The sequence below is a fragment of the Thermobia domestica genome, chromosome 12, assembly GCF_964235325.1.
Source record: "Thermobia domestica chromosome 12, izTheDome1.hap1.1, whole genome shotgun sequence".
Lineage (NCBI taxonomy): Eukaryota > Metazoa > Arthropoda > Insecta > Zygentoma > Lepismatidae > Thermobia > Thermobia domestica.
Window position 1 is genome coordinate 233423374 of NC_137465.1, and position 144179 is coordinate 233567552.

Here is a 144179-nt window from a genome sequence, read left to right on the forward strand (position 1 = left end):
CCAATAGTAACGGAAACACAATGTGTTTCTAAATGTAATATAGTTTACCTAAATGTAATATAGTAGTATGTTAAATGTAATGATTACCTTTATTTTTTTAATGGCTGCCCACGCTTCGCTTCTTATAAGATAAATCACAACGTTTCTTTTAACAGATTTAACATATCATTGGGTCCCAAACTGGGGAGGGTACTCCTGAGACGAATGAAAGAAAATCAAGACGGCACAGATTACTGAAATACCATGAATTGCAAAATTATTTTTTACACTCTAAAGGCGTCAGATATTTTTCTTTTTTTTTTTTTTCAACTAAGATTAGCTGATCTTTGTATTGAACAAACTTCCAACTAAATATTGAGATTTTGTTTTACTGATTCCAATATGTACTCTATAGAGCATAAACATGGACATTACGCAAAAGCTATAAAAAAATGCAGGCTTTCGAAATGTGGACAAGGAGAAAAAAGGAGAGAATTAGCTGTGTTGAACGGAAAACGAATGAGCAGGTGTTAGAAATATTAGCAATATGGAAAACAAGAATAATTTTAGATATTGATAGGAGAAGGAAGAGAAACTGGTTGGGATATTGGCTGAGGAGAAACTATACTATGAGGGACTTGCTAGAGGGTATGGTGGAAGGAAAGAGAGGGAGGGAGCGAAGGAGAGTGTAGTTGAAGAAAGGTATTAAAACAGAAAATTGCTACGTCAAGACGAAGAGACTAGCTGAGAACCACCGTACATCGAAGCTTCTCAGTTGCAACAAGTAACCTGCTAATAATAACAGAATAGCTATAATAATGATGATGATGATATATTTAGCAATATTAACCAAAAAAGAAAAGAATTAAAATAATAATTGTTATAACCAAACCTCTTAATATTTTAGAATAATTCGAGTGAAAACTGAAAACAACTTAATTGTCTATGTCTTTTGTATAAACTCAATTCATATAAATACTTTTGACCTATATTAGAAATACAAAATAACGGCTTCAAACTCCAAGTAATTTGAAATGACTGTACAAAATCAGTCTCACTTGTGAATATGGTTTATTAGCATCAATTATGCACTTCGTTAGTTTAAATTAATAAAAATAATAATATGCTTCGTTAGTCAGTCACTTTTTACTGTTACTAAAGCGTTCTCTGATATTGGACATTTTCGATGATTGATATATTTATTCCCCCTCCTCTCCAAGTTGCGGGGCTGAATTTGGATTTAAAAGGCATCAGAAGCTTCACTGTTCATCTCCGAGACCCCGAAAACTATGGATTCGTCACTGATAAATATCGGTCTCCCATCTTGCGAGACACGGCATCGGAAGTGTCACTATTCAACGTATAAGCATCCGCCCATGAAATCAAACTTGCGATCACATGCACTGATTTTTTGTCATGAAAATGTTATTTCGATATTAATTTCATGAGCACACATTAAAAATTTCCAACGGATTCTTGAGTCTCGGAGCCAAGGCCATATCCATGTAGTGTACGGTGTACGGAATTACCGGGATTCCATCTATGGTGTACGGAATTACTGATGTTCAATACAACATTTCTCTTTAGTTTTGGAAGAAGAACACCACTAATATGCTTTGAAATGAAATTAAGTATCTAGTTTAATGTTCCACGATTATGCAACGAGGATAAGTGATACGGTAATGATGAGATATGAATGAAATGGTGGAATAAAGAAAGTAGGAGGAAACGGGAAAACACCAAGAAAACCCACACACACGGTGTTTGTCCACCAAAAAAGCTCACATGGCGCAAGATGACGCCTGTGTGGCTTGAATACGAGTAATATCTACAGAAAACGTGAACAACCGACTTAGAAAACGACATATTGTAGCTATATGCTACAGGGGCAGATCGATTCACACGGATTACATAAACTACTGGGAACGGGGCGCGGACAAAATCCAAGCGGATAAAATCCAAGAGGACAAAATCCAAGCGGACAAAATCCAAGAGGACAAAATCCAATCTAAATTCTGGTAAGGCGGACAAAATCCAAGCGGATAAAATCCAAGGAACAGTATCATGTGAGTAGCTGTGATATGTGCCTGTGAACACCCTAATTAAATTGTATGTTTGTTTCTTTCTTCAATTGTCATGCATTCTAAAGTTTTATCTGTAATTCTTCAATTTATTGAAATAATATTTCATTTACTGAACTGAAAATCCAATAAAGCATGTAAGATTGTCACAGTAAGAGTGCAGATGAGCTTTAATTACTTATCACATCCATATGAAAGTATGTAAAAATATTATGTGTGTACAAATACATTATAAAAGTATGTATTTTCTTCTTAATTTTATTATATACAGTATAATACATTTGACACTCAGCATATTATTGTGAGACCAATCGTTGGAGTATTTTAAATCCATTCTTATGAGGTGGCATACAGAAGTCTTGATTTGTTTGTTGGTAGTGTTTTATGTATATTTTGAAACAAATAATTATGATATACTAATCAAACTTTCGTCAGAAATGATCAAAGTGTGAAATATGTAGTGTGTATTTTTAATAATGTAATAATGTGTGTGAATTAAATAATGTAAAAGTGTTATCTAGAAAATCGAAATGTGAAAATGTGTCTAGACAAACTAAATGAAAATGTATATATTATTGGTTATTTTGACAAGTGTAACTGAAGTAAATACTTTGAGGGTAGAGAAGTATTTTTTATCTAAATTATATCTTTTTAAATTTATTTTTACTTTAATTCTCAATAAATATAATAGAATTAATTAGATTGGGCTGCTTTGCTGTTATTTGTTATCTCTGATATAGCAAGCCAGTGCTTTCATTTTCTGGTTAATTTATGTGAGTATACTCTTTTTAGTCAAAATATTTCTGATCACCCTAAATTGGATTCACCTGGGCATGTCCTAGCAGTGACCAGACTATTTTATGAGTAATTAAAGTTCATCTGCACTCTTACTGTGTCAATCTTACATGTTTTATTGGATTTTCAGTTCAGTAAATGAAATATTATTTCAATAAATTGAAGAATTACAGATAAAACTTTAGAATGCATGACAAGTGAAGAAAGAAACAAACATACAATTTAATTAGGGTGTTCACAGGCACATACCACAGCTACTCACATGATACTGTTCCTTGGATTTTATCCGCTTGGATTTTGTCCGCCTTACCAGAATTTAGCTTGGATTTTGTCCTACACTCACTGGGAAGTGGTGGGAACACATTCACTCTAGCGGCATTTTTATTGAAGCCCAGAAATTCAAGTAAGAGATGTAATGAGTTTTCCCCCTTCTTTTTTACATTCTATAAAAACTTCAAGTAGTACCGGTACTTGTGCAAGACTCTTGGTCTTGGTCTTGGGATTCCTGGTCTTGGTCTTGGTCTTGCATGCAAGACTTGTGCAAAAACTGCAAGACCGACTCTTGGGCTCATCAGTAGATTTAGCTGTTGCTTGATTCTGATAAAATTTATTTTGTGGCGATTAAAGAAACTTCGTTTAGCCCGTCAGTGGTGGTGACATCTTTTTCACATGATTCGGATCCGTGAAGTCATCTTCTTTACATACTTACAAATACCTAGTGGTAGTTACTTCCCCATTTCACATTCTTACAATCTATCTACGTGGTAGTTACTTTCCCTATTTCACATTCTTACAATCTACCTACGTAGTAGTTACGTTCCCCATTTCACATGCTTACAATCTACCTATGTAGTAGTTATGTCACATGCTATTTCACATGCTTATTATCTACCTACATGGTAGTTACTTCCTCTACTTCAAATGCTTACAATCTACCACCATGGTAGTTATGTCCCTTATTTCATATGCTTATAATCTATTTGCATGGTAGTTGTGTCCAATGAAATCTAAAACGTACATTCAAAGCTGCAATCAACCTGCTGTAAGCAGATGTACCATAACTATTGCCGGCTCCTGAAGGAAGTATTTAATTTTAGTTAGTAAAATATTTAATTTTAAGACTGCAAGATAAAAAGAAGAAATCTTCAGAAAGTTATAGGCCTATCAAAGAATTTGCACATTAGTAAGCTTTCTTCCTTTACCTTGTAGCGATAAAGATTTAAATTTTTAGCCCTGTGATTTATCTCAAGAGCCGCCACTGGTCACAATGTTATTGAATAATAAATGAATTCCCCTTAACCGCCAATGACGATTTAACTCGTCATGAGAATTTCGCTTGTATTTGTAGTCTTACGACTACATAATAAGATTCGTATTGGGCGTGACGAATCAATACGTATCGTATTGAACATTTCGTGGAATGGGGAACTCAAAGATTTCATTTCATTTCATATGTATTTTTAACAAATTTATTGCCCATTCAGATGTAACTTTCTCATTTGGAAACTCCCCAGTTAACAGGTAAAAAAAAAAAAAAAAAAAAAAAATCTCCTTAAATTCTATGGGCCTTATGCAGAGTCGTTCTGACGCGTGATTAGACCCATACTAAAGTGCTTGACTAACATATGTTTCCTGCAGTAGTCTGGCTTTTACTATGACGCTAATCATACATCAAACCGGATCTGCGTAAGGTCCTATAATTTTAGGATTTTACTGTATGGTTTATGCACTTGAGAAGAAGAGAAATTTTCAAGCAGGATTATTCTAAATGAAATGTAATCTTTTATATTTTACACTTTGGCGCTATAGACTAAAGGAGAAGTATTATTATTCCAAATCAATCTACTGGAATAGTTGGTGGATACAGGCATTACAAATGGAAGAACAATGAAACAAAAATACTTTTACGTACTGTGTATGTATTACGACATCTGCATTTAAAGAGTTACAAATGTAATGGACGAATAACCATATATCTGAAGTTACTTTATTATGTGTTGTGTATTTCTTACGACAGAAGAACTGAGCTTGTAATGGAAGAAATCTTGCTTCCATGCTATCCCATTTTAGCTACGGTACAGATACATGAAATCATTATTTAAGTAGTTTTTCCATCAGAAAATCAACTCTTAGCCGCTTATAATAAATTACATCCACACATATGCCGTGGAAACCAGATGCAGAAACAAGCTAACCTGTGCTAAATGGCCACTGCAAACATGAACGCTACCTAATCGAGTCAGGGCAGAGCGCAGCTTGTATGATCGTGCAGGGGTGCTTTCGTAGGAAGCGAGCGCACAAGTGATGTTGAGTGTAACTGTAAACGAGGATATCGCAAAAATCGCTTTATATATTTTTCTGTGCATCTCAATACCTCCTGTCGCATATAAGAACAAACTAAGAAGTTACCTTGCACTAAAACATTGCCTTCACATAACACTTAAGTTCATCATGGCTTCCTTATGCTGTAGTAGGTGGTAACAACTGTAAAGTTTGAATTACGTTTCGGGACGTAATTACGCATGTCAGAGGCAAGGGACCTTATGCAGAGTCGTTTTGACGTATTATTAGCGTCATACTAAAGGCCTGATATTGCCGGAAACATATGTTAGTCGAACTCTTTAGTGTGACACTAATCATACGTCAGAACGACTCTATATAAAGAACACGATTTCCATATACTTTGATTACTTATACATTACTATTGTGACAAACATTACATATCCTTAAATTTTACAAGTCCATGTGTATCTAAACTAAGATAGTATCCTCGCTTCAACTATATGAGTATATTTATGTTTTTCCTTCTGTAAGTTTAGTTGCACCCAAATTTCCTAAACTGAACGCTCTTTCATTATTCCGAGCAGAAGAAAGGAAAGTTCATTGGATTTTCTTTCTCCTCTTCTGTGTCAAGTAAAAGAAGACGTGAGAAAATGTAAATGGCGAATGAGGGATGACTGCGTTAATATATGGAGGTGGAGTTTGTGTCTAAGAACGAATCTTCGTTTGTAATGTATATATAAGTTTATTTCAGTGCTTGGAAGTCAATAAAAAGTGTAGTACTATTAATTTAATCCAAAAGGATAGTACTAAAAATTGGTTTCTACTTGGTAAGAAACTAGGTGATGCCAATGGTAAGTTAGAGTAAATAGTTACAATTTTATTGTGTTATTAAAAATAATTATATGTGCATTTAATAATAATAATAATAATGAACAGAGAAGTATATTTTAAAAATATAGGTTAGTTTTGTATAGAAAAGTAACGAATTTTACAAGAATATCTGACGTTCAAGCTGTGCAAAGCAGCATTCACCCTCCGTGGTCACCAATTTTTTTTTTTTTCACGGAAGTCACACTGGGGTTCGATAAACCCCAGGAGCATTTTTTTGGTCTTATTTAATGTTTTAAATATCTTTTTTGTATTTTTTTCTATTCTGTGATAGACGCAGCGTACCACTCATAACAGCAGGCAGTGTTGCCAATTGAATTTACATGGATGAGAAAAGTTTCAAAAAAACAGGAAAAAATCAGAACTAAAAGTAATTTCTCTGGGATCTGTCAGATCCAAGTGTGACCACGGAGGGTTAACTAATGTAGAGGTAGGATTAGAACTAAGCCAGATTTACTATACAGAGCCACATATTTGTAAAATTTACTGAACAAATTTGTATTATTTGTATAGATTAGCGTGTGAATAATCGAAATATATTATGTTCTTACCTGATATGGATAGGAGCTTATCTCTGTTGAAACACATTAATGAAAATTTAACCTGTGAAGCACAGATTCACCCCTAAGATAGCTAGGAGCTACAGTAAGCAAACTGAAGTAAAAGATCTGAAGTCAATGCGCAACCATAGAAGTATTTGAGAGTTGGGAATCCATATGTTTGTAAAATATACATTAATAATGTTCTGTTTTGTTTTTTACACAAATATGTAAGCAATGAAAGCATCGGGGCAGGGTCACGAACACAAGCTCACCGGCAAAAAGCTCAACGAACATAAGTGCACTATGTATGATACAATTGCAATATAAAATAATAATTAATTAAAAGCAGTGGCTTCACTCGTGCAGACGGTTCTACCAAATAGAAAATTTATAGGTAAAATACGACGTGAAACGTTTTTGTGAAGGAATGAGAGCGTGCATGTAAGTAATTATTGTCAGCGCACAACGTATTGAAATGAATTTTGAGTGATAGTGAAAGTATTATATCTGTAACGTTCTCTTCCATTATCTTCGTTTATACGTATACTCCCCGTCGCTGACGCGCCTGCTTCGTACGGACGTACGCCCTCGCATGTTAGTGACGGGAGTATACTACAAATTGGTTTGTGTTGAATGCGCTGTAGTTTTCATGCCACATGTCCACACTGTGTTTATATTGAGCCCTCATGAAGTTAATCTACAAGTAGTAATGGAGCTCCTCATTTAGTGCATGCTGTTTAAAAAAAAAAAAAAAAAAAAAAAAAAAAGCTCTAACCTAACGTGAAAATGTAAGAAATGTGTCATAATTTGGTAGAACTGTCCGTTCGAGTAATGCCAAAGCAATAGTAACGCCAAAAGATAAATTTATTCTGTTACTGTATTCTACTCCTGTAATAATACTGCGGCTTTCTTTAAATAAAAGACAAGGCCAACAAAATATCTCTTGATGAAAACGTTACTTCCACATAAACAGCTGGAAATTCATAATCCCAAACCTGAAAATGCCTGGTATCGAATCAGTTCCTTTCCGTAACTTTGGGTTTAAAGTTTTGTAACGGCGGGCTGGGTGGCCACTCTATCATGATATTCTGTTGCCTTTAGATCTTAACCACGAGAAATCTCTTGGGTTGGTTCTATTTCAAAGTACTTCAAAGTTTCATACTTTTAATTAAGTAAGAAATGAAAAGAAGCACAATAGCAAAACTGTTATGTAACAGAAAAAGCCTTATCTTTTATTCGTAGTTTAGTATTACGCTTGAATTATTTTTACTCTCGACAATAATAAACAGGTTGTAGCGAAGAAGTTCTCTCATATGAAATACCATAAATGAACGAGTTTTCATTATTTAGGGCTATCATATCAAAACTGAAGCATTTGTTAGTACATATTTAGGTTATAATGAACGTAATTTGAGGGATTCAGAACGAATGAATTTCGTGTTGCAGTTTTGTTCTTAAATAACGCCATGATTATTGACGAAGAACGGAACACACTGACGATCCAGACTATTTGAAGTATAAATGAATGCCAGTTATTCTTCATTACGAAATTCATTCTTTGCCTTGTAATTTCAGGGGGGGGGGGATTGACGCCCTTCTGGCCCAGTATCTGTCTCTCGAGGTCCAAGTTTACAGAAGATTTAAATGTTCGCCGTTTACATATAAAAGTCTATTACATAGTACCTTTTGTTTGCGAATTAACAAATTTTACCCGTAAATTGAATACATAAAAATAATATTAATCTGCACGACCAATTCCAAATATCTACAATCTGGTTAATATATAATCTTGGTCCGGGTAGGAGTGAAGCTCGTGAACAGTACGAGAGAGAACGTCGATAAAAGCTTGTGTATTGGTGATTGTGATTATGCTCGTAAATATGACAGTTGTTCATTTAATCAGGCGTTTGTGTGTTTTCCCATTCGTTTTTATTTTTTGTTTCATTTCGTAGTTTGTGCTGTACCTCCCACTGAGTTCTTTTCACGTCGTAAGTTGGGAACAAATATGTTTGTTTAAAAGAAGAGTGACTGATTGTGTTGTTTTCTGTTAATCTATGCTTTCTACGTAGTCACTTCATGTTTTTCGTTTGTTATATTTTAAAATCATAACATTAGCTATAGTACACATGATGATATCATATACATAGAGCACTAATGGCCTTTGAGCGTACGGTCCCTGATTCGATCCCAGCTTTCGCGAAGTTGTCTTTGTAGTAGACAAAAACCATGTGCGTGCGTTGTACCGTATTCCTCCCTGTTTCCTCATTTCACCATTTCAGTCATTATCACCATCATCGGGAGCTCCCTCATGGCTATTATGCGTCTTTGGTGCGGGAGAACAAGATTCGATTCCCGTTGGGAGCTCATGTGGTTCGGACCCCGCATTAAACTGTAGATCCACGTTTTATATAGCCTCGCTGCTGAAAGGAACTCTCAACTCTGTATCAACAAACAAAATCGTCGCTCTCAAAAAAAAAGAAAAAGAAAAAAAAAAACTAAATTACGAATCATGCCATGGAAATAATAAAGCAATCGTATTCTCGATATGATATCCACCAGTTGAAAGAGAACATATTTTCTTAACTATCAAAAGTGTGCTATTGTATTTATTCATTTCAATGTTCGCAAGATACGGCCTTGAAGTGATTAATTCGACATATGCATTTCGTTTTAGAAAAAAGGTACAAATTGTTTCTATTGTTTCGTTTGCCCCGTTGTGTGTAATGCAAGTCGTATGAGCGCAGTAATACATTATTTAATGAAAAGCATAGATAGCTATATCCAAAGTACCAGAGATGTTGATGTTTTGTGTTATATCACAACGTGATTTGATTCGAATGGAAGTTTCTTCACCGTTGATAAAGACGGAAGTCATCCTTTGAAACAGTACAGTTATTATAAAATGATGACGCTTACAAAATAAGTCTTTGATTATAACACTATACAAGTAGTTCGCTTTCCTTCATGGATTTTTTTTTTTTTTTTTTTTGTCTCCTCTATAATATCTGTTATGTTGCTTTTTCAAATACACTTCCGAAAATGCTTCCGGTCAGTTTAAACTATTTTTTTCTTACTCTGCTCATCAGGAACGGCATGTTATTTTCCACATGTCGTCTCATTTGAGGGAGAAGAGAACTGTATAGATGTCTCTTCTCTTTGCAAAAGTCACTGGTAGAGCGTTCACCTCTGGTGCTTGGGGTCCCGGGTTCGATCCCAGCCCCCGCCAAGTGAACTTTGTGGTGGACAAACACCGTGCTCGTGGGTTTTCTCGGGGTTCTCCCGTTTCCTCCCACTTTCTTCATTCCACCATTTCACTCATCTCTCATCATCACCGTCTCCTTTAGCCTAACCGGCATAACCGTGGGACGTAAAACTCCAAGATTTCATTTCATTTTCTTTGCAAAAGATTTACTTCGAAAGCAATTTGTTTGTAGTAAACAGCATCGTTTCTGTAAATTTCTTTTCAAGTCCCCTTTCCTTCTCGTATCTTTAATTTAATCAATTGGGGCCTAATCATTCATTTCATCTATCTTGAATTTGGACGTGTATGTAACGAGCGAGAAAAGTACTCAGTGCAAGATTCTTTTTCAAAAGAACATACAAGCTAATGTATAATAATAATAATAATAAAATATTTACCTGACACGTTTTTTTTTTTTTTTTTTTTTTTAATCTCGGATTTTCGGTAACTTTTGCCTGTTATAATACTAATGAAAGGAGGCAACCACCGATTTAAACTTAAGTTTCACAACCAAATCCTCTATATATGCTTTTTGTATTATTGAATTCGCACCTACAGACGATTTGTTGTGTGAAAATTAAATTTAAATCGGTTGTTCCCTCCTTTTACTAATATAATGATAATATAACCGCTAGCGGTGTTCTAAACACATGCACTGGATTTGTCCAGACACAACAGCTACGTTGTGGTATAAGCCACGTGGACTGACTGTGGGTGGAAGAGCACGTTAAAGTGTATGGCTGTTCTGGGAATGGACTGGATAACTTAGTGGTTAACCCATCAGTACGGTAACCGAAGATCCCGGGTTCGAGTCCTCGTCGACTCATGCTTTTTTCACTCTTCGTGTCTTTTTGACTGTTATATTTGGCTACGGATGAAAACGACGAAAAACGAGATTTTACTTGATTACTTATTTATTTTTATTTTTTCAATAACCTTGATGATTTATTTCCAAGAATTTCTGTTGGCAGAATCCTGTTGTTGGTACGTTAAAACCTGCCTTCAACGGACCCTTTATTAAACGGAAATATTTCACGGTTCCATGAATTTTGGAGTGAAAGAAATGTAAAAGTCCCTTCATTGAGCGGAAGCTATGTTATGCGGACAACGGAAAGCAAAATAAACCTTTAACGGAAAATTCTGAGTTCCGGTTTACTGCGTTTAGAAAATTTTTACACATCCTGTGAGAGGGCAAACATATGCATTACAATGTCTGCGATAAAGTCTTCGTTCTTTTGTTAAATTTTCCTAGACAGTTGACTTTCCCCATCCACTACGCATATTCACCCACCACAATTTTTGGCTAGTGCTACGGAGCATGTCAGCTGTCAGTCTTCTTTGCAGGCGAACTTGTGTTCCGCTTGTGTAGCGACAACCGACAAAAATGAGGAGAAAACTGATAAAATAAGGTTCTGGAAGAAAGGAATTCAGGCAATAAAGCAGGAATCATGATCTTGATTACATGTCGTGAAGACAAGCAGTGAAGGGTTCAGATCTTAGCAACCAGAGTAAAGTTGATTCGTGCTAGTGAACGTTAAACTTGAATGTAAAGTAAATCATGAAGATGTTCAACGTCAGTGAACCTCAGGTGTACGAGATTCTAAAGAGAAAAATAAAAATTTTGAAGCGGTGGGAAAACTGCAGTAATGGAAAAATAAAGAGAGATCTTAAGAAAACTGAAAACCACTACATTAACGAAATAGTGTAGGGGGTAGTCTGTTAGTGTCAGACCCAAAATTGACGGCATATCGGGCCCTATATTACAGGAATACGCTAAAATGGTACCTAAAAGTGGGTAAAACTTAAATCAAAGCATCTAATGGATAGTTAGAAAGTGTCCGCAAAAGCCATTAGATAGTTTTTAACGAATTTTGTGGTGAATGGTGTGATGTAAATAGTGTAACATTTGATTAATGGGCTGCTAAACTACCTCCCATAATCGAATTCCTTTGTATTTTTTAAAGGAAATATCTACCTACATTAAGCGGAAACCTGACTGAACGGAAATTCTGCAAGTCCCGCTTGATTCCGCTAAAGTGAGGTTTCACTGTAGTTTTGTTTTGTCTATCGTCAATTGTTTTATATATCTTTGATAATACAACATCAACGTAAAAAGGCAAGAATGTTGCCAGAGAAGTATCATATTTCGTCGATTTTCTACTCTAATGCAAGATAACAGGGAAAAGTTAAAGAAAATTTGTGTTAACAAATAAAAGAACACGTATCAGGCAAATATTTTATTTCATTTGTTATTATTGTTATACATTCCGTGTCCCTTAGCCTAAAAACCTTGAACTGAAACATTTAATATCATTTCATTGTTATACAAATACGTAAACGAAGATTAATATGTTAACATTGGAATGCAACTCTCGGTAGTTACGATTTTCAACTGCGTAAACAACGACTCGAAATTGTGTATACTATAAGAAGATACACATGGACAAGACTAGTAGACAAAGAAAGATACCAAATAGATTATATACTGATCCGACAAGCATTTCGAAATTAAGTGAACAGTAAGAGTTACCCAAGGGCGGACGTTGATTCAGACCATAATTTAATTTTGATGAAGTGCGAACTCCGACTAAAGAGGAAACGAGTGGTAGCACCAAACAAAAGAGAGAACACGATCAAGCTAAGAAGAGAAGAACTAACTAACTCTCTCTAACTAACTCTATGGCCTATGGAACCCGGAGGTTCAGTGCCGCGTTCACAAAAGCTCTCCACTGACTTCTACCCTTAGCTAATTGCATCCAGTTTCTACTTTGTATTCCTATCTCTGCGAGATCCATCTTAATATTGTCCTCCCATCTGCGCCTAGGTCTTCCTAATGGTCGTTTTCCTATGGGTCTACCAGTCAAGACTTTGAAAGCGTTTCTACTTTCTTCCATTCTAGCTACATGACCTGCCCACCTAAGCCTCCTAGACTTGACGACCGTAACAATGTTGGGTAAACCGTATAAACTATGTAGTTCCTCGTTATGAAGCTTCCGCCATTCTCCATTCTCGTTCCTCTTGGGTCCGAATATTCTTCTCAGGATCCTGTTCTCAAATACTTTCAGTCTATGTTCTTCCCTCAGAGTAAGCGACCATGTTTCACAACCATACAGAACAACAGGCATGATTATCGTTTTATATATTTTAAGCTTCAAATTCCTCGACAGAATTCGCGACGACAAGAGATTTTGAACCGAATAGTAACACGAATTCCCTGCTTTTAGTCGACATTTAATTTCTTCGTGAATATGATTTTCGTCTGTTAATATTGATCCTAAATATTTGAAAGTATTTACTTTATCAAAAGCATTATTTAATATTTTAACGCCTCCACAATTTGCCGTATTACGGTCCCGACGCACTTCCATGTATTTAGTTTTCTCTGCATTTACTTCTAAACCCATGTCCCTGCAAGCGTTTAATAAGATCTCTGCATTTATTTCTACTGTTCTCCTATCATCCCCTATTAAATTTACATCAGCATATGCCATAACCTGGTGAATGCCGTTCAACTCTAGGCCCTGGTTGCTATCTTTGATTTTCCTTATGGCGTATTCCAGCACAAAGTTAAATAATAATGGCGACAACGCATCTCCTTGTTTCAGGCCATTTTCGACGTGGAAGCTCGTGGACAAAAATTTTCCTACCCGGACTTTACTTTGGGATTCACTTAAACATATCTTAATTAATCTAATTAGCTTTCTCGGTATTCCAAGTTCTGTAAGAACGTTGTATAATGTTTCTCTCCTAACCGAGTCGTAAGCCTTTCTAAAATCAATAAATAGTTGATGTACCGGGGTATTGTATTCCCACTTCTTTTCGAGTATTTGGCGAATGGTAAATATTTGGTCGATAGTTGATCGATTTCGTCTAAATCCGCACTGATAATCTCCAATAATTTCATCTGCGTATGGGGTCAATCTTGCTAATAGAATATTTGAAAGGATTTTATAGGATGTTGACAGAAGAGAAATGCCTCGATAATTATTACAGTCAGTTTTGTCGCCTTTCTTGTGAATTGGAACAATGATTGATTCTTTCCACTCTTGTGGCAATTCTTCCTTGTTCCAGATAAGGAGAATGAGTTTGTGTATCTTGTTCCACAATTTTTCGCCTCCAGCTAAAATTAACTCAGCCGGAATTTCATCTACACCCGGAGATTTGTGTTTCTTCAATTTCTTTATAGCGGCTTCCACTTCTATTCGATTGGGTTCTGGAATATACGGTTCTGCGGTGTGTATCTCCTTTTCTCCACGCACATTAGTTTTTGGCTGCGTGTTCAGCAGATCGTCAAAGAAATCTTTCCATCTATTTAAGAGGCTATCCGTATCGGTGAGAACTGTTCCGTCAGATTTCTTTAATATATAAGCACGAAGTTGATAGCCTTTCTTAAATTCGCTGATCCCCTTATACATGTCCCGAATATTTTTATTTTTACTATTATCTTCAAGTTCCTTAATTTTAGCTTTCAAAAAATCCCGTTTCTTTGTTCTAAAAGTTTTGGAAGTTTCCCGCCTGATATCTGCGAAATTTTGTGTAGTTGTTTCATTCGGATTTTGTAGCCACCGTAATTTTGCCTGTTTTCTCTTCTCTGCTAGTTTAATGCATTCTTGGTCGAACCATGGTTTGTTCCTACGTATTTCCGCGTGTCCCAATTTTTCTATTGCTGAACTTTTAATACTATCTCTAATTTCAATCCAAGTATCCTCAACACTAGTGCACTCCGAGTCTTCTAAAACCGCGAATCTATTCGAAACTTCAATCTGGTATTCCTCTCTTACCTGGCTCTCTTCTAATTTCTTTAAATTAAATCTCTCCGTTTTCGGACATTGAATATTACCTTTATTCAACGATAATCTCTCCCGTATTATCGCTACTACCAGGTAGTGATCAGTGTCACAATCAGCCCTTCTAAACGACCGGACGTCAATTATGCCAGATTGTCTTCTTCTATCTACTAAAACGTGATCAATTTGATTATGTGTTTTTCCGTCTGGTGATGTCCAAGTATATTTATGAACGTCGCGATGTGGGAATTTTGTACTCTTCACGATTAGGTTTTTGGATGTTGCAAAGTTCACGAGTCTAACACCGTTGTCATTACTTTCCTTATGCAAACTTTCGTTCCCTATAATCGGTTTGAAAATGCTAAGAAGAGAAGAAAATACAAAAAGGGAATGTGCAACTGCGACAGACAAAGAGGCGTCTAAGGTAGCTTTAGCGGGTGATGACATCAACTCCAAAAGGGAAGCCGTGAAAGCAGGGATTACAAAAGCAGCTAATGAGCACATAGAAACAGAAGCGAGAACCCAATATAAACTCTGGATAACAGCAGAAATATTTGAAATGATGGAGAAAAGAAGACAGTTCAAGATAACAAACAATGAAGAGGAATATAGAAGGTGAAGAAATCACATCAACAGAAAAGTAAAGAAGGCCAGAGAAAACTGGATAAACAATTTATGCAAAGAAACAGAGGAAAATGTAGTCAAAGGCAATACGGAAACGGCATATAGAAAAGTTAGAATCAGTTCGGTGAGGACAAGAAACGCACAGACATTATCATAGACAAGGACGGGACAACGCTAATAGAAGAGCAGCAGATAACAAGAAAATGAAAGGAGCACATTAAAGAACTCTGCAAAGGAGACAGTGAATGAAGAAGAAATAGAGAAGGAAGAAGAGGTCGATGAAAAAGAATTACAACCATCAATTTTACAGTGCGAATTGGACAATGCTTTGGAGAAAATGCAACATGGTAATGCTCCAGGAATAGATCAAATACCAATGGAAGTGATTAAGAATCTCGGAATAGCAACAAAGAAGAAACTATTTAATCTTACTAATAAATGTACATCTCGGGAGAAATACCAAAAGACTTCAAGAAAAGCATATTGGTCCCTATCCTGAAGGGAAAAGGCGCATGGAAATGCGAAGAACACAGAATGTTAAGTTTGCTTTTCCATGCATCAAAAATATTGTGCAAAATTATCGTACAACCAATAGAAGGGAAAATCGAACAACGGCTATAGGAGGAAAAGTTTGGATTCAGCAGAAAAAGGGGAACAAGGAAAGCAATACTGATCCTACGTTTGATCATGGAAGAGCGCATCAGAATAAACAGAACAATTGTGATAGCATCTGTAGATATAGAAAAAGCTTTTGACAACGTAGATTGGAATATCATGTTCAGAGCGTTGAAGAATCTGAAGGTGGATTACAGAGACAGAATAATATACAACTTTACAGGAAACAGATAGCTGTTACAGGAAGAGATCAGAAGGAAGCAAGAATAACTAAAGGACTAAGGCAAGGATGTGGACTTTCAGCTCTCCTGTTTAACATTTATATAGAAGAGGCTATAAAAGAATTCTTTGATAGAAACGAGAAAGGCGTAAAAATAAATGGCCAGGTTTTCATCAGAGTAAGGTTTGCTAATGATATAGCTGAGAACAAAAAGGACTTGCAGGAAGCACTTTCAAACTTGAATGAACAACTGAAGAGAACATTCAAAATGAACATAAATAAGAAGAAAACCAAAGTGATAAAGTGGACAAGAGCAGGACAGGAAGAGGCAAACACATGGCTAGAGGCAGAGAAAATTGAAGACGTTAAGATGTTCCCCTATCTAGGAAGTCTTAATATCCTCGGACGAAAGAAGTGAAAAAGGCGTAAGTTCCAGAATAGCACAGGCTAAACAAGCATTCAATGGGAAAAGAGGACTGCTAGCATCAAGAAATGTGTCCTTGGATGTTCAAAAACGATTTATTAAGACTGGTATGGAGTGTGGCACTTTAAGGATCAGAAACGTGGACATTGAGAAAAGCTAAAATATCCAACTTGAAAGCATTTGAAATGTGGTGTTGGCGCAGAATGCTGCGCATATTATGGACGGAAAGGAAAAGGAACGAAGACGTACTAAAAGAAGCTAATAAAGGAAGACAGATTATGAAGATAAGATAAGGAAGGAGAAACAGCATGCTTGGCCATCTTATTCGGCACTCCGACTGGATCACCGTGGTGATAGAGGGAAAGACAGAAGGAAAACCAGGAAGAGGAAGACCAAGGATAGAATATGTAGATGCTGTTATGAAGAAGAGATCGGATCAGAGTATAAAACAGCTCTCCCAAGAGAGAGAACAGTTTTAAAATTTCCATGTTGTGCACCAACCTATGATTGAGGTGAGAAAGAAAATAAGAAGAGTAAAAATACGCACGACTGGACCGAAAAATCTAACTCGGGTTTCCGGCTTAACGTACCGTCGGGGTAACTACTGCGCTATTTAGTACGCTTCCTGAACAGAGCAGCTATATGTTCTATAACTCTTGAGGTTGGTGCTCTGAGACCCAGATCACTTGGAATATACAACTCTCGTTTTGTTTGGGCAATTCATTGTCTACAGAACACCTCTACCAGTTGAATTATATACTATATAGTATATGACAAGTAGATGAAATAGCCAATTCTATAGCACAGCAGTAGTTGTACAATCCACTAGTCTTGAACACTCAGTTCAGAAGTGATAGAATGTGTAACTTTCTGAGAATAGACTTGTCTCCACCTACATCAGGCGGAGACCGAGGGTTCAATTCACAGCCCAGTCGCGCATTTTTTCACACTGTACACTATTGAACTCGGATCCATAGAGACATTGATATGTTACATAATCAGCTACTTTCTCTAATTATCACGTAAGTTGTATGTAATTCTTTAGAAAACGGAGCTCACGCTTTTTACTTCTCTTTAGTGTCTTCTATACTCTTAAGGGCTGTTAGGCTATTTTAAAAAAAAAAAATTATTTTATTTATCTGAATCTAATTTTCTGTACCCTTTCTAGAATCACACTACGCCATTGGAAGATCTGGCTGCAAGGGGAGGTAGTCAGCAAGGTTGCCTCAAGGTATTTATTCAGAGAGATTATAGTGATGGAACCTCGGTTAAATTTCAGACTCGATTCCCACAGGAATTGGAAGATAAGGTTAGTATTTTTAATTCTGAAATACTTTTGATCCTCAACCTTTTTATATTGATATTGGGGATGAGTGAGGTTCTCACTTGAACTACAAAGGTTCCTATTTCCTCGTCCGTCATTCTTCTTCTGTATTCTATACATAACGACGCGGATTTATGTTCTGCCTCAAATTTAAAGACAAAGTGTCTTGCCTCACTTATATAGACTGTGTTTATTTCAGAAGGAAGAAAATTAACAGCTAGGTCTTTATTATTATCATTATCGAAACTTTGCTGGCGATCGGATCTCGTAGATTCTAAATTAAAACATTTCACTCGCTGATTTCTTTACCAATGCGAATAAAGAATACAGTGTTGCTGTCCATTATTTTAGTCGTCACTTTTGAATATTACATTAACACAGCAATGTAATACCTAAATGTCATAAACAACATTACATTTGTCACACTTTTATCGATATGGCATGAGTCACGTTAGTATGAAGTGTTCATTAAGTATGTACTGTTCCAGATTACAGTTGAACACCGTTATAGCGAATATGATTGAGCGCGAACAAAATTAATTGTGCATGATTCCCGAATATGTATTTTTTCAGTGACATTCAGTTCTGAAGATGTATTAATAAATAAGTATTTTAAGTAAATTCTGAAATTAGGCGTGTACTGAGAAACACTAATGCAGAAAGTAATTATAATTATACTAAGTTTATCCTTTCAGTGCAAGTTTTGAAGTATATTTTTGGTGTGGATTTTTCGCAAAAACGTACTTCATACTTTTAGGTTGGTGAAAATCTTAACAGCCGTAGGTAGAACTCAATCAATTCCGGGAGCCGCGGTGGCTCAGTGGTAGAGCGTTCACCTCTGGTGCGTGGGATCCCGAGTTCGATCCCAGCCCCCGCCAAGTGAACTTTGTGGTGGACAAACACCGTGTGCGTGGCTTTTCTCGGGGTTGTCTCGTTTCCTCCCACATTCTTCATTCCACCGTTTCATTCATTTCTCATAATCACCGTCTCCTTTAGCCTAACCGGCATAATCGTGGGACGTAAAACTCAACGATTTCATGTTTTTTTCAATCAATTCCGGTTTTAACTTTGATTACCATAGAGCAAAAAAAAAAAAAAAAGTCATAGATGCGAGAAATTGTTTCCTGCAGTCGATTATGCATCCCAAGAATACATTTCATCTCCATCCGTAACTCATCACTTTTGGCTTGGGAGACCCGAGTTCGATTCCCGACGGAACTCATATGGTTCGGATTCAACGTTAATCAGTAGGTCATGTCTCATATAACCTCGCTGCTGAAAGGGACGTTAAACTCAAAATCAACTCAACTCTGCACTAAGACCGGAAGTAAAATAAATCCACTACAACTTCCGGTTTCAATATTTATCTGTATGAGCAAAACTGTACAAGAGATAGCCAGAATCGTTATTTTAATTGATCTATCGTTCTAAGAAGAGATATCATGTATCTCTCAAACCGAAAGTGGCAGAAATTACCTACTTCCGGTTTTAACGTTAATCGCTGGAGAATAATAATTGTAATGGATAGGGAGAAGCGATTTTCTACAATAAATTAAGGGTCCCACTAATGTATTCCATCTCCAGTCTAAACTCATTATTAAAACTAGAAATGGTAGAGATCTTCTATTTGTGGTTTCAGTATTTAGTAAATATAACGCCATTCAAAACCAAATTCTCTCACGTGGTGTATACGTCATATTTTTCCTTGTTAAATATCTTACAAGTGTTCTCCGACAAAAAAGAAAAGTAAGGAGAATAAGTTAACATAGCATATGAGATTACATTATGTAATAACGAAGTCTTTTTAAGTTAGTAGTGTCCGATGTATAAAATACAGTTATCCTGACTTAACGTAGTACATGGCTTACTTTACGTCAATTCGTACTTACATAATGGGAGATCCGGGTTAAATTCCCAGGAGCTCATGTAGTTTTGATTAGCTGAAGGTTTACGTCTCATATAGCCTTGCTGCTGAACAGGACGGTAAAGTAAAATCAAATCAATAAAAAGAAATCGTAATGTGTATAATATGAAAATGAAAGTCAGTACGTTTCTGACTTAATAACTATTAAATCACCTTACCAACCTTGATCAAATTTTAAACATAGATGAGGTTCGGTCCTGGGATGCTTTGTATTATTTCACTTTGACGGTGCAACTTAGGGAAGGAGAGGGATAATCGAAAATGACCGATATTAGTGTCGAATCCATAGTTTTTGAGGTCGCTGGGACGAACAGTTGAGACTTCCCATGCGGTTTAAATCCAAATTCACTTCTTTATGTCCAAAATTAAACGTATTCTCCCCGTGTGAGGAACGAGTGTTTCAGGTAGTTTATAAAATAATACTGTTATATATATACGCACACACAATAATACTCTTAAAAGTAAATATTGTAGGTTTTTTTTATAAGATTACATTTAAGCAATTTACAAATTCGACTTACGCAAAATTCAAAGTTTCGTAATGGTTTACAGATTGGAAGATTATTGTGTAATAATTATAATATATTTGCTTCGAATCTTCCAAAGCTTATCATCAGTACCAATAAGTCTGGCATCCTTTCGTTGCCATCTGACTGCTATTCACTAGTTCGAAATACTCCTTATTACTCTCTCAATTTATTCGAGGTCTTTGACATGCACAACCTGTGAACATCTAAATGTGTAATGAAATGAAATCTTTAAGTTTTACGTCCCACACTTATGCTGACTAGTCTAAAGAAGACGATAATGATGAGAAATGAAGTAAATGGTGGAATGAAGAGTGGGGGGCAACGGGAGAACCCCGAAGAAACCCACGAACACGGTGTTTGTCCACCACAGATTTCAGTTGGCTCGAGCTGGGATCGAACCAAGGACCCCATGGACCAGAAGTGAAAGCTGTACCACTGAGCCACCGCGGCCCCTAAATATGTAGTGAACGCACAAGAATGAACCTTATTTATATTCGTGTTGTCATTCCCCAGTATACAGTTCACGAAATATTACTCCGTGAACAAATAATATCACAGACTCATCTTCACAACTCTCATAAAAAAATTTATAAGCAATACGTTACTTCCAGCCATAACATTTATTACCTCATAAACGTACTGCTCCTTGATACCAACAAACAGCACTTTTTGAGCTCCCTCGTGGCTAAGCGGTTAGCGTACGCGCCTTTGGCGTGGAAGACCCGGGTTCGATTCCCGGCGGGAGGTCATGTGGTTCGGATTCCATGTTAATCAGTAGGTCCACGTCTCATATAGCCTCGCTGCTGAACGGGACGCTAAACTAAAAATCAACAACAATCAAATCAAACAGTACTTTTTTTCTTTCTATCCTGGAGAAAAATTAAAAGCTCAGTTTAATTTGTTAATTTTATGCGCATATTTTTCGATAAAACTACGTATTTTACCACAAAATAATTACTATATGAAAATAAATAATGGTAGATAAAACGATTAGTAGGATTGAGTAGATGGTCTAATTGTAAGTTCATTTTGAAATTCATTTAGGAAATTCCTATAAAATTGATTATTGATTAAAGTATTAAAAAAATTAATGATTATTTTATTCCTTTTTCAGATTGAAAGACAAGCCTTTGAGCACACTATTAACCAGCTGAATGCTATGTACGCAGAAGCCGAAAAAGCAGGATGTAGCACGTATTGTGAAGGCTGTATGGCATGTCTTACTGCATATCTTATATACATTTGCACGGAGACACATTATGAAAAGGTAGTGTTCTTTGACTATGTGTAGAATGTAAGAAGAGTAACATAGTGATGATTGGGGTTCATCCTCAAGGAAAGAGCTGCTTGTACTGTAAAATGAAAACTAAGAAACATTAGCACATAGAAACATGGTGGTATAACAGTGTAATTGATGACAGGTGCAGCAAATGCGACGTGATTCTTTAATTGAATATATTTTTTAAAAAAAGGAACTTTAACCTTAGATCTGTAGCTCCATTTACGCCTAGATTTTAATCACCCTTCCCCTTTCTTATTTGTTCTTTTGGATACCTCGGAATAATCAGCTCTAACAGTACCTTTGGGACTCCCTCATAATATTGGTCAAGTTTTGGGAGATAACCCTGTTTTTAATTATCGCATTTTCGTTCCTATTGTTGAGATTGAATTAGTTAACTTTCTCTGAAGCTTTTATTTTGAGATTTTACTAGGTTTTATTATTATTATTAATTATTATATTGTTCTCAGTTATTTTCTGTTATATGTTTTTGTATTTTGCTGTTTATCCTCTTAGTTTTTTCACGACCTGTTGTTTTTAATTTTGATTATTAGAATTCACACTTCATGTTATGTTTCATTGAGATTTTACTTGCTTTCATCTGTTATAGAAGTTATGATTTTGATTATTGTTTTTATGAGATGATATGTCGGTTAGTTCTCGCGACGGCAACAAATAGCCTCGACTCTGGTGTTTCTATTAAACCCCGAACCAATCAGTCTTTCCGGCAGCTGCACTAGATATGTAATTTGACATTGACATAACTAACAAGAATATACAATTATATACATAAAATCAACGAGAGTAGCATTACTATTTGATTATGCATAAAAGCTATACACATACACATATTGGCACATATAGAAAATCACCAGATACAAACATATATATATATATATATCGGGTGTTGCAAAATAAGTGTTACAACTCTTGGGAGGTGACTCCTGCCACTGACAAGCAAGGGGCGCGATATCGAGACTCGAATTGCGCAATAAGAGTTACATATACTGAAAGAGCATCAGGTAGTTAGTAAGTTACCAAATTATTAGATGCAGTCCGCCAGTAGGGAAAAAGTTATGGGACTGTAAAGTTCAGAGCCTGGCGTACGAAAACCACACAAAACTTAGCATTTGGCTTGTTCCTCTTTGTATTGACAAAAGATAATGAACTCTAACGTATTCCCATCACAAAACATCATGTTTGACATAAGAAAATCTGTATGAGAAGAAATCTTATGTTGCCATCCATAAAAATTACAGTGTTGCCAGAATAAGAATACCTCGAAAAGCTTGATTTGCAGCGAAAGAAAGAATGAACACAACTGTGTTTTGTGACATCATGTTTTCGTGGTTTGCACGGAACTACGTTTTACATAATGCGTTATTTAGTTTGTAAGAATCAAAGTAGTTATAATATAATTGTATTAACATTACAGTATATTATTTAAACAGAAGTGCAAAAGCTACCAAAAGAACACTAGTATGAAGGTGCTTCGCAAAGTAGACCTCACGATAAACCTGTGAAAATGTCATTCGGGTTCGAATCGGTTTGTTCGTTGGGCATTTATCGTGAGGCATACCGACAGACAGACAACACAAATGCCGAGCATCGCGATTCGTAAAACTCGGTCGCTGGCTATCGTCCGGTGTGCATATTGTACTAACTGTTTTTGTTTGGATCAATCGATACTTTCTGCTCTTCATATCAATTGTGTGGCTTAACACTGCCATTTACATAGCTATCTCCCCTTCCCAAGCAAACACCATTTGCTATTGCACACACAAACAGGTTATTCCTTCTGTTTGCCAGTCTCTCATCTTCACTTTGTAGCCCCATAATTTTGCTCTACTGGCGAACTGCAGCTAATAACGTGGCCACTTCCTGATTGATGCTCTTTCAGAATATATTTTATAACCCGTATTGTGCAATGCAAGTCCCGATCATGTACTATTTGCTTGCAAGCTTTTCGAGGTATTATTCTGGCAACACTGTAATTTCTATGGATGGCAACACTAACAATTCTTCTCATACAGATTTTCTTATGTCAAACATGATGTTCTGTGATGGGAATACGTTAGAGTTCATTATCTTTTGTCAATACAAAGAGGAACAAGCCAAATGCTAAGTTTTGTGTGGTTTTCGTACGCCAGGCTCTGAACTTTACAGTCCCATAACTTTTTCCCTACTGGCGGACTGCAACTAATAATTTGGTAACTTACTAACTACCTGATGCTCTTTCAGTATATGTAACTCTTATAAGGCAATTCGAGTCTCGATATCGCGCCCCTTGCTTGTGAGACAAGAAAAAAGTTCTCTTGAACTTTCGGCTATCGGACATAGTTTCAGATCTACAAGGTGCCGAAAGCGTGGGAAAATGACTTTCGGACGCCAATAGTTCGGAAACTATCCAACGTAAAGAGGGCGGGTAAAAAATTCACTGAAGAAGTCATACCTGCTGTATTAAATTTTACATGTTTCACAATTCTACCATGCATGCGCAAGGGATTCCCCAAAGGAACGTAGGGAGTCCCGGTTAATCTGCCAAATAAAAATTGGTCTAAATGGATATGAATTGATAGGGTTTCTACCAGGTAACAATAATTCGTTTGTATTAAGTCGATATCTGGAACAAATACAAAATGGCGGATACCGTCATGCCTGTTGTGTGTGGTTGCATAATCGCCAGGTGCGGATGCTGGCCAACATTGACGTTCTGAGTATTAAGTGTAGCGAATTTGTACTCAAATGCTCTAGAAAGACATCTGGAATGTCGGTAGAGCACAACAAATGAAGCAGGGTGATTTTACGTGTGTGGAGACACTTAACAAAAAATGCTCAGAAATGCACTCATACTAAGTAAACGTGAGTTCAAAGCGTCGGAAATGTAAGGAATAGCATCAAGAACATGAAACCCATTGTCAATTCACCAATACTATTCTCTCAAACCGATGCAATATGATGTGCACGGTTGCATACCAATAAGGATGCAACAACTGAGGCCAGATTGAAATTGTGCGAGGGTATTCACTAAGAAACTAGGTAAACTAAAGGAATGTCAGTAGTGGGACCTCATGATCGATATTGAAATGTGACCAATGTGTTTGTGGATATCAACATGTTGCTAATGGACAAATGACATGTCCCACTACTGCTGGAACACCGCCCCAGGTGCGAAAAATAGGAAAATAACGTTGTAGATTCTGCTATTACATCTGGTGCACTTTTTGGTAGAACGTAACTAGAACACGATTGTATTAATGTCCCTCTTTGTCCCACATGCGACACATATGAAAAGAAATCTCTTAATCAATGTTTCAAATTATGATAGAGCGTGAAAATAACAAACTCGTATCATGTCCCACGTCCTCTGGGACATATAACGTACACGAAATATAGGAAAATACCTCCAGAATTCGTATCTTACACACAGTGCACATGCTAAGATAAAGGCGAAAATAAACCAGTTTGGCACACGTAATACTACTGCTGGAACACCATACATATGGAAAATAAAACGACATGAGAGATAGGAAGAAACGTCTTAAAGCTCTGATTGTTTACAACTGTGCAGTAGAAGTAACAAAATGAAACATACAAGCATGTCGGGAGGCTGTACAAGAGCGCTTGCCAAACAAAGTGAGTACTCCTCAAAGAAATAAATATAGTGAAAGTGAGGCTCCCTTGATGCCTCAGGGCTAGAGCGCTTGCTTTCGCTCGCGTGGTCGCAGTTTCCAGTCCTACTGGGAGCCCACGGCCTCAGATTCAAGACCCGAGTAGTTATTTTCCTATTTTTCGCATGTGGGGCGGTGTCCCAGCAGTAGTGCGACACGTTGACATTTGTCCATTAGCTACATGTGGATATCCACACACACATTGGCCACATTTCAATATCGATCATGCGATCCCACTAGTGACATTCCTTTAGTTTACCCAGTTTCTTAGTGAATCCCCTCGCACAATTTCAATCTGGCCTCAATTGTTGCATCCTTATTGGTATGCAACCGTGCACATCACATTGCATCAGTTTGAGGGAATATTAAATGGTGAATTGGCAATGGGTTTCATGTTCTTGATGCTATTCTTACATTTCCGACGCTTTGAACTCACGTTTACTTAGTATGGGTGCATTTCTGAGCATTTTTTGTTAAGTGTTTCCACACACGTAAAATCACCCTGCTTCATCTGTTGTGCTCTACCGACATTCCAGATGTCTTTCTAGAGCATTTGAGTACAAATTCGCTACACTTAATACTCAGAACGTCAATGTTGGCCAGCATCCGCACCTGGCGATTATGCAACCACACAACAGGCATGAAGGTATCCGCCATTTTGTATTTGTTCCAGATATCGACTTAATACAAACGAATTATTGTTACCTGGTAGAAACCCTATCAATTCATATCCATTTAGACCAATTTTCATTTGGCAGATTAACCGGGACTCCCTACGTTCCTTTGGGGAATACCTTGCGCGTGCATGGTAGGATTGTAAAACATGCAAAATTTAATACAGCAGGTATAACTTCTTCAGTAAATTTTTTATCCGCCCTCTTTACGTTGGATAGTTTCCGAACTATTGGCGTCCGAAAGTCATTTTCCCACGCTTTCGGCACCTTGTAGATCTGAAACTATGTCCGATAGCCGAAAGTTCAAGAGAACTTTTTTTCTTGTCTCAGTGGCAGGAGTCACCTCCCAAGAGTTGTAACACTTATTTTGCAACACCCGATATATATAAATCATAAATAAAGACATGCATACATACATAAAAAACAAATAATTGAATATTAATAGTAAATGCAAAGACGTCTCTCGAGATTTTAACACAAATGTATCGAGTTTTCGTGATTTTTCTTTCTGTTCTCTCAATAAGATCGGTATATGGTCGTATACTTTCGTTTATTTGCATAGTCTATGCGCATAGACATCTGATCGCTCTATTGTTTAGAGGATCAGAATGATGTAATAATTGCGGCTTTAATTAGCCTACTTCGTGTTTTTCCATATGTATTCTACATAACTCAAAATAATGTCGGTTCCGTTTTATTTACGGATTCCGTATTTCGAACCAAAAAAATGATTAATCGTGAGACTAGTCGCATTCATTATAATCACTAATTAATTTTTTAGCTCTCTTGCATAACATACTTTTGTTGAGACTTTACGGTATTATTTATTAGGCTTTTATTAGCATATAGATCGAAATAGATTCATTTAATCCGTTAACTTCTATGCAAAATGACCTTACAAACACAATAATTTTTGGACAATTGGAGTAATACACTGAATATGTTTCTAGGAATGCATATCACGTCTTGTTCTAAATTATCTTACATTTCGAATATTGCATGTCCATAGCCTAGATGATGCACTTTCGCTTCATACAAACTTCAATATGGTAAGGTAAATACTTCTTTCATTACAAATTTCACAGTTCGAGTCGTTGAAGGTCTACAACATGTTATTTGGTCTACATTTAATTTAACTTTCTTTATAGATTATTGATAAATCCTAAATGACAAATAGAAAAATTACATAAAGTACTATCTCTTTAATAAAAGCAACGACATGGTCACTGATGTCACAGAATATATAAGTAACATTGTTAAGGTGTATCTATTTAAATAAGCCTAGCTCAAAAAAAAAAAAAAAAAAAAAAAAAAAAGTTTGGTAACTATAGTTTGAATTGGAAAATCTATTCTCCATGCGATGAAAATGCCTTTAAAGTTTTCAAATAGTTCCGACTTTTATACTGCGAACGTCTTGCATTTTATTCGATGCCGAAAATTTCCCTTTTAGCATCAACAAAAAATAATTTGGATGGGTCCTACCTTTTGCCGTCCACACTGCTCTCACCACTTTGGACGTCGCGACTGAGCTGACCACAAACACACAGAGGTCCCTGCGTTTCCTGGCTTCCTTCTTCCGCGAGGAGTGTCCTGGGTTCCTTCCTTAGACTCCTGCTGCGTCCTCCTTTTAAACTGCAAGGGACGTCGCTCTTGGGCGTCTCCTGGTCCATCAAAGTGGGGCTTCTGTCGCTCCATTTCTGATATGATGCACTTTTAACCACAATAGCACTTTAAAATGTCACATTGCACCAACATCACTCTTTGTGTCAGAAATGTAGTGTTACACGGACTAATTGTATTGATTGTTTTTAAATAGTATTTATAGTACTTCAAGCTGATTACATATTATTAAAGCTAGTCTAAGTGCTTTCGGTAAGTGCTTTTAAGTCCGTTATCGCTGGTTGTCTGTAATTGCTCGTAAATGTGTTTATATGCGCGAAAAACTCACTTAAAAAAAATGTGTGTGAGCGTTTTGCTATGTTTCGGAGTGTTAAAAGTTTTTCGTACAAATTGAAGAAGATCTATGTGTAAGTTCCTATGCCTTAGCAAAGTTACAACATCGTACACTGGGCGTCGGTGAGTTTAGCCGCACATATTCTAGGTTAATTAACGTGTGATTACTAACGAGATGTGTGTGTAAGTTCCGGATATGTTTTTGTGTTTTGTGATTTAATGGTTCCCGGTGATGGACTTGATTACGACTGACTTGGAGTTTTGAATTTTCAACCCGTCGATCTTTTAGGATACGCCTCCAACTGCGTTTCTGCTCCCCCTAATTTTCTCTCATTGGTCAAATTATTTTGGTGTCATCAATTTTGATATTGTCTGTCTCCGCCCATATACGGTGTTCAAGCGTCGTCTCTCCAAAGTACGTGATTTCTATAAATTTCACGTGTTATTTCAAGAATTTTTATGGGGCTTGATTTGGAAAGTTTTGTCGCATTCGTGCTTTTGGACCCACTTACAGACCTGTGTCAAAATTTTATCTAGATTCTACGTGAAGCCATCCTGACTAGTATGTGAGTTTAACAAATTCACAGAGATTATTTTCCATTTGGATTCTATTCAGTTTGTGCAGACTTTACTATTTTTCTCCTGTTACACAAAAAGATGCTAAAAGCTCTTCTGTTTTCTTTGCTTGGGCTCACGAAGTGTCTTCTGTATGTGTGGTCTGCTGCGTGTGGCTTAGGCAATGGGGGTATTAACAGACAAAAGAAAGGTCGTTTAAATGTCTTCGCCGCAACGACAGGTATACAGAATAAAAAGAAAACATTTTACTCTTGGATAGGGAAGGAAAATAAAGAATGTGATTTAACTTTGCTTTTTAACACAAAAAAATTTAAAATGACATTCGCTAACGTTGTTTTAATTATATGCATAATTGAATTATAAGAATTTATTTAAAATTAAATTTAAAATGAACATGAGGCAACTGTCACATCTTTTTTTAAATTTAAATTTGAATTCTCTGGACTATAGTATTTTATCGTGACGGAAATCAGTGTTTCATCGTTAATAAAATATTGGAATCCTATACGTGTGCAATTTGCTATATATACGAGTGTTTCTTGAATCTTACTTAATACAGCAGTGGCTTGAGAATTCCTTTCGTAACTTAGGGGTCCGCGAAATTAAGAAATTAAGAAAATTTTTTATCATTTACAATGTTGATATTTCTGACGTATATTAAGATGAAAAATAGTCAGTTTCTCTCGTTCTTACAAGCTAGAGTTGAAACGACTTCCTTCACAGGGGAAATACTGACAACATGACGTCACAGTCTACAATCTTGATTCGTACTCTCTGAAACCTTAGCGTGTTTAGCAAACAGTTCTTGAATACATAAAGTATTTGGTCTAGGAATTAATTCGTGCGGGTGGACAAGAGATGGCGCAACGAACGGAGCGTCCCACAGTTCCGTGTATCCACACATGTGTTGCAAACCCCTGTCATCGCGTATCGTTCGTAGTATAGGGCAGTGGATTAAAGCGTCAACAACACCAGTTTGTAGTTAAGTGAACATGGCGCAATTTGTGCCTGATAAAGTGTTTTTGCGGGGTGTCCTGCTGCATTACTTTAACATGCAGAAAAGTGCGACTGAAAGTCATCGTATTTTGGTGGAAGTGTATGGTGACCATGCTCTAGCTGAGCGAACGTGTCAGAAGTGGTTTGCACGGTTTAGAAGTGGTGATTTCGGCTTGGCAGACCAAGAGCGAGCTGGACAGCCAAAAAAATTTCAAGACGAAGAATTGACAGCATTGCTCGAGCAGGATTCGTGTCAAACGCAGGAACAACTTGCAGCAGCATTAGGCGTTGATCAAACAACAGTCTCCAAACGCTTGAAAGCCATGGGAATGATTCAAAAGATGTCACATTGGGTTCCACATGAATTGAAAGACAGAGACGTTGAAAGACGAAAAACCATTTGCGAATTGCTGCTTCAACGACAGAGCAGAAAGGGGTTTCTGCATCGAATTATTACGGGTGATGAGAAGTGGATCCATTACGAGAACCCTAAACGTAAAAAGACCTAGGTGAACCAGGTCCATCACAACCAAAACGAGATATTCACTGTGCAAAGGTTATGCTGTGCATATGGTGGGATATGAAAGGTGTGGTGTACTATGAGCTGCTGCAACCGGGTGAAACTATGAATGGAGAACGTTATCGACGACAATTAATGCGTTTGAAGCAAGCTCTGGCCAGAACACGACCAGAATGGGAGAACAGACATGATAAACTTATTGTTCAACATGATAACGCTCGCCCACATGTCGCAAAACCGGTCAAAACCTATTTAGAAAATGTCGGATGGGAAGTTTTACCCCACCCGCCGTATTCACCAGACGTTGCTCCTTCGGACTACTACTTGTTCGATTGCATGAACAACGATTTGATTGGACAGCGGTTTACTTCTTCAGAAGATATCGAAACATGGGTCTCTGACTGGATCGCTTCCAAGGATGAGGACTTCTTTCGCCATGGAATCCGTACATTGCCTGACAGATGGGCGAAAGTGGTGGCTAGCGATGGACAATATTTTTCTTAAGGTATTTATGTATTTTGTGTTTGTACTACAGCTTCAATGTGTGCGTACCAACCGCACGAATTAATTCCTAGACCAAATATGAGTAAAAAATGTGTCTGAAACATTATTGTTTCATTGTGGAATTGTTTCTAAGTTCTTCCACTCTTACTAGAAATAATATTTTCGTTTGCCATTTGCAACACGCTCCATATATCTGTTCAACCAAAATTTGTAAATAGGAACTATTGTTTTTTTATATTTGTATGCATATTTTATTAAAATATTAATCCAAAGTCGTTTACCTAAAGAAAGGGCGTTACAATGTATCGTAATGAAGACAAATTCTACTTAGTTTCTGTTAAGGCATCCGAAGGTTCGATTGTCGTATTGTACAGGAGCTGACACCTTTCTCCAATTCTTTTCCTTCCAAAGTATCTCTTATAAGGCAATTCATCCTTATAGAGGGTCCAGAAATTTCATTTTTCTTAACTTCAGTATACTTATTTGCATTTTAATAGGACGTAATATTGAGGTCTCAAATATACAGTAATAATAATAATAATAATAATAATAATAATAATAATAATAATAATAATAATAATAATAATAATAATATTATTATTATTATTATTATTATTATTATTATTATTATTATTATTATTATTATTATTATTTTACTTACCTCTAATGTTGCCTACCACTGTTTGCAATGCAACGTGTTACTAACAAGTAAATCAAATAACACTCCTCGCCATTCACGCTCCCGAACTCGAAATACATGATTTACAGCTCTCTGTTTTAGGGGACAGCACATTTATTACATTATTCTTTCAAATAACACGTTTCACAAATTACTTCACTTTCAATGTGCAACTTCATATCATCACTAACGATCGTCTTGTTCCCCTGAAAAAAAAAAAAAGTTAACTGTAGCGAAAGGCGTGAACCTTTAAGTGATTAAGCGAGTCAAATATTTCAATAAAAGAGGATAAGTCCCTGTACACAAATATTTCAGTAAAAGAGGAAAACTCACTCAAACATTGTGAATACCCATTTATGGGCGAAACTTGGTTCCCTTGGAGCTTTTTAAGAGTTTGAAGGGCCGCCATTTTGAACATTTTCATCTCATTATTCTGGCTAACGAACTCATTCAACATATTTCAACAAATAATGTTTGTGCCAAGTTTGGTCTGAATCCGCTGAAAATTACGCTGATTATGGCGTTCACAAAAAGGGTTATATATATGCAGATTGATAGATACACACAGAGAGAGAAACTTCTGAACTGTAAGTGGTTTTTGTCTCAGAGAGTGATGATCGGCAAAAGTGCCTCGCACCCTTCTCCCTTCTTACACCCGTGCTGCGTCAGAGCTAAACCGGGTCTCTGTGCAAAGCGTATTGACCAGCCTAATCTAAATACAAGCCTCCCAGTACTCAACGTAGAAATCGTAGTCGAGAGGTTTAAGGCATGTAGTGATTGTATTTTTAATGACCATGAGTATGGGTTCGAACCCCTCCACTTCCATTTTTTTTTATTTTACTTTTTGCAGCTACGTCAGAACGTTCAATTTTTATTCTTTACTAAATGCAAATGGCGTTTACATTCAAAATACGAGGAATTTTCGTGGCATTTGTTCGGATATTCTTCTCTTTCGAAATGAAGACAAGAATAAAAGCAATACGCAAAGACAAAAAGTATTATCAGTACTAAACATTACCAATAATAATTGCTACGAAAGAGTAAATACGACCTCTTTTAACATCTCTCATGAGCTGAGCAAAAAATCTCCTTGCAGGGGATTCGAATTGACGTCCTTTTGCATATGTAAGCCAGCTCCTTAACCACTACACAAAGATCATTACTTGGTAAACGTTTAGTTGTCGGCATATTTGCTGGTATTTGTATTTTATGTTCCCACTTCGACAATTTTTACTCGTTTTTTTTTTTTTTTTTTTTCTCCGTTTTGCAGCTGTTTCTGGTTTCCTCTTCCGGTGTCGTCCTTTATTTAAACTATGCACTATTCATATTCACAGCTTGTGTCCCTCTGCAATGTCTTATTCATATTAGACTTTTCTTCTTGCCCCTCAGTAAACATTTGATTGATTTTATTCTCATTTCTCCATGGCTGTAGCGCAGGAATGCCAGACTCAAAAAACAGGTGTACGTCTACTTTCCTGACAATACTGTACATACCACTATGAAGCTTGTGTTTCCATTCTTCTCATGCTTCCACCAGACACACTGTGGTACCAAACTCGTCTGCATTGCCTCAGTTGGTATAAATGCATGGTGAGAGCGAGTTCCAGGAATGGCTTTAGTATGCATTCACTTTCCCTCGAGATATCTTCAACAGACATATAATAGTGTATACCTTTCATGTTGCTGTCGGCCTATTCGCACATTCCTTGTGCAGTAACAATTGGTCTTGTATGTGACTGAAGACTGGCTCTGGGTGTCAATCTTTTTGTAGTTGCTCCCACACCGTTACATGGGCTTTTGCCGTGGGATGTTCCAAAATAGTACCATTCTGCTTTGATTCCGAAGACAGTTTCATGCTGACATAGATTGTAAATGTTCTTGTAATTATTACCAATCACAGAATTGAAGAATGAGTGTGGCTTGCCGAAGTTCTTATGGATTCCAGTGCCAAGGTGATTCACACACTTCATGTTTATTGTCTTTGGAAACACACCATTTGTTTAAATTACCAATAGAACTTACGGAATACATATACAAGATGCAAGTCAGATGTAATTCCCAATATTTCGAATACTTTTAACGAGTATACATTTTCAGTAACCAATGGTGGCTTAATTCATACTGTGCAAAAGTTTTTCATAAGCCTTATGCGCCAATATCAGTGAAATCTTACTTATATAAATTTATCTATATTATAAAATTGAAAATGATTATGTTTGTGACTCCTAATCTCGTGAATCTCCCGAACAATCTCGATCAAATTTTCAACATATATGAGTTTTGGATCTGGGAATGTTTTTATGATTTCACTTTGACGGTAGAACTTAGTGAGGGGAGGAGGGGGAGTTATAAAAAATAAATAAATAAATAATAAAAAAAGAAACTAAGTAACTCTCGAGCCACCCGACCGATCTCAATCAAATGTTTAACATAAATGAGGTTCGGGCCTGGATTTTTTTTTTTTTTTTTTATCGTTTTACTTTGAAGGAAAAACGTAGGAGAGGAGGAGGAGGGGAAGATATACAAAAATCAATATAAATAAAAATAAAAGTGACTAGGTTTGTGACTTAATAACTCTTGAACCACCCGACCGATCTCAATCAAACTTTCAACATAGATGAGGCTCGGACTAGCACGAGTTTTGTCGTTTTACATGACGGTACAACATAAAGGAGGGGGAAGCGAGAGATATATAGTAGGGGCGCAGTTGTAAGAAAAGCCGCGTTTGTGTGCAATTTGTTGATACAAACATGCTATTTGCGACATTCGATTATTCTTACGTTCCTGGTGAACAACTACCATGGTGTCACTCTTTTCAGCCCTTAGGACCGTGTGTGTGGTGACTCATCAGTATGGCCGCCACTTCAAACTACTTAACACGTATTTTCTTGAGAACCACTCAATCTATTTTTATTCTGTTTGCGTCAAATGAAAACTTCAATTTCAAGCTAAAAATTATGTTCTGTAGCATTTTTTCATATAAGCAATAATTAGGAATGTACGAATTACTTTATATATTTTCCGAAATCAAAATTTGTGTTTTCTTGTCAGATTACAAAGAAACTGTGAGGTTTACGAAAACATGTTTCAAGACATAAATTTTAGTGTAATTTAAGGCCTTTACTTTGCTGTAAAGAAAATCAAAATCACCTATTAATTCTCGAGGTATGGACATAAGAATAAATAAATAAAATACTTTGTAAATGCTCGTCACTACCCAGTTGCAGATGTCACGAAAAATACTCCATGTGGAAGGTAGTCACATCATTAGGATAACCTAATACCATAACATTGCAACTAATTTGGTTACGTACAGTAGGTACTGCTTCATTAAAGTTGTTGCTGAGGCCGTCCGCTTACCCTGTTTCGACCCTCTACAACGCGGTCCAAATCTCAAGTTCCATTTACTGTCCCATGGCAATTCTATCTCATAAACAGAGCCCCGAAAAGCGACTATCTCAAACTGACCACCCGACCGTAATCGAAACGGGGAATTGAAAAGTTAATTTAAGTGCCGCAGCCGAGTGCGGTAAGGCCGAATCTGTCCAATAGACCGTCAAATGTGATATACGTACTGTGTTCATTCAAGATATCGTGAAAGATACGAATTGTTGATTAAAAAATAAAATAAAATATCTATTGGATAATAGCACATGAATCAATAAAAAGTGAACTGTAAATAAACTTATTTTCGTTTCAACCCTCCATACAATCAATTAAGTCAGAAGAGCAGTTATTGACGCCCCCAGGTACACCTTTTTCATATGCCTTGCACATATAGAAAATATGTAATACATAAATATCTTTTATTCTTCACTCCTGTTAACGCGGTATCTTTCTATTTTTGAAGAAATACTACCACTCAAAGTGAAGTCACTAGATACATTACACTGGCCAATCTAAGGTACCACTCCTTATTTATTGATCGAATTCATCGCCGGTATCATCATCATCTAGTTATCAGAATTCACTATAGTTAAATTCATTATAACACAATAATTCATTTGCACTACACTCACATTTCAATACAGGGGATTTGGTGTGTTGCTAACATTTGCACGGGAGATTGCACTAATTTCTAGAATGCAACGTACTAACTTTAAAATAGAATCTGGTGCACAGGGTAATTCACTTACACAGGCATAGTATCTCCATTTTCTTCACACCAACCATGACCAACTAACAAAGCCATACGAGGCCGCGCTTTATAATTTTGATTCCATACAAGCATTTAGGAGTTTACTCTCTCGAGAGCGGGTGACTTTCGAGTTGGAGGTAGTTTCTCCCAATTTGTGTGCATTTTGTTGCACATATTCGAATCAAGTTCTGCAAGAGAAGTAATGTTTGTTGCTGGTTGATAAATTTGACAGGTGAATGTTTCAAGCTGATCTATTAGTGTAGCAGAAAGTTTTTGCCTTCCGAGATTTTATAATGCAAGAGGGTCTCATCATTAGAGTTCTCAAATGCCTTCCAATGATGTTTTTTGCCGAATAAACATCCAGAGAACGCTGGAAGTGAAGACGCCTTTGTAGCACCTAGGTTGTGGTAAACATCTGACAAAGATATACAATTCTGAGGAGACGGTCTAAAGTAGGAGTTTATGGGAAGTCTTGGATAACGCTTTAATGTTAAAACTAAGATATTGGTATCTTGAGCAAATATATAAAGTGTTGTAGCGCCTGAGTGCTGGTTAGATATTCCAAATTGCAGTGAGTTGAAACTACATTTGTACGCCCTACAGCTACAAGGTTTTTCTGAGATCATTAACATATCAAGTTGTTTTCTGTTTTAACAAAAGAGACACTGACCAAAGCTTAGAACTTTATTTTAAATTATAATTTGAAACTGTTTCGGATATCTAGCATATCCTTCTTCAGACACTGTTTTCTGTGATAAATAGCATGTTAACTCATCTTAAGTGCTTATATGCGAAAGAAGTTTCTTTATAGGAATGCTTGCTATCATCGTACTGTCTACAATTATATATTGAACTGGAGTCAAGCCTTAAAGTCTCTTCTGTCTCACTTGATTCTTAATAGATTTCTGTTCATACCTATCAAATGTCAGATTAATTTCGTCGAAGTTCCAGTATTTTTTAAATTAATTTTGTGAACTCTTCTGCTAAATCCTGACATGTCTTCACGTTTGGCCCTTTAATTTTACTTAGAGCCTGTAGCCCAGCCATTCCATCAACTAAAGCAACTGAGGAGCCCCTTTCACATAGGATAGTTTCCTTTTTTCTTCTTCTTCTTCTTTCTTTGGGCAATCGAGTCTGGAGGCACTTGCATTTTTCCTGGAGAAGTATTAGTTTTTCGTAGACTCTTAAATTTCAGCTAACTTGCTTTTGTTACTGCATGGATGCATCATTCCGTCTAAATTAAAAAAGAGAACGTGGCACAACTGACAATTCAAAACGTCCCAGCATATCACGTAAATCCATCTGCCGCTGTTATGTTAGTTGCAATGTTATGGTATCAGCACCTACGTATATCTTTATTTTGGTTATCCTAATGATGTGACTATCTTCCACACGGAGTATCCTTCGTGACATCTGCAACTGGCTAGTGACGAGCATTTACAAAGTATTTTATTCATTTATTCTTATGTCCATACCTCGAGAATTAATAGGCTGATTTTGATTTTATTTACAGCAAAGTAAAGGCCTTAAATTACAATAAAATTTATGTCCTGAAACATGTTTTTCGTAAACATGACAGTTTCTTTGTAATCTAACAAAAAAAAAAAAAAAAAAAAAAAAAATCGGAAAATATAAAAGTGCCTCATACATTTTTAATTATCGTTTGTATGAAAAAAATGTCTCTAAACATAATATTTAGCTTTAAACTAAAATTTTCATTTGGCGCAAACAGAATAAAAAATAGTTAAGTAGTTCGCAAGACAATGCGTATTAAATAGTTTGAAGTGGCGACCATAATAATGACGTTTTAATGAATTTTCTAAGGGAAGAGAAAAGTGACATCATGGTAATTGTTCATTAGGAAAACGAGAATAATTGGATGTTGTAAACGGCATGTTTTTATCATCAATTTGCGCCTTTACTAATTGATTTATTCTTATGTTCATAGTCGGGAAATAATAGGCCGATTTTGATATTCTTTACAGCAAATTAAAGGTCTTAAATTACTCTAAAATTTATGTTCTATAAGATGTTTTCGTAAACCTGACACAGTTTCTTTGCAATTTGACAAAAATCACAAATTTTGATTTCGGAAAATATATAAAGTAATTCTTACATTCTTAATTATTGCTTATATGAAAAAATGCTACAGAACATAATTTTTAGCTTGAAATTGAAGTTTTCATTTGACGCAAACAGAATAAAAATAGGTTGAGTGGTTCTCAAGAAAATAGGTGTTAAGTAGTTTGAAGTGGCGACCATACTGATGACGTCACCACACGCGTACTAAGGGCTGAAAAGAGTGACACCATGGTAATTGTTCACCAGGAACGTAAGAATAATCGAATGTTGCAAACGGCATGTTTGTATCATCAACTTGCATACAAACTTACAACTACGCCCCTACTAATATGTACAAAAAATAAAAATTAAAGTGACTATCTTTGTGACTTCATCACTCTTGAACCACCAGTCCGACCTCAATCAAATTTTCAACTTAGATGAGGTTCAGACCTGAAATGGTTTTGTCATATCACTATAACGATAAAATTTAGGGGAGGGAAAGAGGGAGAGATATATAAAAATAAATAATACTTAATAACTCTTGAACAGACCAATCTCGATCAAATTTTCAATATAGATGAGGTTTGAGCTTGGGATGACTTTTATTATTTTATTTAGACGGTGCAGCTTAAGGGGAAGGAGAAGGAGAGACATTTATAAATGATCGAAAATGACCGATGTAGCTAAGAATATATATTTTCGGGGTCTCTTGAGATGAACAGTGGCATTTCCGGTGCTGTTTAAATCCAAATTCAGCCCCGCAGCTTATGGTTGGGTGAAATATGTAAAAATGTTCGAAATTACCAATATCAGTGTCGAATCCACAGTTTTCAGTGTCCCTGAGATAAACAGTGACACTTCCAATGCCTTGCCGCGCAACATGGAAGAGAGTAGGGAGGGAAAATACAAACATCATCGAAAACAACGGATAGAAGTGCCAAATCTGTAGTTTACTGGATCGCTATAATAAACAGTGACACTTCCGATGCCGTTTAAATTCGGTTATGCAACATGCAAAGGGACGGGAGAGAAATATAAAAATCGCCGAAAATGACCAATTTCAAAGAGCGCTTTACTAATAGTAAAAAGTGACTGACTAACGGAACATATTACTATTTTTTCTTATTTTAACCCAGCGAAGCGGGTAATTGATGCTAGTATATATATATATTTATATATAAATGATCAAAGATGACCGATATCAGAGAGCGCTTTAGTAATAGTAAAAAGTGACTGACTAACGGAACATATTACTATTTTTTCTTATTTTAACCCAGCGAAGCGGGTAATTGATGCTAGTATATATATATATTTATATATAAATGATCAAAGATGACCGATATCAGAGAGCGCTTTAGTAATAGTAAAAAGTGACTGACTAACGAAACATATTACTATTTTTTCTTATTTTAACCCAGCGAAGCGGGTAATTGATGCTAGTATATATATATATATTTATATAAATGATCAAAGATGACCAATATCAGAGAGCGCCTTAGTAATAGTAACAAGTGACTGACTAACGGAACATATTACTATTTTTTCTTAATTTAACCCATCGAAGCGGGTAATTGATGCTAGTATATATATATATATATTTATATATAAATGATCAAAGATGACCGATATCAGAGAGCGCTTTAGTAATAGTAAAAAGTGACTGACTAACGGAACATATTACTATTTTTTCTTATTTTAACCCAGCGAAGCGGGTAATTGATGCTAGTATATATATATATATATTTATATATAAATGATCAAAGATGACCGATATCAGAGAGCGCTTTAGTAATAGTAAAAAGTAACTGACTAACGAAAGATATTACTATTTTTTCTTATTTTAACCCAGCGAAGCGGGTAATTGATGCTAGTATATATATATATATATATATATTTATATATAAATGATCAAAGATGACCGATATCAGAGAGCGCTTTAGTAATAGTAAAAAGTGACTGACTAACGAAAGATATTACTATTTTTTCTTATTTTAACCCAGCGAAGCGGGTAATTGATGCTAGTATATATATATAAATGATCAAAGATGACCGATATCAGAGAGCGCTTTAGTAATAGTAAAAAGTGACTGACTAACGGAACATATTACTATTTTTTCTTATTTTAACCCAGCGAAGCGGGTAATTGATGCTAGTATATATATATATATTTATATATAAATGATCAAAGATGACCAATATCAGAGAGCGCTTTAGTAATAGTAAAAAGTGACTGACTAACGAAAGATATTACTATTTTTTCTTATTTTAACCCAGCGAAGCGGGTAATTGATGCTAGTATATATATATATATATATTTATATATAAATGATCAAAGATGACCGATATCAGAGAGCGCTTTAGTAATAGTAAAAAGTAACTGACTAACGAAAGATATTACTATTTTTTCTTATTTTAACCCAGCGAAGCGGGTAATTGATGCTAGTATATATATATATATATTTATATATAAATGATCAAAGATGACCAATATCAGAGAGCGCTTTAGTAATAGTAAAAAGTGACTGACTAACGAAAGATATTACTATTTTTTCTTATTTTAACCCAGCGAAGCGGGTAATTGATGCTAGTATATATATATATATTTATATATAAATGATCAAAGATGACCAATATCAGAGAGCGCTTTAGTAATAGTAAAAAGTGACTGACTAACGAAAGATATTACTATTTTTTCTTATTTTAACCCAGCGAAGCGGGTAATTGATGCTAGTATATATATATATTTATATATAAATGATCAAAGATGACCGATATCAGAGAGCGCTTTAGTAATAGTAAAAAGTGACTGACTAACGAAAGATATTACTATTTTTTCTTATTTTAACCCATCGAAGCGGGTAATTGATGCTAGTATATATATATATATTTATATATAAATGATCAAAGATGACCAATATCAGAGAGCGCTTTAGTAATAGTAAAAAGTGACTGATTAACGGAACATATTACTATTTTTTTTCTTAATTTAACCCAGCGAAGCGGATAATTGATGCTAGTATATATATATATTTATATATAAATGATCAAAGATGACCGATATCAGAGAGAGCTTTAGTAATAGTAAAAAGTGACTGACTAACGGAACATATTACTATTTTCTCTTAATTTAACTGAGTGAAGCGGGTAATTGATGCAAGTATATATATAAATTTGGTGTATCAGCATAAAGTAAAGTATTGAAAAAAAAAGTACCTTATACTTTGAGGGCATTATACTCTTATACGTCACCCCACAATAATATATGTATTAGCCATGGATGTATCAAGAATGTGAAGAACTTATTGCTTGTAGTTAATAAATGACGCCATAAAGTACATATTATTAAAATTAAAATCTTACCTTGTGCCTAATGTAATGTGGCTACATTGTGCATCCTTCGATTTAAATAAGGTCCAATACTACGAGCCACTACCTCTATGTAGTATTGAACAGATATTATTCTGCACCTAAAAAAACGATTAAGTAATTGTAAAATACTTCAACCTACATTTTGAAAAAAGAAAAAAAATGTTAGAACTTCCGGATTGTTTTTATAAGAGAGAGACTACAGATGAAGTATAAGATTAAATTTTCATGCTAGACCAATCATTTCTCTGTTAAACAAGTACAGTTTTATTGAAAAAGTGTACAAATGTATGTTGAGTTAAGAAATTTGAGACGGAGGGTCCGGGCTTGGTGGACTACTGCTCTAGAACATACATTTAAAAAAAGAGTATAAGAAGTAGGTTAGTGCACTAATCGTAGGATTTATATTTATATACTGTTGTATATAACAAAATAATACAGGGTGTCTATCAGTCACGAATGTCACGAAATCAGAAAACGGTCATGAAAGTCACGAAATTTAGCGTTTGAGTGACGATTTTTTAAAAAACTGTACAAATGTAAGTACAGATTGGAAAATTTCGTTCTATAAAACGTCAAAATTCAACACCAAAAATGTCTATGATCGTCTTTAGACGCTACCAAATCGTAAGCAAGGTACATTTCTATCGCATGGATGAAAATTCGGCCTAATTCGGACCCAAGTTTGGTCTTGAAAATGTTAGGAAATTTTATGATTTGGTGAAGAAAAGGTCACGAAAAAGTCGCGAAATTTCATTTTGGAATTTTAGTACACACCCTGTAATAGGAATAATGTACAGTGTTGTGTGTCCTGAGGAAGAATGTCCGAATATAACACTCGAAATGTTAAAAGGAAAATTGAAGAAACATTAGGTGAATAATCCATTGTATTATAACATGTTCTGTACGCTCTATATGGAATTAAGGGTTGTTATTCACCGTCCTAAGACCCTGCTTTATATTATTATTCCGTTTCTTTGGTGTACTCAGTATAGGGTTGGCAGATCCTACATTTTTCCCGTAAGTTTAACGTTATATGATTTTATTTTCCGTGTACAACAACTTGTTCCGTTTTGTTTTCTTGTACTTCGTTTAATAAAAGAAGCGATGATTGTAGACATTTTATTTATTTATTTATTTATTTATTTATTTTTAAGTTAGTGCGAAAAGAACTTAACTATGGAAATTGATTTCTCATACAGAGTTGACGCAATCCAGTATTGTAACTTAGTAGTGAGAGAAAAAAGAACAAGTTGCGTTCTCAAACTTGCCATCGTCTGTCAACGCAGTTTCCATCGATCTTGCTATACTGATATCTGAATCAGATGGTTCTGTGAACTAATAAAAGCAGAACTTACTAGTTTGCGTCCTGCATTTCAATATGTCCTCCAAGCATGAGGTGACAGTTGTATGTCAAAGACATACTATAGTTCTTAATGTACGTATTTATATTAAATAATAGTTCTGTAATTCATTTAATATATTAATAAAGATATGTGCGCACCCCAAATAAATGTTGTTTTATGTTATGTATTATATGAATGCGTACATGGAAGTGTGTACTTGCGACGGCGCTTGTGTGTCGGGTTTTCCCCTCTCCCTGGAATCGCTTTCGCCTCATCTCCATGATATAAGTCTTGCGAACGTCCCTGCCTACATATTTTGTTTTGATTTTTGAATGTGTAAAAAATGATGTGGAACCGTTAAGAGAGAGAAAATCTTCATTAAAGTATAATTAAAAGGCAACAAAGATTTTTGTAATATACTTGGTTTGATTTGATTTTTCACTTTTCTTTCAACACTGAACTATATGACACTAGGTGCTATAGCTTAACATGAAATTCGACTCTTATAAACTTCTGCCGAGGGTGTTGCAAAACAACACCGACCACAATTGGGAGGTGATCACTGACACCAAGGTAAGACAAAAAGTATAAACCAATCTGGGTGCACAAATGCTTCCTTTCGGAGTTATAGGCTGCCAAAAACATGAAAAAAAAGAACTATGGTACCTACCGTAGTTGGATCAAGACTTCACTTAGGAACTAATATGTGCCCTATCCAGGTAATCATGTTTCAGAATCCTGCGGTACTTCCGCAACAATTTTTAGAGGTAGTTGGTAAGTATTTCAAACTATATACCCGTAGCCAAACTCTCTCTATAAAAATTGCTGTATGAGAACCTTAGGATTCTGAAAAATGTATTTTTGGATAGCGCACATATTAGTTCCTAAGTGAAGTCTTGACCCGACTACGGTAAGTCCCCTAGTTTTAGAGCTATGGATCTTGATTTATTTATTTATTATTTTTTCATGTTTTCGGCAGCCTATAACTCCGAAAGGAAGCATTTGTCCACCCAGGTTGGTCGATAATTTTTGTCTTGGTGCCAGAATTCATCTCCCAGTCGTCGGTGTTGTTTTGAAACACCCTATATATATATATATATATATATATATATATATATATATATATATATATATATATATATATATATATATATATATATATATATATATCTTGTATTGTTGTAAATGAACCTGCCCTGGTTCTCAATTACAATTGTGCTACGTTCCTATTTGAAATCATGTGTGTGTTTATATTCCTAATATGTAATTTTTAATGTCACATATCTTCCTTTTTTTACCCCCAAAATATCGTAACAACTTCCTTTTTTTCTCTCTCTGGAATATCTGGCAGTCCTAACCCAGACGAGGTGATGTTAAATCTCATTATAAATATGATGTGTGGTGACCTATAACTATTTTGTGATGTTGTGCATTCACTTTTTGTCTAGTGTTGCTGTATTTCACTATTTTTTTTTTCCTAATGCAATTGAAAATACTTCATCTTTCTTTTCAGTGTCTTCGTAAGGTAGCTAAGTTCATTGTGGAACAGAATGAACGGGTATATGTACCAAGAGGACTGCTCATTACAGATCCCTCGGAAAGAGGTCTACGGGTTGTATCCTTTTATTCAATATGTATTAATTAAATTATTAGTAAGTTTTAGTGTTACAGTAGCTGTAATGGGCATAGGAAACTTCTGGAATAATAATGAAACATTTATATCCTATACGTCTATCCTCTCCAATTTCCTTCCCCCGCCCCTCCCCGAAGAGGGAACAGAGGGTTAAGAGAGAAAATCTATAAAAAGAAACTGCTTCTCGCTATTTGTATCGTTTTTATGGGGCCGCAGTGGCTCAGTGATAGAGCGTTCACCTCTGGTCCTTGGGGTCCCGGGTTCGATCCTAGCCCCCGCCAAGTGAACTTTGTGGTGGACAAACATCGTGTGCGTGGGTTTCCTCAGGGTTCTTCCGTTTCCTCCCACTTTCTTCATTCCATCTTTTCATTAATTACTCATCATCAGCGTTTCCTTTAGCCTAACCGGCATAACTGTGGGACGTAAGATTTCTATCGTTTTTACTCTGTAGATTTACATTAAAGCCAGAAGTTACAGTGGATTATTAAAGAGTTAAGGATGAAGATGAAATGTATTCTGGGACACGTGGATTGCAGGAAATACCAGGGCAGTTAAAAAGTTCCCGGAATTTTGCTGCAGGTCTTTATTTCCACAATATAAATACACTTTGGGGGCCGTGGTGGCTCAGTGGTAGAGCGTTCACCCCTTGGTGCATGCGGTCCCTGGTTCGATCTCTGCTCGTGCCAAGTGAACTTTGTGGTAGACAAACACCGCGTGCGTGGCTTTTCTCGGGATTCTCTCGTTTCCTCCCACTTTCTTCATTCCACTATTTCATTCATTTCTCAATATCACCATCTCCTTTAGCCCAACCAGCATAACCTTCGAACGTAAAACTCATTTTAAAAAAAAAAGAAACAACCTTTACTTAATCTCCTTCAAAGTAGACATCTTTGGCACACACACACTTGTTGCTGCTGGAAACATACGGTAGACGCGAGTCCTTTTTTGGTATCGGCCGAAGTTCAGCCGTCACGTTGGTTTTGAGAGTCTTCTACAGTGGTGAACGGATACCTTTCAGGCCGATTTTTTTAAAGCATTATCACCGTAAACTGTTTTAAGGCTATCAGTGTCTTTGAAGCAGATTTCCCCAATTTGCACATCAACTTCAACTTTTTGACTGCCCTCGGAGCTTCTTGCTTATTTGTTCTATAGGGAACAACGTTAAAACCGGTAATAGTTGGTTTCTACCACTTTCGGTTTGAATATCAACATTTCGGTGAACTCAGTTCCCAGCTTTTGACCCTGACCAAAATTGACGGAGACTCATCAAGTAGTTCTTCAGATCTTTTACCTCCCGGAAGGGGACGGGGACACATTTTTGTCTTTCAAATGGACACACGGACAGACGGAAAGAAGTTTTGGTAAACCAGATTCCTTAAAAAGACAATAAAAAGTTTCTTTTAGACAGAAATAGGAAAAATAGTTGCTAAAGAGAACACACAGGGTGGCCTGACAATAAGTATACACCCCTGCATTGATAAAGTATAACGTTCTAGTTAGTGGGTTTATTTGCTTCGGCTCTTCTGAGCTTAAAGTATAAGTAAAAAATACGTCGATTAAAGGACACTGTCAATAAGTTATTTCCTTTTAATATTGTTTCGGTCCTTATTAACATGATAATTATACACTTCCTATAATATTTTGTAAAATAATAATAATAATAATAATAATAATAATAAAAGATGTCATGGGATGGGATTCGATCTGGTGTCAAAACAGTATAAGAACTACTAGTCCACAACGCTACCCACCTAACTACGGAGACTACGTTGCCTTTGCTTTCTTTTTCTTAACAAATAAATTCTAATAGCCATGGCGCATGTCACTTCCAACCTCAAGACAAGATATTACCTGTTTGTTTCTATATTTTCGTACGACATCTTGGTTACAGAAGCTAATTTATATTTGGCAGACAATCTAGACACTAGGTTTAAACCAATAAATGCAATGTTTTACTCCACTTCCGTTCCTTCATTCAGCTCCGCGACTTACGATTTGAAATTCCCTGCGCAATCATGCTGTGCTACTGAAAAAATCCCTCGAAAGCATGATTGCCATTGGAAATATCTCCTTAGATGAATTGCTTTCTATTTTCTCTACTTACTAATAACAGAATTTTATCCATAAATGTAAAAAAAAAAAAAAAAAAGCGAAAATTTGTGAGTGACAGTATACGTGCTTTATATAGCATGGGGTACCAAATTCCCGATTCCACCAACCTTCTACTCTGGACATGTAAAATCTGATAGTATACAGTAGGTTAAGTATAGCCTATTATATGGTTATAATAATACGCAAAGCAGTGAGAATTTTCACCGTCGACTCCAGTGAAATCAGTAATTATGTGACCTAATCTCAACGGTTTGCAAGCTACAGGTCGTTAACCACTTTTTACATTATGTTGAATGAAAGTATTTATTTTGTAGTTATTCTCTGGAGTTGCAGTCTGTGACATTGTGAATGAATAGAAGGCAAGAGAGATCTTTTAAAGAAAAATAATAAGATACCGTTGTTTCTGGCATTCAACAGATTTTGGTTGGCAACACTATTGCCAAAAACAGACAAATTTCTATCGATAAGTTCCCTTCCAAAGTCACCACTGCCACATGCTTCATACCATTCTAAAGGGCATTGCGTCGGTATTCAAATAATCTGTGTCTCATCTCTGTAGAGTAACTACAGAATGAACAAGTGCTTCATATGCTAATGCTATGATAAGTGCCTTAATTTGCATGGAGATTACGTGGAAAAATAGCTTAAGAGTGTATCTTTCAAAAGTATATAATACAATTTGGTTTGTGCATTCTGTTACTTTTTTATTTATTTATTTATTTTTAATTTATAAACGCCTGGGATTTTATAGACAGCACTCGTGCATTACCTTTTGCATTTACAGGAACCAGGATTAGGAATATCAATTGTCTCGTAAATGTCAATTTTCTTTTTCTAAATTGAATTTCTTGTACAAGATTCCCACAGACCTGGAAAGTCAGGGAACTTGATTTTTGTTAAGGAAAATCAAGAAAATTTTTGAAAAATTCTTTTAAGTCAGGGAAATCATTGAAAAGTTCTTTCAAGAAACCATGTAGCCGTTCTCGATAATGAAGATAACTTTGAAGTAATAGCTTTACTTGGGATTTGGAGATCATGTAATACAATAGTATAGAATAATAGATTATAGATGCATCGAAGTGTGTTGTGCCATGATTTGTGGTTAGGTTTTTAACTCTGTGTGTAGGTTTTTAGCTACAGCATCCCTTAATGTAGACAGACTGTGACGTTGAGAGTTCCACTTTCACGTTAGCGATTCTGGAAACTATTGATTGGACTCCTATATCGGTCATTTTATATTATTTTTACACGTCACTCCTTCTCACCCCCTACCTCTTATCTCATCTCTTGTACGGACGGAGAATGAATTTAGATTTAAATTGGATCGGCAGTGTCACTGTTCATCTCAGCTATCCCAAACACTATGGCTTAGACACTGATATCTGTCGTTTTCTATTATTTGTACATGTCACCGTTTTCCACGCTCATGCCAAACGTTGGCAATGTAATGCCATAAGTTCCATGAGAGGCGTAAAGTTGGTAATCATACCAATTATCATTACTATTCGTTCAGTAGTTATTACGTGATGAGGTAATACACAAACTGTTGTATGTGTGATCAATACGTAGGCTGATCAATAAAAGACTGATTATCAGTGTTTATGAGGTAAATACAACAGCAGGGCACAAGAAATGAAACACGTCTGTGTAGTGGAGAAGTGACGAATAGATCGAGCGAATTTGAAGGCCATGACGTCAGAAATGTGGCCTTGGCAGCATATGTGAGAGGGTGCATCTATTGAGCTCTCTGTTTGCTCATAAGGACGTTTATCATGAAGCCCCGGGAGACACCCGAAAATTTTAAATAATAAGGTATGTAATTTGAAGCATAATTGAAAGCCCATATCTACATTTTACTGGTACACTTATTGTTTTTATGTCTGGCGCTGCTTGATCTCTCAATACAGTGAAGTCATAATCTTTCCTCACATGCTGTAATTTTTTCTTTGAAAGTCGACAGCTTGCTAGTGAATAATTCGGGGATTTCAGTAGATAATTTAGATGCTAGTTCTTTATAATTCATCCGTTCCTTGTCCAATTTCTAATACATAACTTTTTTTTTCCTGATTTCTTCAGTTCTTGTCGAAGCCAAATCCACTTTATTCATTTCAGTTTCAGTCGTACTCGTGCTTCTTACAAATTTCTTTAGACAGTTTGGATGGTAGTAAACTTTTGCAGTAATAAGATCTTTCACAGTTACCACCATATGATCACTAACTATCCTGATGTATGTAGATGCCGAAAAAATATGATTACTCATACTTTCACGGCTAACATAACTTCTCTTTTCCTTATTTTGCTGTCGTCACAAAATATGCATAATTTTCAGTTCATTGCCTTGGAGCTGCTGCTTAAGTCAGATGTCCTACCGGCAAAATGTCAGATTTCGAAACAGAACGTTCCTACATTTTTTTTTTTTTTTTTTTTTTTGGTGGGGAGGGGGTTGGTAATCAGCTTAGTATGATTGACGCAAAATCACTTTTGGTTTAGGGTCAGAACTGAACGCTAACTTTAATCTTTCAATTGTCTCTCTGCAACTGATATCACGTAACTTTATTCTTGTGTTGGTTGTATCATTCACTGACTTTAGGTCTTGTGGACTTGCATCAAATACTGTCACCTTTAGATACTTTACAAATGATGCAAAGATGATGGTACACAGATACAGTCCTTTTCAAATTTATAAGTAGCTCTATGGTTCTGTTTCTGTCGTTCTGAAATAAATAAATAAATAAATAATAATAAGAAACAATCAAGTTTAATATATATATTTTTGTTTGTTTGTTTAAAAAAGGAGAAAAACTACTATACAACATTTCTCCAAAAATTTCAGATTAGAAAAAATATAATTTGGATTCAGTGTACTCAAAATCATAGACATATTAGAGCCTTTCTATTTGAGGGGAGCCTATGCCCCTGGTGGCTTCCCTCAAAAGAGGAGGGCTAACATCTTTCAATGGTTGGATGTAGACAGGACTGACACATTTAATTATTTCATTGGCACTGTCTTGTTACCCATTTTAAGTAGCCTACGATCTTCACCCACCAAAACCACGCGACTGAATGACAAATTGGCAACACAGCCGAGTCATTCACTTCTTTCCCCAAAGCAAATGGAAGGTTTCCTCCATAAAAGAGCGGCGGGATGGGGCCAAAGTATATTTAACATATTTTCCGAAGGCACGCACACTTGAAATACAGTAGAAACCTAATTTCGGATGGCCGGCATTTTTTAATTTTATTTTTTAATGTGATTTGAAGTGTATAGCACTAAAATCGAGAATGGCAAACAAAACATTCGGTATTAGCACTTCAAATTCATTAAGAAAAGGTTATTTATACACTTTTCCTTAAAAATGATTCCCGATGGCAGCTCATGTGGTTCGGATTCCACGTTAATGAGTAGGTCCCGTCTCATATAGCCTCGCTGCTGAAAAGGACGTTAAACTCAAAATCAACTTAAGTCAGCTTTTCCTCAAAAATGCTTCGTACACTTTTTACATCCTCATTTCTCAGAATTTGCACCAGTCTGTGTTATGTGAAGGTTGCTTTTGCATGATGTGGGTTTGTGCATCTGCCAGCTACACCGGATTCAGGCCGCGGAGCTCACGTTAACTGTGTTGGAACTTACGTCATAGTTTTTTTTTTATTGGTTTGTATGAGGAATTATTTTCTCTGTTTTCTTTGAATTGAAGTGGAGCTTTTATTAATGTGATGCTTGATTCACTGTTTTTTTTTCTTTCTTTAAGGCTGATTAAATATTCTTTCTTTTTAAAAGTGGATATGCGTTATGCATAAATTCAATATTTAAATTTATCAAATTAGTTTACACGAAATAATCAATGAAAATCAAAACACAAGTCGAATTCATTTTAAAGAAAACATGAAAATACATGGAAAAACCTAAATCATTGGAGCTAAGAAGCAGACGGCGCAGATACTCAATTCAACATCAAGAGTTGCATAGGGACTCAAAACACAAAAACTTAACTCATACTGAAAATAAAACGAATTAGTATGTAGGTATATTAATATAATTATTAGTGAAACACTCATTTTAAAGCATATTAATTGTCAAATGTTTGCCTAAATGATCTGTGTAATTATTAACTCTTTCGCTGTCACCTTTATTTTATTATTACCCCAACCCAATGTGCCACCTACAGTTTTGCAACAAATTAGCCACCTCGAGCGGAAACCAAGCACTCTACAGATAATGACCAGGCCAACACTGTGTGCCACCAGAGTTTAAAAGCTCTATGCATTCGTGCCAATTTACAGAGAATCACTGGTGCACATCCCGGGGGGGTGAGGGGAGAAATGTCCCCTCCAATCTTGGAACTGGGGGGACTGTCCCCCAATAATTCGATTTAAAATGTGTTTTCGGGGAGAAATGTGATGATTTTTGTCCGATTGCCACAAAGGAACCTGTGATGAAATTGACGTCCCTCCAGAATAAGCCTCAAATCTGCCCGTCTCCCAAAGTTGAAGACAACTCTGCTCCCCTGATCCTCCACAACATTGTTTTTCAACTTCATAAATATTTTGAACATCGCTTAAGAAGAAAAACGAAAAGATTATGGGAACGGTGTTACCCCCCTCCCCCAAATGTTGAATACTGATTTGTGCCGCTGCAGAGAATGTCTAGAATGAGAACTACCTCTTGACGCTAAATAGCGTCAATGCCACACAGCAGTAGGTATAAATGACGCCATATGGCGTCAAGTGGCAGCTAATGAGTTAAATATGGTTCCTCTGTAGTATACAGTCATTATGCATATTCCATTTTTAAGTGATTAATTTAATAATATTTTCCTGACCTCTTTAAACAGATAGAAATTTCAATATTAAATGAACCTGCTGCGACACGATCATGACTCTCTCTCTCTGTCTCAACCGAGGAATTCTTCATGTAATATTGGTCGTGTTGTGATGATGGTGATTCTGAGAAAAGTTTTCTTTTTTTATCTGATGTATATAAAAGAAATAAATAGAAAGTCGGTTGGCTTGAGTGCGGGAAAATATTCCTTCAATACGTGTGTATCTGTCTTGTTTCTTACCCTGTCTCAGTCAATTCTTCTAGTGTGATGGAGCCTGCAATGTACAGTGAGTGGAATTGGTAGCTGGAGTATGGAGAAGAAGAAGAAGAAGTAGAAGTGTTGGCAGGAAATGAAAGGTCAACTTATGTGAACTTAACAACTGACAAATAACTCTTTATTTAAAAACCAAAAAACAAAAGAGAAAGAAAAATCTATTTTTAAAGTAGAATGATGGATTGTGCGCATTTAAATGAAAGCATTATCAATATTACTTTCGTGTTCCTTTTCATATCATTTAAATAAGAAGTATATTAAATATACATGTATATTTTTTTCCTCGTAATAGTCCTATCTAATTCTAGTGCAATATTAGGAAGAAAGCCGCAACTGCCAAGCGTGTTTGTATATGTCTTTCATGTAAAACATATATAAACTCAGAAAATAGGTGAAAAAAAATTCAACACATTAGAAACTGTGTTTGTTCTATACCTTGTACAAAAATATGTAACTATCGTGTTTGATCAGATTCAAAGATTGTACAAGACAGTATATATATATTTTAGGTTCAGGTTCTTGGCTTACATACATGGCAATGTACAAACTAATAAATTCGGATATATGAGATGAGATAAGAAACTTGGAACTTTATTGTTTGGATCACTTGCTATTTCAGGTCATTGCATTTCTGATGAAACTGGTAATATTAGTAATTTAGGTGTGTGATAATAATTTCCTGGAATAGGAATCAGCAAAACACAAAATATCTCCTTGGAAATGTGAGTTGTTCTTGAAAATCAAAATTCTGAAGTGAAAACAAGCCTATATATATATTAATAATTTGTGCCAAGTTTATTTATTTTTTCATTTTCTTTCTTGTCTTCACTTTCTCTGTAAGAAAAACTAAGATTGTATAACAAGTTGCCAGTAATATAGGCTGGCTTGCTGTACATACAAGTAAATTACATTACTTAATATAATTATAATAAATAATATAGAAGTACTTATATTATCATATTGGCTTCTACAAATGAGAATATTAAAGATGAAAATTATCCCATATAGCTCTATAACAGATCTTATTTATGTCAACTGTATATTTGTGTGCGAGTTTTGTATATTTTCTTATGGAAGGAGATGCTATGCTTGTTTATGTAGGTGTTTACTGTTGATATTATTATATTATTATTATTATTGTGGTTACTTGGCTATATACATATATATGTATGTTTTTTAAAATAAATGTGTCTGAAAGTAGTTTTATTTTGTGTTGAAAATATTTTTTTGAATAGAAGATGAAAAGAAAGAAAGAAAAGATATTGAAATGCAATTATTAATTATTTTTTAATGAACTTACTTGCCTCACGGTGAACTTTTAATTTAATAAGACAAATACTTAAAATATTGTATGAATCTTCGTATAACTGAAAACGTATTAAAGGAATAAACTATATGGTAATATTTGATAATAGTTTGATAACTTGTATTTGAGGAGACTGTATGCTGAACATAATTATATTTTAATTCACTTTGTATAAACTTCTTGTAGTTATTGCTAGTACCTTCCCTTTTTTAAATATTTGCATTGAACTGAAATTTGTCTGGCAGAAAGGTACATACCGGTATTCTAAAGCTTTCTAAATTCGGGGGTATAAAAGCAAAACCTGTTAAATCTATTTGTCTGGAAACGAGAGAAAAAAGTGACGCCCTTACATTTGAGAATTGTTGATTTTTTTAGTGGTAGATTTCACTCATCTGCATTAAGTAGTGACCACTAAACAAAAGAATTATTGAACAATCCTCAAACATAAGTGCGTCACTTTTTTTTTTTTTTTTTTTTTTTTCTTTCGTTTCCTGACATTGAAAAATGAATTTAGCAGGATTTGCTTCTATACTCCTGAAAAGCAGCTGATGTTCCATGTCTACATTTCGAGATACCTCAGTGAGTCAATGCATCACATACCGTCGACGGATACAATCCCGGTTCCACTCCTGATGAAAGCTCATGTGGTTCGGATCCCACCTTAGAGCTAGTTCGTGGCTAAGCGGTTAACATGGTCCTTTGGCGGGGAGGTCCAGGTCCGATTCCCAACGGGAACTAATGTGGTTCTGATTCCACGTTAACCAGTAGGTCCACGTCTCATATAAGCTGGCTGCTGAACGGGACGTTAAACTCAAAATCAACTCAACTCGGATCCCACCTTAAGCTTTAGTTCATGTCTTGTGCTGATAAACCAAATGAATTCATTTGAGACTATATTTGCACGTGTTGAGGGAGACTCGGGTTCGATTCCCAATGAGAACCTCATCTGGCAGGTCCACGTTTCTTATAGCCTTTTGTATTGAAAGGCGATGTTGAACTTCAAATCAGCAAGCCCATCGATTAGTTTCAAACATTTGCCCAATAATTCACTGAGTTCCTGTAAAGTGAAACAGTTCACATTCAAAGCTCTCCAGGGGCTGGTTTACCTTTCCTATGTTTCGAATTTTATCAACGTTATACTATAGATTATTTCTGTATTATAGTAATTTTTTTTTTTTTATATATATTAATAAAAATGAAAGTCATTTAGCTTCTGACTTAATGGGGACCAAACGGCTGAATCCATTGACATAAATTTTGGAGTACAGTACCTAGCTCAAACTGGGATTTTATCGTGTCACCTGTCATTAGAATGCGTATAGTAAGGGAGTTAGCAAATTCAGAATTTCACACTGCAACATCTCATTAATTAATTATTCATTAATTCATACAGTTAACTATTATCCTTTTTCCATTACACAAAATATTTTTGATTGTTTCTACCGTAGACTTCCAACTTAAGGCACACAATACCAGCTGGGAAACAAGCAAACAGAAAAGGAAAACCATGCTTACTGTATCCAACAGAGTTAGTACAGGAAGAGGAAATAAATCTCACGGAAGCAATTAGAAACGAGGGAAACGAGTGAACATATTTAGCACTCGGTCGAGTTGGGCTCCCTTAGTTCCATGAAATACACTTCTTAAGAAAGATAAAGTTGTTTACATATACCTTGGAGATCTTTATTATTGAAACGTATTTCCCTTGCACAAAGAACAGGCGTTCAGCTAGTTAATATGTATACATTGCAGGAAAGTAACGAATACAACAGAAAATGCCTTTAGGCTCCAATTTAATTTACATTAAAATCGTAGTTTAACCCTTTTAAGATATGTTTTTTTTTTTTTTAGGTGTTTTTGTTGATTTTCAGGCAAGAATGTACAGCATCATCCCTAATTATCGTAGGGTTATGGTACATACGTCGTTTTGTTCAGAATAGAGTAGGCTTTCAGACAGTACCACTCACATGTACCTGAGGGGATATTTTGAAGGGAAGTCGGGATTTTTTTTGACAAAAAAATACTTCTTTAAAGTTTGCTTCCCCCCCCCCGCGGGACTGCGCACAAACCTGAAAAAAATCTCGAAAAATACTACGTAGTGTACTAATTACTTGTGACAAATTAGAATTTCCTGTCTTCAGTAGTAAGGGCGGGAAAAATTTTTACCCATGTTGGGAGAGCATCAAAAAACGCCCAAAATTTCACTAAAATGGACCCTACAAAATTTAAAAGTTTCTTGACACGTCCTTAATTATCGTAGGATCACGATTCATACCCCATTCTCTTCAGAATAGAGTAGACTTTCAGACAGTACCACTCACATGTCCCTAAGGGGAGAAAAGTTAAGGGAAATAAGGATTTTGTAAAAAAAAATCCCTTTTTCCACATTTTGAGGCCTTCTGGCACAGCCCTGGGTAAACATACAGATCTGCAAATCACTTCCAAAAATAGTACTTGTGGTACTAATTACTTGTGACAAGTACCAATCTCCTATCTTCAACACTAAGAGCGGGAAAAGCGCTCTAAATTACAGTAGTAACAAAAAGGATATTATGTAAATAATAATAATAATAATAAGTCCCTAATTATCGTAGAATAATGATTCATACGTCGTTTTCAGAATCGAGTAGGCTTTCAGAAAGTACCACTCAGATGTCTCTATCATGTACCCGAGCTGAGCAATAATCGCGAAAGTGGGATTTTTGGTCAAGAAATATCCCTTTTTTACCCTTTAGCCCCTCTGAACCCCTTCTGTGTTGACGAAGAGATCCGAAAAAAATCAGATAAAAACTAAAGGGTCCACTGATTGTTTGTTTAAAACTTCAGAAATCTAGGATTAAAGAGAAGTTTACCAAAAAATGTTTTCTTGTTTCGCACAGTGTTAGAAACATTATACTTCACAATTCTTGTTTGTACTGTTGAATGAGGCCTGTCTAAAAGGTTTGCTATCTCTCTCAAAGACTTACCCTTCCTATGTAATTTAACAATAACTTTCCTTGTCTCCTCACTTGTTTCTGTTCAGTTGGTCTCCATTTTGTCAGCCCACTGTGCTGGTTTTTTTTTTTTTTTTTTTTTTTTTTTTTAACTCCTATTCGCAAATAAACTCTGTCACTCGTCACTACTATACAGAGGTATATAGTCAGGTGAATACTAGTGAACCCCAGTTGTGGTGTCTTTGTTTCGTATTCTTACGTCAGGTGTACGATCACTTTTTGCGTCTACTCTACCCACTTTCTACGGAGTTTATTTACTTTCTAAACATTAGACTTGTTTTCGTAGTTATTTGATTCATTCATCATAAAGTTTAGTTTTCATTGTTCATCTTGTGTGTGTTATTACACTTCTTAAATTTTCTGTTTCTTTTTCACAGGCATTCTCGTTTCAATAGCATAGGTGTACGAACACGTTCTGCGCTCACTGTACATGGAAATTGACTTGAATTGAAAAAGGCTTTATTCAAGCGGGCGAGGTTCAGCATATTGCTGCTCTACCACCTAACCCTTGTCAAGGAAGTACATTGAGTTATACAAAAAACATACAATCAATTGAGTCAAAACATACGGTTATATACAACTAAAAATACAGGTATACAGTAAGATGATAAAAAAAGAAAAGAAAAAGTGGTACTTTTAACAAAACACACACACGCACAAGTACGACAAGTGAAGAAAGAAAAAAGGCATATGAAAACAAACACATACCGATCAATAACATAGAGACAAAATAAGCTATGCTTGTGATTCACAATGCAGGGAGGAGGGTGATGAAATATTTTTACAATGCATGATTATTTAATAAAGAATATATACGAAGTCAAGTCTGATTTCATTTACGTGGTTCAAGTGATAGAATACAAATCATGGGTACCTGAACTTAAATTTTGTTGGCTGAGTAAATAATTTTTTAACATTTTCTTGAAAGAATTAAATGTTTTAGCTTCTTTTACTATATTTGGTAGAGCATTCCATGACCTTGGTGCTAATACTGAAAATGCAGCAGTGGTTTGCTTGCGTCTATGGTGTGGAATATCAAACGTATTTCTTTTGCGTGTTAAGTGAGTGTGAATAGTTGATGTAGCAGTGAATTTCTTGTATAAATACGCGGGACGTGTTGTTTTAAGAATTTTATAAATGAGAGCGCAATAATGCAAATATCGTCTTCTGGACATTGTCAGCATGCTATTGCTGTTCAAAATAGGCAAAATATGATCGAATTTTCGTATGTTGTAACAGAAGCGGATGCATGAATTTTGTACCTTTTGGATTAGGGTGGCATTGCTTTTTGTTAGGAGCGGGCCATACACATCAAAATAATCAAACAAAGACAGTATCAGCGTTTGTGTCAGGAGTAGCTTGGTATCTTTGGACAGACAGTCTCGTATTTTGTACAAGTTTCTTAGTATTCCTAGAGCTTTTGTACACTGAGTAGAGACGTGATTATTCATAGAAAGTTTATCGTCAATTTGTACTCCAAGACATTTAACACAAGGTGATAGCTAATGTTTGAGTCCATTATTTGTAATTTTAATTTGTCAGGAGCAATTTTATTAAGTTAATTGGCGGAACCTAGAACAGTATAAGTACATTTTAAGGGATTAATAATAAGACTGTTATCAATACACCAGTTACTGATAGCCTTAAGATCTTGATTAAGGAGTCGAACAACTTGTGGTAAGTCCTGAGGCAAGGCTTTTATAAACAATTGAGTGTCGTCTGCGTAACAGTACATCTTTGAATGCTGTACAACTGATACCAGATCTGCAGTGTATAAGGTGAACAAAACTGGCCCTAAAATTGAGCCTTGTGGAACACCTCTATCAAGTACAGCAGCTTCAGAAATTTTATAATGAGAGGAACTACGTAAAGTAACTTGCTGTTTTCTCTTAAGTAGATAGGATACGAACCATTTTATGGTATTTACTGAAAGTTATAGTATTTCATTTTTGCTAAGAGAACATCATGCTGTACAAGATCAAATGCCTTTGAGAGGTATAATAAGACTAGTATGACCACATATTTGTCATTTAGTGCATGAAGCACATTGTCTTGAATACCTAACAAAGCAGTAGAAGTGCTGTGAAATTTACGAAACCCAGATTGTTCACATGGAAGTATGCCAGAGCTATCAATCTATGAAATCATTTGCTGAAGCACTAACTTTTCAATTACCTTTGAAAGAACTGGCAATATATTTACTGACCTAAGGTCACTAGATGATTTAATACAAGGCTTCTTTGATAATGGCAGAATTTTAGCTAGTTTCCATGGATCAGGGAATTTACCATTCGATAAAGAGTAGTTCACAATATTAGTTAACGGAGGTGTGATAACAGGTAAAGCTATTTTAAGCATATGTGGGATTATTTCATCAAAGCCCGCTGCATTGGATTTAATGTTAACAATTGCTCTTCATGTTCATGAACAGGTCTTAACATGAAAGGAGTTTCACAAGCAGTGTGTTTCAGTGAACTGGACCGATTTATGTGTTTATCAAATGTATCGTCACTTGTTACTGAGATTTCGGAAACCTTAGCAAAATGACGATTTATGACATCAGGACAATTGAGTTCTTCAGGGAGGTTCAGAGATGAACTTTTTCCACCTATTCCCAAATTATGTAACGTCCGCCAAGTGTTTTTATTGTTTTTAGCGTTATTTATACGAAAGGAAAAATATGCAATCTTTTCTTGTCGAATAACTGCCGTAGTAAAATTACGAAGCTCTTTGTACTCATCCCAGTGTTGCTGCAACTTAGTGCGTTTGAACCTGCGGTGCGCACGATTGCGTATTTTCATTAGCAGCTTCGTATTACTAGACACAAGGCAATTTGTTATTCGAAACTTTATCTGTTTTTATTGGCGCGTGCTGATCAAACAGTTTTTTTTAAAGAAGTCTGAAGAAAATTAACTTTAGCATTTATAGAGTCCTGAGATTCAATTTGTTTCCAGTTCAAGGCTTCAGCATATTGTAGAAATGCGTTGTGTTTAAATATATTAAAGTTGCGATAACGAATAATATGAAATGACTTTCTTGGAGGTTTTTTGATGTTCAGGATAGCATGTGTCACCCAGTGGTCGGATGATCCAATGGGTGGACTGACGCCACTTGATGCTATCATGTCAATTTTATCGGTAATAATGAGATCGAGTAATGATTCACCGAACTCTGTAATTCTGATTGGTTCTTTAATGAGTTGGACAAGTCCAAACATATCCAGGATACGGTTCAAATATTTTGTTTCTGCTTTGTCAAGACAGAGATGATCACAATTAAATCAGTAATAGACGGTGGAAGATATCAAATAGACTATGTTATGATTCAGGGCAGGTACCGGAATAGCTTAAAGAACGCAAAGACCCTTCCCGGGGCTGATATTTTCTCTGATCATAATCTTGTGCTGGCCGAAGTAGATATTCAACTGAAAAAATGTAGACAGAAGAAAAGTAGGTAACAGTGTTGAATACTGAAAAGTTGAAAAACTAGGAAATAAGAAAACTTTTCGTTGAAAAAATCGAAGAAAAATATTCAAACCAGAAAAGAATAGGCGCAGATAGTAACGCACAGTGGGAATACATTAATCTTTGCTTACAGCAGGCTGCAGAAGAAGCACTATGTTACCGCGAACACAAAATGGCTAAGAAACCATGGGTTACAGAGCAGATATTGCAGAAAATGAGAAAAAGAAAGACGTGGAAACAGGTTGATACAGAAGAGGGCAGAAAGATGTACAGAAAGTTGAATAATGAGTTACGGAGAGAGACAGAGCGAGGGAGGAAGAGTTTTACAAAAGAAAATACGAGGACATAGAAGAAAAGAGTTGGGAAATAGGAGGAAATGTATAAGGAGGTGAAATTGTGAAATTTCGGAGGAAACAAGGGTGTATTACGATGGCAGTAGAAAATAAAATTGGGAAGATAGTCAGCGACAGAAATGTCATAGAAAGATGTAAAGAATGCGTGGAAGACTTATATGACAGTAGGGAGAGACCGTGTAACCTAAATGTTGAAGTAGAAAATGAAGTAGGCGAGGATGATAAAGGATTTAGTATTCGGGATGAGTTTGAAAAGGCTATATCCGAGATTAGGAATGGAAAGGCAACCGGGATAGATAATATACCAATCGAATTCATTATAAATATAGGAGCCAAGGGAAAGAAAGAATTGTTCCGACTATGCAATGAAATACACGAGACAGGGGAGTGGCCAAAAGACTTCCTGAAGACGATCATGATACCGATGGCTAAGAAATCAAACCCAAAGAGATGTGAGGATTATAGAACTATTAACCTCATATCTCATGCAGCTAAAATTTTGCTCCGAATACTGAACAGAAGATTATATGGAAGAACAAATGAAGTTGAGGAGCAGTTCGGATTCAGAAGAGGTAAGGGCACAAGAGATTCTATTGGATTATTAAGGGCGATCGGTGAAAGATATATATATAGTAAAAGGGAAAGAGGTGTATGTTGTATTTATCGATCTAGAAAAGGCTTTTGACCGCGTGAATTGGGAATCGTTGTTGGGAGTTCTAACGAAGATAGGGTTGGAATGGAAAGATTGAAGACTCATAAGAAACTTATACATGAACCAACAAGTAAGTGTTAGGATAGTGGAAGAACTGACGGAAGAGAGTGCAATTGGAAGGGGAGTTCGACAAGGATGCTACTTCTCGCCAACACTATTTAATGTCTATCTAGAAGAGATAGTGAAAAAGAGTTTACATGATGATGACGGCATTTCGGTAGGAGGTAGAATGATTAGATGCATAAGATTTGCAGACGATATGGCGCTTGTTGCAGAATCTGAAAAGAAAGTCAATAAGATGTTAGAAAACTTGAGGAAGGGCTTTAAAGAATAAAGGATGAAAACAAATGTGAGAAAGGCAAAAGCCATGGTGATTGAAACGAGGAGGTCTGTATCATATAAAAGTGGGAGGGGAGCAAATAGAACAAGTGAATAGTTTTCGATATCTGGGTAGTATTCTTAGTAATGATATGAAGTACGAAATTGAAATAAAAGCAAGGATAGGAATGGCGAAAGAAGCCTTTAGGAGGAAGAAAAGTCTGTTTTGTGGAACCTTGAACAAAGAGTTGAGAAAAAGACTCATAAAATGCTTCGTGTGGAGTGTTGTACTGTATGGGGCGGAAACGTGGACATTACGTAAAGGTGACGAAAATCGACTGGAAGCCTTCGAAATGTGGGTGTGGAGAAGAATGGAAAGAATTAGTTGGGTCGAGCGGAAAACGAATGAGAGAGTGTTAGAAATGGTAGGAGAGAATAATAAACATCTTTAGATATTATTAGGAAGAGGAAGAGAAACTGGTTGGGACACTGCCTAAGAAGAGATTGTATCATGAGGGACGTCATAGAGGGTATGGTGGCGGGGCGAAGACGACTATAATTAATGGACGATATCAAAACATAAAAATCATACGTGAAGACGAAGAGTTTAGCGGAGGACCGTGGAGCATGGAAGCTTCTCAGCTGGTGCAAGTGACCTGCCAGTAAGGGCAGAATACCTATGATGATGATGAGTTATCTTTTAATCGAATTTTGAAGACACTCATTTCGTAGTAAAAACTACGATATATCTTAAAAGGATTAAATGAGAGGCTTTTAAATTAGTAGTAGCGGGATCCGGTTTCTACAAGTACACATAATCATAGTATTCTTCAATCGCTGATAGCTCACTTGCTACATATTTAGAAGTTTTCATATAGCTAGTTATATCATAAATAATGTCACAAAGTTTGGAGTGGCACAGTGCTGCCATCTGTGTATAAAGCGGAAGGTGCATGTAGTGTGTGTTTGACTGTTCATGACATATGTTAATATTCTACTGAGTTCTGATGGAGTGGGTCGATTACGAAAAGCATGTAGCAGTAATTGCACTACACAAGGTCGGAAAGACATCAGGTGAGATTTTCTTTTTGTCTTTGGAATCCCACCATCATGTAGAATTCTTTACAAGAATTTCTGTCATAATGATGTATGAACAACAGGAATACATCGGTGTCCCTACTCATCACAACAATTCTTTCTGAATTGTGATTCACAGCATGAAGTATCATTCTAGAATCTACTTCTTTATACTTTCCTTCAAGATTCTGAACATCGATCTCGAAGTTTGAGTTAACAGTTTTCTGACGTTTAAAACTACCGGAAACAACAACAAAGAGTTCTGAAGGTGATAATTCCAGCAATGCATTATCTACTTATGATCTACTTACTCAGAGAACTGTGACCTTTTATTTTCCCTAGAACAGATTCCTTTATCAGCAAACGCTATTGAATTTGCAGAACTGTTTTTCACAAAACTCCTCAAGGTTAATGTGTAGGTCAGTGGTGAAGCTAAGCTCCTACTTTTAGGAAAATGCAACCTGAAGAGATTACCTCCAAGTTGTGCTCTGATACAACATATAACGAGATCCCATTACCAAACAGCAATTTGGGAAACGCTGATAAGTGTGAAATCGATGTACCAAAGGCAGAAGACTCTGGATGGTATTTGGAGGGCCAAATTCTGTAGCCTGTTTTGAAAACACTCGAAGATATTCCCAAGGATTGTTTAGAGATTATCATGTGTAGTTCTCACAAACTTGAGTGTGTAAGTTTGAAATGCAAATGTAAGAATCGCAGTTTCTTGTGCACTCCAATGTGTAGTTGTCCAAGCGAGTATAAAAATTCAATATCAGTTAATGAACAGAGTGATGAAGACTGAATGATGCATTAAAGATATCACAAATTTGTTTAATTTTTTCGAGATATAATAAGTTGCATAACATTATTGAGAACTAACTCTAGAAATCAATTTGTTCTCTTGTGTAGAGATTTCTTAAGCATATAGTTTCCTTGTATTACGTTTCTTGTTATAAATGTAATGTATTTTAGCAACTGTACACAATCTTAATAATAAGCACGTGCTTCGTCTGTAAATACAATTTAACAGTTTAAAAAATAATCACTTATAACATATGCTGGGCATATCTTATTTTATGTTTTTTTTTTTTAGGGGAAGGAGGTAATATATATTTAAAAAAAATGTATGGAAAATTGTTCTCTTGAAGGCAAGGCAATCTAGCATAATTGATGTCCGGTCGTTTAGAAAGGCTGATTGTGACACTAATCACTACCTGGTAGAGCGATAATACGAGGGAGATTATCGTTGAATAAAGGTAATATTCATTGTCCGAAAACGAAGAGATTCAATTTAAAGAAATTAGAAGAGAGTCAGGTAAGAGAGGAATACCAGATTGAAGTTTCGAATAGATTCTCGGCTTTAGAAGATTCGGAGGGCACTATTGAGGATACCTGGATTGAAATTAGAGATAGCATTAAAACTTCAGCAAAAGAAAAATTGGGACACGCGGAAATACGTAGGAACAAACCATGGTTCGACCAGGAATGCATTAAACTAACAGAGAAGAGAAAGCAGGAAAAATTACGCTGGCTACAAAATCCGAATGAAATAACTACACAAAATTTCGCAGATATCAGACGGGAAACTTCCAAAACTTCTAGAACAAAGAAACGCGATTTTTTGAAAGTTAAGATTAAGGAACTTGAAGATAATAGTAAAAATAAAAACATCCGGGACATGTATAAGGGGATCAGCGAATTTAAGAATGGCTATCAACCTCGTGCTTATATATTTAAGAAATCTGACGGTACAGTTCTCACTGATACGGATAGCCTCTTAAATAGATGGAAAGATTTCTTTGACGATTTGCTTAATACGCAACCAAAAACTAGTGTGCGTGGAGAAAAGGAGATACACATCGTATATTCAGAACCATATATTCCAGAACCCAACCGAATAGAAGTAGAAACCGCTATTAAGAAATTAAAGAAACACAAATCTCCGGCTGTAGATGAAATTCCGGCTGAGTTAATTTTAGTTGGAGGCGAAAAATTGTGGAACAAGATACACAAACTCATTCTCCTTATCTGAAACAAGGAAGAATTGCCTCAAGAGTGGAAAGAATCAATCATTGTTCCAATTCACAAGAAAGGCGACAAAACTGACTGTAATAATTATCGAGGCATTTCTCTTCTGTCAACATCTTATAAAATCCTTTCAAATATTCTGTTAGCAAGACTGACCCCATACGCAGATGAAATTATTGGAGATTATCAGTGCGGATTTAGACGAAATCGATCAACTATCGACCAAATATTTACCATTCGCCAAATACTCGAAAAAAAGTGGAAATACAATACCCCGGTACATAAACTATTTATTGATTTTAGAAAGGCGTACGACTCGGTTAGGAGAGAAACATTATACAACGTTCTTACAGAACTTGGAATACCGAGAAAGCTAATTAGATTAATTAAGATATGTTTAAATGAATCCCGAAGTAAAGTCCGAGTAGGAAAATTTTTGTCCACGAGCTTTCACGTCGAAAATGGCCTGAAACAAGGAGATGCGTTGTCGCCATTATTATTTAACTTTGTTCTGGAACGCGCTATAAGGAAAATCAAAGATAGCAACCAGGTCTAGAGTTGAACGGTATTCACCTGGTTATGGCATATGCTGATGATGTAAATTTAATAGGGGATGATAGGAGAACAATAGAAAGGAATGCAGAGATCTTATTAAACGCTTGCAGGGACATGGGTTTAGAAGTAAATGCAGAGAAAACTAAATACATGGAAGTGCGTCGGGACCGTAATACATCAAATTATGAATACGTTAAAATATTAAATAATACTTTTGATAAAGTGGATACTTTCAAATATCTAGCATCAGTATTAACAGAGGAAAATCATATTCACGAAGAAATTAAATGTCGACTACAAGCAGGGACTTCGTGTTACTATTCGGTTCAAAATCTTTTGTCGTCGCGAATTCTGTCGAGGAATTTGAAGCTTAAAGTATACAAAACGATAATCATGCCTGTTGTTCTGTATGGTTGCGAAACATGGTCACTTACTCGAAAGGAAGAACATTGTTTGAAAGTATTTGAGAACAAGATCCTGAAATGAATATTGGGACCCAAGAGAAACGTGAATGGGGAATGGCGGAAACTTCATAACGAGGAACTTCATAATTTATACGGTTTATCCAACATTGTTAGGGTCATCAAGTCTAGGAGGCTGAGATGAGCAGGTCATGTAGCCAGAATGGAAGAAGGAAGGAAAACATTCAAAATCTTAACTGGAAGGCCAATCGGAAAACGACCATTAGGAAGACAGGTGCAGATGGGAGGACAATATTAAGATGGATCTCGCAGAGATTGGAATACAAAGAAGAAACTGGATGCAGTTAGCTAAGGATAGAAGTCAGTGGAGAGCTTTTGTGAACGCGGCATTGAACCTCCGGGTTCCATAGGCAATAGAGTTAGTTAGTTAGTTAGTTAGTTCCTGCTCTATTTCGTTCAGTACCGTAGATGCGGGCTACTTGAAGCCATTTTTGCAATAAATTCGTTCTTTTATCCTGTATTCATCAATGAAAACTTGAAAGTTATTGTCATAATCCATATTTCTATTAAATAGAACTACAGGCATTGTTGTACGTATCGAAGACAGTTTGAGTTACATACATTGAAAACAAAGCACAGGCGATTTTTGTAAAAGAAAAAAGTCCAAGTATGACTCGCGTTTGGGCTACTTGAACCCACCTCCATATTTTCCTACATAAAACCATTGAAATCTGCTTTGAGACTAAGTAGGACGTAGGTGTTCCAACAATAATACATTTTGTATACTGCAAAACACAAAGAGAACATGTTAAGAGGTAGTATCAAATAAGCTATTAGACATATTGTCGTTAACTGGGGGTGCCGTTTCAAAAATAACTTCACCCAATCTCGACCGGGAAGATTGTATTTTACAGCAACGACAGTTCTGCCATGGATGGCTAAATAGGACTTCTCAATAAATCTGAAATCAATTTCATCAACGAGAAATCCGAAAAATGGCAGATTTTATCAAGATGGCTAGCGAAGGTTAATTCATCTTCTTGAGTGAACATTTTGGAATGACTCGGATTCTGCCTTGATCTGTTCTTCAATCTTAATCTTACGTTGGAACAACTTATCTTGAAGTGAACCCCAGCTTCTCTTTGAGACATTTTCTCTGGCCGAATTGCTGCTAAACATTCTTCAAACTGTTGTTCTATAAAAGCAGCATATTTTCGACTTCCAGACAATCTTTCACATTGATGGCATTATGTACCAGTATCTGTAAGGAAACAATGAAACATCCTTACTTGTGTGTCATGTGACAACAAACCTCTATGTTGCACTGATAGAGATAAGAAAGGATGGGATGGAACAAAGTAAACCTGTTTTCCAAGTCACGTGTACGCACTTACAAATAATGCAATTACACATACACCTTACCGTATATGAGAAACTTTCATTAACCTATATGTAATTATTTATACGTTTACATAGCATTGGATCCACTTCCTTGCAAATCGGATCCACACATAAAAGTTTGGTGCGCAATAAACACACTCCTTTCGTCAACGACCTTTCTCACCAATGCTGCTACTTCGTAGCTTACCACAGAAATAGTTTCAATCTATGTACACCCGCATTATAATCGCATCTGATAGATCTAATTGTGAACTCACTCAACATTGCATTGTAAATGTGAGTTTAAACGAGTTTTTGGCGTTGATCCAAGTAGCCCCTTCAGGGTCCAAGTAGCCCGCAATTACGGTACCATTGTAGTACATAAATCGAAGGACTTGTATTAAAAACAGCCCTTGTGAAAACAAGATTTTTTCAGAAAAACGAATAGAAAGCTGCATGTTTGTGCATGTTTCACAAGATATCAGAGACACGTATAAAGATACAGATTTGCATAGTTTCTTATAGTGTGTACTAGAGGAAGCTCTATTTTCATTCTTCAGAGAAATTTTGTGTTTTCACAAAAGTTATTTTCCGAAATTGATATTAAAAATGGATAATTTTAATTAGATTATAGACAGACTTAATCAACAGGATTATATACCTGCAGGAAGACAAGATTATATATACATTAATTATCATCAGCTGCTAATATCTACCGTTTGTAGGAAGGGAAATCTTGGGCCGCGCCGTGATCAGTTTCGCACACGACAGAAATTTCACCTGATAAAGTCACTTATAACTCAGGTACTATTAGTCCTACACCAATATAAGTATACATTTTTCGAAAGAGCATAAAATGCCGAAAAACTTTGAGGAAACATTTTTCCGAATTCGATCTTGTAAAGAATCTGTAGTTAAAAAAAAAAAAACAAAAAACACACACACACACACACATCACGCGCAAGCAATACTGATTGAAAATTTAGAAAAAAATCTATATATAGCTCAAAAATGCAGCAGAATTAAATTGTAGAAGACAATTAGACAAACAAAATTAAAAAGTTTGGATGCTTTAGCTCCAATGAAGGCGAATTAATCAATTAGTTTATGTTTTGGTAGCTTACAATAGGGGGAGAAGGTAAAGTAATTTAAAGAGTTTGTTTACATTTTGATTTGTTTAGAGTGTGGTGCATTGTAATTTGTGGGATTGGTTGGGAATAGCCAATCAGATGTAAGGGATCTCAAAAGCTGTCTTTTATTATTATTTTTTTTTTCATTTTATTCATAGAGTCTTAGGAAGTCTAGAAAATAGATAGTTGGCAAAACTGTACCACATTTTAGTTTTCCAAAATAAATTTAGTGCTTTGCTTAGTAAGTACCGGTAATTATATTTAAATTAAATTAAGTACAGAAAACAAAGCTTTCGAAGAAAGAGGACATTAAAATTGGATTTTCAACAATTAATTACATAGGAATATACTTTTCATACAAATATCTCTGTTGTCTTGTTAAGTTGTTTGATGTGTCTTATATCAAATGTAACTCAAAATTAAGATAAGTTTTATTTGCACTTACAGTAGAGGCGAACAGTATCACTGACACGCACATTTTTCATAGCGAGGTTATTCGGACGCTATTAACGCGAGTACGAGAGGGAATCATATCATCTTCCGTCATCTCAATGTAAATGAATCGGTCGCTCATAGGACAGATAACAGTTCCTGTCGCCAATAAGACTGTTTCGGTAAGGGAGATAACGATTAAGGCAAGTGAATGATTATGGAATTAGAAAGTGGGAGGAACCGGGAGAACCCCGAGAAAACCCACGAACATGAAGTTGTCCAACACTAACTTACTTGGCTGAAGATCGAACGAAGGACTCCACGCACCAGAGCCGTGGCCCCTGTTAAGTTAAAGATGATGATTACAAATGAAGAATGATCATGAAATGAAAATACACAACATGCATGGACTTCAACCTCCCAGGGCCAGGCTTTGCGGTCGCTAGCCTAAAGCTTTATGCCCATCTTGTTCCTCTTTTTATTCTTTTCGTTGTATTTGAAGTTAAAGTGATTGTTGTCTGAAATACCACTAATGCAATGTTCACGCGTGCAGAACAGCGTGTGTTTATGAAATTCCAGGTGGCACGAGGGCGAAATGCTAGGACGATTCACCGAGGATTAGTAGAGGTCTGTGGTGAAGCTGCTCTACCGTATCGAATAGTGACGAGATGGGTTGCAGCATTTCTGGCGGGACGACAGTCAACAGACAAAATGCACTGTGTAGGACATATGCGAACAGCTACGGACGAAATTCATCTTGCAAGACTATAGACACTGCTTGACGGTGATCAGCGCTGGACTTGTGTGAATTGGCGCAGGAGCTGAACATTTCTTCCGGATCAGTGTTCCGCATGCTAACACGAAAATTGCAGCCAGATAGGTATCCCATGCTCTGACAGAGGTTCAAAAGTGGCATATGTGGAAATGTGCGCGCCTACAACTTCAACGTTACAATGAGGAAGGTGATGACTTCTTGCACCGCATTATTGCAAGTTACGAAACGTAGGGAAGATCCTACAAGCCTGAATTGAAACGTCCAGGCACGTAGCCCAGGGGTCGGGGTCCGGGGGTTCGGACCGTCCCCCTTCGAAGCCAGAAATGAAAAAAATTAAGGAAGGATGAAACAAAATGAAATGAGAAAAAGAAGGACCAGCGTTAAAAATAAACTACAGGAAGCTTTTGGTTACTCTTTCTTATGAGGAAATTTATATTACTTGCAATACATGGTTGTGAGGTGAGCGAGATATCCTGGGAATTTGAAATCTCTAGAAAAATTACGGAATCCTCAGAATTTCTGCTGCTAGTCAGGGAGATTTCAAGCGTCCAAAAGCATAGTGCCGTTGTGTAACAGCGTGGACATTTTTTATCATAATTTTTTGTCATCGCATCCTTGCAATATCAAACATGTTATTTCAAAAACCATTTTCTACTGCTCCTTTAACCTGTCATTTGAAACACACAGTAGTTGACGGAATAATAAAAACAAAAATATATGTGGAAAGAAAGTTCTGTTAACATTTGATTCAACAGAAAAAGGAACGCAGGTATTGCAAAATATTTTACAAGACGCTATTGAGTATGTACTTTTTATAATAGTTGAGGACATAATGAAAGGAAAATTGTTATATTTGAATAAACAGAGGAAAGATGTAAATATTGTATAATCTTTTTCAATACGTTTTCTTTTATTTTACTCGAGATTTCTTGATAGTTTATTAAAATACTTACCAACATATCCTCACAAACCAATATATGTTGATAGTAAAGTAGTTTAGATTGATCGAGCTCCTGGGCCTTCAGAATTTCATGTCACGCCTCCCCCCCGTTACGAAATCCTGGCTAAACGAACCAATATATGTTCCAGTAAAATTGTTTAGAATGATCAGGCCCCTGGTGTGATGACCACAGTATTTCATGTCACGTATCCCCCCTCCCCTTCACGCAATCCTATCTACGTGCCTGAAACGTCGGTCGAGTGAATGGCGCCACCTAGAATCTCCACGACCGAAAAAGCTTAGGCAAGAGCCAGCAAACGTGAAGGTGATGATGATGATGTCATAAGACCACATAGCCATTCCTGTCACATCAAGTTCCACCGGGCGTTACTGTCAACGCTGCATACTATATATATGCTTCATACCTCAGTCACCATTTGCGACCAGCATTGCGGCGCAAACGTCCACGGATCCTGGAGGCTGTACCAATTCTCTTACACGACAATGCCAGATGCCACACAGCCAATCCAGTACAGATTCTGTTACAACGATGAGATTGGGAGGTACTAAAGCAGCCGCTATACTCCCCGGATATGAGCGCCTGCGATTTTGATCTTTTCCCAAAAATGAAAGAACCTCTCAGGGGCAAACGTTTCAGATACATTCCCAGCATTGTTCGTGCCTTAGGGAGCACTGTCAACTGAAGTTATTGTCTTTTACGCTAACTTGTCGGTGGCCAGCCGCCATTTCAAACAGCAACTTCATTCACTTACGTTGTGAGTCCAGGTAAATGGCAACGTTGCATTTTCATTTAACATTAGGCACATGAAGAGTGCACAGTCAAACGGCTCATCCGATTTTAAAAATTCCTTTACTTTAGATTGAAAACGTCAGTGAAACCTGTCAACTTGGCCACCTCTCTATGTTGGCCACCTGTTTATCTTGGCCTAGTTCGTCTTGAACCTGCATTTTCCCATAAGACATTCGTTACTTGCTACTCTATAAGTTGGCCACCTGTCTATCTTGGAAGTTGGCCACACTGAAGCAATGTTTACCCTATGATGATAATGATAAATTTACCTGCGTATCTTGGCCATGAAAAATACAGTTTTGTTATTTTTCTTCACTCTTTCGAATTCCCATATGAGAGGCAGATGTTCTGTTTTTGTGACTGGACACACAGAAGCATAGATTCGCACGATTTGTTCTTGGAGGTCAATGGCCAGAACACTACCCTCATAAAGGGGTGGTGAAGGAAGATGTGAATAAGCAAAAGCACGTACAGGAATTCAGGAAATGGTTGTACGTATTTACCCTGTCTGTTTTGGTAAAACCATTAGCTATATCAACTTCTCTCATCAGTGGGGAGCTTGAGTAATTCCGGAAAATTCTCAAGGTTAAAACTAACCATCTCAATTGTCAACTATTGGCACCTGTTGGCTTGTCAAAAGATAGCGGAGTTTTTGAGATATGAATTCCCTCAAGATTTTCTCAAAACATCTTTTGCTCCGAGGGAAACAAGAGGTAGTTAACTACAATATTACAATGTGCATATCTGCCAAAAAGAATAAAGCAAATATGTCTAGAATGAACCACCATTCAGTAACAACTGAAAAGAAGTCGTATAAATTGCATATGAATATCTCAATTTATAACTTAGTTTTTCTTGTTTTCAATCTGAATAACTCAGTGTGCTATAATATCAATTTCAATAAACTGCGTGCATACACTTCTATTTCACAGTTGTTTGTGTTATTGTGTTTTCAATCCGAATAATCCAATGTACCAGACTAGTTTTCAGGAAGAGAAAGGTATGCAAATATATTAAACATACTATCAAGAGCGCCGATCCTGGGGGGACCGAGGGGGCCCGGGCCCCCAAAGCTCATGTGGCCCCTATTTTATTTATGAGTATACAATATTTGGTATAATTTGAGTGCAATTTGTCTTAAAATCTTCATATATATACCTTCTGCATCTGAATGCCCCCCCCCCCCCAATTTAGAGAGAAATCGGCGCTCTTTCATACTATAGTAATATTTTCTAGTACTGTATATTTTTATGATTACTCTATATACATTATTTATAAGTAGCTGTCGTGCCACTACTTATTAAAATTTTATAATCAAGTAATACCAGAAATCCTATTCTAAAAATACACAAATCACACTTGTTTTCTGTAAGTTGGCCACCTGTCTAAGTTGGCCACTTTTCGATGGAACCGATGGTGGCCAACATAGACAGGTTTCACTGTATTTGGAGACGGTTTCCCCTCTTACATGTTGTTGTAACTCTGATAATAACAGAGTTATCTTATGTCAGGGGACGTTTGAGATACCCTAGATATACATAAGGTATCAGAAACCCTAATTCAACAACTATCCTTACATGTCCCTTCCCGCAAAACCCGGAATACCCATCTATTCCATCTTGCACACCCTAGGTTGACAATTATACAGAGGTATCTTTTTCAGGGAGTACCGACCTATTATAATAATCTAACAAGTGAGGTGGACATTTTTTCTAGCTACCCAGTGTTTGAAAGAGCGATAAAACGCATGCTGGCCAAATAATATTACTTGTGCACTCTTTGTTGATATTATTGATGTTATTGTTGTTGTTATTTATTTTTATTGTTTTTATCCTTTTTCTTTTTCCTTTTTTTCCCGCTTGTTGACATTTCCCTGTGTAAAATAGCACAATTATGCTGTATCTGGGATTTTGTTCAATATATATATAGAAAGAGAGAGAGAGAGAGAGAGTTAAATAGGTAGATGATAGGACCTTATTTTCGTATTTTCGTTCTTCGTTTGATCTTTCGCTGAAAAGTTAATGGAAAGGATACTAATACAGCTCGGCCTATATATCATAAGAGTTCAATCGAACCCATCCAATCTAAATGAAACTTGGCATCGTGATAGACCTTGAAGGGTATAGGTATACAGATCTTTGGTTATAATCAAATGAAGAACGATTTTTTACGACTATGAAAAAGTTGATTAGTTTCGGTGGAGTAAAGAATGTGAGATGTGTTTGAGTTAGACTCCGTCCCGTATCCACGGGTGGGAGCTAGGGTGGGCCAGCCCCCCCTGAATTATCACTGCCCCCTAAATTTTCACTGCCCTCCCCCTAAAATTTTCACTTTAGACTTGCAAATGAACTATAATATGGTGACGAACTATAATATGGTTGGATCGGGGCTTCCCTAATTTCTACCGGCCCCCCTACATTTTTGGGCTGGCTACCGGCCTGGGTAGACTATCACTTTTTTCACAAGAATAAAGCTGTATGATTCAATCAAAGGAAAGCAAAAAGAGTTTTCCACGTGTTGTGTGTTTTTTTCCTTTCATTTCATGTACACACGTAACCCCTTCATGCATGATGGTATGCATTTTTATTTTTTTATTTTATGTTTTTTATTTTTTTTTCTATTTTACCATTCTCTGTCACAAGTGTAACGTATGAAATAAGCAAAATCATTGTCAACTCTCTTGAACAGTGTATGACGTAATGTTTGAAATTGCTACTTAATGGTCTCTTCATGGACAGTTTAACTTCTTCCACTTTTTCTCACAGATGTTTGTTTCAAGGCAAAAGTCGTGTTTAGACGGGGGCAGTAGTAACATAACATCCTCTATGCTCCACAAATCTTAAGGAAAGGTGAGGCATTTAAAAATTCACGCTCCAAGGATAAACAAGGATCTTTGTTTCTTTCGTAGACAGTGAGGCATAGCGTAGTATATAAACCACGTTTACTTCAGTAAACGGGATTTACTCTTCCGTATGTCATCCTTAAAGAAACATTCTTTGTTATTCTGTGTGACCAAATATTGTTGTGATGTGAAAGAGATTTGTGTTATCTATTCCTTTGTCACTGCGAATAAGGACAGTGCAATATGTATTTCCTTCTTCGTTTGACTTCACTAATTTTAGTTGTCATTGGATTTGTGCTGTTAGTTCAAGGAAACAACATGTTAATTCCAGTGAACGTAGTAAATGGTACAAAAAACAGTAATAATTCTGTACCGGGACAATTTAAAAGTGATACCAAAACTTTTTTGAAACATTTGAAGATTCAATGTGATAGCAGAAATACCACGTTGTGTAAAAAACTGCAATCATTTGTTTTAACATATATGTTTCATAAAAATGTAAGTAATTCAGTGCAAAATAGGACTAAATTAGAAAATAAATCAAGAATATTTGAAGTTAAGACGTCTGTTCAGTTTGGTGACAAAACTACCGGTAGGCAAAATAGAGTTTTGCATCTGGAAAATGGTACTGAATCTGTGAATAAATCTTCAAAAATACCAAGCGGAGAAGGTTTAGGTAATGCGTTTATGGGTGATGATAATTTGAGACAAAGTGCGATATCTGTTGTTAATTCATTAATTGATACAACTACTCATTTACCGGTCAATTCTTCTTTGTCCATGACTACAGAGTCAATTCTAGAAGATGCAAATAATGAAACATTTTCCTCTACAACGACGGAGCATCAACAAAAGAACTTACCAGAAGCCGAACAAGGTGAACGAAACCGTAGTTGGAGCGATCAGACTGGAAACTTGGCTGATGCTATTGTTTCAAAACTATCCACTATCATTTACCCTACAGTGAGTGACAACTCCGAAGTAAGTTCAACTACTCAAACAACCTATGATGATGATGATGGTGATGATTTTTATTCGTATGAAGATGAAGAAGAAGCAAACAGTGAAGAATATGAAGAACAAACCATTTTAAGTTCAAAGAATCCTGATTCACATAACACTAATTTTCATAACTTAAGTTCATTTCCAGATCATGTTAATTTCTTACAGAGAAACGAATCTAAAAGTGACAAAATACAAAAATTAACTGATTCCCTGCGTCATACCATGTCTTCTAGTGATTCTTTTGTCAACGAGAATAAGATTGTCTCTAAAAATGTGTCTTTACCTTTCGAAAATAACTCTGTAGCTCATCAGAAGCAGGAAGATGATGTAAGATTTGTAGATAGCACTAGTAATTTGATGTCAACAATAGTTCCAGACGCAAACATTACTTTCAACACCGGATTTGCAGAAGAAGTATTTACCTATAAAGACATTGAAACTAATCAAACCCAGGTTGATAAAGCGAATAGGAATGAACCACTTTTGAAACTTGTTCCAGGAAAGAGGAAATTTCTAAACGAAACACAAACTTCACAGAAACTGGTGAATAAGCAATTAGAGAAATATGGTGACCGTGGTGAAAAGATAGTTGTAAAGCCGGAAAGAACGCCCTGGAGAAAGGTTCCGCCGAAAGTTCCTTTTGAACAATCTTGGTTAAATTTTTTTGTTGCGAAATTACGAATGTTTTTGGAGTGGATAGCTTCACCAGTTACCGGGAAGGCTTTAGCAGAAGGTAAGTTCTCTTTTATTGTATTAACTTCATTGTATTCGTAGCCGTACGATTTTCCTTGTAACTAAAGTTATAGAAGTGTGATTAAAGTAGCCAAGCATACACCATGGGAGGATCTCTAAGTTTTCCTTAAATCTGGTAAATGTATGGAATATTCAACGAAAAATCTTCAGTACCAAAACTGGTAAGAAAAAGAAAATTGACCCTAATGTATACACATTGTTGAAACTAGAGGGGAGCAAGAAGAGAACGGACAATTTCCCGGTGGAATTGTCCGCTCCCTCGACTGCCCTTCAGACATATTGTAATGTAGGACAAATTATAAAATATATATATATATATATATATAAGACTGCCTCCAAAATGTCTTTGCTCCTCCGCTTGTACCCCTTCCCCAAAGAAATTAAAGCTGGTGTCATCACTGTATATACATGTTACTTCCCTTAAAAAATGATGAATATTACGTGGGGCTTCATTCCGTAATGGTTTTCTTAAAATTTGCTCATCACAACACAACACAATTAACTCTTTCGGACCCAGATCATTTTTGGCGTTTTTCTACATTTTCAGTTCGTGACTTATTGCTCAAAAACTATTCTCCCGATTGATATGGTTAAGATCTTATTTTTTAGAAGAGGGATGTGACTATTTTTTGGTGTAATTAGATTGCAGTGTTGCCAACGGGAGAGAAATTATTGAGAGAAATCTAGGGGTGAAAATTTACCAAAAATTCCCTGACAGAATTTCAAGATTTTTTCTAGCTTGCATCACTGTTGCCACATGGATTGAAGTCACCTAAAAATTCTTTGCTGTATTGACAAGGTACAGTGTAAACTTGAAGTCTCTGGTTACCATACAAACAGAGAAAGAAAAAAATATTTATCCTCATACGCATAAGATTTAGAAAATTTTTATGCCTCATATGCAAAAATCAACAGATGTGCCAGGGTTACAGCTTCCTATATTATTCTATTGAAACTTTCTATGCTGCGTTCTGTAGGCCAAAGGGGGGGCTTTCAGGTAGTAGTACGTTTGTTCCAATATAGCCAGCAAGAGGGAAATAAGGGAGAGAAAAAGGAAATCTTTCCGAAATTTTCAACTAAAATCCGGAATTAATTTTCTTTTGGCTGGAAACTCTGCCACCAGCCAGACACAAACTATAAACCTGAAAATAAACCTTGGTACCCCACTAATATATCGTACAAGTATCATGTCGATATCTAAGAAACAAAGCTTGTAATTAAAAAAATATATTATGATAAACAGAAAAATAAAAAAAAGTCAAGCTTCAGAACCTAAATTCAAATTTCCTCTAATTACTCCATTGTAACGATCTGTAACTACTTTTGTTCAGTAAGGAACAATGTTCGACTGGTGTAAGTTGATTTTGCGTTCGGACGTATAGGTATGGATTTATAAGCAAAAATTTCGAAATTTTCGAATTTTTTGCTCAAATTTAGGGAAATTTTAATTTCCTTAGTTGGCAACACTGCGCGCGAGCCAGTCCAGTTGATGTCAACAATTATGTATCCATCCGAAGTATCTAGCTAACAACTCTTAAGGAAATCTCTCCACAACGAAGGAAGCTACAAGGAAAAAAGAAACAAAAGTTCGAAATTTGAAAAATTCTCGAACTTTTGAATTTAGGGTGAAATTTGAGAAGGAAATTCGACACTCAGAAGAAAAAGAAACTAATATGATAAACTATGGTCGAACCATATTTGGCCAAATAATATTATCCCGATATCTTAAATAATGTCCACACAGGCGCGGATTAAAAAAGTGACACACTCGTGTATGCCACTTTGGCCACCTGGGTCCGAAAGGGTTAATGCAACATGTAATTATAACTGCTAACCAACTATCACAAACTAAACGCGAATTTTACGTTGAGTTAACGCAAACTATCACGTAAAGTGTTGCTAACAATATTTTTACTAAGTCCCTACAAGTAAGTTAAAATATTTTACCGAAAAGTTCCTATGGAAATTAATTTAAATATATCATACTCTATATACAGGATGAGTCAAAATAACGTTCCCGATTTTAATGATTATTTCTTTGCTTTTAATAACACGTTACACAAACTGATTGATCAACTCAAAAAGTTTTTTTATAACATATTATAAATGTTCAATATGAGATCCACGAGTTATGCGGCACCAAGTTCGTGCTAAACTCTTCCTAGCATGTCAAAGTCGGTATCGGCCACAGCTGCAGTGATTCAACCACAGTTGTAGCAAGTGACGGCACAAACACGCGTTCTTTGATGAAATCGCATGGGTTGAGGTCTGGAGATCTCCGTGGTCATTTCAAGCATACACTTCCTGTTGACCTATAGAAGCCTTATTGCTCACTTCGACTAAACTGCCTCCTGGTGGACGTGTATTTAGAAAGAGGAAAAGCTCTTTGAGATTGTATTTCAGAGAAAAATGTATTGGCAAGAAAAGCTAAATACTTTTTCGAAGAATAAACTAACGAAATCGGGAACATAATTTGAATTTATGCATTCTGATGTTTTTCTGTCCATTGTGTTACAAACATTCAAAGACATGCTTGTAATTTACGCGGAGCTCTTTTGGAGTGTCACTATGTTCGAATCTCGTGAAGAAAAAACGAACCTTTATAATATTTTGGTTGTAGAGAGATATGTACGCCCACTGCTATGAAAAGTTACATCAAAAGTTCTACAGCCTCTCTCTTGCAACTTCGGGAAAGAATTTATTGTTAGAAACGAATTAAGTAGCTGTTTCTTCATTTTGTTTATATTCTTTGTTTTAGTGACACTTAACATAGAGAAAAATCGTTACAATCAATTCATATTCTATGTACTTCCTTTCTTCTTTTCGGAACTTAGAATCTGAATCGATAGAGTTCGTGACGCAGTATAAAATTACAATATGCCAAGATAGTCTGAGATAAGTTCAGGGCCAGCCTCAGGGAAGTTGCTGCCCCGTGCAATGGCATCATTTACAAATTTTAAAAGCTTAGATTTTAAGTATGCTACCGCATCATGAACAACGAAGGGAAGGAAAAGTGTACTCGCACTTAGAGAGCCCTAAACACTACAAATACAATCTCCTTGTGTCTGTTTTCTGTCTTTAAATAATAACGTATGCGCACGAGTCGAGTCGAGTCAAGATTTAAGCCTGTCTCGAATGGTCTCGAGAAAGTGTTGTCAGGACTTGTATCTCGACTCTAAAATATGTTTCTATCTCGACTCGAGTCTCGACTTGGCAGTCTCTGTCTCAACTCGACTCGAACTCGAGATGAGATGTCTCGAAATTTGAGTCGAGACAAAATATACGAGTTAAAATATACGCACACATCAGCCAGAACATTATGACTACCTACCTTTTGGCACGGATAACAACGGCTACGCGTCTTGGTATGGACGCAATGATCCTTGGTAGAGGGTTGGCACCACATGTGCATACACAGGTCACCTAATTCCCGTAAATTCAGGAGAGAGAGTAATGCGCTCTGACGTCACGTTCAATCCCATCGCAGATGTGTTCGATTGGGTTCAGATCCGGTGAGTTGGGGGGCCAGCACAACGCCCCTGTGTTCCCCGAACCACTCCTATCACACTCCTGGCCTTGTGACATGGTGCATTATCTTGTCGAAAAATGTCACTACCGTTGAGAAACATGGTCGTCATGAAGGGGTGTACTAGTCTGCAAGCAGTGTGTGATTCGCCTCGGCCGTCATGGTGCCTTGCTCGAGATCCGCTAACATATGGATGCTCACGTGAAAGTTCCCCAGAGCATAATTAAGCCGCCGCAGGTTGTCTCCGTCCCGCAGTACAGGTGTCAAGGAGCTGTTCCCATGGAACAGAACAGATTCGCACTCTCCCATCGTCATGCTGAATTAGGTATCGGGCTTCTTCAGACAATGCAACGCTCTACCACTGCTCCAAAGATCCAGTGGCGATGGTCCTGAGTTCCTTTTAGACGTAGTTGGCAAATGTCGTGGTGTTAACATTCGCACATGAATAGGTTGTCGGCTGCGGAGGCCCATCGTTAGGAGTGTTCAGTGTACTGTGTGTTCAGACACACTTGTACTTTGCCCAGCAATAAAGTCTGATGTTAGTTCCGCCACAGTGCGCTGCCTGTCCTGTTTTATCAGTCTGTCCAACATACGACGTCCGATATTTGTAATGAGGTGAGGGCGCCCAATCTCTCGACGTTTGGACGTCATTTCTCCTTTGTTTCACCCTTGTTGAAGACACGCACCACAGCACTCCTCGAACACCCGACACGTCCTGAAGTTTCCAAAATTATCGTGCCGAGTCTCCGGGCCATTACAACCTGCCCTTTGTCAAACTCAGAGAGTTCGCGCGCCTTCTCCGTTCTACACACGGCCAGCACTCTCACTGATACTACATGCACCATACGTGTTTCTGACTAGCAGGCAATTCTCGGCAGGTGACGCTGCTATCGCCTGGACGCGTTTATATCGATAGTAGGAAGGTGGTCATAATGTTCTGGCTGTTCAGTGTATAATAAATAAATTTAAAATGTAGGAAATTTTCAACATTCTGATTAACTTGCAGGAAATTTCACAAGTTATGACAAGAAACAACTGACTTGGACAAGACAACGAATAGTTGATGAGGCAATCTCTTATCTGGTTTTTGAGGTGTGAGGCTTTGACGTCAACAAATATTTCATGCCTTGTAAAATTTTGATGTTTTGTGCTCATCATTTGCGCTTTCATTTTTTCCCTAATTTTTCCAGTTCATGATAACAATACATTGTGCAATTCGAACACATGTTTTCTTTTTCATTCAATCCAACCCAAGCCACTTCAGATACTATAAGTTGTATTTGTTTACGAAGAATTAATTACGTATCAGAAATACACCCCAACAAAAAATTCTGCGTGCTCATCTGCTCAGTATTCAAGGTTTTAATATCAACCTGAATTGTTAAAATGCAAACGTAAGTTCGTTAGATATCTAAGCAATTTCTATGGATAATTCAAGCACATGCTGATTAAGGTCTTTCTACCAATCACTTCTACTGTTGATAAACCTTACGCATTCGAGTAGGAGAAGAAAGGAAGAAAGAAAGAAGCAAAAATGGTCATAGTTCGAGCTTGAGCTTGATAGTCACTTTGAAATTTTCTTTAGCTCGATCTCGTGCTTATTAATCTCACTGGACTAGAGCTTACTAACGGCTTGGACTCAATCCTCAATGAGACTTGCACTCGGCAGTTATCTAGAAATAGTGAGCACCAGACCAGATCCTGTGGCATAGAAGGAAAGAGGTTCTTGGAAAAGTAATAATTTTATTATTTCTAATTGATTCTTGAAATTCAAAATGTTTAGACATGATGATTCTGCAAATCATTTTACGATTATATACTATTAATGTCATGGACTGCACTCACAAGATGATATCATTATCATTGATATAATATATGAAAAAGACAAAGTTGGTATAAACTAATTTATTCGTTTTGGGTATGGAATTCTCATTTACATCATTGGATCCGCTATTTACTTTCGTCTCAAGCTCTGCAAATCGACCGCAACGGCAGAGCCCGGTTTCGCACTAATGATTAGAAATCGTTCAACTCACATGTGGCAATATTTGTGGATTATTGTATTTTGCGTTTAATTAAATTGGAATCAATTTCATGGTCTTGTGTAAAGTATCACTAAACTAGAATTTCTATTTTATGGAAAACGTAAGCATAGCAATTATAAAAGGTGAGTATGATACATATGTATTTATAAGAAAGTTTATTTTACAAGTCTTTTGTGGTTCCCTTAACCTATTCTTTAGTTTGTTTTTTTTTCAAAATACTCATATCTCATAGTAATAAATAAAAGAGCTATTATAAAATCTCTTAGCTCTATTCTTTAATACTTATAAAACTTTATTTATTGTAAAAACACTGGCAAGATATTCCTTATCGCCCACTAAAATTATGGTTTGGACTCCATTATGATGGCATTAGTTTAGACGCCCAACTGCCCAGTAATTATAAACATTGATTACATTATGAAATAGTAATTTGTAACAACTAAAATATCGGAAATTAAAGATTATTCTTTGGCTTTTGGAAAATTTTGAAAAACGTGAAAAACTTTTACTGCACCGATACAACACACTTAACCTTTTGGATTTATCATTGTGTAAAGTGATAACAAACTAAGGAAGAATTACAACTTTACGCTTGCATCATGATATGAGGTATCAAATTAAAGGTCTTGCGTCACACATTCAAATCGCATCGCCTAGAAGGAGCATGTGAACAGTAAATGTCACATTTAGTACTACTCTTTCTGTAATATATTTTATAAAGTATAAGTGACATTATCCTTAATGCATCGTTTAATCTTTAATGGTTAATGGCTTAATCATTTAATGGTTACTGTTTTATTAAAACCTTAGTTCTTCTAAGTTCCATATTTTTATCTATGAATTTTACTAGTTTTTGTATGAAATCCAACGGGAATGAAACTCAGAATATTTAAAATAAAATTATGAAACACTAGGATAGTAGAAACAGAAACTACAGTAACTTAAAAATAATCAATTAGATAATGAAATATTAGCATAAGAATGTGTTAACACATATTTGACCAAGAGTAAAGAAAATATTAGAAGATTCAAGGTTAGATCGGCAAATCAGTGGAAGACAAAACAACGATCTAAATCAAGGCTGTCCGATAAGTGATCCGCAGGTAATAGAAGCAATTCAGTGTGGCTCACAAATGCCCCAATGATTTATCATTTAATATAATATTACATTTTGTTGACACTTATATTTATTACTTTTGTTGAAGAGTTTAACGACTTGCCTCCCTCCATATTTCCTGTTAACATGATTATTGCTTTCGGGATTATTGTAATCGGAAACCCTGGTCTAAATACATCAAAAGACACGGAAAATATGGCGGATTTAAACATTGTCAATGATACGCTATCTGAGTTTCCCTTAACTAAGTTTTAACTAACTCTATCAAACTCTTAATTTAAAGATGACCGAAGATAAGTACAAAAAATAATCACGATGATCTAAGACAAATGCTGAAAGAGAGATAATGATTAGAACAAAGATTCGCACATAAATCAAATTTAAAGGCTTTATTTATCAAATAAAACTTTCGAAATAACATATAATAGAACACTGATTTTTTTCTACACCGTCTACCTATTTGTTCTTTTATTCTTTCATGACAAAATTTTTAATCCACTCTTTGATATGTCAGATACACATAGTTTTGCATTTTCCGTAAGAAAATAAACAAACCCTTTTGCACATAACACAGATGTGTCAAGAATGAAGCTGAATCAAAGTAAGCAAATAAAGAAATAGATCCAGAATCTTAAGTAAAATATACATGATTATTTATGAATTTAACACAAGTACTGAACTTATAGAAACTTATAAATATGTCAAATTTCTTTGATTCATAGTAAATAGTGAACAAATACGTCTAACTTCGAGAACTTCTGTGCAGATATCAGAGCAGCTTTACTTAGTAATTACAAAATGAGATTATGTTGACTAAAATTACGTATTGACGATATATGTAATTTTATGTATGCAAGTTGATGCTTATTTTATTCTACATCATATTAAAACTTTTCGCTCTAAAAGTGAGTCAGTGATCACGCATTTGACGGGCAAAGCATATACGTTACCACTCCGCGTTCCGGTGTGATAATAATAAACAGAGCGGAGGCTATAGAGAAAGAACATTAAAATCACCGCTCCGATGTCATTTTACTAGCATCGCAGAGGCTGAGTAACGTTTTCTGAGTACCTTATTTTCAGATTATAACGATATATTCTATTAGTGAAGAAGTCATCATTATAAATTTAGCGACACCTGAATCTAGTCAGTTAATTGCAGTGAGGACTTTGCTCATTGACTACTATGCCTGACGACATTTAAAGAACATATAAAGTACCTTAAAGCATTGATATCACATATAACATCATAGCAGTATATCAATGTAACAGTTACCTAACAGACAGCAAATATATAGGCTATATATGAAATATCAGAATTCACGATAATGCTTTTACAAATTATTAAAAACAAAATTATTGAACTCTTTGACTTTGAAAAATCACCATCAAATCTTAATAACTAGCTTTAGAACTAAAATATAACTCTGTTAAAGTAGCATACCACACAAGAGACAATGCTAACTTTCGCACTAGATGCGGATATCTTTTGAGAAAAAAAATTCTTGAAATATTTTTGGTCCTTATATAACTCCGGATCTGGAAGATTTTCTCTTCTGTCTTTCGTTTGTAAAAATTTTGCCGTAATAGGCCTAGGATCATAAAATGCTGTTCCAACATCATTAAGAGCAATATGCATTCTTGAATTTAGAGCTTCCCTTGAATAACTCGACTGCTTACCGTACTTGTTTTCAATATTGTATGAACTTTCTTGGACCCAGGGCTATGTGGGATCAACCAAATATGCTCACTAGTTCACTAGGCGACGTGGTTCTTCACTAGGCGACACTTCTGTCTCCTAGTTGTACCTTCTTTTATGGACTGCTTTACGAAATTCTATTAGGACTTATTATATAGTATTAAAGTACCATAGCAGACATTATGGCCTTTAGCCATAATCATTAGGATAGGTGATGAGATGGAGATGAGAGTGAGGTGCACTGAACGCCACAACACAGTAAAGGGAAGGGTTAGTTAGACGAATGCATGTTATCTTCCGATCCTGGGGCTGCTCAGGATCATGATGAGAGACACAATGAGCCCTGTTAGAAGAGATGGATTACTGTGCGTATGATGGAAAGATGTAGTGCGAATCTGAATGAATGGCAAAGGCAGCTGCGATATCTTGATCTGGATGATTTGGTGGGAGTGAATAACGGTAAAAAGTAAAGAGGAGGGAGAGTGGCGGGTGGCGAACAGGATGTTGTGGAGCATAATCGATATCACTGTGTAGAATATCGAGGAAAAGGGGATGCTTCTGAGCCAGTCTATTGGTGATGTAGGAAAGTCGAAGCTTTTCAATGTGGTACAGGATGTGAGGAAAGGGGATGCGATCATACAAATCTTGTGTAGGGCTGGGTAGCTTTATACGATATGCAATACGCAGGGCGTGTCTTTCTAGGATCTTGAGCTTGCTGTAAAAGGTTGAATGTGCAGCGACCCAAGCTGTGAACCCATAGGTGAGGACGGGTCGTAGGAACACCTTATATGTTGTGAGAATGGTATCTGCTCGTAGGCCCCAGGTTGTGCCAGAAAGTCGGCGAAGAAGATTCAGTCTATTGTAGGCTTTAGTGATAATCTGAGCTAAGTGAGGACGCCATGTGAGGTGAGTATCGAATGTAACGCCTAGATACTTAACGTGTTTGGTAGGTTTGATGGGAGTATCAAGAACAGTAAGGTTCAGGCCTGTTGGGTTTCTATGGACACGGGACCGTCTCTTAGGGTCAAGAAAAACTATTGCTTGAGTCTTCTCAGAATTTAGGCGTAATCGCCATTTCGAGCACCAACTAACAAAGATATCGATGGCAGATTCGAGTGCTGTGTTCAATTGATGGATCGTTTTGCCGAGAGCAAGAAAGGCCGTGTCGTCTGCAAACTGGAAGAGATGTACATTTGAAGGAAGTGGAGGAAGATCGGCAACGAAGAGCAGATACAAAAGTGGAGATAATGCTGAGCCCTGTGGAACTCCGGAATGAATAAATACAGGGTGTGATAAGGAGTTGTTTACAGATATGTATGTTATGCGACATGATAGAAAGTTGAAAATGAATCGGATGTAGCACATTGGTAGTTTACAGGACAGAAGCTTAAAGAAAAGCGCAAGATGCCATACCTTATCGAAAGCTTTCTCAAGGTCAAATAGAAGTAAACATGATGGCTGTGAGCGGTTAAAATGATTCGTAATGAGATTGGTAAGGCGTAAGAGCTGGTCATGAACACCAATGCGAGGACGGAAACCTGCTTGATGGAGTGGAATGATGCGATGGCGAGAGAAATGTGGATGAAGTCTGTTAACAAGAATGCGTTCGAGAATTTTGCAGAAAACAGTGGTTAATTGGATTGGACGGTAAGATGATACTGAGGTAGCTGGCTTGTTAGGTTTTAGAAACATTAAGGTCTTAGAGGTTTTCCAATTGACGGGAATGAAACCGGTACGTAAAATGAAAGTGAAAATATGGGCTAACAGGAGCAGTAAACATAAAGGACTCTCTTTAATGTGACGGTAGGTGATAAGGTCCATGCCTGGAGTTTAAAAGCGCCTGAGCTCCAACCTATAACTTTGCCTTTCAAATCTTTCATTTACGGTTATGTGTGATTTCACGTTTAACAGAGACAAACATTTTGGGTATTTGTACTTTAAATAGTCTAAATTAGTTAACTATATCTTTTTCATAAAGTTTATTATATAAAATTATTGTTCAAAGCCTTTGTATTATAATAAGCCTTCTCTAAGATCAATGCATGTGAATTGTGCTTCCATCTCCTGAGTTCTTTTAAACTATGTTTATATGTTTGTGGTCAATCCTTTCGACAATGAGATCTCGGAAACTACAGGCTCTAGAAAGATGACGTTTTCACTAATCAATTGGAAATTTAGCGTAGATTGTCCAGTTCTAATTGAATATTAAAAAAAAACATGACCATTATTTCTTTATTACATTTATTTAGGGTACACTGGAAGCGTTGAAATTAAAAAAAAAAAAAAAACGAAAGCATCATATTCTATGCATTATACATTCCAACACCACAATGTTGTATATTGGGGTTGTATATGTCTCAGGCGTTTGTTCCATGGCCAAATTATAAGTGAAAAAGGAAGGATAACCATTTCTCGAGTCTAAGATAAATCTTTATGTTTTGAGTGTTTTGCCCAATGAACACCATACATAACTGACATTATAATTAATTGTATATGTAATGTATTTGCTTATTACATACTGCGTGCAAGAAGAAAGAAAACACTGGTCATACATGAATTAGAAACTCCAACCGGAAGTGGGCTCAAATCTTGCAAACGGTGCGAGATATTGAGAAAAAATAATCGAAAAATCTCCCCTTGCCGATTTTTTAAAATGAAGACGTCTTTCACTTGTGTTTGTAAAGGGACATGTACACATGTTGTGAGGAATTAGGAGATTTATGCTCATATGCGAATGATATGCTGTGTAGAGAGCGCAGATCCAGCTAGTTGTTTATTAAAAGGATACTTAAGAGCCTGACCCAAAATGATGTCTGTCCAACCAAATCTTCAATCCTGATTGACGGCCATGTGTGTCAATATGTTTCCCCATTCTAAGAGAATAAGCCTTCAATTTAATTATGATTTAATTAGTAAGAAAGTGAAATATATTTCAGACGTGAATTTCGGAAAATAAAAATTACTAAACCCATCCTTCCTTCAGCAGTGCGCAGAATCGGTGTCTAGTGAATGAACACCTCTATGATAACGGAGAAAAATCAGTGTTAAGTCAATGAGAAATGAAAGCTAAATAAATTCATATTAAAAGTCAAGTGAGGAGTGTATTTATCTTACAGTGAACTGTTTTGATGCCAAGTGGCCTAACTCCAAAATTGAAATTTTCCAGGAGTGAAAGTTCAAGTGCAATATCTCATGAACAATCCATATTTCTTTTATGTTGGGAACCAAAACAATAACTACTGTATGTAGTTTATTGTTTTATAATTTAGTGTTTACAAAAAATCCTTTTAAAAAATACCTATCTATAGAAGTGAAAGGTACCTATCTCTACTAGTTCTTGGCATCCAAGTAGTCCATTTATTGTAATATACTATGTAAAATAGACTTGTATCATAATATGTGATGAACAAATGTTACATTATATATTATCCGTAACTCGTGAAATGCTGCAACTCATTAAAGCCTCAAACCAGTTGGGGAAGCGAATAATCCAGAAGTTATGTAGTCCTATTCCGTTCATGGGAACGAAAGCACAATAATTATAAATATGCTAAATTACTATAGACTACCAATTGTTCATTCAGAGAATTTATGAAGTTCACTTTATCGCAATGGTTTTATACAAACTAGATAATCAATTATTATTATTATTATTATTATTATTATTATTATTATTATTATTATTATTATTATTATTATTATTATTATTATTATTATTATTATTATTATTATTATTATTATTATTATTATATTTGAAGTACAATCAAATATCAGGACATTAACTATTAGTTCTAATTAACTGAATTGAGCTGAAAATTAAATCTTGATCTCGAAAGATAAACTAATAAGTTTATGCGTTCTGTACCTTTCTAAAGTAATAAATGCTGGAATTGGTTTCAAGGCTGTTTCTGAGTGAATACTTTCTTCAAAATAATATTAAAAATTATAGAAAGATTTTTCGAGACATTCGAGTCGAGTCGAGATTTTTAGAGCAGTCTCGACTCGACTCGTGTCTCGACTCGAAAATTCGAGTCCGGAAATACGTTTAGCTCGACTCGTCTCGAATTTTACAAAGTATGTCTCGACTCGTGTACATCCCGAATAACGTATTGAAAGATAAGGTAAACAGATCTACAAAGGAAAGATTGTATTCTTTTTTATATAGAATTCAATATCGAGCTTCAATCTCAATAGGCTATATCAGTTTGGAATTCCAGTGCAACTAGCTCTTTGATCTTTATTTCTTGATTGTTTGTTACAAAGACAAGACTAGCTTTCATATCAAAACTGTGATAACTAACTAAATGGAACAAATATTCGCTACTTTTCGAGAACTGAGTTCTTGTATTTGATAGCAATCAAGCAATTCGTTCTGGGATTTCACTGTAAAAAATTTCGCCTTAAATTTACTGACCGATTACCGTCAACTCTCGCTGCCATCCGATTACCCTAAATTTTACGGGCCACCGTTTTTTTTATAAAAACGGCAGACCGTATATTTAGAAGCAAAATAATATTGACCGTGTTTAGAAACAAATTTGGTACCGTATATTTTACGGTAATTTACCGTAAAATTTAGGGATCGTTTTTTTTTTTAAAAAAAAAAAAGCACAGGTGTGTTATTACCGTACAAGATTTAGTGCGTTTGCACACGGCAACGATAATATCGGTGGAACCACCGATAATGTCGGCGGTGAAATCGACTTCAATGTATTCAAATCGTAGCTTGCACACGCCACCGATATTATCGGCCGATCCTCCGACACGCAGATGCTGTCGGCCAAGCCCCCGATACTGTCGGCGGTATTGCCGACACCGATTTTGTCGGGGGCAATGTTTTCTTATGATTGGATGCACACGCCACCGATAATGTCGGCCAGCCAGCGGGTTAGATGAAGAGAGTGAATGACAAGGCGCTGTGTATTTTTGTTTCGTTTCTTGTCTTTGGAATTTTGTTGTTTCCATTTTTTCTATTACAATTGTATAATATTATTATTATTATCTTGTCCTATAAACAACTTCGGAACAGCTTATTAGTTTTTTACAGTCTCTGTTTTGGAGTAGCTAATTCCCTTTATTAAATAAATATAAAATGTGGGAAGTCTGAAGAGTACTGGTTTCCCTCTAAATAGCTATTACCAAATAGAATATAGGAAATTTAGATAACCAATTTCTTGATTATTTTCCACTCCTTTTTTTTATTTTTGTTCTTTCTCTCTCACACACACACATACTCTTTGATGGCATATTTTTAATTTATTGATGCTTTTAAATTTTAATACATTCTGGAAATTAATTTAAGCGTAATTTTCAGTTTGATACACTGTGAACATAAGCATATGGAAAAAATCCTGATTATTATTACTTTCTTTTATTTTCATCAGAATTGTGTGCAGACCACTTTTCCCGGTTCCACTCAATAAGCAATGATTGAATAGAATATTTGTTGACAAGTCAAAGTAGAATTATTATTATTTTGAAACGAAACCAGCACAATCAAACACTCTTTCCAAAGCTCGAAGGACAAGTTACTCATTTGGCATTTTCTTGATTGTGATCTCAACAATAGGGATGTGACTCCATGCTTCACTTATTGCAGATTTTTTCTCTCATTTCCAAAACTATCCCAAATCCCCCTTTTTTTTTAAATAATTTGTGAAATGACAATTGAAAACAAAGACCAAAGCTATGTATCCAAGTTTTCCCTCTCCCCTTTGAACCGGGATCGACCCCCTGATAGAGTTCTGCAGTTTAGCTACAGTGACTGAATGAAAAGATTGTGTATTATTGCATTCGTATCTTTCTAGTTTTCCTTAGATTTTTAGAGATGGCAGGAATTTTTCCATTCGATATTTTAACCCTTATTGAACTTGTGGAATGTAGACCTTGCATATGGGATAAGATAACAGACTCTTTCAAGGACAGAGAGCTCCTCCGTGGCTAAGCGGTTAGCATACGCGCCTTTCGCGTGGGAGACCCGGGTTCGATTCCCGGCGGGAGCTCATGTGGTTCGGATTCCACGTTAAGCAGTAGGTCCACGTCTCATATAGCCTCGCTGCTGAAAGGGACGCTAAACTAAAATCAACTCAACTCTTTCAAGGACAGAATTAGAAAGGAAAAAGCATGGCGAAAAGTTTATGCAAGCCTTGACCAGGATTTTGAGTTCATGGACAAAAAGAAACGAGAAACGACAGGTATGTATGCAACAGCGCAAATCTGTCTTTAACATTGGGGGGTGGGTAAGATAGTTCCCATATATATATATATATATATATATATATATATATATATATATATATATATATAGCGATGTTCAAAATGTTTCTGTAGTCGAGAAACAATGCTGTGGAGGATCAGGGGAGCAGAGTTGTCTTCAACATTGGAAGGAGGGCAGATTTGAGGCTTATTCTGAGTGGACACTAATTTCATCTCACTTTCCTTTCTGGCGATCGGACACAATCAAATTTCTCTCTCAAAAAACACATTTCAAATCGGATTATTGGGGGGGACAATCTCCCCAGTTCCAAGATTGGAGGGGACATGTCCCCTTCATCCCCCGGGATTTGCGCCAGTGTATGTATGGAGCAATGTAAAAGAGAATTACTAATTCGAATCTTAACATTTAATCTACTATGACATTAATGTTAATTGCATGGAAAACAAAATAATATACATACAATATGTAACAGTGTTCCAACAAAAATTAAAACTAATATAGTTTGCAATGTACAGAAGCATAAATTCTCATCGAAACGAAAATAATATGTTAACAGCATTTATTTAAAACGGCACTGTTAAATCTAAACATGTTTAGGCATAGGGCTATTTTTTCTAAGTTTTGTACCGTCCTCCACACCTCTTCAGAACAGTTTTTGTAGTCCTTGTTTTAAAAAATAATTTTCCCAATTATTATTTTTTTTATTTGTTTTCATACATGGAGAAGATTTTTTTTGTGTGTGTCGCCGGCAACGATATTGTCGGGGCTTCCACCGATATTGTCGGCGACGTGTGCAAAGTACGCCGACACCGACACCGATATTATCGGGGCTTCCACCGATATTATCGTTGCCGTGTGCAAACGCACTTACGGTAATTATCACACCGATTCCCTATCTAGAGGTCCTTGACGGTCCAGCGTGCCCTCTTGCTAGATCCAGTAAGAATTCTCGCTGGGAAATATATATTGACCCAAGTTTCATCGAATTGCTGGTAACTGTATCAGTACACACACTAGCTAGCAATAATTGGATGGATGCAACTAGGAGTGCACGCTGGTCCACTGGTGTTAAAGACTACTTAACTAAAGAAAGCACAAAAGTGAACGAAAGAAGCGTTGCACCTACGACGTGCATAATATCCATAAGAATAAAAGTTGAAATTAATTCTTAGTTTGTAATATCGAACCGTTGTTCTGATATCATTTTGAACATACATTCCTTTTCCTTTTCAAAATTACCAATTTTGTCATGTATTGAACAAAACACCAGAAGAGGATTCGATATTGCATACAAAAAAAAAAAAAAAAAAAAACTGCTTCTTGAATTTTATAGCTGTTTTCGCACGCTTTGAAAATGTAGTTGGAACAAACATCCATGTCCTTTTAAGATATTCATAAATCGATATTCTGTTGCAGTGTTAAGACTAGCTTTATCGCATGTATTTTCGCTATGAGTACCAGTAGACTAATAGACCTCAAATATTCTAATCAGCGATTCATTCCATTAGTCGCATTATTACAGTTTCAGATAACCAAGCAGGCACCCGACAACATAGCTTAGTAGAATGACCAGAGCTATTCATCCAGAAAAAATAATGACAGCATGGGCGCCCGATGAAAATTTTCTAGGGGACTCATCTCCCTGGTTACTATATATCCTATTACATTTGATATTTTTTTATTTGTATTAAGAAATTTAATACGTTTTCATTAGCTAGGGGAGCGACCCCCTGCCCATCCTTCGGGCACACATGAGTGACAGTATTCTTTTATTTCTGTAACATGAAAAATTCCAGTTGATGCAACACAATTTATGTAATGCTGTTCTAAGTACGGTAAACTACGAAGCACTTTTCCTATTTTTTTTCTTTTTTTTAGAAAAGTATTTCAACATTGTGATTCTAATTCTAGCTTCACCACCATTCGTAGTTGGCTACATTATCATAAGACTTAGTTTATACATCCAGCAGCTTCTTGGTTTCGAATCGTTGCACTTTGGAGCGATCTGCTTGCCACAATAGCCAACTAAAGTTTTGTTTGTCACCGAACAAAGTTCAAATATTAACATGGTGCTTTCCCATACATTACTTTGCTTGAATTTCCAGGATATCTTTAACAGTAGTAGGCCAACTGTATATCATACCACAAAACCACACACTAAACAAACAAACAAACAAACAAACAAAAGAAAGAACCAAAACAAAACAAAGCACAACACATCCGAACCTACGCACCATCAATCCTCGCTTCGAACATGTGCTTTCTCTCTACAATGCGCATGCCCGACACAAGAATCTGACAGGAAAACGGTCTCCTACAATTATTTTAGAAAAACGGTAAACCGTATATTTTTCATGGTAGGAGGCACTTATTTTCACGGTTATTGGTTACAGTGTTGTTTGATCATTTGCTTTAGCACTGTCTCCATGAGCTTAAACTGATGCAACCTAAACATGATTTATGAATGTGGTATTCAAATAGAAGATCAGCCTAGTAAATTTAACTACCATCATCATGAAGTCTGTTTCCAACGAGAAATATTTGTTTCAAATAATGTAGTTATAACAGATATGGCCGCTCCATGCAAATGCACATGTTGCACATATGGTAGGGCCGACATTAAACAATTAATATTACTGTATGATGGTTAATGAACTTTATTTTCATTCAAGGTTCCTTTAGTAAAATCCTTACGTTTTCCTACGGTTAATAAAAATATCTAAATGTTCCTACCTTCAGAGATCTGTCCTTACAGTTGGCAACACTGCCAGGAAATAAGACCGTTGATGTAACTTAATCTAATGAAATATTTGAGTTTACGTCAAAGAATGGACAGGAGTGGCGCCAAACTTTTTTTGGGGGGGGGCAGAAGAATCTCAACATAAATTCCTCTATACAACAAAACATTAAAAAAACATTTGTAATGTATCTAATCCTAAAATGAACCATTTCTACTCTGCAAACCAATTTAAGAAAATCATGGACAAAATTGTGAAAATTGACTTCTTAAGTATGACGATTTAATACCGCAGTGATCGACTTTATTGTAGTTTGTTAAGAGAGCAATTTATCATCTTGCAATAGTTCCCAGCATCCCTTTCGCGAGGCAGACGTGCTAGACCCATCTGATAATAGTTCTAGGACACCACCAAAAAAATAACAAAGAAGCACACACTTTGTCGAAGTTTTGTATTTTTATACATTTTTTCCGTTTATTTGTTGAATGGACCTTGTATTCTTTGATAGTTACTTGCCATTAAACAATGTAATTGAATGAGTAATTATGACTTTTTATCCATTTTCAGGCACTATATTTCAAAATGGTGGCAATAAATAGGATTTTTGTATTTAAATTTAGACTGAAGTGTATTTTCGACAATAAAGTAAGGATTAAGTTTCTATCTTGAACAATAGTATTAGCTTTTAAAATGACTATGGTGAAATCAGTAGGCAGTTATATTGAAGATATTATATTTGGCATAAGGATGTGCCTGACGAAAGTCCACCAAACAGTTTTGATGTACTTGATCACATATCTATTTAAAAAAAAAGGGGTCGATTTTGCGTCCCTGAATGGTACCAAAATGTTGTCTCACTCATATTAAATATCTATTTATGAGATAGTAGTGTTTTTGGCATTAATTTGGAACCCCCGGTAGGATTCGCAGTTTGCGTTCATCAAATAATTTACTAAATAAAATAGAACATTCCTGTATTATTATTATTATTATTATTATTATTATTATTATTATTATTATTATTATTATTATTATTATTATTATTATTATTATTATTCCAGTAACTCATATACTGTTACGGGGGCCGCGGTGGCTCAGTGGTAGAGCGTTCACCTCTGGTGCTAGGGGTCTCGGGTTCAAACCCTGCTCCCGCCAAGTGAACTTTGTGGTGGACAAACACCATGTGCGTGGGTTTCCTCGGGGTTCTCCCGTTTCCTCCCACTTTCTTCATTCCACCATTTCATTCATTACTCATCATCACCGTCTCCTTTAGCCTAACCGGCATAACCGTGGGAAGTAAAACTCAAAATTTCATTTCATTTCATTTCATATACTGTTACGCGAGATTTCCTCTTGACGAAATTTCGGCCTTTCAGTTTTGGCCCAGCAAGGTTTTGGGCGAGAAGGTGTCGGCAATCAGCCACGAGAGATTTTCTGTAGCAAGGTTTTGGCACGCGAGATTTTATCCGTATACCATCTGATATTTTAATTGAACATGTGAAAGAATAAGACTCATCTTATACAATGTTAACATTGATTTCAGAAATAATATTACTAACTATCAAATACACTAACTTATAATGAACCCCGAATCTTTATATACAATATATACAGTAACATTCCGGTAAGTTCTGAAAAGAGGGGAGGTGCATAAAAGGTGATAAAAAATAAGAAAAAGAAAAAATAACAGTGAATAAATGTTCATACAACAGCTCCCTCCTTGTTTATATCTTCATATCAAATTGTCAATTTGTGTACTGATCTGAAATATTTAAAAAAATATTTTTTTTTTACCTTTCCTTACGTAGATTAGGACTTTTCTTAGATGGGACAGCTACCTGTAGCTCAACTAATCTCAGTAAATTGCTCTGCTATTCTCGATATGGCTACAGGGTCAGCGATATCTTGTTTTAGATTTATTTTGGTAATAATAAAAGATTTAATGGATATTTGCTTACAACAGCTGTCATCATCATAATACATTTAAAAAAACGAAAAGTTTACATCTATAACAACAACACATTATAATTAGAACTAACGAAACTATACCAAACTAAGAAAACCAAGAGAGATGAGTTATCTTTCCAGAATGAAGTACTTCCATTGTCATCATCTATTTTCTTTTTTACTTCCTGAATTTCATGGTTTGCTACCTTTAGATCACTAACCGAATTAATTACCTAATGAATATGCAGGTTAATTTGCATATCTTCCAGGTAAATGAGCGAATTCAATATTTCACAACAGTTATCAGTAAGATTTAATTTCGGAGTAAAGTCTTTACCTGTAACATTTGTTTCGTATCACATTTGTGTTTGGAGGATTGCCTTCAAACCATAAGCTTTACAATTATTTTCGAGATGAATAATAGCTGAATTTTCTGGAATTAAATCATGAGCTCCAAACCCGTTAAATAAAATTGTCATTTTCTCTTCCTGTGGAGCAGCAAAGATCCACTCATTGTTATTTAAGGTTACTAATATACAATGGTCGATTTGTATCACGTGTTTGTTACAATCTATAGGAACATAATGAACATATTGCAATAATTTCATTTCACCCTCTTGATTTATATGGCTAGACAAGATAGGAAACGTTTGTTTACACAAAAACCAATCTTGTTTAAGAATCGTACATTTATTGAATTCAGTTTCAGTCATTTTTGCATAATATTGTTTAATTCAATCGACTAAGAGATAAAGGTTTCTGAGGTTGAAGAAAAATAAATTTGTTTGTGGTATTCTTTATTTTAATAGAGAAAGGAGTTAATTTACATATTTGATAACGAGTGGAATCTGTCAATGGGAGACGAATTACATAAGCTAATATTCCATTATTAATAAACACATCTAAGGTTATGATTTTCAACATCAAATAACTATTACTAGTAATTGTTCTAATTGAAAGGGATAATGCACTATGTAAGTCACTCTGACTAACTCTCCAGTGCTGGATTATTTGATATGGAGTGATTATATAAGACTGTAATACGCCTTTCTGTGCATTTAAAATAGCTTGCAAAATAGTTTCATACTGATCCTTTAGATCTCTTAAATACCTTTCGACCTTTGCAGTGTGTTCATTTATTTTTTTCTATGTCATGCAGGGCTTTCGTATCGCTCTATTTCTATTTGTATTGAATTTTGATCTTGAGATTCGGAAGTCTAAAAACGAAGTTCTATCTCTAACAAGTGTATTTTACTTTAATTTCTTTTAAAATGTTTTCACCATTCTAGAAAGATTGCCTGTTTAAATACATTTGACACAATTGCAATTCCATATGTGCAGTTCACAACTATATTTAATATATTCGTTCTTTATACTACAAATAAACACATGTTATACATAGAAATATGACAAATATATTGATAGCATAGCTGATTTTAATATAGCTACGGGAAATTACTAATTCTAGCTATGATCTCAGTAAAGGTTCACAGAGATGTCATGTCCTTCATAACTTCATATGCTACTATAATCTTACAAGTAAAAACAATGTCGTTCATTGACAGAACATTAGATTTAGTTCTTACCAACATTGAAAGCTTGTACGTACACAGTGAAACCAACCTCTAGTACCAGCTAATGGATAACATCCCCAACTTCTCATTTATATATTATATAACAAAAATAAGAAAGTAGAAAAAACAAACAAATTTATGTTCGAAATTTTCGCAATTCCAACTTTAAAATGATATATGAGGAAATATCCAGATGAAATGAGTTTAATCAATGCAGTGGAAATCAAGCTCACGACTATTTTTACAAAAGTTTAGAGGAGGTATTTGTAAAACTGTACCTTACAAAAGGATCTACGCCAGCTCAAACTTTCATTGTTGGTTCACGAAAGAATTAATTAGAGCACTTAAAAGTAAATCACGTCATCACAAGAACTGGAAACGCGGTGTAGGAAATGCTATCATCGAAAGCAATTTGAAAATTTAGGTAGAGAATCAAAAAAGCTCATTGAAGCGGCCTACAATAACTACATTAAAGAAACCGAATTGACATTAATCTTGACATAAAGAATTTCTGGTCTTTTGTAAATAAAAAATAGGAAAGAGACAAACAACACTCTTACATATAATAATGAAACATTAACCAGCAATAAGGAAAGTGCCAATGCATTTGCCCAATAGGTACTTATAAATCTCACCCTGCTACATATGACTGTGCTCTTCTTAAAGGACACGAAATGAATAAAGTTCTTGACTCATTTGTACTATATGACATTTCTGTCTCTGAAGTTGAGAATGCTATAAAAAAAAGCTCAAATCCAAAAAGCTTGTGGTCCTGATGGAATCCCACCATACATAATTAAGGAATGAATGCACTTACTTGCTGCCCCCAAGTACATATCTTCAACTTGTCCTTGACAGAAGGTAAATTCCCGACAAAGTGAAAAACCACCACTGTTTGCACCATTCCTAAGTGTAATGGAAGACAAAATCGGAAACCATAGACAAATTGCCATACTAAGCACACCAGCCAAGATTTTGAAAAGTATTCTTTATCAACGACTATTATCGCCCATAATCTCCCCTAATCAACATGGCTTTTTACCTGGCAGATCCACCGTTAGAAACCTAACTCTTCTTCTGACTTAGGACTTAGCCACGTATTTTGAGGACAAGAAGCAGGTTGATGTTTTATATATACAGACATTAGCAAAGCTTTCGATCAGGTTAACCATGATACCCTCTTAAGCAAACTGAAATGTTTAAACCTCTCAGATTCGGCACTTGATTTATTTTCTTCCTATCTTAAAGATCGTCGCCAAAGAGTATCGTACCGAGACACTGGCGTCTCTGGCATGTAAAATTTCGGGGGGGACTTCAAAGAAAGTTATTTAAATGGTACTACCTAGCCCTACTTGTTTATTATCTTTGATCTCATTTGTTACCTTTCTGCTTACCTTCACGGACCCGTAATGCATATCAAGAACTCTGTTATAATCGTTTCACAGCCTAAATATTATATTCAAAATAAATATAATTATTATTATTTATATGTTATTCTGTCGTTAGTAAACAAATTAAAATAGAATGAAATATTGAATATATTGTACTTCAAAATATTGGGGGGGACGCGTCGCCCTCGTTCTCCTGACAGAGACGCCCGTGTACCGAGGTGTACAAACTGACGATTACTCAGTGCTCTCAGAGGCCCCTCAGGACTCATACCTTGGCCCACTTTTATTTGATGACCTAAAATTTTAATGTTGTTGACTCGATATCTCTACAAAATGATATTAATGCTGTTTCCAAATGGTATCAACATAATGATCTGAACCTTAATGTAAATAAATATTTTATAATGACATACTCACGTAAGAACACCCCTCTACAATGTAACTATTGCATTGGTAACGTCAGTATTAAAAGGATCGAAGAAATTAAAGATCTCAGGGTCGCTTTTGATACAAAACTAACATTTTCCAATCATGTTACAAAATCTAAGCGAAGCTTATAGAAATCAGGGGTATACTATAAGAACTGGAAGGGATTTCAAGAAACAAGATACATTAAAATCGATATATAACACAATCGTTAAATCGAAAGTAGAATACGCTGCCGAAATCTCGAACCCTGCAAGTAAAAAATATAGCCGCAAAATAGAAATCATACAATCAAAATTCGAAAAGTACTTAGTTTTCAAAGAAACAGGCATATATCATAAATTTGAAACATATCAATGTTTAATTAAACAACTAAACATTGTATCCCTCGACAGCAGAAGAAAAGTTCGGTTACTCTGCCTTCTATATAAAATTTTAAACAGCAAAATCCAAGTTTCGCAATTACTTGAACTTATGAAATTTAAAGTTCCCAACGTTAGAAGACGTCCAAAACCTGGCTTATTTCACTGTAGAACTTTCAGAACAAGCTCCATATGATAAAAAGCTCACCTATTTGGAGCATGTGTGACCTCTACAGCAAACTTCGTGTGGTTGATCCAAGTATTGATATATTCACAATGCCCTTTACTAAATTTAAAAAGATAGTAAATTCTTTAATTGCCAGAATCGATGATTAACCACTCATTAAAATTACCACTTGCCTGTTTATTTTACTGTTCTTACGTTTATATGCTTTTTGTGAATGCTGTAAATGAATATATTTACCTGTAGTATTCATTTCTTTAAATAAAAATCTAATATAAATAAAATAAAGAGTATGTTTCTGTGTCTGTCTCTCTGTGTGCGGCCTGGGGACCAGACGACTGGACGAGAGTTACCAAAATTTGCTCACGGGTACCTTAGTCCAGGCCCCAGATCAAGACGAAGCGTTTTTTTTTTTTTTTTTTAATTTCGAACCAGGGGGTCTCATGAGGTCGTTTACCGGGACCAGTCTGGGGACCAGATAAGTTGACCGAGAGTTATAAAAAAATTTTTGGTCAAGGATACCTTGGTCCAGGCTCCAGACCAAGGTGAAGTTTTTTTTTTTTTTTTTTCAAAATTCGAACTAGGGGGATTTCAGGTGGGCGTTTACCGGGACATGTAAAAGTAGTAGAAAATGACCGATATTAGTGTCGAATTCATAGTTTCCGCTGTCGCTGAGGTCAATTGTGACACTTCCATTAGCGATGTTTTTCAAATTCATCCACCACTGTAGGCGGGCCGGGCTGACCCGGGGGTTTCTGATACATGTAAAAATAATCTAAAATGACCGATATTAATGTCAAATCCATAGTTTTTGGGTTCACTGAACTCAATGGTGAAACCCAAGATCGCGTTTACTTTCACATTTAGCCCAAATCAGCTAAGAAACGGGGGACATAATAAAGGGGGTCACTGAGACATGTATAAATAATCGAAAATGACTGATATTAGTGTAAAATCCATAGTTTTCGCGGTCGCTGAAATCAATCGTGATACTTTCATTAGCGATGACATTTCAAATTCAGAAGCCATTTCGTGCGGGCCGGGCGGCATCTGCGGGGAGGGGAGTTACGGAGACATGTAAAAATAATCGAAAGTGACGGATATTAGTGTGAAATCCATAGTTTGTGGGGTCGCTGAGCTCAATGGTGAAACTCAAAATCGCATTTACTTTCAAATTTAGCCTCTATCAGCTAAGGAACGGGTGTCATAATAGAAGGTTATCGAGACATGTAAAAATAATGTAAAATGACCGATATTAGTGTCAAATCCATAGTTTTCGCTGTCGCTGAGATGAATGGTGATACACCCACAGGTGTTGACTTCCAAATACAGTCCCCATCGGCTGGGGGCCAGAGGTGTTGTTTTTTGAAAATTGGAACCAGGGAGTCATAAGGGGTGTTTGCTTGGATACGTAAAAGTAGTAGAACATGACCAATATTTGTGTCGAATCCATACTTATCGGAGTCGCTTAGATGTACAGTAACACTCCCGATAGTGTTTACGTTCAAATTTAGTCCTCTTCGGCCTTCCCAATGAAAACACATCTACGTTGTTGGATATACATTCACACAAAATAGATCCAATTTTAGAAATGTTTCTTAATTGTTCTTTCGTTGCTCAGTTTGTTTATGTTGATATTTTATCTGATCTGTGCGAAGAACGAGCATAACAGCTAGTTACAAATAAAATAAAAGCATAGTTATTAAATATGTCTATATCTTTAATAATATAGGCAACCAGTGAGGCTAATAATATTAATATTAATAATAATAATAAATTTCTTATTAATAATAACAATTTGTTTTGATTATTTTCTCGATGATTTTGAAAGTTTGAATATAAAGCTTTCTTAGCCAAAATACACGCTACTATTATATTCATATATTAATACGAGTATGATATGTTTTAATCATTCCAGAATATTATATAGAAGGGGAGTGTAGAACACAATAACTCCCTTTGAGTACACCACTGATGTAATAAAATGTATTCTAAAACTTAGTTATAATAACGACATCAGTGACTAGAATTTGTAATTCTGTTAATAACTTGATGTCCATTAGTATTTAAAATACGAAAATGATTAAGGGGTCTGCGAGACTCCCAAAGTCAAATTTGGATGTAGAAATGAAAGTTCTGAGTTTTTAGCACATTTCATATATAACTATATGTGCAGATTGAAAAATAGTTCTGAAAATCTGCTCATGAGAATCTATCCTCAAGTATGTCATTCTTTCAGATTGATGTGATCAATCGCTTGATATGTGTTTTGTCTGGAATATTACAACTAAGGAAAAATTAAAATTTATCACGATTTTGGGTTACATATCATTAACTACACATGAGTGTAGTTAATGATAGATGTTAGATAGATAAAATAACACAAAATACTCTCTGGAACTGAATGAAAGCCTAGCAGCATGTTGCCAAAGATCTCCCACACATGCACAGGAAGCAAGACGTTGCGTTAATATGACCATATACCATAGCTCCGAATGAATCTGGTTCCCCAACACGAAGCAGTAGAGTGGAAGGGATGACACAATGTGTGTTAAGTCAAAGTTCTATTAAGATGCATTGTGGTGATGTTACTCTTAACAAGATGGTCCGAGACCATTTGGGTGACTTCACGGCTAAGTTTAGTGAAAATTTTTACACACTAGTGTATAATGTTAACGCTTATGTTGCCAGCGTCATAATGAAGAGCTTAATGGGTGGCGTGGTTACCGCATAGCGCATTTTTTTTAAGTTTACAAAAAATAGTTTTTTTTTTAATTTTCTCGAACAGAATGCATAAGAAATTACAGTCACAACTCATCCATATCATTATGTTTCGTTAAACGATTCTTGTAGAAGTAAGTAACTTTATGATAATAATTTATTTTTATTTATTTATTTCCAGCGCGAGGCAAAATGAAGAAATACATGAGTCCTGTGGTGGTGGGTCTTGGGATGAAGAAGGCAACGCTATTGGCCGTTGGGATGAAAATGATGAAAGTGATGGCAGCCAAGGCAATGGCCCTGAGCGCAGCAGCCCTCGCCCTCGCAAGCATCGTGGCCATTAAGAAACTCGGGGGTAAAAAGGGTGGCGGCGGAGAATCTTATATAGTCTCTTCTATGTATGGGGGTGGAGGTGGAGGTGGCTATGGAGGTGGCGGAAGTTCTGGTTATGGAGGTGGCGGAGGAGGAGGAGGAGGAGGGTATCATCGAAGGATATATACGTTTCCAGAATACTATGATAAGAACTCCAGATACCCCTATTACTACGAAGAAGACGGAAGGGAATAGATGTTGCGAGGTAAGAGGTAACACCAGAAGGAACTAACAACTAACATTTGGGATTTTTAGATTGTGTTTGACTATTTCTCAGGATTTATATATATTTGATAGCAAGCTACTTAAGAGGCCTAATCACAGCGAAATTAAAATGCCGCTATCTTTACACTAGTTATGTGATATCTTCAAATAAATAAAAGCTGATCGAACATATATATTTTTATAAAAAGGCCTTGTGTCCATCTTAAACATAAATTAAACATAACTTTCTTACAATATAAAGATTTGGTAACAATGTATTATTTCTGTTAAGAGTTTAAAATTGTCACAACAATGGGCATATATTTTGAATTTTAATGAAAAAGATGATTCTTGATTGGTAGAGATAACAAATTATGTTGTGTTATCTATGATTTCAGTTGAAATAGTAGTCTGAAGAAGGAAGTGATATATTTCCGAAACTGTTACATTTCCCGTTAATTTATAATAAACAATACAGACAGCCTTGTAACAAAGTTATGTTTAATTTATGTAAAAGCTGATCGAAATGTGGAACAAGAGCACCCAAGACTTTTTTTTTTTTTTTTTTTTTTTGCATGAGGTTGCGTTAGCTTTCTGGTTACAGCCATTTAGAAACGCCAAAATAGATGCGGATTTTCTAAATGACTGCAAACCCAAAACAGATAAGTGTGTCGTGATAACGATATCTCATGTAAAATAATAGTCTTGGGCGGTCTTGATCCACATTTCGATTAGCTTTTATGTATTTGAAGATATCACATAACTAGTGTAAAGATAGCGGTATTTTAATTTTGCCATGATGGGGCCTCTTAACTAATGAATTATTCAGCAAGAAAAACAATATAAATACGTAGAAAATAAGATTTAAGAAAACAACAACTTTAAAATGTACTGTTAAAAAGCTATGAGTAACAGAAACATAGGATTTTACAATGTTTAGACTTCCAAACTATATTATGTATAAGGATCGGAAGTCTTATACAACAGCTAGGGCCGTTCGTCTGAAAGACATATTTTCCTGGCCGTTTTTTTCTTTGCACTAACGTAAGTGTTGAGCTTTGTTCTCCATTTCAATTTTACATTCTCACTGAGTGTGCAAAAATATTTTGTGTATAGGGGCACAATTGTCGAGCACTGTTTTCTTAATTGTCTCTGGTGGTTTATTTCACTGTGACTCTGCTGGTTTGGGCATCCTGAATATTCGCCTCTTGGGATTAGAAGTTTCGATGTTGGAGATGTAGGCGTGTTCGCAGTGTGTGTGATACTTCGCAGGAAGTCAACTGTTGTCCTCTAGGAATGAGAGTTCCAGATCTTCATGAATTTGCTCAGTTCGATGTCGAAGTAGTGTCCGGTAATGGCCTGGCTGTCAGATCTGGATGATTTGAGATGACACTTTGCCACATATTGCCACACATGATTGGCGTTTGCATATAGATGTCCCGTTTTGTAGGAGCGGAATGCGAATAGGAGTATATATAAGACTGCCTTGTATCTTTGACTTGATTTCTTAGCACTTCCTTGGAGATGTGTGACGAAGGTAAGTTTGCAATCTAGTTGTATAGCAAGGTACTTTGCTATTAGCACAATAAGATGTGGTGTGCTTCCTAACTGGGGATTGTTGTTCTGTTTTGTCCTGTAGTTTCGTGTGAAGTCCACAAAAATTATCCGAAATAACGAGAAACTTATTTTCTTTTTCGAATTAGTTCAGCACGTAGGTTCTATCTCCTTCATTAATCCTCTATTCAAATTGAAAGTGTTGAAATCGGAAAGGGTTCGTTTCTATCACTCTCTGATTAAATAGAAGGTTAACAGAGGAAATGGAACCTATTCTTGGGACATTGAAACGATTCCAGAAGACTTATTTCCGTTATCTCTGACCATTTTTGCTCTATGGAAATCAATTTTGAAATCAGAAGTAGTAGTAAAATTATACGACCTCCTGTTATACTACTGAAGAGATACGGGTGAAGGTGTTATCTTTTCTTGGGACGCTGAATCGATTAGAAAAGGCCGCTTCTCGCTATTGCTTAGAAGATACCATTTTTGCTCTATGTTGCTCAATGTTCAAATCGAAAATTCTTAACCCTAGGAACACAAAGGGGGTTCTCCGGCCCACACCCCTTGTTTTTTTTAATGTAACCCCAAAAATACGTTGGTGTTCCTAGGGTTAAGTTTTTACCGTTTACGGTTTGAATAGGTTAACGGACAAACATGGAACACCAAGATTTCGATTCTATTTTGAGATGCAAAATTGACTCCAAAGAGACACTTCTTGACACATCTGAACTTTTTTGGCCTGATACGGACATACCTGTTCTATAGACATAAGACTTCCGGTACTTATGAGTAGCATCGTTTGGAAGTGTAATAACAATAATGATTGATGTGAAAATAATGATAAGTAGAATCTATTATTGTTCAGTTAAAAATCAACCCACATTCCTTGTACGTGGATTAATTGTGATTTAATAATGATATAGCAACTGTATATTTGTCAGCAATTCTTTGTAATTTTGTGGTGGTACAATTTATCTTTCAAGTTTATTTCTGTGCATAATTTTAGGACTTTAATAGGAGCACTCTGTTATGACGTATCGTATACCAGTGCGCTTCTCTTTGATTTTCTTTTCTATAATTTATTAGTCAATTCCCAATTTGTTTGTTTTCCTCGAAAAAGTAATCAAAAGTTTGAAATAAAATAAAATAAAATTTTGTTTTAGCCCCTCGCTATTACGGTCTATTTCCTGTGGCGCCGATTTTTTAATTTAATTTTATTTATTTATTTAATTAATTTATTTGATTTTTTGTCGGAGGGAATATAGTTGTATTAATTATATAGTATTATCATCACCTTTATCGATATAAAACTGTCCCCATAGTTGTATATTGATAAACAACATTTCAATTATTCACCTTAAAAGTACTTTTTGAGCCGTAAATGAAATATACACCGAAAAACATCGAATGTTGATTAATGGTAGGAGACACAAAATAATTACAATGAAACTAATATTTTTTAAAAATTATTTTCTCACATTCTTCTTATGACTCACCTTCTTATGAACATTATTTAGAAATATTTTTAATTTTAGTTCCACACAACTTGTCAATATTTCAACTAGAAATATGACCAAATAGACCTAATATCACCAAGTAGAGACCGTATGCTGACTTCCAGTCCCAACGATAATGAGGGCACATATATGACATTGAAGCACGTTGCGTTAGAGAAAGATATTAGGTTCAACTCCCACCACCTGTTACGAAAAGAAATAAACAACAAATGAACACCAGCCGGAATCTAAGACCGTGTCACACTTACGAAGGGTTAAAGCAAGAGAATGATGATGGAAGAATTGATGGAATGAGAAAGTGTGAGGAAACGAGTTTCCCGAGAAAACCCACGGACACGATATTGTCCACTACTCTGCTAGGATTGAACCAGGAACCCCAGAGGTAAGCACTCTACCAGTGAACTCACTAGGGTATTTGATTTTGAAATTCTTTTAATGAGAAAGATATCGAAGGGAGATGATTGGTACATCTTGCAAAAAGCATATCATTTTACGGAAGACTGAGTGAAATGCGCTAAACTGAATCAAAATTGATAAATAAAGATGGAAGAATTTCATATGCAGTAGTGCTTACGTTTAAAAATTTTCTACAATGTTCTGTTTTAAAGAGTAACAAATAGTGTGGGATGGGTGGCTCCTCCTCTAGTTACGGGCCTGGGAGATGGTCTCACAGTTTGGGACTCTGGCTTCGAACTAGAGAACCTTTGAATTAAAAATAAACACTATATCACTGAGCTGCTCTGTCCTCAAATACAAAATAGGAAATTAGGCAATGACCTTTGATGGACTTACGCGTGATAGAAGTTCTTCAGGTCATCAAGAAAAGGACATGTCATAAAACATAAGAAAAGGTATATTGTTTTATTCTAATGGACACCAGGACGGTCCCTTTTGTTAGCTTGTAAACGAGAGAATTCTTCTGGGAGATCGTTCTCATAAGATTAAAAAGCATTCACATAAGACTAAAAGACCTTGTCTGTCTTACAATGTGTGGAGGTGTCTTTACCTCCTGCCCTACACAACATACCAAGCCCCGTGGCCTCACCGTTACTGTTAGATACTCCCACTACGTTGAGTCGCGTGCGTGACGGGAGAAGGAATCTCATCTGCTTGGCAGCTTCTTCTTTTGTACTTCGGCGTTTAAAAGATGATACAAAAAGAAGAGAACTTTGTTAATGAGAGTCAGTGTATCACTTTTGTTTTCCGTTAGTTCGTAGTAATGATACGACAGTTCATTCTTTGTCTTTGAGAAGACCATCTGATAGCACTTAAGGTAACATTAAGAATAAAAGACGTCCCGTGTATAATGTGAGCTTTTAACTAAAATATTTTATGGTTTGCATTCATTTTACAAAGGACAGTATAAAGTATAATATATATATATATATCTTGATGTAAAGTTTAAGTAGTTTGGGAACATACCAAGATCTCACAAATGTTGGAATCAGATTTCTTTTAACCTAGAGCAGTGGTTGCAGTAACGGAAACTGAGCCTCCCCCCACCCCTCCTATGCAGAACAGAAAATTTAATTCATTATAGTAGTGAGTTGGCTGAATAGAGTTTAATGTTCCTTTTCAGTATCGTGGTTATATGAGACGGTATTGCTGTTTGAGATGGAATCAGTACTAATACTCAGGAGCACACCCATGGAGGTCCGAACTAGCCCCCCCCCCAAACTTTCTTACTCAACATACATTTGTACACTTTCTCGATAAAACTACATTTGTTTAACAGGGAAATGATTGACAAAGCATGAAAAATTTATCTTACACTTCATTTGCACTCTTTTTCTTACAAAAAGAATCTAGTTCCATCATTTTTTTTCTGAAAATATAGCTGAAAGTATTTTGCAATTACTTATCATCTTTTCGGTTTCATAATAATATCCATTCAATACTATATATCACTCGAAGCTTCGAACCCTCCCAACAAAACTTTTTGGTTACGCACCTACGAGCACTATTAAAATTTTTAGAATATTCTATATTCGAACTCTCAATAATTTTTCAGTTGTTGTTCGAATATTGGAGTCTGAATATTCATTTTCAATGTTCGAACAATTATTGGTTCCTTGAACAAGTGTTCGGGTTATGTGTAACGCCTCGTCTCGAATATAAAAATGTCCTTTCTCGTCTTGATTTCGAGACAAGACGATAAAATTCCTATGGCTATTACTAATTATCTCACACCAAACTTCAATTCGGATGATATGTAGTATAGATTATTAGGTAATGTTAAATACATATAACATATATATGACATTATGCAAGGTAGCTATAAAATGTTCCGGAAATCAATAACCTACCACAGACAGTTATCGTGGCAGACTAGTGTATAGCTTTGTAAATTCTAAGCGATTCGGACACTAATATACAAATTATGTTAGATTTTGTTTGTCATTCTTTTAATGAATGGGATGCTTGGTTCGATCCCAGCTCGCGCCAAGTGAGCTTTGTGGTCAACAAACACCGTGTGCGTGGGTTTCCCCGGGATTCATCCGTTTCCTGCGACTTTCATCATTCCGCCATTCCATTCATTTCTCATCGTAACCGTCTCCTTTAGCATAGCCGACATAAACGTGAGACGTAAAACTTGAAGATTTCATTTATTTTCGTTTTTTTGTTTCTTTTGATTTTTTTTAACCTAAATAGAAGTACTATAAGTGACGACATAGCTGCCATTTTGGGAATAGACAGCTTTCGTGTCGTTCATACTGAACGTGCAAAACACAATTTTTTCGTGTATTTTACCCAAATTTATTTCAATCTTATTCTTTATGATTTCTGTAACAATGCTGTTTACCGCAATTATTTTGACCCTATCGTTGCTTTTTTGAGTGTAGTTGAAGAATGTGAGGGCCAACATTTGGAAAATGTAGGTCTACAGTTAGAAATTATTTATTTTATAAAGAAAGATTAATCCATAATGAAATTATCAATGTAAGCATTCCACTACATAATCTTCTGCAAGGGAAATATTGCACGTAGTAGTATTTGTAGGGACAGCAAAGAGGACATTTTTCTTCGCCTTTTTTGCTGTAAATTCCTGTGCTACTCTCTTGAATCTGTTCGCATTCAGTATCTCAAAGCTACTATTGCAATCCTAAAAGAAAACAAAGTGAAATGAAAGCTTTGAGTTTTACCTCCCACGGTTATCCCCAGTGGGATCGAACCAGGGTTCCTATGTATCACAGCTGAACGCTCTACCACTGAGCCACCGCTGCCCCAGCTCTTCTAAAAGAATGGAACCCGTATTCTTTACCAGTATCTGAAATAAAGCATTTCAATGGGACTTTTAGAACCTAATTTGTATGATTAGTTAACACAATTTTATTAATCTTTTTATTAAAAACATGTACTTTTAATTTCTATTTCAGATCATTGAACAAGATGGGACAAATTTCTGCAGAGATATTACGTACAGTGGCGTTAGTATTATTTGTTGTGATTTGCATTTAAGATAATTTTCTTTAAAAGTTGTTAGTTTTTTAAAAAAAAAAAATATAAATGTAAAGATTAATTGTGCAATATTTTACACTTTAAGTTCTTAAGAGTCGGCAGTAGTTTAGAGAAAATTACAGCAGAGTAAAGGTCAACTTTTTTTTAAATAGAAAAAAATATTTGTAACAATAAAACAAATAGCATGCTCATAAAATATTGCAATAAAGACATATATCAGTTCAACAAACTATTGTAATAAAGACACACGTATTCAATACGTTTTCAAATGGTAACATAATCACTGGCGCAAATCCCGGGGGCGATGAGGCGGACAATCTTGCAACTGAGGGGGACTGTCCCCCCAAATAATCCGATTTGAAATGTGATTTTTGGAAGAAATTTGATGATTTTTGTCCGATTCCCAGAAAGGAACTTGAGATGAAATTGATGTCCCCCCAGAATAAGCCTTAAATCTGCTTGCCTCCCAACGGAGAAAATTTTCATGCATTTATAACAAATTTTCTACAAAGAGTAACAATCGTGTCACTAGTAAAAAGTACCAACGCCTGGATACATTTCTCATTGTGATTTTTATATTAAGTTGAGAATGCTAAATCTAATGAACTTCAAAGTTGGGATCTTTTGAAAACTTAACTTTCGCTAATAGTAAAGGTGACCGTGCTTGGATACATTTTTGATAACTGTTCTTTTCATACTAATTTGAAGATGTTGAATCGAAAGGTTCAAACATTTATGGGATTCCTACAAAAGTGATCTCAAATTTGAATTTATAAATCCCATTTATTCTTCCTGAAATAGTTTTTATCATTACTTCATAGTCGAATATGTTTTAAAAAAATAGTTGAATTGGATTTAGTATTTTTAAATAAATATAAAAAAGCACAATTAGAAATTTATCCAAACGTGGGCAGCTAGAAATCTTCTAAGAAAATTCTGGTGGAATTTTAAACAAAATTTACTTGAAACATTTTTAAAATGCTTTTGGTGAAAACTCTCAGGAGTTTTCGAAAAAATTTTATTTCTAGTTTTGAAAGTCTTTCAATAAATATTTTTCAGGGCATTTTAACAAGATGTATTACAAATTTTTGAAATCTTTTGACAATTCTTCTTAAATTTTAACTTTTTCTTTGCAATTTTTGCTATTTTTGTAAAATATTTAAAAGAGTGGCTTAATTTATGTTATCCAATATATATGTTAAATTTGTGTATTGTTGAGATAGCATTTTGTTTAAAGATATTTATGATTATATTATTATAAATAACAAAAACAATTGAATCTCATGTTAAGAAATTGTTCTTTCCTGTTTGAGATATTGCTGTCTCAAAATTATTGATTGTTATGATGTTTAAAATATTTATCATTTAAAGTTATATAAATGAATAGATAGAATAGACTTGACATACAGAATTATATTGGAGATCTAATAACAAAACATTCGATATGTGTGCTATTTATATGCTTGTAATACATATAAGTTAATATGTTTAATTATTGTGATATGTTTAATTATTGCATTGTTAGTAGCAAACGTAGTATAGTTGCAGTAGATTAATTGTTAAAAGTATCTGAAATAACAATTTTTGTACCATAGGATTGCTTTTTGTTTTTGGAATATTGTTTACCAGGAAGACGCATTAAAAGCAGACTCGGGATTCCTGATCAGGTATCTAAAAATTTGAGTTTTATTGTTTTCTAATAAATAAGTAAGAACAGCTCAAAATATGATGCATCTTCTATATATAAAATGTTGGGAACTTAATGCAATATAGTGACGTTATATTCAGATCAACATGTTACAACAAGAAAATAATTAATTCCAAGGAGAGTTAAACACAACCACCGATGTGGATTATGGTTTCTTTTTTGTTTGTTTATTAAAGTTCACTGACCTTTTTTTCTGGCGGGAATCGAACACAGTACACTAGAAGTTCTCACTTTAGGCACTAGATCAGGGGAAAGGACGTGGGTGGTGAATTCTTTTTTAATAGCGGGTATTGCATCTGTTGTAGATATAAGGAGAAAATATATTTCTTCTTTGCTTCGACTGAAAAATATTTTGCCTTAGTCACTCCGAGCTTTTATGCTTCATATAAACACGAAAAAGTAAATAGTTTTATTCCTGTTATAAAAGTAAAGTAAATAATATTTAAAAGGACTGAGAAGAGAAAAAATAAATATTTTAGTTTAGCGACACACGATTATGTCCTTTAGGCTAAGGGAGACTGATTATTAAAACAAGTGAATGATAATGGAAGAATTGGTGGAATGAGAAAGTGGGAGAAAACGGGAGTACTCCAAGAAAACCTATGAACACAATGTTGTTTACCATAAACTTACGTGACCAGGGATCGAAGCAGGAATCCCACGCACCAAAAATAAGCACTCTATCACTGAGCCACCGTGACCCGCTTCGAAAAGAATTTTTGATGGAGGCTTTTAGAAGAACACTTGTGGAAGTAGAAGCTCCGTCACTTACTGTGTAATTTGATTTTGGATTTATTTTTTTTTTAATGCACTATACTTATAAATAGTTTCTGGTGTTCTAAAATAGAGGAGGGAGGGACGGTACGTTTTAAATTTACCATCTTCAGTATTGGAAGATCATAACTATTAGTTTCAATGGATATGCGGATTCTACCAGTCAAAGTGACTATTCTGCTCTTGTATGTGTGGTTAGAATTATAATATCTTTCACTGCGTAGACTTTCAAGTTCATATTAGCCGCTACTTTCATTCCATTCGGATTGTTTCCAGGTCAGCGAAGTAACATTTTAAACGGTTTCCGTTGTGTCAACCGTTGTCTGTTACGCATTTACATTACTCGTGTTAAGTGCAACAGAATCAAATAGGTCAACGCACACCATGTATATACATATACTCACGTAATAATACTTAGTGAAACCGTTTTTGGCAATGTTTCTCATTGTTGAACATTTTGAATTATGTGCTTTAAAATTAATGTATCTACAGTTACAACAATAAATAAATTTCGTTCTTCTGTGTCAATGCAATACATTTGTTATTTGTTTAATGTTCAAAAAAAAAAACAAACAAATTTTGTAAAATATTGTAATTTATTTTAAAACAATTTAAAGTATATTTATATTGATACTAATTGTAGAGTAAGTACATTAGATATGTGACTTCTAGTGTTAAGCTTTTAGTATGATAAAAATATCAAAACATCATAAACATATTTTATGTTGTTTACCAGACTGCAAATTTTCCTGGATTTCAAACTTTTTTTTTTTTTTAAAAAAAAAGGATTATTTGTACCGTAGAATATATTTTCTTCTTTGTTCTTGCGGATGGAATCCCAATATCGGAGAATTTAAGAACATTAAAAAGAAAAGCAAATTCTGTTATCTCTATCTGCCTACACTGTTAACACTTGAGACGTCCTCCTAATTATTTTATTATTGGAGCAGACTTGTGATAAGGATCCTGGGAAAATAGCGGACAGCCAAGGGCGCCTATCAGGGGGGGCAAGATGGGGCACTTGCCCCCCCTTCTAGAGGAAATTGTACTTCAGAATATCGAAAATCCAATAGAAATTTTACATTAGTTACAGCAAAATATGAAACTATTTTTGAAACATCGCTCATACTTGCCCCCCCCCTTGGAAACCACAACATGGGCGTCCTTGCGGACAGCTAAGTAGCAAAGTTTCATACCTTTAATACATTTTTCTTAAACTTTAAACAGACTTACTTTAATTCTTGTTTTGATACATTTTTGATAAGTAGTTTGTGTAAAATACATAAAGCGCCAGTACCAGGTCTTTTATATATAACACCAGGAACTTTCAAGAGTTCAAACATATTACTTTTATACAGGCAATTTCGGACCACTGTCTGTACTGCTTCAGTTGCAGTATGTGCTGTAATTATTTAAAAAAAAATGATTAACACTTTGATACAAATAAATTTTAATACAGGCTGCTTGGACTTACGTCTGCAGTCATAACACTACACTTTATGATGTAAGAAATAGAAATGGATTGTGATATAAACGAAATGAAATGTTTTAAAATGAAGTTAAAAGTTTCCTAAGTTATACTCGCTATCAGTAACAAACAGTGGTGGTCAAACCAGGGGCGGCTTTAGGCTTTTAATTTTGGGTAGGCTCGCTCCTTCGCTTATAAATACATATACCCATTTTATTGATTAATGACAGTAGGAAATTACTTTTACAGCAGTGGTGGATAGTGAAAAATATATTCACTCTTTATTGCATCTTTTAGCGTTTATGTGTTTTTCAAAATTTTGAGGTAGGCCCGTGCCTACCCGGCCTACCTCTAAAACCGCCAGTGGCTCAAACGATTGACGTTTGTCTGCTTTTGAATGCAGCTGTCGACTCATATATTCGTCTCTCACTAATTCAGGTATTCGCTCCCACTTAGCTGTTGAAAAGTGTCAACAACCTCTCAAACCACATATCTTGACTTCGCTGGTGTTCACTTCATGTAATACTGTGATTGTTATTACTTTCTGAAACATCCTCGTATTATCACTAAAATCATGACCAGTAAGAATAAAAAGAGCCTAATACAATAAGTTTAAAGACAACTTGGATCAAAAGTTACTATATTTATAGCTCATATGCATGGTAGCATCCAAATTCTTAATCTGCACGACCAAGTTAAGGAAAGGAAAGTTAAGAATCATTACGTCTAGGGATGCACGCGAGACGAGACGAGACGAGAAATGGAAAAGTCTCGTCTCGTCTCGCAGCCTCAAATGTTGGTCTCGTCTCGCGTCTCGTCTCGCGTCTCGTCTCGTCTCGCAAATGTGAAGTCTCGTCTCGCGTCTCGCATAAAATTTTGAGTCTCGTCTCGCGTCTCGCGCGAGACTTTCTCGCATCGTCCCGCAGTCTCGCATATATTCTAGTCAAAATTTTGCAATGTGTTTTTCTATGGCTGTTAATGAATGATGATGTGATATTCTGTCAGAAGGCAGGTATTTGACCTAAAAGTCCCTTGGCAAGGTAATCCATGGTGGTTTGCCATTGCTTTCCATGGGATGAATGTTCATAACATCCTAAGGAGACGGAACCTGGAGTTCAACATGGTATCCGAACTTGTGTCCCCTCCGCTTCAAATTAAAAGAAAAGTTGTGCTGGAATTTGATTCCTGGACCATTAGCTTTCGTCAAATTAACCCTTTTCGGTACCCGGCTTTTTGGGCTATTTTTTTAGACTTTCAGTCAAGCAGCTACTGCATAGGCACTATTTATCCTAGGATCATGGTTCATACCTCATTCTCTTCAGAATGAAGCTGGCTTTCAAATGGTACCACTCATACCATATACCAGGAGCGGGAAAAAGATGTCAAAGGGAAAATTACGGAGGGAATTTTTTTCGCACTTTGGGCCCCTCTGGAGCGGCCCTGTGTGAACGTATCCATCTAAAAAAAAATCTCATAAATAGTACTTGGTATACTAAATGTGTGTGCCAAATTTCAAGTTTCTATCTTGAATAGTAAGGGCGGAAGAAATTTTATCAGGAATTCCCACCATGCCCCAAATTACCGTAAAACATCATGATCTCAGGTAAAAAAAAAATCCTGAGACATCCCTAATTACCCTAGGGTCATATTTCGCCCATCATTCTCTTCAGCTTAGAACTGCCTTTCAGGCGGTATGACTCACATGTCTCCATCATGTATCTAAGGCGGGAAAATCCCGAAAAAAGGGATTTTTTTGGGTCTAAATATCCTTTTTTTCAACTTTTAGCTCCTCTGGACCCCCCTGTTTTAACGCAGAGATCTGAAAAATCTGATAAATACTACTAGGTGGGCTGAATGTTTATGCACATTTCCAATTTTCTAGGTGCAAAAGTAAGCCCGCCAAAAAAAAAAAAATATATATATATATACCGACAATGTCCCATATTCCCGTATACAGAGGGAAATTTTTAAACATTCCCTGAGACATCCCTAATTATCCTAGGATCATGGTTTGCACATCATTCTCTTCAGAATAGAACTGGCTTTCAGGCGGTACCATTCACTTGTCTCCATCGTGTATCTAAGGCGAGAAAATCCCGTGAAAGAGATTTTTTGGTAAAAATCTCCCTTTTTCAACGTTTAGCCCCTTTGTACCCCCATGTTTTAACACAGAAGTACGAAAAAAATCTCGTAAATACTCCTCGGTGGACTGAATGTTTGTGCACAATTTCAGTCTTCTAGGTGCAAAAATAAACCCGCAAAAAATAATACCGAAAATGTCCAAAATTCCCCTATACAGAAGTATATTTTCATAAAAATTCCCTGACACTTCCCTAATTATCCTAGGGTCATGTGTCGCATATCATTCTCTTCAGAATAGAACTGCCTTTGAGGCGGTACCATTCACTTGTCTCCATCATGTATCTAAGGCGGGAAAATCACGAAGAAATGAATTTTTTGGTAAAATATCTCTTTTTTCAACTTTTTGCCCCTCTGGATCCCCCCTGTTTTAACGCAGAAATCTGAAAAAAATCTGGTAAATACTACTCGGTGAACTGAATGTTTGTGCAAAATTTCAATCTTCTACGTGTAAAAATAAGCCCGCCAAAAAATAATGAACATAGACCGGCCCCGCAATATTAAAAGAAAATATATATTTTATACAAAAGAAAATGGACATGAGATTTGGAACATGGAATATTAGAAGTCTTTATAGGGCAGGCGCGTTAAAATCTGTAACGAGTGAGTTAGAGAAATACAGGATGGACTTAGTAGGAGTTCAGGAAGTTAGGTGGGAAGGAAATGGATCTGAGAATTCCGGAAATTTTACGTTCTTTTACGGGGAAGGAAATAAAAATCACCAGTTAGGAACAGGGTTTTTCGTTCACAAACGAATATTACCAGCAATTAAACGGGTTGAATTTGTTACTGACAGACTTTCTTTTATTACTCTTAAGGGACGGTGGTGTGATATTATTGTTTTAAATGTACATGCTCCAACTGAAGATAAGGGTGATGATATAAAAGATAGTTTTTACGAAGAAGTGGAACGGATATTTGACCAACTCCCGCGATACCATATGAAGATTCTATTAGGGGATTTCAATGCGAAGGTAGGACGAGAGGATATTTTCAAACCGATTATAGGGAACGAAAGTTTGCATAAGGAAAGTAATGACAACGGTGTTAGACTCGTGAACTTTGCAACATCCAAAAACCTAATCGTGAAGAGTACAAAATTCCCACATCGCGACGTTCATAAATACACTTGGACATCACCAGACGGAAAAACACATAATCAAATTGATCACGTTTTAGTAGATAGAAGAAGACAATCTAGCATAATTGACGTCCGGTCGTTTAGAGGGGCTGATTGTGACACTGATCACTACCTGGTAGTAGCGATAATACGGGAGAGATTATCGTTGAATAAAGGTAATATTCAATGTCCGAAAACGGAGAGATTTAATTTAAAGAAATTAGAAGAGAGCCAGGTAAGAGAGAAATACCAGATTGAAGTCTCGAATAGATTCTCGGTCTTAGAAGACTCGGAGTGCACTAGTGTTGAGGATACTTGGATTGAAATTAGAAATAGCATTAAAAGTTCAGCAATAGAAAAATTGGGACACGCGGAAATACGTAGGAACAAACCATGGTTCGACCAAGAATGCATTAAACTAGCAGAGAAGAGAAAACAGGCAAAATTACGGTGGCTACAAAATCCGAATGAAATAACTACACAAAATTTCGCAGATATCAGGCGGGAAACTTCCAAAACTTTTAGAACAAAGAAATGGGATTTTTTGAAAGCTAAAATTAAGGAACTTGAAGATAATAGTAAAAATAAAAATATTCGGGACATGTATAAGGGGATCAACGATTTTAAGAAAGGCTATCAACCTCGTGATTATATATTAAAGAAATCTGACGGAACAGTTCTCACTGATACGGATAGCATCTTAAATAGATGGAAAGATTTCTTTGACGATTTGCTTAACACGCAGCCAAAAACTAATGTGCGTGGAGAAAAGGAGATACACACCGCAGAACCGTATATTCCAGAACCCAATCGAATAGAAGTGGAAGCCGCTATAAAGAAATTAAAGAAACACAAATCTCCGGGTGTAGATGAAATTCCGGCTGAGTTAATTTTAGCTGGAGGCGAAAAATTGTGGAACAAGATACACAAACTCATTCTCCTTATCTGGAACAAGGAAGAATTGCCACAAGAGTGGAAAGAGTCAATCATTGTTCCAATTCACAAGAAAGGCGACAAAACTGACTGTAATAATTATCGAGGCATTTCTCTTCTGTCAACATCCTATAAAATCCTTTCAAATATTCTGTTAGCAAGATTGACCCCATACGCGGATGAAATTATTGGAGATTATCAGTGCGGATTTAGACGAAATCGATCAACTATCGACCAAATATTTACCATTCGCCAAATACTCGAAAAGAAGTGGGAATACAATACCCCGGTACATCAACTATTTATTGATTTTAGAAAGGCTTACGACTCGGTTAGGAGAGAAACATTATACAACGTTCTTACAGAACTTGGAATACCGAGAAAGCTAATTAGATTAATTAAGATATGTTTAAGTGAATCCCAAAGTAAAGTCCGGGTAGGAAAATTTTTGTCCACGAGCTTCCACGTCGAAAATGGCCTAAAACAAGGAGATGCGTTGTCGCCATTATTATTTAACTTTGTGCTGGAATACGCCATAAGGAAAATCAAAGATAGCAACCAGGGCTTAGAGTTGAACGGCATTCACCAGGTTATGGCATATGCTGATGATGTAAATTTAATAGGGGAGGATAGGAGAACAGTAGAAATAAATGCAGAGATCTTATTAAACGCTTGCAGGGACATGGGTTTAGAAGTAAATGCAGAGAAAACTAAATACATGGAAGTACGTCGGGACCGTAATACGGCAAATTGTGGAGGCGTTAAAATATTAAATAATGCTTTTATAAAGTTGATACTTTCAAATATTTAGGATCAATGTTAACAGACGAAAATCATATTCACGAAGAAATTAAATGTCGACTAAAAGCAGGGAATTCGTGTTACTACTCGGTTCAAAATCTCTTGTCGTCGCGAATTCTGTCGAGGAATTTGAAGCTTAAAATATATAAAACGATAATCATGCCTGTTGTTCTGTATGGTTGCGAAACATGGTCGCTTACTCTGAGGGAAGAACATAGACTGAAAGTATTTGAGAACAGGATCCTGAGAAGAATATTCGGACCCAAGAGGAACGAGAATGGGGAATGGCGGAAGCTCCATAACGAGGAACTACATAGTTTATACGGTTTACCCAACATTGTTAGGGTCGTCAAGTCTAGGAGGCTTAGGTGGGCAGGTCATGTAGCTAGAATGGAAGAAAGTAGAAACGCTTTCAAAGTCTTGACTGGTAGACCCATAGGAAAACGACCATTAGGAAGACCTAGGCGCAGATGGGAGGATAATATTAAGATGGATCTCGCAGAGATAGGAATACAAAGTAGAAACTGGATGCAATCAGCTAAGGATAGAAGTCAGTGGAGAGCTTTTGTGAACGTGGCACTGAACCTCCGGGTTCCATAGGCCATAGAGTTAGTTTTAGTTAGTTATATATTTTAGAATTATGACGTCATCACCTCCTATGTCTCGACGCAGGAAGGTGTGAAACCATACTGTAACGGGATATGAAGGCCTGCCCACCAGCCTTCCCGAGATTTCATCTATTCTTTGGAAGTGCTTCAGTCATCGCCCTTGGGAGTTCGTCGCCTGGCAGATGTCAACAACACCAGACCACGTCGCCCGATGTCAGCGTTAGTCTTTTGAATCATTAAAATTGAAAACTGTTTGCTTACTACAAGGAAGCTCCTTGTATGTATTTTGTGTAATAAACAGTGGTAGCAACCTTCAGTACCTTAACCTCTAACAGTCTCATCCGCGTTTGCTATTTTCCGTACTTCTGGTTTGATCAGCTGCTTTCTCAATATGTTTGTTTCTACTGGACTCTCATAGTCATGCCTTATTGTCGATCAATGGACGCTCCGAACATTTACCCAGGGTCTGACACAACTAGGAAGCATCACTACTAAGTAAGTCTCTCTGAACATCACTACTGTTCAGAGAGACAGTCGGAACAAATAGACTTGAGAAAGCTTGATCTTGGTCATTTTGCGGGTCGACTTGCTGAGAGGAGACCAGTCGATGGTAACTTAACCGCAGTATTACTTCACCGAAGGTTCACTTGGCTGCCGGAGAATTCCAGACCATCCTCAGAAGGACCAGACACCGGCCTGCTCATCTTGTTAGTGTGGGTGAGACTGAATCTTTAGTTGCTATTCCCGTGCTCTACCATCTATCCCTTCACGCACCTTAAGCTACCATTCTCTAATTTGAAACCGTTCTTTTATTTGTTATATATTTGCTCTGCTTTGGCTCTTCTAAAATATCGTTGCCACTATCAACATTTACACGTTTTGGTCGTTTCCTTGAAGGGTGATTTTCCATTATAAAGATGTTTTTATACCACCAAAAGCGCTTGTAGCAATGTTGCATTATCGCATTTTATCAACTTTCGCTTTCAACTTATATAGTGTTGCCAGATCTAGAAAACAAAATTACTGACAGATATAGGGCCATTCATACTATCTCGCATCAAACCTATAGGGCCATCCTACCAAGCCAGTGTTTGAATTAAACTTCCGAACTAGAGGGGGATGTTTTTGATAAATATATAGAAAGAAAATACTTATTCCATGTAAAAATATCATGTTATTTCTGCGAGCCGGACCCGGGATAAACTTTGACGAGAGGGGATTTCCCCGCCATTCCCCAACATAAATCGCTAGTAGTAATGTGAAAAAAACAGAAACAACAGAAATATCACATTTTGCAGCAATAGGGAGTCTTATTCGCTTTTCAGACCAAAAAACAGAAGTTCTAGTATTCGTGCGCCCCCGCGTTTATGTGTTTGTGTCGCAAAACAAAGTCCTAAATCGATGTTGTAATAAATTTCCAATTTACAAAGCTTTTCTTTTTTAATGATGTTTAGAAACTAAAGAAGACTTTAATTCTGAAAATCAACCTTGAATAATAATAAATCTTATAAAATGTCTATTGTCCCAATCACTTTTTTGTTCCTGGAGGCATTAACGCTCAACTTAGAAAATTCTATAAATGTAAAATCACTAAATATATAATCACATGTAATTCATAAATGTTGCGAGACTGCGAAAAGTCTCGCGAGACTTCTCGTGCGAGACTTAACTGAGTCTCGTCTCGCGTCTCGTCTCGCATGGTTTAGTCTCGTCTCGCGTCTCGCATAAATTTTTCAGTCTCGTCTCGTGTCTCGTCTCGCAAATGCGAGACGAGACGCGAGACGAGACGAGACTTCTCGCGTCTCGCGTGCATCCCTAATTACGTCGCGTAAGAACCAGATGAACGTAACTCCATTTTCGTAGGTTTACAGGCGAGAGGACAAAAATATTATTTTCTTATAAAGATGTGTTTTTAATAAGATGATAATTGAGCTACATTACAACAGATGATCGACAAGGATAACAGATGGCGTTACGTTTCATTTACACGAAGTAGGGCTTTCAAAGTTGTGCCCAAACACGAAGAAAACGAAAACCAAGTTTATGGAGTTACGTTGGTCTGGTTCTCATTCGACGATTATATAGTTATTAAAATATAACTTCTTAGAGTACTACCAATACGTCTTTTCCAAAACAATATTTATCATTAAAAAAAATTGAGGTCATTATCTTCATATCGACTAACATTTAATAATTTCAATAAAAGATGCTTTCACTAGTACATTATAACATACTGACCGAATACTTTCTCTTGCTAACTACAAAAAAATATTATACTCGATATAGTACAGTAGGTGTTGATAACTCTAATTGTAATGGATTAGTGCAGAAGTTTGAGATTTGTAGGTACTAGTAAATTATGATAATGTTTAGTGTGTGAATATATAAGAATAATATTTATGTAAGAATAGAACATGTTTTTTTTAAATAAAAAATGTTGCCATACATATTATCTTGTTTTCTTGAATACTTTAACTCTAACTTTATACATAATGCATATATTATAGTTTTGTTGATCAACAGTACCTGCATCATATTTGTTTTTATTAGATCATTGATTTGAATGAAGAATTACTTTTATGTTTTCTCTGAAATGAACTGGGATTTTAATTGTGGGATTTATTTATCACAACTTCATGAAAATTAAATCTTCAATTACGAAAATTATTGTACTTACCTTTGTCTGGCAGTATGCTCTTTTGTCTTCAGAGACAAAAAATGTGTGTCTGTATGAGATGCCAACCGGAAAGTTATAAAAACCCATCTCAAGAGGCAGAAATTTCCATTTCTCTACGCTATGCTAATAACAAAATTTTCTAAACTTGGAAAACATGAACAGTGAAACTAGCGTACATAAGTCATTTTCTTTCAAATATATCAGTGAATTATTCAAAAGTCCAATCGTTTATGTTTATGGATAAATATTTTCTTTAATTGAAAGAGACACTTGAAAATAAGAACATTTTGTTGTGAATTTAGTATTTCCATCATACTTTTGTGCCCTGATCTTCTACTGAACTTAATAAAACCAGACAAATTTCATTATTCAGTCATTTTGTATGCAACGAGTTGGAAGTTTGATGTTGCTCGTTTTAATTTCTTTCGTTAATTCTGTTCTTTCTTTCGTTTCTCATCTTCTTTAAATAGCAGACTACAATTAACGTTCCTTGTCACTTATCTTTTAAAGTTCATAAGTCATTGCATAAATCACTTTAACATTGACGAGCATTTTATAGTAACAAAACTTGACAATTAGCATTGAAGACATTTGTCTACTCTTCACCCACAGAGACAATGGAAAATTCCATAAATCCTGCCAATCTTTACGAAACTCTCTTTATTCGAGAACTCATTTCAAAAAAAATACCACAATACAGGAAATTTTCCACGGGTTTGCATTACTGGTATCTGTCCTTTCAGGAGACAAGTAAAAAGTCTCAACAACTACTTGATGGAAGAATGTAGAGGATGAAATTCGTTGAAAGAGATGATATTGAAGCCGGAAGTGATAGAAATCAGTCATTACCATTTTTTACGTTGATCACTGTAAAGCAGGGTTTCTCAAGCTGGGGGTCGCGAAGATGAGTGGAAGAAATACATATAATTAGAATCTAATACCGGAAAATATTTTTTGAATATCATTTTGAATTTTCTTCTGTCTATTAAACATTTTCAACAGGTACAGAGGTGTTTAAAAATCAATTTAAATTACAGAAGTACGATATGAAACTAATGAGAACTGCATATTGAAATACTTGAAAAATACAAATGCAACAAAACCTCCATATTGAAATACAATTAAAATTGAAAGGTAATGAGATACTTGAGCGTGGTGTGATTTCACTAGTGCGGAAATGCCCGGTTCAATCTTCGTGACACACATTACTAAGTCATTTTCAACTGATAAGGGATTTTTTGTCTTCGTTTTAGTGCTTACCACGGAAGAAAAAAAAAACACTTTTGCACAGGTACGATCCAGAAAATGGAATTATTACTTTTATAGCAACAGGTACCAGACCAGGATATTCTTCTCTCTTCTTCAGCCAGAATTTGTCGAAGTCTTAGTTACAGAAAACCAGTTGCAAGGACTTGTCGCATGATAATTCTATTAGTTGGTTAAAATTCATTCACTTTTAGGGAAGTTACTGTATCCACTATATACAAGAAATGAATTATATTATTATAGAAATAGATCAATATAGTAGGTATGTTAAAAATCGAACATAAGCTTATTATAACCTAGAAACTATAAGAAAGTCGCTGACAAGAGGATGTGATAAAATGAGGGTTGTGATAGGAATTAGATTGAGAACCGCTGGTATAGAGTACTAGTAGCCCTCGGGAACATTTTCGGTAGATTACGTTAACGCTCTGATTGGCTAACCTGATTCCTTCATTGTACTGATGCTAACGATAGGGGGCGCTGACTTGTTTCTTCCGCACAACTGCCATTGTCCGCCTCAGATCGCAGTTGACGCGTGGGGGGATTGCGCATATTATGTTTTTCGTGTGTATATTAGAGATTTTCTAACTTGAATATGCTGATTTCATATTTACTTGAAATGTAAGTTTATAGGCAAAAAAATGTATATTTTTTTCTTTTTCTTTTTTTAGAAAAAGTTGGAAGTTCATTTGGTTGGTAGGATTTAAAAAAAAACGGTACAGTAGCTCAGAAGCTTTATAAGTGTCAAACATTGCTACAAAGCAAAAAAAAAAAAAAAAAAAAGTAATAGATTACGAAATACAGTTTTCTTTCTGAAAATTGATTCACTTCCTCTTCCCAAAAAATTCTAAACTTCTACTCTCTCTTCTCTGTACTAAAACCGTGTAATGATAAATATCTACTACCACTTCCGGTCTAATATTAATTGGGAAAACGTCATGCCATATAAACCAAACTTCTTCACGTGATATACACGTAGCACTGCTGCTTTTTAATGTTTAATAATAAAATTTAATTTAATTAATGTTGTAATGCAAATTAAATTTATTTTTTTAAAAAAAGCAGGAGATCTTTAGCCACAGTTGAAGAGGAAATGATAAAAATTATTTCCCAATCAAATCAATAGGCTTTTTAAATATAATAATAATTTGTAACAAACGTCATAACGAGTTTTCATGCAATAACAAGAAATAAAATAAAATTTTAATGCAACTTTTTTGAGTTATAGTATTAAACAATGAATACGTAATTATGTACATTTCATTAGTTAAAAATACTAATATCTTTTTTGATTTAAATACTTAACAGAAAAGTTTTATTTAAAAAAACATAGCAGAAGTGCCCTACCTCGCACAAGAAGAATAATGTTTGATGCTCAATATTTGAAAAATAATGAACTGAATAGAATTAATTACAAGCAATGCCTTTGGAGTTGCCTCAGCTAAAAATTTCCGGTTCAGCTGATTGACACCTTGACTAAACTTGGGCTTTAACTTCATCCAATGAACTTAGGGACTGAAAACTAAGGCTTTGACACTAGTCTCAAATCATGTTTGACATTTTATTTTTTACCCTTTCTCACACACTTAAGCTGAGCTTGGACTTAGACAACATTGCGAGGGTTATACTATTATTCATCTCAGTAAACCCGAAAACTATTTATTCGGCACTAAGTCTGTCTTCTTTGACTATTTTCACATAGCACGCTTTATAGGGATGATAGAGTGTATTACCTCACAGTATTTTTTCTGTAGATTGCAAGATATATGAGTGTGTCAACTTTCTTTCTAAAAATAACTTTACGTATCGAATTTCATCTTCCTAATATGATTAGTTCCTGAGATACTCAATTTTTTGCATAAATTTTAAACCAGGTGTTCACCTTTCAGTTCCTCTCCTCCTCCTTAAGATACGTATAAAAAATAATTGCTACCGACTATCCCAGACTAAGTTCTCTTCCATACAGTCACTTAGAAGTGTACGACGTATAGTTATACTGGACAAAAATACAAACAAGATGCAAGTAAAAGTAACGTGAGTATGCGGCGACTGCACATTTTAAAATGAGATATTTCAGAGGATATATTTGTTTTCAATTTATACTCACCGGCTAAAACCTTATGACTTGTCGCTACTATTTCAACGAAATTGTTGGGTTGACTAAAGAGGCACGTAATATAACAGAACCGATTGCCAAACGGTGACAGAGGCCTCAGTCAATTACTCAATGTGATGCTTTTGCGTAGAATGGGGAAGGCCAGTTATATATCAGAGTTTGATTCGGGCCATATTGTGATGCACAGAAGGCTGACAACGAGCGCTCCTTGTCGGGTATTCACAAGCTACCATGCTTATCGTCTTCCAAAGGCGGGCAAAAGAACGGTGAAAGCAGCACCAAACCACAAGAACGTTATCTCATTAAAAATGTCGGACATCGCTGACTGTCGAGGTTGATACAACAGATTGAACGTAAAGTGTGCCACAATTAACAGCAACCTTTAACAATTCACCTTACATTGTTAGACATGGGCCTCCGCAGCCGACGTACCGATGTCATAGTCGTTTATGACTGGAATAGGCGTCATTGGATCCGCAAGCAATGGCACAGTGAATCACAATACTATCTTCATCACATTGATGGCTCCAGGCAAATAGTTACTCAAGGCGCACTTAATAGCGCGACCATAGACTGGTAGTGGCTGTATTATGATTAGGGAAATCTTGGTATTGTTATCCATGGGCTCGGTTGTGTGTTGTGTGAAGCGCAAAATGACGATTCTTAGCTATGGAACATGCCATTGATGTTCATGTACACCCAAGGGCGGATCTAAGGGGGGCTACGGGGCTATAGCCCCCCCCCTTTTGACGCTTAGGTTTACACTGGATAAAATGGGCTTCAATTCTGCTTTACACTGGATAAAACGGCAAATTATGGTTTAGCCCCTCCCTTGATTATATCCTGGATCCGCCACTCTGTACACCCATTCATATTGGCCATATTTTTAGCTGCTAATGGCATCTTCCAGAAAGACAACGCTCCTTGACGAAAATCCAATATTGTGCTGCACTGGTTTCAGGAGCAGAGTGGTGAATTTTAATTGCTGAAATAGTCCTCAAATACACCGAATTTAAACTCAATTGAACACCTTTGGGGTGTGATTGAATTGCAGATCCGAGCTCATCGCCCACTTTCACCGAATTTATAGGACTTATATGTACATATGTGGTGCACCACTCCTCTAGCCAACCTACTAAGGCCTCACTGCTTCCATACCAAACTGCATCGTTGCCGTCCTCAAGCCAAAAATGGACATAGCACATGTTAGTTAGATGGCCATAATGTTTTGTCTGTTCAATGTATATTTCAATTAATAATCAAAAGTTGGCTGGAATACACAAGAAGTGACATGATTTAACATTTAACGTGAACACTGTGGGTCAATAGTAGAGCGCTTATCTCTGGTTGGATCCAGTGGCGGATCCAGAATGGACTTCTGGGGGGGGTTGATATACTTAGAGCTACTTTTAAGACCTCCAAACTCTGGGATGGGTTTTATTTATATATAAAATAAAAAAGTTTCCTCTTCTGGGTCCGCCTCCCACTCTGGATCCGCCACTGGTTGGATCGCAGGTAATGTGGAAGATGAAAATAAGTGTAATATTTCAAATTGATAACTTACGGTTTATTTGTGGCGGATCCGTGGGTTTTCTCAAGATTCTCCCATTTCCTCGCACATTTTAATTCCACCAATCATTTCATAATATTCACTTTCAATAATCATTTGTGTAATTTAGCCTAAACAGCATAATCGTTGGATGTTTCAGTGCAGAACGGTGTAAAAATTTGAAACTCACTTTATTCTCAACTTTATGCAAAGGTAACAGCAAACAAAAAAATCAATTTGCATATTTTTCGGAGGTCTTATTTACGTTTTCTTAAAGCACATTGCAGTTTTTTTTTTTTTTTTTTTAAGATTTCCTACAAGATTTAATGTTTCGCACTTACTTGGGAAAAACTCTTGGACACCATCCTTACAGATTTGAAGATTTAATTTTTTCATGGGGTCCATCTTTTCCTGGTTCATGAATTGACCTATACTTGTTCCCACTTAATAAATAAAGCTTTACCTGCTTTCAAACGATTTTTCCCAAAGGTTCGACGTGCTCTCCAGACCAAGAGACCGGAGCTACAAGGTAAGGTAATCAAACTCCATCATGACAATGCCAATAATTACAGTCATGATGACACAGCAGAAAATAATGAAAATAGAATGGGAAGTCATCCCTTAACCTCCTTAGTGCCTGGACTTACCTCCTTTGGATTTCTTCCTGTTTGGTTCCAACTGCGAGTAGAAGGAAGTCAGGAACCGAAATTGAACCAAAGTGCATTGAAGTCATGGAAAGAATGTTGGACGAGATGCGTCACAGGAAGTAGAGGCTACATTCAGTGGCACCGTCTTGTAGCCAAAGGATAAAAGTAATTCAACTAAAATTTCATCATCCATTTGCGCGAAACTTATTAAACGCTCCTTCTACTCTTCAAGCTCTCCCCTTTGCTTTAGTGGCTAGCGCTCATGAATTTGATGCACGGAGTATCGAGTTCGATTGCATTCAATGCATTACGGTCTTTTAAATTCCACTTTAAATTATAGGTTCACGCCCCGTGCAATGACATCATTTGTCGCTCCCTTTCTCAAGAAACAACAAATCTTAAAAGTCACCATCAATAACGAAGAGGACGGAAAGGCATTCGCACTCATAAAGGCCTAACCACTACAAATACAACCTCGTTGTGTCTGTATTTTTGTTCTTGAAGTAATAATTTATTATGTTATTGAAAGATAGAGCAAACACATCTACAGACGAAAGATTGTACTCTTTATATATATTCAATAAATATAATTCAATATCAAGCTTCAGTCTAAATATATGAGTTTGGAATTCCAGTGCAACTAGCTCTTTTATCTTTATTTTTTGATCTTCATTGTACATATGTTAAAACATTAAAAAAAAGAATTTTTTTCTTTCTTCAACGATAAGGAACTTCTTGTGACAGAGACAAAACTGTCATAACTAAATAGTACAGGTGTTCGAGAATTGATTCTTCGTATTTGACAACACTCAAACAATTCATGCTGATATGTGTTTGACCATTTGCTTTAGCACTGTCCATGTGACCTTAAACTAATGCGACCAAAACATGATTTATGAATGTAGTATTCAAATTCAAGGTCAGCTTAGTAAATTTAACTAGCATCATCATGAAGTCTGTTTTCAACAAGAAATATTTATTTTAAGTAATAGGTATAGTTCTGACAGATTTTTGCCTACACGTGCAAATGCATGTGTTACATATATGGTAGATCCACATCTCACACCTGGTGCTGAAAAGGAATGTTGAACTCAATCAAATAAACAAATTGTACTCCCTTACTATGGAAGTATAAGCGATATGCCCCTACCTTAACACAAACCCTGGATTTTATTCTGAGAACGATATCCTGTGACCTGCAGCAGCTTCCAGCTATTGTTAAGTTCCGCCTTCTATAGCATTAGGCCTAGTCATTGTCATGTTCATCCTTTTACTTTGTTCTTCCTTTTAATATCTCGAAAATTTTCAAACATTTTCCTCCTTTGCCCTGCTCATTGTTTTAACGACCAATGTTTTAATACAAACATAGAAAACTTGGACACCCATTTATGCAATTCAAAATTTCAGATTCGAACATCCTCCAAACAGAAATATGTATGTAATTATTCAAAGAATTTTATTATAATACGGTGTTGAAGAGCACAGATGCTTTACATAACCCTGTAACCATGTAACCTACAGAACTCCTAAACAGATTATATGCAGCTTTCGTCTTTTTTTCTTCTTCATCTACAAAATAAATTTCTGTATTGCATTCCGCAGCAGCTTGTGCAAATGTGCACGGTAGACATGGTAATAAATTAGATGAGGCCTTATTCTTCTTGAGCTAAAGCACAGTGGTAGGCTAAAAGTTAGCTGTTTCTTCCTGCTTACACACCATGCTCTGTTCATGTTTAATTAATCTGGGCAGAAGATTCCGTTACAAAATGGCAGTGGCAAGAGTGGAAAGTAAAATGGAACACTTCGAGACAAATGTGACTTTTTCTTTTTTATTTAAACAATGTTTTCTCTTCTCATTTTCACTAATTTCGCTCCAATAGGTTTATTTATTAAAACATTTCACTAACATACAGTTTAGATATTATGCATAAATTGTCATAAACTCCATACAACTTCTTTTACTTCCAAAGTAAATATATAGCTTCCTCATGGCAATACTAATAGCCTAAGTACGTACATTGGTTGCTGAACACAGATTAGATTACACCAAGCTGTAGGTCTATGTCTAGCATAGTTAACCGGTGGTAACAAGGAACGTAAATTTCAAAAACCAAAAGTCCAATTCAAAGTAAATATTTACCTACCATGCGTAAGTAAATGGTACCATTCTAGCTGCGAAATATAGAAATCCCAGGTTCGTATCTTACAAACTTCTTGAATTAGTTCTTCCATAGCTCTCTTCAGTCCTATCAGGTAAATGCTGTGTTATTGGTCTCTTTTAATACAGATCATGTGGTTCAGACGCCACGTTAAACTATAGGTTCACATCTCATACAGCCTCACTGCTGAAAGGGACGCTAGACTAAACAAACCAAAACCTTCTAAATGTAAACTATGATCAAGTTTCTTCCAATTATTCTTCTCAGTATTTTATTAATTGTGTTCCTTTGTAAAATGGCTCTAAGAAAGTTATATTTAGAATTAAGTTACACAACCAATAAGTAATGAATTACTTACATGTAACGAATTGCGTAGTCTATGTAATATGAAAAAGAATGGAAAAATTTTGCTTGATTCAACAGAAAAGTTTATTATTTGATATAAACGAGTTTTCGTAGGTTGAGCGGCAAAGTTCAATATTAGATGTATAAAAACTTTGCTAAGTTGAACATGATAGTTCAGTATTAGAGATATGGAAGCTTTGGTACGTTGAATGTGGTAGTTTATTATTAGAAAGAAATGAGTTTTACTACGTTGAGCAGCAAAGTTTAGTGTTGAGATAAAGAATTTCTCCTACATTGAAAGACGAAGTACAGTACTGGACATACAGAAGTTTTAAGCGGTCCCGGGTTCGATTCCTCATGCGGACATTCGGACTTCTTAGGCCAACCATGCTAAGTTAGATTTTTCATAGGTTCTTTCTCATTTACACCAGACAAATGCCAACATGGTACCCAAAAAACGTATCAAACTGTTTCCTTTCTTTCCCATTCCCTTCTTTCTTTCCAGAATAGTGTGCTCGGCGAGGGACAAGTTAGCACGACCATAGATGTCGAGAGTCTAGAAATATACTCATCATTTGTAATTAAGAAGCTTTGCTGCATTGAAGGACATAGCTCAGTATTACTGGAGACAAGGAGTTGAGTTATGCTTCATTGAAGCTCGAAGCTCATTTGGAGATAAAGAAGTTTCGCTCCGTTGAGGGATAAAGTTGGTATTAATGGTAAAGAGTGTTGTTAAGTTGAAAGCGCAGTTCAGTATTGAAATAAATGCAATAAAACGTACGAAAAGGAGAAATTGAAACTTGTTACAAGGTAAAAGGAAAGTTTTCTGAAAAACAAGATAGAAGATCTTATCGACTGACAGAATTTGAAACCAAGATGTTCCTGAAAATCTGTTTACCAATTGTAAATGAAGTATAGTTATCTCATCTTCGACTTTTACGTTTATAAACTGTTACAACCATATTAGAAGGCGTAATTGACAGCAAATAAACACTTTAATTGCAATTGCTTTTAATGGTCTGCTATACCCTACTATGCTCTTTCGAATAAAAAGGTTATGTAAATTTACTGTTGCAAATGTAAAATTAATAATAAACAAGCCAAATGTAATTTAATTTTAATGTTATCTAAATTTCTGAAGGATGTTTTATATTCATACAGGGAAAAACTGAGATAAATTTATTGGAATTTACTAAAACTGAATGAAAAACGGCCCTACAAGATAACATGAGAGTCGAATTCCTAACTGTAAAGGAAAAATTAATCCTCCACCTGGCAATTGTATTTCCTCATTCACAGCAGACAAAGAATAACTAAATACTATCATGCATCGAGATTTTCAGAGAAATATTTCAATTTGTTTATATTATAAATAACAAACACACACAAATAAAAGTTCTGTGCACCGGATCCCAGGGCATAATTTGATGTATTTTCTTTCACAGAATCCAAATTTCAAAACCCCAGAACGATTGATCTTTTTTTTTTATATATATATATAGGCCTATGGGCAAAAAAGTTGAGCAATTTTGGATAGGGAGGACACATGTTTTTCGCTCATAAAACAAAATGGACACGATTGATTGTCCTGGGAATTCGAAATTTGGATTCTGTGAAACAAAATACATCGAATTCATACCCTAGGGATTCGGTACACAGAACTTATATTTTTTGTGTATGTGACTGTGTAATCATGATCCTTAAAAAAGAATTCAGAAGCGGATATAACTCTAGAAATGAAAATTTTAATAAACGTGCAAAAATATGTTAACTTTTTTCGGTGAATCATTGAGTTCAGTACCCTGGTTTCGGAAGACCAGTTCTTTTTATAGACGGATCTTCCACCTGCAATTGCTCCTGTTCTGTTTCATCAGAAAACAAACAAAAAAATCTTTTAAAAAGTTTATAAAAAACAGAAGTTATTTTGCGTGTGGATAATGATATGAATGAACTTGTCTTCTAATTATATACCATTCCACTGCTTATGCCGTCTTCGGAACTAAAATTACGTTTGCTATTATTATATTTATAAAACATGGACACTTCTTTTAATTTCCGAAGCTAACAAATTTGTCTCTGAAGCGAAGGCTGCTACCGTTATTCTGCAGCCTGTCACCAATTACTCGGATGTGATGTCTCGCACGCTATGTATTTCTGCCAATGTTTGGAATTGCTTTCGGGTTTTTTTGGATTCATGAATGATTATACTACAGAGCCATTCATCAAGATGTTTTTATTGTACATCTTCTTCTAGACGCTTTGCTGGACAATTAAGCTCTTCATGGAATTACTTCTGGACCAAATACCAAAGAATGATATGGCCTCTTTTTTCTTCATGACACGCATACTTGTTGTACGCAATATAACGTCTCATAGCTTTCAAGGTGATATTTCACTCGTCCAATTCAAAAGGTTTACCGAACGATCAAACCGAAATCAAATCTTAAAGTTGTAATTATGCCGGCTGAGCTAAAGGAGACGATGATGATGAGAAGTGAATGCAATGGTGGAATGAAGAAAGTGGAAGGAAACGGGAGAACCCCGAAAAACCCACGCACACGGTGTTTGTCCACCGCAAAGTTCACTTAGCGCGAGCTGGGATCGAACCAAGGACTCCATGCACCAGAAGTAAACGTTTCACCACTGAGCCACCACGCCTTCCCTCCCGAAGGATCAAAATACCAAAAATCCTCCATATTGGGAATCGAACCACCCGGTTAGGTAGTAACATAGTATTTTCAAAATGAAATACCAAACTAAAGTACAATAATTAATTATGTTTGAGAATATTCTCTGTGATCAGCTGGAACGATTTACCAGAAGGCTCTGTTATATCTTATCTCTGAATGTTTCCAATCAACATGCATAAACATTCTGTTTTACGATATGTTAACACATCAGTTAATAGTTTTATACACCTTACTATAAAACATTATCTTTATTTTAAAAAAAGAAAAAGCAAAAAACATGAAACGTATAAAAAATAAAGCTATAGATTAACCTTTACTAATTTTTTGTTTTGCTTAAAATCTATAAAACGATAATCATGCCTGTTGTTCTGTATGGTTGCGAAACATGGTCGCTTACTCTGAGGGAAGAACATAGACTGAAAGTATTTGAGAACAAGATCCTGAAACGTATATTCGGGCCCAAGAGGAACGGGAATGGTGGAAACTTCATAACTATTAACTACATAATTTATATCGTTTACTAAACATTGTTAGGAAGTTCATTTAGGCAGAATGGAAGAAAGTAGGAACGCCTTCAAAGTCTTAACTGGAAGTTCAATCGGAAAACGACCATTAGGAAGACCTAGGCGCAGATGGAAGGTCAATATTAGGATGCATCTCGCAGAAATAGAAATACAAATTAAAAGGTGGATCCAGTTGTCTAAAAATAGAAATCAGTGAAGAGCTTTTGCGAACGCGGCATTGAACCTTCGGATTCCCTAGATCATAGAGTTAGTTAGTTATTTACTAAATAAAAACAAAACAGCCTAAACATTTTTCTTTTTTTAGAAAATTATTCTTCCAAAAATGCACCACCAAGAGAAAAGTACCACATGCGGATTTTTTTTTTTTTTTTTTTTTTTTACAAAAAGTTAGAAACTAATTACGTTATCTTGCAAGGATATCAATAAAATATTTATTTATGAAATATGAATAAAATAGCGTAAGTTGTTTCAGAGAAAATTGCCTTAATAATCCTCACACCTCCAAAATAAACCACTTTTATCTTGTGAGATAATAAGAAAACCTAATAGCCCATTTTAGAATCTAATAAAATTCTTAAATTTAAATTTTGATAAGGAATTATTGAACGGTATTGTCTATAAAGTGTGCGAAAGGAAAATCGAGCAAGCATTCAAAAATAACTTCTTAGGCACGTAGGAGCAACGAGATGTGTAAATAGTTGTATCTCTAATTTACTATTATTATTATTATTATTATTATTATTATTATTATTATTATTATTATTATTATTATTATTATTATTATTATTATTATTACCATACTCTCTATTCTCTCCTTTAGTCGCTCCAAAGTAAAAAGGTATCTGATTCTGAATCTTCTTATATTACGTACTTGGCAACACTGGTAACTGGTAGGAGAACCTGATTGGAGTCGAACTCTTTCGGCGCTAACGGTCTTCCTTGCGACAGGTCGTCTTTCATGACGTCAAGTTAGGTCACTTCGAAGTTAACGAAATGCTACAAGGAAGATGATGACATTCCTCAAACTATTGGGGCTCGTGCCAAAAACAGCATTGCATCAACTGGCTCGAGTTACAGGGTCACTGGAATATTCCCTCCAACACAAATAACAAGTCGATGAGACGAATGGGAACTATTTCAATCTTGCACGATTCCTATGCTTAACGATAACAACGTAAATTCCTCGTTTTTCATCCAGCAACACGATGATTCAACACTCAGCTCGTCAAACACATTCTTTCTCAAATACTTGGAATAACGGAAATTTCATTAACATTGTAGTAGGCCTGGGAAGATTGCATATTCATTTTGTTTATTCAGTACAAGATGCTTTTCAACAGACTTTCTGGGAAAAGTTTGCATACGTTTGTAACATGTAAAACATTTTCCTTATTCGATAATTAGCAAAGAAAGAGGAATTATCTCTTAAATTATGTCAACATTTAAGTGGATATAAAAGCAATTATAGTCGATGGTCATAGCCGAGTTGTCTGTCATTCGGCTACAGATCGCTGTTTGTTGAATTTGACTTTATGGCCCCTTTTACCAGCAAAGCTATATGAGACATGGAAATACAGCTTAATGTTGAATCCAAACAACCGTAATGCGTTCACAATTTTCAAGGTTGTTCCATCGGGAATTGAACCCGGGACTTTGTGCATCAAAGGCGTATGAACGCTAGCAACTAGATAAGAGAGAAGTCTGCAGATTCCTAGATCTACCAAATCCCACTCTTTTAGAATCTAGGCTCGCTCGGGCTCAGGCTATCCTTACTCAGGTTCACACTCATTAATCTCAATAGAGGTAGATGCTAGCTCAGATTTACGTTCTATCGAGCTCGGGCTCTCAATCTTCAAATTAGTCTTGCGGAGCTCCAAAGGGGTTGAGCTCAATTAGAAGAATCTGCATATCTAGAAACTAAGTCCTGGTATGTGAATACTGAAAGATTATTAAAAAAGTTAAGGCAACTGTTTATATAGCCCCTAATCCTAAACAAATTTCACTCAGAGAACAATAGTAATATGGAATGAGATAGGACTTGCTTTCACATGAAATTGCGCTCATTTGTTAAACTTAAAACCGATTGAATTCGAGAACTGAATTCGCGATCTTGAACATTTTTGATACAGAACACAAATAATATTAACTGTTCTGGATGTTTCTGTGTTCGTATCCAAGTTGTTTGGAGAATACAGAAAAATGTAATGAAGATGGCTAGAGATATACAGGATGTCCCAAAAGTAATGGTAAAAAAATGAAGCCACAGTATCCTGGCACCAAAACAAGAAAAAAAGTTTATATGACCTATATTCCGGAAGTGCACTGGGACAGAGCTAGACAGCTTCGAATGTGGGGAGAAAGAAAATTCACACCTGACAGCGGAATAATGATAGAAGGTAGGAAGGAGGTTCATAAATACATATAATAAAGATCATCTTGACTTGACATGTTAAACGCATGTTACATAACTGCAGCAGAGATTCTCCATACGTCATTTAGGGATTCACTTAGGAGTATTTGAGACGGTGCACTAAAGATTGAAACCATACGTAAAAAAGTTGTTATCCATCCACGATTGGACGCACATGTACAATGGGAGTTAAAGTAAAGACCACTTAGCATGGTTGCATAATATCAGAAGGCAATGGAAAGTGGTATACCAAATAGAAACTTCCAGATAAAGGGTACAAATAAGATCAAATATAACTAGTCGTGTAATGTAATGAAATAACAGCCAGAATACACAATGACGTATTTTATATGTAACATAGTATCTTACACACAGTAGCACTACAAACTACTAGGTCATACGTGCAAACAATAAGCGTACCTATACAAGATATTCAAAGTGCTGTCTCCCACGTCTATGCAACATGCTAATCGTGAGTTTCGAATGCATTTCATCACTTTCAGTGTGTTCCGTAACTGTTCACATGCATTCTCAATGCTGTTTTGTAAGTCGGCAAGTTCCTTTCCCTAAGTGTGAAATTCCTTTTCCCTACATTCGAAGCTGTTTAGTTCCGCTCCTGTGCACTTCCAGACTATACGTCATATAAACTATTTTTTTTATTGTTGTAGTACCAGGAATTTGTAGTTTCATTTTTTACCATTGCTTTTCGGACACCCTGTAGACATAGTATCAGGCAGACTGCGTTTTGAACACGAGAAGACTTAGTGTATGGGTCGCAGAGAGTCTAGACTAACATCATTTGACAGCTGATAGTAGAATGTAGGGCATGTACAAAAAGTGTTGGAATTGTCATAGTATGACGTAAGGTATTGCGCCGTGAATATGAATGACCTATCCGCAATATTGCAGTACATTTGTAAATTATTCATTATAGTTTTGGAAAATTCAAGATTACTAATAAAACTCCAACTGACGAAAGCAGTATATACATATATATTAAGATTATATATTTGTGTTATAGTTTCGGATACGTAACATAGCCTTCCTCAGACACATTATGAGAGAAATATCCAATTTTGACAGCTTATATACAATCTGGATGCAAGACTTTCTCTTTACAAAACGTAAACTATTAATTGACTCAAAAAAATAAATTTTTAATTATTGTAAACGTAAACTTTTAAAAGGCCCAAAAAGTAAATTTTTAATTCCTGTACTCACTTTCTGTTTTTGCGCACCTGTTATGAAACTCTCAATTAGACGTTTGTCACTTACACTTTCTATCCGCTATTGCCCGTCTGCTATTCTCCGTAGTACATCTGCTCCAACAGCTCCCGTTCATCCTTTTAATTTTTTTCTATTTTGTCTATCATCTTTTCCCATAATTCATGTATCACAAGTAGAGATGCAAGGGCTCGAAAAAAAACCGACTTTTTTGGAAAAAAAAACTCGGTTTTTTCTGCTTCGCTTTTTTGCTTGGGAAATTTTGGGCTTTTTTGAAAATTCTGCTTTAAATTGATAAACCAGATTTTGTTTCGCTTCTCTACAACAAAAAAAGTCATTTAATTAGTGGTTGATGCCGATAATAATATAAAACCTCGAAAATAAACCATGAATTTCGAAAAGATATTTCAAACAGTTTTACTTCTCAACATATTTGCATTATGAATTCCAAAGGATTAACCAATGTATATAATAAGATTTTTTTAACCTCCTACATACAAAAGTAAGCAGGGTTGGCAAGAGCCATGGTTGTTTTTGAAAATGCCAAAAACCCGTTTTTTGGGGGGAGTTTAAACTAGGCTTTTTTGGTTTAAACCAGGTTTTTTTGGGTTTAGATATTTTGCTTTATGTATTTATATTACATATTGACAGAAATAAGTTTGTTTCGCCTTGGTGTTATTATGCAACAACGGGGTTATGCTGGAAGAGGTCACATAAGCTTAAAGAAGTCCGGTCAGTAAATTTCTTAAATTGAGAAACTCCCGCCCTAGCTATCGGGAAAATCCCGTCATTACTCTAAATGTAAAACAATAACGGAAAAAATCCTGTTATTGCTTTGCATGTAAAATTTAAAGGTCAACGTATCATAATCAGTACGCTAAAACTGAGGTATTAAATTACAAATTTAGTGCGTACATATCATTGAAAGTCCAATCCAAGCTAATGTTGGAAGCTACATAGGCAATCGATAAATTTTGTCAATTTATATCAGTATATTTAAGCAACCTTGGCTTCTTTATAAAACAACAGGCATTCAGGCATGCAGAAATATACAATTTAGTTTCGTTTCGTATGTTCAGGCTTAACATCTTTACGTAATACCGAGGTTATCAAGGAGAAGACTTTCGCTTAAAGTTACATCCGAACCGCTACTTTGTTTACGCATGAAAGAAGGGTTGTGGTTCGACCGAGAATTGAACATGGGACACCTTGATTATAAGGTGAAAAGGAAATAAAACTAATGCAGATGATTTGATGTATGGAAACGTCACCATGAAGTTCACACGATTCGCATTTTTCGTACCTTTTATTTTTTTTCGGTTTAAACCAGTTGTTTATTTTAAAAAAAGAAGAAAAACAGCTGGTGTAAACCAGCCAACCCTAAAAGTAAATACTTCTTTAAAAAAAAATACTCAAATAAGTAGCAAAATTCTATGTAGTATTTTTACTTCAAAATATTCCATACCCTCTTTTTGGAACAAAATAAAATTAAAATGAAACATAAGAAAAATACTTAGATTTATATGATACACTTAAAGGCTGCACACCTAGAGCTTTTGGTTTTGTATATTCTTGAAATTCTACAGTTTTATATAAGCACCATCACGGTTTATTCAGTCCTCAAGTTTTCTGTATTTTTAACAAGAGGGATTGAACATGAAGGGTGTGAGATAAGAACATGGTAATCCATAATTTTACTATTTTAAGAAATTAGAAATTTTCTGCTGCACAATCCATTTTGAAAGTCGGAAAGCTGATTTTTCACATAAGTCTATACATGAGGGATTAAACGAAGCGGTATGCGTTGCTGCCTATCTGATGCTGCGTAACTCAGCAATTGAAAATTTGTTAGTTACCATGTTCTTGGCTCACACCCTTCATATCATTATGGAACTCTCCCCACCCCACCAGCACACACACACATACACACACAAAAAAAAAAAAGGACTACGGAATATATTTAAGTTAAGATAAATACAACTGCACAACAAACATGATTGACTGGAGCTTTTGCGCTTCTATCGAGAAGTCCGAAATTCAACTCAGCATTCGACCATTCTGACAAAACTTTTCTTCATTCCATCTATGAAGTAGAAATAGTGCGTGTACTGTGAGTTGGTTGACTTCATTTCTTATTGTTTTTAAATCGTTATTATTACTAATTACCAGCAGTGACGGTTTTGCGAGGGTTAGGGGGGGGCGGTCTTTCGGACTGAAGCCTGTTCCCCAAAATTACGGAATGTCTAAAACAAACGAAATATCTATTAGTTATGCCTTTACTCATAAACTTTAAGCTGCCGTCAAATAAAAATTACGAATGTTTAGAAAAACTAAACATTAGTAAGAAAAAAACCCTCCCAAAATACTTTTCTAAATCCGCCACTGATTCTCAGTATAAAATGATCTTCAAGGTTGTATCCGGAAAATTATTGCTAAATCGTTGCACAGCTACAGTATAACAGAAATGTGGAAGTACGGGTAGACGGATATATTGAAAAACGTACGCTTTGACGGACATATAGAAAAACGTAAGTTTAACTTCTGCGTTAGAAGCTAGAGTACTACGCTCTTAGAAATGAAACAGACGACAAACTGAAATGATATCGAGAAGAAAAAATATCGATAACTCAAAAGTTAAAATAAAGTTAAATAGCCTCTAAAATTGCCCTCAAATACTACATTCTTCATGTTAGCTTTAATTCGTAAAACATGTGCTCCATCCATCTTGATGGTGAATTTTAGAGCGAAATATGGCATTTAGGTCATGGAATTCTTATCTAAGTATAGAATATACTATAAGAAAGCTATTTAGATAGAAAAATCATGAAAATGAAAAAAGCCAAAATTTCCAAAATTCTCGTTTTTTTCCAAAAAAGCCGGCTTTTTATGTGAAAAAAACCATCGATTCAAAAAAGCCGGCTTTTTTGCATCTCTAATCACAAGTCCACTAGACCAATACATCAATTTCTCCTTCCCATATTTCTTAATCCACTGGGGTTCTTTCCACTTTCTTATTACACTTCTTTTCACCCTTTCTAATGCTTTTATTCTTTCCCAATCTATCTCATGTCCTGCTTCTTTAATGAGTTTATATATTGCGTTGTTCTCTCTTTTTAGTCAAGCATCATCCTTATGTTGTTTTATCCTTTGTTCTAATCTCTTTCCTCTTTCCCCTATGTACTTCATATCGCACTCTTGCAGATTGTATATAAGCTGTCAAAATTGGATATCTCTCTCATAATGTGTCTGAGGAAGGCTATGTTACATAGCCGAAACTGTAACACAAATATATAATCTTAAAATATATATACTGCTTTGGTCAGTTGGAGTTTTATTAGTGCTCTACATTGTACATTTTTTATTTCGTAAAACGCGCAGGCCTATGAAGAAATATCACCTGAACCATTTGTTTTGTATGGTATATAACTCATCTGGATGGCGTATTTAAAACGAATCTACTTACTCTCATCTCTTAGCTGGGCATTCAGGAGTAGAGAGTCTTTTTGCGATCAGGGCTCATTCGAGTTTAGGCTCACTATTCTTAATGAGATTCGCACTCATTAATCTTAATAAGATCCACGTTAACTTGTGCTTGCACTCACACGAGCTCGACCTGTAGAGTTTGGTTTGGTTAAGGTCTTATTCATGACGGGTACGTTCGCTCTAGTTCATTTTCTGCTTTTCTCGATCTTGCACTTGCGAAGGGTCGGGCCCGCTGTCTTTAATGAGGTTGCACTCACTAGTGCGCCTTCTAACTAATATAATAGCGACTTGCGCTCACTTGGACTTTGATGTGCTGTCCACGCATAGCGCTCGAATCCTCACTAAATTATTGAGCTTAACTTCGACATACCTTGGAGTCCTTTGTGTTCACTTGAATTCAAGGATGCGAGCAGAGCAATATAGTCGAGAAGCATTAATCTTTAGACGCCCGCCAGGGATTTTAACAAAATAGTAGACTCTCGCGTTGGGGGCTCTGTTGACCCCCTAATTATCACAGAGTCATGATGCATACATCGCTGGAAAGCGAATAGACCACATATTCCAACGAAGTAACATTCGTGCAATTCTCGTTATATTCGTAGAAGAAGATTAATTACAAAAAAAAAAAAAAAATCATAACAAATATGAAAAAAATGACTTTGCGTCGCCTCGGCAACCCTTACAGTCAACCTACGTTGACAAAATGATGTTAATGTGCAGGCCAGACAATTGTGACAATAATATATAAAAAATGGTAGCCATTGCTGAAATACAGTACCAATTTTTGTGGGTGTCGGGACGAACCATCAGAGGAAAAAAAATAACTTTCATTTTTTCAGCATGGGAACCTGGAACGTACGAACTCTAGGACGTGAGGGAAAACTTGAAAATTTAAAAGTGGAAATGGACAAATGTAAAATGGACATAGTGGGGTTGAGTGAAGTGAGATGGCCAGGGAAAGATGAGATAATATCGGGAAATTACAGGATACACTATTCAAGTGGCGATAAGGGCGAGAATGGTGTCGCGATAGCAATGAAAAACGAAGTAGCAAGAAGTGTAACCGAAGTGGAATACTGCAGTGACCGCTTGATGTTTGTAAAACTACATGCAAAACCAGTGGGTATTGTGATAATACAAGTATATATGCCAACAAGTCACCATGATGATAATGAAGTAGAAGTAATGTATGATCAGATCAGTGACATATTGCATCATGAAGGAAGAGGTAAGGTCATAGTAAGGGGAGACTTCAACAGTGTAATAGGAGAAGGAGCTGCGAATAAGGTAGTGGGACCATTTGGACTAGGTAGAAGAAACGAACGAGGTCAAATGCGTATCGATTTCTGTAGGCAACATGATCTGGTGGTGATGAACACGTGGCTTAAGAATAGAAAAAACAATCTGTACACGTGGAAAAGTCCAGGAGATAAGAAACGATACCAAATGGATTAAATTCTTGTGAAGCAACGTATCAAGAATAGTGTACGAGACGTAAAGATATTGCTAGGAGTAGACATTGATTCGGATGACAATCTACTGGTGGCGGAAGTGCAAATTTGGTTAAAATCGATCAAGAAAAATGGGAGGAGAAATCGAGAATGGAACTTAGAGCGACTAAGAAATATCGACAGCGATGGGAAAGAAGATATTGAAAAAATGAGATATATGGTTGAAAATATAGAGAATAGTTGGGGAAAAGTTAAACAGATTCTACTTGACACACTCCACAATAACATTGGCAGGATGGAAAGAGCACCGAGAAAACCATGGATAAGTTAAGCAATGCTTAAGAAGATGGAGGAACGCAGAAGGGCAAAAAACACGGACATCAATGAATACAGAAGGTTGAATAATGAATTGAAAAGAAAAACGGACAAAGCCAAAGAAAAATACATGGAGCAAATATGTGAAGAAATAATGGAGCTTCAACGACGCGGCTGATATTATCTGATCTACCAGAAAGCATAAGAATTAGGAGGGAAAGCTAACAAAAGTATACGAACGTTCGGCATTAAAGATCAACAGGGCAATGTCAGGGGTGCCCACAAGGGGGGGTTATGACGCAAACTACGTCATTGAAATATTTGGGGGGGTTAAAAATCTATATAAATATGTTTGACGGGGGGGGGGGTAAAAATTAATCGAAAAGATTTTTTTCATGGAAGAATACCTATGGATAGACAATTGCGGGGGGGTGCGTCATGGACATAAGGGGGGTGGGCACCACTGGGCAATGTAAACACTGACCATCAAAGAATCCTTAGAATTTGGGAGGAATACATAAAAGATCTGTGTGATCAGAAGAACCGACCCAAAGATATTGCAATCGAAGCAGAGAAAGAGATGGATGAAGATGAAAAAGGACCCAGTATATTGAAAAGTGAAGTAGTACAAGCAATCAAAGACATGCGAAGAAGAAAGGCCACTGGAGACGACGACATACCAGTAGATTTGTTCAAGGAATTAGGAGACAATGCAATGAAAGTACTGACCTCACTTATTAACAAGATCTACCTGAGTGGAGAATGGCCAAATTATTTTCTTGATGTTACAATGATTGCATTGCCCAAGAAAAAGGAAGCAAAGTGCAGCTATCACAGAACCATTAGCCTGATTCCCCACATTGGAAAGATCATTGCACGCATACTGAACATTCGGCTGGAAAGCAAGATAGATGAGAGGTTAGAAGAAGATCAATTTGGATTTCGGAAAGGAAAAGGCACCAGAGATGCTATTGGATTGATGACAACTATATCAGAAAGAATTCTTGATGTAAAGGAAGAGTTGTGTTTGTGCTTCATCGACTGGCGAAAAGCTTTCGACCGAGTCAATTGGACGAAACTTCTGAAAATACTTAAAGAAATCGGAATCAACTGGAGAGATCGACGACTCATTCAAAACCTGTGCTTAGAACAACGAGTGACGATGCGCTTGAATGAAGAAGAAACCAATAGTGTGCAGAGTGGACGAGGAGTCAGACAAGGATGTAGTTTGTCGCCCCAATTATTCAACATTTGCAGTGGATGTTTAATAAAGGAAGCATTAATGGGAACTGGAGACTTCAAGATTGGAGGACAGATCATTAACAAGATCAGGTATGCAGATGACACGGTTATAATAGCTAAAACCGAAGGAGGACTACAAAAGATGATTGACAAAATAGTTGACACTGGAAAACTGTATGGAATGGAAATTAACATCGAAAAGTCGAAAGTCATGACAATATCCCGGAAAATACTCCCTTACGGATCAGAGTAGAACAAAGAGAACTTGAAGAGGTCGATAATTTCAAGTATCTGGGAAGTATTTTGACGAGAGACGCTTACTGCACCAATGAGATCAGGTCAAGAATTGTCATAGCTAAAGAAGCATTCAACAAGAAAACATCGCTCTTAACTAGCAGGCTCAATATTGGACTTAAGAAGAAGTTGGTCAAATGCTATATATGGAGCATTGAACTGTGTGGTTCAGAGACTTAGACATTACGGAAGTTAGAGAAGAAATATTTTCAGAGCTTCGAAATGTGATGTTGGAGGAAGATGGAGAAGATAAAATGAACAGAGAGAGCAACAAACGAAGATGTTTTAAAACGGATAGATGAAAAGAGGACACTTCTAGCCACCATTCTTTGTAGAAAGACCAATTGGATAGGACACATCTTGAGAAAAAATTGTCTTCTTCACACCGCCATAGAAGGAAAGGTGGGAGGGAAGCGAGGAATAGGAAGAAGAAGAACACAGCTGATCGATGATTTGAAAGATAGGAGAAAATATTGGGAGTTAAAAGAGGAAGCTGAAGATCGACAAAAGTGGGAGAAACATTTCCAGGCCCAAATCTAAAACTGAAAATAAAAATCGTCATTAGTCCCAGGACCTACCGAAAGGCAGAATACCTAATAATAATAATACCACAAAAGGTGGAGGAATTGCCCCAAAACCTAATGAAAAAAAAGAAAAAAGGAACTTCACCCTCCCCATTCGGCCATGATATTCCCCACATACATGAAATGCATACTAGAATAAAGCTGTATCCTTAAGGAATACAATGATGCCAAACTTATTTGCATACCTTAATTAGGGGCTGAGCTATTGAGGTTTAAAGCCCCGATGCAGCAGTTGAGTCAATGGGCTTTTAAAGGTTAATAAGAAAGGTATCTGGTAGTAGAATTTAAACAAAATCTTTTATCTCAAACAATATCATAATTAAAGCTATCGAACGAAAGCTGGAATTTGATTTGTGTAATCATTTTTCATAGAAAAATCTAAGAAGACTAACGGAATATCTATTCAGCAAAAAATATTTTGTTTTCTTTCGAAGGTTGATAAATGAAAGTGATATAAGAATTTTAAAGAAAATGTTGTGGGTGCTGCATAAATTATTAATAAAACAATTCTTTAATATGCTACCAACATGTTTTTTTTACTATCAACAATTTATAATATTTAGCTTTCAAATGAATAATTATTGCACACACACTTTAATAATTATTACTTAATTTAACTTACTATAGTTGTTCCAGTTACACAGTTTAGGTACGACAGCTTTCATAAATTATTTTCTATAATTTTACATAATCTTATGATTGTAAATTATGCATGTTTAGACTGTGCAAAATAGTTAATTAGGTTTATGAACATATATTATAGATACTAACGCACAACAAGTTAACATTTAATTATTATGATGCTAAATATTCTTGTTTGTTAGATTTATTTCATTAATTAAAGCAATAAAATATTTTTACTTTAAGCTGCTGTATAATTAGTATATTTTCTCTTTTATGTTTCAAAATAACAAAACTGTATACATTTTCCCTTTTTATATAAAGTACAAATTCCTTGATACATTTAATTATGTCAATACAGGCGGTAGCTCAAAAGTTAGTTTTATCCGTACATAAAATTCAAATTTAATTTCAAAAGTCAGTTACATTTTGGACTCATAGACAAATTACCAGTTACAGTGGTAGTATTGTTCAAACTATTCTGCATTTACCTTTAACAAATGATTCGGTGACCAATTGTCTGTTTTTTGGTCGTCCAGGCCTCGGTGCATCTGCATTACTTACCATTGTTTCAAATTTATTGATCAGTTTCCACAGTTGGGTTGCCATATTGGTAAATGTGCATCAAAAAACTTGTGTCCCATTGCAGTTTACAGCAACACGAGCCACATAACGAGACAATTGTTTGAACACAACGTGCTCACTCACTATATCATAACAAACTTGAGTCCTAATTCAACTGGCGAGAAGAGAATACCAAGCGTGCTGTTGCCAAAGTCACACGACAATCTGATTAGCCCAATTTTAACACTTCGCACGAAGTATAATTATATCATAATATAAATGTCGTTTTCCGAAAAGGGTAAACTTACTTTTGGTCCACCCTGTACATTCACAGCAAGTAAGTTTTAATGTGATCACAGCTTTCTGGAATTTAAAGTTTACAAAAAATATGTCATTTAAGTCCATTCTTTTCTCTACATTTTATATTTAAACTCTTGAGTCCAGGTAAAGGTTGATAAAGAAAGAAAAAAAAAATTCGTATGCTCATAATAAAAGAAAGAGTAATCCAAGAATGTTATATGTAATTCCCAATATTTCTGAAACACTAAGGAAAGTTAAAATCTTCTGTCACTGATATTTATAATACATTAATCTATACTATTATATAAAAGAGTAAAAGTGGGTGGTTCATCATGGCCATTCCATACTACTGTACATGAAATTTGGAGATAATATTCCTTTGTATCAGGAAGGAAAGAGATAAAACAATTTTTAACCACGAATTCCACGAAACATCTCAGGTGACATTTTCACTGGGAACCTAGCATGGTCTTTTGTTGACGAATGTTTCTGCATTGACTCCATTGTGAGTTGAAAAGAGACATGAGAACAGTGGCGGATCTAGAAAGTAAAAACGGCGGGGTCAGCCAAAATCCAGACTATGATAGATATATCATGAGTTCACTATAAACTTTTAAAAATAAATAAATATCTTCAATTAATTCTTCACTTAAAAAATTACCTAGCTCCCCCAACCCCCGCCTAGATACGCCACTGTATGAGGTATTCTTCGCAACAAGTTTACTTTCGGCCTATTTCACTAACACCAACATTACACGCACCAGAAAGCTAAGATAGCATGCTGATAACGACGCCAGTTTTATGTTCTGATGCAACCACAGCGTTGCCAAATATAAACCGAGTAACCTTCTGTACTTTAGTACTTCGTACATTTTGTTTAGCTATCAGGATCAGTAGCATGGCCTTCTAATCCATTCCTCTTCGAGGCCAGAAATTGCAGTGGGGAAGACCTAT

The 144179-nt window shown here is 35.8% G+C and overlaps 1 protein-coding gene across 1 annotated transcript; it reads left to right on the plus strand.

The window, feature by feature from the left end:
- The first annotated feature begins 5763 nt into the window (after positions 1-5763).
- On the plus strand, positions 5764-52343 carry LOC145667122 (golgin subfamily A member 7). Its single transcript, XM_081734866.1, has 5 exons — positions 5764-5989; positions 17648-17788; positions 21372-21524; positions 43537-43638; positions 50601-52343. Exons 1-5 carry the CDS (start codon positions 5981-5983, stop codon positions 50643-50645), a joined length of 450 nt encoding a protein of 149 aa, XP_081590992.1. The 5' UTR covers positions 5764-5980; the 3' UTR covers positions 50646-52343.
- The last annotated feature ends 91836 nt before the right edge of the window (positions 52344-144179 follow it).

What these genes read in the sequence shown, in the direction of transcription:
- LOC145667122 (XM_081734866.1), top strand. An exon ending in CACAGGAATTGGAAGATAAG is followed by an intron (nt 17,789 to 21,371) that starts GTTAGTATTTTT and finishes TTCCTTTTTCAG; the next exon opens with ATTGAAAGACAAGCCTTTGA. An exon ending in CGGAGACACATTATGAAAAG is followed by an intron (nt 21,525 to 43,536) that starts GTAGTGTTCTTT and finishes CTTTCTTTTCAG; the next exon opens with TGTCTTCGTAAGGTAGCTAA.